We start from the raw sequence: 115,535 nt of genomic DNA on the forward strand, positions 1-115,535 counted from the left end.
CAAGCACTCGCACTCGAATCCCGCCAGCTACGCAGGCTGACGTTAACCTGTCATCTAGTTTCATCGGGCTTTTCATATTCAAAGAAAAAAGAGAGAAAGAAGAGTAACCAAAACACCTCATTCAATACCATGTTAAAGGGCGCGATTTACCGCTTCAGATACCTACCATACTGAGCAAACGAGTATGAATTTAATTAAGAGCCATGCACCGTCCAAGCTTCGGTTGTTCAAAAGATGGATACCGCCATCCATCGAATAAATCACTTTACAGTGGATAGCGTAGTGTTTTTTCAACACTTATCCACCGGATAGCGATTTATTCGGTGTTTTTTTTTTATCCAGTCTTTAAACAACCGGGCGCGGGTGTGAAAACATTAACTTTATTATACCGTAACAAAGGTTTATGGCTGGCCATAAGTCGCCTACTAATTATAATCGGGGACACTTAGGAAAAATTACATTGGCGCAGTTAAGTGTAAAATACTAGGTTAATGATAACCGCCGACCGGTTAGCTCAGTTGGTAGAGCGACGGACTACAGTGCGGGAGGTCTCGGGTTCGAGTCCCAGACCGGACCAACACTCAGGGTCTTAAAATAACTGAGGAGATTATGCTGCCTTTGCAATTAAATCTGCAAATGGTTAGATATTCTAGTCTTCTCGGATAAGGACGATAAACCGTAGGCCCCGTCTCCTGCATCTTCAGTGTTATGGTCAGCAGGGGACGTAAAAGAACCCACACACTTATCGTAAAGAGTAGGGCATGGAGTTCCCGGTGTTGTGGTCTGGTCTTTGCCCGTTGTACTGTGCTTACTGTGAAATGCTCGGAGATATTAGCTATATAAGCTACTCTTCAAATCCGAGGGTAAACAAAGTGGTGATGGTGATGAATAGACGGGCCAACTAGCACTGCACACCTAAGGTGAAAATAATAATAATGCTAATAATACAGTGGACTAATAATACAGCGGGCCTCCAAAGGAAACACAATTGGTTGAAAAAATCGGGATTTTGAAGTTCGAGAAATATGGAGTTAAAGTGTTTGGCTGAGTTAAGCAAATCAAAGAGAAACGGCTTTTGGTTCAAGTAATCATGAGGTTCGAGATCGGGAAATTGACGGTTTGAAAAATCGGGATTTAACCTGCGTCACTGAAGCTGAAAAAAAGTTATGTATAAATAAAAAAAAAAGGAAACAATAAACACGAACTTGAACTACGTTGAAAAGCACTCTGTAACGCTGCATGTTATTATTCTCGTTCGTTAAGTTATGTGTGTAACGATTCTGTTTTCGCGACTGCCTGGTGTTGTATAAAGCAAACAAAGTAACCGTTAGAGGGAAATAATTCAGTAACCCCTGAAACAACATCTAACACTTTTATAGGCAAAAATAATTTAAGAGAAGAAAATTATGGAGTATCTATTTGAGTAGTATCTATTTCAGGGTTGAAGTAAAATCACTCTTGGCCTCGAAACTTGAAATCATTTTGTGTGTTTCCATTTTAATTATTTATTAACTTGGCAGGGACTTATCTATTTTGAGAAGCAACGTCTCGAAAGCAGGTTAAGAACGAAATGTATAAAACGTATATATAAGCAGCGAAGAAAAACAATGAAGAGATATTGAACAACGAGAACTAAGAAATAATTGTGCCCGTTGTATTTTTCTATAGTATGCATTGTGGGTAGAAATATGATCGGTCCGTTTTAGGAAGATTTAAAAGATTTGCACTTGCAGCTAATCAGATTAATATACCTTATTACATGAAATTTTCGCGACACTTTAATTTCGCGAATTTCGCGATTCTAAAAAAATCGAGAAATTAAAGTGACGCGAACAAAAAGTGTCGCGAACATAACATGACGCGAATATTAAGTGACTCGCATATGTCAGTAATCAATGTAAATGGATGTTGTCGTCAATTGACTCACTTGAAGACATTCTAAAAACTGCTCCATTGAGATTAAGTCCCCTCCTGCGTTTTTGTTAATTTTGACGTTATTGTTCCTTAGATGAAGTCGTTTTATATAATTCAAAGGCATGTCAAAATATATTGCTAAGAAAATGTAAATTGTGTCTCACTCAAAAACGCGAAATTAAAGTGATTCAAAATACAAAATTTTCGCAAAATCTCGAAATTTAAGTGTCGCGAAATGTGTGCACCTCAAAATCGCGAAATTAACGTGTCGCGAAAATTTCATGTAATAAGGTAAATAACACATCTTTGTATTAAGTATTGTCTAGAATATTCTACACACACTGGTTGTTTAGTTAAATTTGATTAAATCGACACCCTGGCGTAATATTGATTCTAGCAAATTCTAGGTCTCAAATTGGTACCTAGCTAAACATTGCTAATATTCAAAATGCGAGGGAGACACAAATTGAATGCTAAGTTGATGTCATTCGCCATGGCAAACTCGAAATTCACCTTCGTTTTAATTATTACACTACTTTACATATTCAATGTTGTCAGAGCCTCAAACTTCAAAGATTCTTTCGATACAACTGGCGGGACGTTCATGTTTGGCAACCCCATGCCTTTTCTTCGCCACCAACTAAGCTCTGCACCGATTGAATCTAAAGAAGTTGAAGATGAGAAAAGGTGTATTTTTGCGTGTGTTAACGCTACGTGGTGCAGATCTGTAAATTTTAAAGCAGTTGCTGAAGCAAACGGAAAGTTTCTCTGTCATCTATTGGACGCGGATAAATTTGTTTTTCCGGAGTTATTCAGTGGAAGCGTGGAATTTCATCATTACAGCTTGACGGTAAGTCCACGCTGACAGTTTATTGCAATTTTTAGTTTAAAAACTAAATAATGTCATAGAAATAATGTCATAGAAGTAAATAATGTCATAGAACTAAATAATGTCATAGAAGTTTAGCCAAGAAACATGTTTAAATTATGGACAACGCTCAACAATAATAGCTTGTATGTGTGTGTGTGTGTTTTTTAAACATTGCAAGAAAAGTTAGATATGAACCCAATAATAAACAAAGTGAGTATGACTTAATTATTATAGCGCGAAAATGAAGAATCTTTTGAAAAACTGTGGAAAATCTTAAAAACGGGGTTAAAACTGTAAATCCAATTTTTTTTTTTTTTTGAAAGGGTGCAAAATCTTAAAGTGTCCGGCACTAATAGAATTGAGAGAGCGGATTTCAACACGGAGCTCGGGGACCCAATGTCTTATTTAAAGGCCCCCGAAGACCTGGAGGCGGCTTTGCGTCCTTAAAACCCCTATGGAACCCTGAGAATTAAAAAAAATTGCTTTCATGTTTATTTAGACTTCGATTCATAACTCAGTTTTTTTTTGCGACTCCGTTTGGACAAGGTTAAAGTTCAACTTATTTACTAGACCTGTGGAGACTCGTGGCTTCGTGTTTTGCTCAAGCGCTTATTGCCACTTAGCTGCGTAATGGCACACTTCGCTGACGCAGATCAATGATTGATTTGCATTGGCTATAGAGCGGTTTTCGCTTGAGTGTCGAAAGTAAATTGCGTTTGCTTTGGTTTTGCATTACTACTCTTAGTGATTGGCTTAAAAATTTCGCGCCACTTTCTCAGCCAATCAGGAGTAAAACCAAAACCAATCGTGACTCTCTCGCGCACGTTTTCCCGCGCTTCGTGCCAGTTACATGTATTTGCTTAAAATTTTGATTGGTTCACTGGATTGTCTGTGACCTTTGTGATTGGCCAGAGTAATTACTTTGGTTTTGGTTTTACGACACTCAATTAAAAATTGCTCTATTTAGCTCTTAAATCGACGACAATTCATATATAATTTAAATTTTTAATAGGTTACCATTAGCTTGCGGAATTTGTTAGTTTATTTCAAAGAACATCGCAGTCCACATCAGATGAAGCTGTTTGGGTCAGTAGTTAGCGTTTCTAACCTAACAGTATGAGATTTTTTTAATTATTATTGCTTCAACTGGGAAATGAAAAAGTTTAAAAGTAGAGAGCTAGAACTATCTTCTTTCTTCTCCAGTGCTAAATAATAAATGAAGTGAAACGAAGACTTGCCGCAGGCTTAATTTCAAAAGGTTTTAGAAAAGAATACTATAATGTTGTGTTAATGCCATTGACATTTAACATAAACACGCGAGATAGGAACTATTAGGCCAGTTTACACGAGCAATCTTCATGTGACATTTTTTTTTTGTGTGTAGACGAGAAAAATTGGCCAACTTTTATGTGACAAAAATATTTGCTGCGAAGCTGGCGTGATAGCTTTTATGTGACAGATAAAAGCTGTCACAGAAGAAAAACTGATCGTATAGACAAATTTTTTGACAGCGTATGTGGTCCCCAGTCTCCTAATTTCCCACTGAGCATTGTGCACGTCTGTGCGTATCCACCGCGGTCAAACGACAGAAATATGCAAAAAAAATAAGAAAAAAAACCCTGAAAAGATAGGGCTTTAATTTTCACAGTTCAAAGTTCGATACATAACCGGTATCCTAAGGGTTTACTAAGTTTTTTGGAGCTTTACTAAAAAAGTTCTACGTGTTTGAAAATAGCGATATGCGGACTTGTCGGCGCCATTTGTCAAAGCACCTTTGGTTCGGATGCGAAACATTTAAAAAGTAAAAACACTGGTTTACCTGAGGGAATGGGATTAAACTTTCACTCGGCAACTATTTTTATCTATCCTTGCTCGTAATAACACTTCAATTTGAACAAAAAATGGCGAAATGAAAAAAAAAAAAACTGCCTGAGACGTTTGACCGCGGTGAACTGTGCGTATATCAACTGTCCAAGATCATTACTGCTGCAGGTAACTTTGAACTGTTGACAAATAATTCAGTGTTGTATCATCTACACGATCAAATATATTTGTTACATAAAAATTGTCACATAACATAAATTATGCCCGCCGGTAATCCCGGCTGAAGTGCAAATTCATTTCCTCTCCCTAGGCCCCCTGCGAGCACAATCCATGCTTAAACGGAGGGACCTGTCATCCAGCTAACGGGCAGTACGACTTCAAATGCGCATGTCAGCTAGGGTTAGAAGGAAAACGTTGTAATGTGTGTAAGTATATTCCACTTCGAGAACCATTTTCGTTGGGGAACATAACGCAGGGAAAATAAACTATGTCGATAACGGTTCTGCACCGATATACATTTTCATGAGTTTTGCAAGACATGGCCCAGTAATTCCTATAAAAAGGGTCCTCAATGGGGGGAAGGGGTATAAAATCCCATTTCCCAGCAAATTGTTTTCCCAATTTTCCAAATCTCAGTCCCAGTTTTTATATATTGTTTATTTTTTGTGATTTCCAGTCCCCGTGACCTAAATCTCACTTTCCCAGTGAAAAATTTGCCCAAATTCCAATTCCCATTTTACCTATTAAGGCCGTCTATAAAAGACGAGAATACTCGTACTGTATTGTTATGATCAAAACTCCCCAGGCGTTTTTCAAACTTGGCCTAGCTGGTGAACCCGTCGTTTATTTGATTCCTGCAGTTCATTCTAGCCTGGTGTTTACTAAGCAAAGGTTTAGTCATTATTGTACACAGAATACATTTTGCTATAATAGCTACAGCTTAATTGTTTGGTAAAATGTTTTTAAAATTATTACACGGATAGATATTTTGACTTTCGCTTACATCATGACAGAGAGCACAAAATCAGCACTGCAGCGACACTTTTGCATAGAGCTCTAAAACTACCAAACTCGGAATCTGGAAAAGCCCGTGAAATTGATCGCGTTACAATCTAATGGCTACCCACCAAAAGTCACAGCTGATATCATAAGAAAGAAATATTCGAACCCTCCAACACCTTCACCTGAAGAACTGGTTGGGATGTTCTTCAGTTGGGCTGATCCAATGAATAGCCATTTTTATCCGTCGAAGACAGCAGTCTGGCTGTCGAAAGTTAATAATTTTAAAAACATTCAGTACCAGAGCCATTCTCGTTCCCAGAGCCTCCGTTTCTTTTGGTCACGTGGTCGGCGAAACGAAGGGCTCTGGTAACACTGACTACCGGATGTCGTAAAATCCACGACATCCGGTAGCGCATGCCTACTGCATAAATGTTCGTCTACGTCTGCTCAGTAAAAGAAAGGGGAAGGCTGGGGCTGACTATTAACACGAGAAGAAAACGAATTTTGAAAGAAGATAGGAGATTTGAGTTTGGCGTTCGAAAGAGCTGTACAGCAATCCTTGCTACAACTGTCGGAGGACATCAAGAAACAAGAAATGGAACAGGAAGCCGCCCTGCCTGCTGTAGTCGTTAAGTAGAACGACTGTCCTTGTGTTTTGCCCGCTGGTTTTGGCAATTCAAGTCGTTGATAACTTACACAATTCGATTCGTTTGGAACACATTGAATTGCATGGCTGATAGATGTGTTCTTGTTGTGTCGTCTCTACACGCAATATTATCTGAAGGCAAAGTTAGAATCCAGAGGAATTGGAGTTATAGTCGCGCTGTTATAGTGTTTAAACATGGAGTCGAGGATATCATCAGCCGATAACATTCCGACGGTTGATGATACTGTGAAATGTATTTATGGCCATGCGGAGCTAGGTATTGCAGAAAATTCAGAACTAAAAAAGCCGCTGATCGACGAGGTATCATTCTATTAAGCAGCGGTAAGAAATATCACATTGAATTTCAAAATCTTCATGTAATTCATGAACTTCATTTAGTGTGTATATCTTGTATAAGCTATTAAAGTTGATGGTGCAAATGTTTGCAATATTTTTAATGCAATAAAAAGTACAACCGAGTCACACCTTACAAGTGATGTATTTGTCATTCGTTCATAAACAAAGGTCTGCTTCGTGAATACGTTATTCCAACAAACTCCCAGTGTTATTCGGTCGTTTTCCGGTAACATTTTCAAACTTGCCCGCTTCATCTTCAATTGTTTCGATGACCGGAAGTATAACTAAAATTGCGTAGAAGCGTTTCGTTTTTTACCTAATTACGCATGCAGTTTTTATCAGCCAATCAAAAAAATCATATTTTTTACCGTTACCAGGACCACTACGTCATGTCATTTTAAAAAATACGCGTGGCCCTGGGGAAGAGGATGTACCAGAGCACGCTTTTTATCTTCTTACAATGAATCCTGGTATCGGATCTTCAATATTTTTAAGCTTAATTGTTGGTAGAATAAAATGTGTTTGTATGGCACCGAGTAGCATACAGTGTAAGAACGATACAATTTTTCTATGTACGTTGTAGCATTTCTGTAACTTTGTAGCATTTAATTTTATGGCAGCCGCCTATCAAAGTTGCGCAGAATTGCTCAGTGCTGGATATGACAAGAGCGGGGTTTACATGATCAAAAACACCACGTCTGAGATGTTTCCTGTATATTGTGACCAGACCAGCAGAGATGGAGGTAAATGTCAATTTCAGTTATTGAATACACCTAATTGAAGAAATGTTGATCCTGTGGAAAGCATAAACCATGAACGATACTAGGACAGTATTGACGAGCTTGGTAATATTCCATTTATTGATATTTAAGATAATTTCTTCTTTTGGTGCCTTAAGAGCGTGGCGTATGCAACCTGACGTATCAAAATATTTATTCTGCCACAGACGGAGGTAATCTTTTCCGATTTCCAGTAAGCATTTGGGTTGAAACGTTTCTTCAATCAGGTATATCACTTATGTCCAGGATTGAACGCAGGTATTGTTTAATGAGTACTTCATGTTTGACTGTGTTATTTGACATTTCCATATTACTTCATATTTGACAAAAAATTTGGTGTGTTTTGGTGAATTTTTATTAATAAGGACACTTTGGGATGCCTGTCATGAGGAACGTGCATCTCATTAGCGTTCAATCCTGGACATATCTGAGGTATATACATTAAGAAGATGTACAGTTGACTCCCAATAACTCGAACCTTCAAGGGAAATTGAAAATGGTTCGAGTTATCGGGAGTTGAAACAAATTACCAGAAATAAGGGAAAAAAGAGTGTTTACTGATTTGCTATTCATAGAACAGTGTACAGGCGCGTAGCTGAGGTTTTTGGAAGGGTGTTCGTATTGACAGGAATATTTATTATTGGGTTATAAAATACGAGCGCCGAAGGCGCGAGCCTCTTGGGGGGTCTCGGGACATGTCCCCCCAGAATATTATAAAATCTAGAGGCCCTGAAATGCCATTTTGAGCATTGTGCACGTGAATATTTCAAACTTGATGGAGTGTTAAATAACAGGTATTTTTAGTCATAACAACAATATTTCCGGCGTTTTGATGAATTGACACATTCATACATACATACTGGCTTAGTACACTAAACGTTTTACAAAAGCTTGACGTATGCTGCAAAGGCATCTCAGGGTAAAAGCTTAAGCCCCCCACCCCCCGGCTCCACCGTCAATGTACTAAAAGCAGCGTCAATATGCACTAAATACACGTATCACCTGGGTCCCCCGAAATTGTAATTATTCCCTGCCTTTCGTCTATTGATACCCAATTTATCAAATCCCGAACGCCTGTTAAGGAAATATTTTTCAACGATGAGATTATTTTGACTACATATTGAGGCCACATACTTACTAATTCACTACAGGAATATTCGTAAAGAAAACTTGACAACTGCATCATCCTCGGGTGGGGGCCTTGAAATAGATTGACAATTTCGTCCAGATCGACAGGCATATCATACTTGAGAGCCAGTGAGGAGAGCCTATTCTCCTAACAATATCATACTTTCCCGTTACTTTTAGCGTTTTCTTGCACGGTAATTTAAAAGCTGCAACACTCAAAGTTTGTTTTCCATTCCCCCACTATTTGCTAACAGTTTGTGTTTTCAGTCCTCAATTATTGACCTCCAAAGGGGGTTCGTTCGAACCCCTCGAACCCCCCCTCCTACGCGACTGGTGTAGACCAGTGTACTTTTAAAATAAACAAATTTAATAATTAGAGTTTACGTCATCATGCATACATAAAACATTGTATGGAAGTGAATATATGAAATGTCATAAATTTGAATGCAGAAGAAAGATTCGATAGTTGAAAGATCATCGGAATTTATTTTCTCTTCTTACATTATAGAATTTCGATTGAGTGCCGTTTAACCAAAGTTATCACTTTGGCCAATCATAAAGGACACAGACAATCCAGTGAACCAATTAAATCTCAAAACAAATTTGTGTAGGCGGTGCGGTGTAGAGCGCGGGTAATCGTGTGTGAGCGAATTATGATTAGTTTTGTCGTCCGCTCTTGTTTCAGGCTGGACCATGGTGTTCAAGTTGGTGTCTGGTGTCTCGGCGGACATTTATCAACTCTGGACGTCGGCAGATTCTTTGAACGAAAACAACAGAGAAGCGCTGAATGTGAATTCGTCACTGAAAGAACATTACAAGAACCGTTTGGTACAAAACTGGCAAAGTGCTAATCTTACGGAGGTAGACATATAATGTCTTTATAATATAATCTGCGGTTGTTTATTGGGATTTTGACCACCAAGAAAAACAGTACCACGACGTGTGCAAAAATTACGATATTTTTTACGTGTGTTTGATATCACCAATCACGTGCTGAGAAGTTTGCCATGTTTCGATGATGAATGAGCCAACGTTTATCGGTATTAAGTCGAAACATCTTAGGATCTTCCTCGAAAATCTTCGGTAAAATTCGGAAATTTTCGGAAAAGTTTGGAAAATGTTCGGAAACATTCGTATAAACTTCGGACAACATTTTAAAAATCATCGTAAATATTCGGGAAATGGTCAGAGATCCCCTGAAAATTTATAAAAACCCTCGTTATTTGTGATTTGTAAAATAAACAAAATAATACATAGTTGCTTGGAGATATGAAATTTATTTCGCACAACCATGTATTATTCTCAATATAAAAATGTGATGCAGCAAAATGCTATATACTCTTTCACGTGACACCCAAATTATGTCATTTTCAGTCACATGTGTTGTGAAGTCAGCGATTACAAATGTATACGTTTACGCTGTTAACTTGAGAGTAAGTAAAAGAAGATAGCTACCCGGCCGTTTATGAACTTATCCACTCTGGAGAGTGTAAGAACATATATGAAAAAAAAATGTTTACTGTATTCAGACATTCTTTCACAATGAAATAGGCAAACACCTATAGAAAGGTACAATGTTAGGCCCTGTCTACACTGATCCGGGTAAATTTGAAAACGTATCTTGCTTTACTCGGATATGTCAACCGTCCAAACAAGACTTATCCTCTCTTGGTCCAAACTGAAACGGCGTTTTCGATCTCTGAAAACGGTACTTTTAAAAAACGCTCTCCAAAGTGGGTAAATTTGAAAACGCGCGCTAGGTGGTGTAGTGTGGACGGCGAAAACAGGCGAAACCGGGACTTTTTGAAAACGCTGACGTCAAATAGTCATGTTTCTCTGTCAAAACTACGACGTAACTAAAGTTTAACTATAGTTAGTCTCAAGTTACGTGGCGTCATACCTAACTATAAAAAAAAATAGTTAGTGCTTTTTGTCGTCTTTGCGGTCACACTAATGCAGTCAACTATAGTTAGTTATGATTAGGTTGTGAATAATTTGGTATTTAAATTAGTTCATGACAGCCCTTGTTGTTAATTTGTGTCCAATTGATCCTCTATTTTTTCAATTTTTGCACGGCATTTTGGCGTTGAAGAAAATAAAATGAAGTAGGGATGCTAGAAACCGAAGAATTCAAGCTTATTTTTTGCTTAACATTGATGATACGTAATTTCTTGGCATGTTGTTGTTCTTGTTTGCCTTCCCTTGACGCTTTGTTTTGCATATTTCTGTTCATCTCGCACGTGCGAAAAGAATTGTCGCATTCTGATTCGCATTCTGATTGACTAACCCATGAACCTTGCTTGGGTATAACTATAGTAAGTCTGTATTGTTTTGGATCAGCGAGGCGTAAATTTTCTAACTATAGTTAGGGCGAACAGAGAAGCGGTCACATTTCCGAAATAGCTAACTATAGTTAACGCCGTCCTAACTATAGTTAGCAGTCTAGATGTGACCGCAGCCAATAGGTTTAATTGGTTCTGTGCGTGCGTTGTAACTCTGCGTGTGATGAACCCTAACATTTTATACGGCGTTTTCAAATTTCTCCGTTTTCAAATTTATCCAGGAAATGTGGACAGGGCCTTAGACAAAACTGTTGGGACACTATGTCAAACTTCAAACACCCCCCCCCCCCTCACATCCCCCATTTCAGTACTGTTAATGTTGTCGGTGTTGTCGTTTCAGTGAAAACAAAGCGTGGTCAACTGCAAACCCCAACTGACAACATTATGTAGGGGGAGAGGGGATGAAATATTTTTACACGCTTTTAAGCCAAGACATTTACGAAAAGTATGTGACGGTCAATTGTCTCAACTAGTTTTTCCAGGACCTAGTTGTTCAAAATAGCAGATAGTGATACCCATAGGGCTTTCCACAAGTCGATCGGCAACTTTTTGGCAACTACTTTTATATTTCGAACAACTTTTCTTCTTAAAGCAACTTTTTCCCTTTCAAACAACTTGTTGCATTATAAGCAATTTCTCCGGACCGAAGATCTCCGAAATTGTCCGAGTGTTTTCCGAAGGCCATACGAACATTTTCGTAGAATAACGCAATTTGCCGAAGATTTTCGAGGAACATCCGAAGACTTTTCGACTTTCGACGCATTTCGCATTCAAACATTACAAAATTAGTCATGATGACGTCAACGAAATCTTCGCGATTTTTCTCATTGAAAGAAATCCTTGTAATTCAACAAATTTTTGCCTTAAAATGTTATAAATACTTCTGTAGTTCGTATAGTTCGTGTTATAAATACTTCTGTTGCAGTAAAAGTGCATGGAACTGCTTACAGATTTGAAATTAGCATATATTTGAAGAAATTGTCTTGATAAAAGCAGCGTTTTGGAATTTTTTTGGCAACTTTCGAGCAACCTTTTTTAATCAAAAGCAACTTTTTGGAGCATCTTTCAGGCACCTTTTTCAGAAATTTCGAGCAACTTTTTGAAACATTTCGAGGAACTTATGGAAAGTCCTAGCTACCCACTAGATAAATTGCTATCCAGTGGATAAGTGTTAACAATACAACGCTATCCATTTGATAGTGTTTTATCCGGTAAATAGAGTTGTCTAGCTAACGTACTGTCTTTATTTTCAGGCGCGAGTGGTATTGTACTCAGATAAAGCTGAAGTGCTTTCCATTGTTTTTAACGCTACTGATTCCGACAACGAAAACTGGTTTTCCTACGATCGGCTGATTTACTCGCCCTGGACTGACTTGGACACCGAACCACGCCTCTACTTCTCTATTCAAGGATATAGCTACAAGAGACAGTTCTACATAATGAGAAGTCACGGCGGCTGCGATGTTGATGCCGGATGGCTTGTGGTGACCACGCTTTATATCTGTTCCTGGGAGACAATCCACCCTCCGGTGGTTCTTTTGTACAGTAAACCTACAACTTACACTCCAATGGCCGTGACTGGTAAGAGAACTGAGCACGAAAAACACTAATGATAGGCTTTGAGATAAATGCTAAGTTTTATATCCATGACGCCCCTTTAAACAGGAATCATTATAGCTGGCACCATATTCAGTTAACTGACAAATTTTTTAGGCGTTTTGAGGCCGTTTCTTCGGGCGAATTTCAAACTTGTCTTTGTAATGCCCAATTAATTTCGATTTGTCTTTTTTTCTATTCTATGACAACATTATTGCAATTAGGTGTTTGTTTCCCACGTTTAGTTCTATATAATAAATTTGGATGGAGACTGACTAATAAAGTCTGGTCGGGTTCGAGAGACCGAAAACACAATTTTTTAAGAACTTGGTTTTTTTTTTTTCATTTTTACGGTATTAGCGAATTGTTTGGGCAAACGGAAAAAAGTTCAAGGGATAAAAACTTTATTCGATTTATTCAAGTAGCCTTCTTAGGCCTTATGCAAAAATGAGATATCTCCAGTCGAATAGAACCTTTATGGTGAAACTTTATTAAAAATAACAAAAAAATAATAATAAATGTGTTACTCGGAAATGGTTCGGTGGTTATGGCTAAAGGCTGTGACTCATTTAGATTTAAGAGATTTAGATATAATCTATACCTAGCCTTGTTTTCATGTTTTAGCTGATATATCTGTGTATATCATTTCCTATGATAGGAATATGACCTTGAAACTTTATACGGCGATTCACGGGTGGTTATATGCATGAGAAGTTAATTTTTTTTTTGCATTTTTTTTTTCTGCCCGCCGGACAAAAAGTAACGGCCGCCATTATGGGGATAGGGTCTAAATAGAAAGTTCAGTCTGTCCTTCGTTTTTTATGCAAACTGGTGTATTTTATATATTTTAAATGTTTCCGATTCACAGAATCACTTTCGTGATAATCGTTTAAATCGGTTATTTTGTCTTTACTTTGATCATAGGTAATGTTGGCGTAGCAGATGTTTTCGCGGTATACATTCGTTAACAGCTTAGTAAAGGTGAGAACTTAGAGATTAAAGATGATTTCCAGTCCGTACTGCGCAATCTTCGCCTGCAATGTTTGTGAGTCTCACAAACAGAAGAATGTTTACTAGCAAAAATAAAAATTCCGGGACAAAACTTACCTTTTTCTTCATTTTTAACGCCAGATATCCTTGCAAAACAATAATAACGAGTAAAAGAAGCTCGACGGTATTTCAAACGGACGTTTTAGCTGATCGTGAATTCTTGAACGAAACGATCCGTAATGGTGAACTAAAAAAACTTCATGTACGCTATCACCGAAGGGTAACGTTTCAACGAATTCAAAACAAAAATGAAAACAAACCCTGAGTCTGCGCAGTACGGACTGGAAATCATCTTTAAACTACAGGTATTATTAAGAAAGGAACACGTAGTGCCCTTTTTCCGATGTTTCTTGACAAATACATTCGTTGTAATTTTTAAATCTTTCGATTTTATACAAATGTAACATAATTTTAGCTTAAATACTCTTATATATTTTAATCTTTTTAACTTCCATTTTAGGTACACTGTAAGGCTCTTTATTTTTTTTAACTTTAGTTTTTTAGTTTTTTACTTTTTACTAGGGCCTCTATTGATAGCAGTTTTTATTGTTAAAGCTGATGGAGCAACCCTATTTAAATAAAAGCTTTCTTCTTCAAATACTATGCTCTTTTTACACAGATGCCAACGATTCATTCAAGATTTGTTTGAGTCATCTTTGGGTAGTATTAACCATGAAATTCCACGACTTCTTCCTTTTACAAACTCAAGAAACCACGATGCTTAAATTCTTCTGTACATTTTTGTCTTTTACATGCATTTCTTAGTTTAGCTAGACTGTCGGAGTAATATTTATTCTATAAATACACTATTTTCGCGTTCATTCTGCACAAGGACTATACTGCCCGAAGCCTAACGTTTAACTAGTTAAGCTAGTTTAAACAAAGTGCTTTTATTTACTGTGTGGAAAGTGTGGCACTTTTTCTCGGAGGTTTGACTTTAAGAAGGTTTGAAATTGTTCCTCAATTTTCTTCGCCACTTAAAGTGGCGGGTCCAGACTTTTAAGGGGGAGGGGGGGGGGGAAGGCTCCCGAAAATGCTTTTTCTCAGCCCTACAGGCCTTGGTTTGGCCTGATTGCTTTACTGTAGATACTTAGAAACTGTAGTAGGGGAAAAAATGGGAAATATTTCGACAGAGATTTGACAGACCAAAACTGGACTTGCTTCAGTTTTAACTGTGGACAACTAACTCAGTCAGGAAGGGAACTGAGTAATGTTTTGACAAAGCTTCGATAATCCAAAACTGGACTCGCTTTAACTGTTCAGCGGTTGCAGAATAAATTTCTTTTAGCCAGGAGTTAGTTTCCTGTACAGTCACGTGAGCTTAAACATTTAGCTAAAAACAGTCTGGTTCGCAAGTATTCAGAAGCGACGAAAGGTCTCATTTTCTAGTATCGTACCTGACTGCTGGAAAATAGAAACAAAAATCATAAAAAATTACTTCTTTTTCTGTAGAACTTGATGTAGAAATATGGAATATTAAATATAGAATGTAGGTTTTGGAGTTGTTATACATTTGTTTTAATGCATATAACTAATGATACAGTTGTATATATACTAGTTATGCAACGCTTTCGAGTGGTATACTATGGAATATCCCACGAGTCACTTGTATTTTCTCGGTATACACACGAGCCTTTAGGCGAGTGTGTATACCAAGAAAATACAAGTGACAAGTGGGATATTCCATAGTATACAACGAGAAAGTGTTGTGTAACTATTTTATACCATGCCATAGAAAATACGCTTACTAAATTTCGTCAAAAATACAATCGCAGCGCATGATGGGAAGGTTGGGTTGAATACCGTCGAATATACAACGGCTTTCCTGTATTCTGATTGGCTGTATTTTCTATGGCATGGTATAAAAGCTTATATAATTTTAATACAGTTGTCTCTGTTCCGAAGTGTATGTGTATCCTATACAGAACGGGTGGTTGAAATCTGCACCACGAACATAAATACGCACAGTTATTTTGTTTGTATTTATAATGCTCCATTTGCATTGTTTTGCTCTGAATAAAGGAATGTTACAAATAAAACGTAACAATTATCTATGTGCAGAGGGGCAGGGGGCGGGAGCTCCAGGGAATAGGGGACGGAAATCGTACGGTTGCGAGCCTATATAAAGGTTGATTTCCACGGACGTGTAATTTTTTAATTACGCGCGTTTACGTGCGTAAAAAAAATATGTAGAAACAATGTATGAACGACTTGCGTACACGTTTACGAAAGTCGTTCATACATTGTCTCTAAATTTTTTTTACGCACGTGAACGCACGTAATTAAAAAATTTACGCGTCAGTGAAAATCCAGCATAAGAGAGGGCGGGAAGCGGGTTCCCCAAGGTGGCGGGATTCGGGAGTAATTGAGAAAAATTCGCAACATTTCCACTAAGAAAAGGGGCGGGAATCATAAGTAATAGTTACGGGAAGCGAGAGATTCAGATCACCCCCCAGCCCCCCTCCCCGCCCACATGTAGTCATGATAATAAGCCTGGTTTTCACTTTCACACAAGCGCAAAAATCGACCTCGGCCTCTGGCTCGGACATTGAGGGAGACTTCGTCCCACGTATGGACAATAAAATTGTATTGAATTGTATATAAACTGCAGAGTTTTAGCGAGTGGTAGCAAATCGAGAAAAATGGTATCACACATGTGTGGATAAAAATGATATCCACACATGTGTGATATCATTTTGACCAATCAGCTTGCAGAGTTTGCCATGTTTCAATGCTCAATGGACCAAAGTAAATCGATCTTAAGTCGAAACATCTTCGGATCTTCCTCGGCAATCTTCGGCAATCTTCGGAAAACTTCGGAAATTTTCGGAAAATGTTCGGAATCATTCGTACAACCTTCGGACAACATTTTGAAAATTTTCGGAAATCTTCGGAAAATGGTCGGATATCTTCGGAAAATCGTCAAAAAAACATCGTAATTAGTAGGTTTATATAATAAAAAGAATAATACATGGTTGCTTGGAGATATGAAATTTATCTTCTCGTGTTCAAATCCGATATCTCACTCGTGAGCTATCGATTTGAACACTCAAAGATAAATTTCATATCTCCGCGCAACCATGTATTATCCTCTATGTATTGATCAATTTTTCCCCTCTCCCTGTGCTTGCGCTCGTGCTTGCGTTCGTATTATGCCGTGTGAAAACGAAACACCGGATAATAACAAGGAAATTTACGACGTCTGGCGGTGTCTGCCCAATTAAACCACCCGTTCCAGATTCCACCGCGTCTGAGCATTTGAGCCTTGTAACAAGTAAACATCCTGTAGCTATCCGGTCTATATGTAAAGAAAATATTATTCTGCCTGTGGAATTATCGACACCCGTGGACCCTCAAGTGTTTTTTCTCGCTGCATCTGAGTAGCGTTTTTTTTCTCTTTGTCTTCATCGCCTGCCTTCTCAGAAGTTTCATGACACCTTTACACCTTGATGAGTCGCCATGGCCATGGTGAACAACGGCTCTCTAACACTCGCTTTTCATATCCTCGTAGCAATCATTTCCGACACTGTTTCTCGGCGTTTTCTAAACCTTCACCAGTTTGACCTTGTACTAGTAAGCACGTAAAGGGGTTAGGTCACGGTATTTTAGGTAAATCTATTAAAGAGCTCAAAACTTTAAATTGGAAGAGCATGAGTCGTTTATTGGCAAAATCAAGGCCACATAACAAACAAGGATGATTTTTGAGCATTGTAAATGACACTTTCATACAAATTGAGATAAACTTGAAAAAAAGTCGGGCCGACGTTCTTCAAGTTTACCTGAACGCAATCTGCTTTAATCTTCTGCAATGTTGCCCATCCATGCCGTTTTTTGGCCTTTCTGTGTTTCTCTTGAGTTCTTCTAAAGTTTGAAGACGTTATTGTGATATTCCAGTTAATTCTATGACCAGTTGGTCATGTAGTGCCGAAACTGCCTAAAATTGCGTGCCAAAGCCCTTTCAATGACTGGCCTAAAGTAAAATGGTGAGTTTTGGATGGTTTTACCGATAACCTCAATAGCTCCCAAGGCAAAGTCAAGGGCGGCTAGGGAACATTGATCGTGAGGGTCGCCGGAGAGGACACAAGACTCGCAGTTTTCCTTAGGGCCAGTCATTAAGTGCTTGTCATACCCCCCAGCTACAAACACAGTCACCACAAAATTTTCCTGCGGCTGTCTATATACTGAAAGCGACATGAATTTATTAATTGAAAGTTTTAATGCTTTGCAATGCTTTGAGCTTTTGAATTTTGTGCAGAATATCCTTTTGTTATTAAGTCAAATTAATGAAAACTAAGCTTTTTTCCACAACCTCGATCAGCTTTGCGTTCATTTGTTTATTTCGTTTGCCTACTTTTTCTTTTTTCCGTGTTGAATTAAATCGCGCCAGAGTTCGTTCGTCTATTTTTTTTTTCGCCTTTAGGTAAACCCCACTATGGCTGTTCGCAGGCTAGTGCATAGAATTGATAGAATTCAAGACGTATTTTTGCCATTGGCCAGCTTCCTATATTTTACCCACCCTTTTTAATAGTTAATAACCGTGTTGTCTTTTGATATTGCCATCCTGTTTTCCTTTACTTATGACTTGACAATAATCCATTATTAAAATTATCGAACAGTTGTGTCTATATTGCAATAAAATAAAGACATTAAAGATAAACAATTTTCGTCGTTTTTTACCATGTGACTATTACCAGACCTACTAGTAAATCTGCAGTTTATCTTAATCATTTGTCCTTAATATTTGTATGACTTGCAACTGAAATATTCCGTGTTAAGATATCCCTTTTATAAATCGTAAGGCATACCTGTAACGAAAAGAAAACAAATTAATAATCAATTTAAGCACCTGCACTGGTCCTGTCCTTAAGTCAATAACTTACTTGTCGCACTTTCGTCGAAAGTTATTGACTTATAACTCAAAATATGTCATTTAAGGACAGATTGACGTAAGTTTCCTTGGTAATTAATTATCCTCTTACCTCAAAGGCATAATTATAGACTAGGCAACAAATGTTTCGTTTAAACTCGTTTATATTGTGGTTTTGGTACGTGAGGGGAAAAGTCCAACATGACGTTTTTTCCCCATCACGCACAATTCTTGTCCTTGTTCGTTTTCTTCTTGGCGTTTAAAAATATAAGTTCCACAAGCTTTAAAGATTCTATCGATGTTGCTGATGGGATACTCGTTTACGCCAACTTTTTCCCATTTCCACATCGCAAACTCAATTCAACACCGGTCGAATCTCGCGCAGTTTCTGGTGAGCAGGATTGCATTGCAGCGTGCACCGAGTCTTCTCGATGCCGATCGTTGAATTTCAAACCAGTCCCTGATGAAAATGGTAAATTTATTTGCCATCTCTTGGATACCGACAAATTTAATTCCTCGGAATTGTTCAATGCAAGTCTGGATTTTCATCACTACAGTTTTACGGTAAGTGAATAAGTAGCAAGCCAAGATTTACGTGTTTTAAGTCTGTTACTTAATATTACTCGCATTTTTAGCCTCTCTCGAATAAAAAAAAATGTGCGATGCCCTTTATTATTATCGATCATCATATAATATTATTTTTCCAATGGCAATATTTACTTTAAATTTGGAATTATAGTGGAAAGATAAACTTCTAAAATGGTCTTCTACGAATACAGCCAAAAGAGAAAAGCAGGCATTTTTAGTTTAATTTCTATAATATTTTTATTATATTTTATTAAACATTTGTAGTTAATCAGTTTCTATCTATATCGAGGCCTGATGATTTAACCGTGTTGAAAAAGAGTTTTTAAAATATTTCACCTTTAATACAAAGTTTAACAAGTCCTAATTTCTGCCCACTACAAATGGGTCGTGCTGTAAAAATATTATAAAACTTTGATGAAAAGTTCCTTCAAGTGTTTAACAGGCGCGCTATAAATAAAATATATAATATTATCAGGAATTGAAACAAAGTTCCTCTTTCACAGTATACAGTTGCTGTCTACATTATACATGCATATGCACGAATAGGGCTCATGCAGATATTAGCTGTATAACGATGCATAATTTATGCCGCCTTTTCAAGAAAAATATTTTCAGCGTGTTGGACATAAAAGACACAAATTGACAACAATGTTTCAGTTTAATGTAGTAGAAACTGTAACCTGAAATTATCAGGCAACGGAATTTTTCCATGCCCTGTACTTGCTTTCTGTCGATCGTTTACTTACGCCTGACACAGTTTCTTTATGATATGCCTTCCGCCTACGTTTTATGTTTGATTGACATCGGTCAATCAAGACACGACACTCGTGAGATAGCAGAAATTGCATACGTGGAACTCAACTTCGTGCAACCCTAAGACAGCGGTCACATTTTATGGAGGAGGGAGCCGAATAGACTAAACAGGAATTCTAAAAAGGAATTCAAACATTTTTGTACAGTAAATTAACTTGTAATATTTGCTTCGCGCAAGTAATGTACATTGACTAAATGGATTTTAAGGGAAAGTGATTTCTTTTTAATCTCAAAATTGTTCAAACATTTGATGCTAAAAAAGTGAAAAAAAAACCGATTTTTTTTTCACTTTTTAGGCATCAAATGTTTGAACAATTTTGAGATAAAAAAGAAATCACTTCTCTCCTTAAAAATATTTATCAATGCGCGAAGCAAATATTGGCTCTACTGTACAACAAATCAGCTTGCGAATTCATTGTTCGTGCATTCCTGTTTAAAGCCTACTTTTTCTTCTCCTAAAATGTGACGCTGTGTCTAGGTTGCACGAGTTGAGTTCACGCACGTATCTCACGAGTGTGTGTCTTGATTGACTCGGTCATCAAGACCGACATCGTGGTAGGAATTGCTGATCACTGTGACTAGACAGCGGTCACTTTTATGGAGGAGGGAGCGATAGATAAAAGGAATTTAAAAAGGAATTCAAACATTTTTGTAGTAAATTAACTTGTAATATTTGCTTTGGTATGTATTGATAATGATTTTAAGGGAAAGTGATTTCTTTTTAATCTCAAAATTGTTCAAACATTTGATGCTAAAAAGTGAAAAAAAAAACCCGATTTTTTTTAAATTAAAATAATTTCTTTCCTGACCCAACACTTCGTTCCCATATATCTAAATTGACTTCTTTCTCCAGGCCCCCTGTGAGCTCCACCCATGAAGAACGGAGGGACCTGTTATCAGTTAATGGGAAGTACGACTCAAATGCGCATGCGTGGCAAGTTTCGTGGAAAACGATGTGATGAGAGTAAGTATAAGAGATAAGTGAAGATAAACAGCTAGGGGAAAATTGGAGAATTAACGTGAAGATTGCTATTATTCCAAATGGTTAGAATGGCGAGGGTGCGGCTATCTGCGGGATACATTTGAAAAAGGTACCATAAATGCTCATGAACTGGCACTTTTATGGAAAAGTATGTAAATTAATATAACATAAAACTACAAGGGAGTACTGCATTGTCAGTGATGAAATTTCTGTATATATAAGCACAGTAGAGAAAACGTCAAGAGAGCTTAATAGCAGAATACCGCACTATGCCTGTTCGCAGGCTAGCGGTAGAAATGATAGAATTCAAGACTATTTTTGCCATTGGCCAGCTTCCTATATTTTACCGACTCATTTTTAATAGTTAATAACCGCGTTGTCTTTTTATATTGCCATCCTGTTTTCCTTTACTTACCATTATTAAAATTAACGAAAAGTTGTGTCTATATTGCAATATAATAAAAACATTAAAATTAAACAATCTTCGTCGTTTTTTATCATGAGACTATTACCAGACCCACTAGCAAATCTGTAGTTTATCTTAATCATTTGTTCTTAATATGTGTATGACTTGCAACTGAAATATTCCGTGTTAAGATATCCCCTTTATAAATCGTAAGGCATACCTGTAACGAAGAGAAAACAAATTAATAATGTAGTATCAATTTAAGCACCTGCACTGGTCCTGTCCTTAAGTCAATAACTTACTTGTCGCACTTTCGACTAAAATTATTGACTTATAACTCAAAATATGCCATTTAAGGACAGATTGACGTTAGTTTCCTTGGTAATTAATTATCCTCTTACCTCAAAGGCATAATTATAGACTAGGCAACAAATATTCGTTGAAACTCGTTTATATTGCGGTTTTGGTACGTGAGGGGATAACTTCGATTCAACATGACGTTTTTTCCCCATCACGCACATTTGATGTCCTTGTTCGTTTTCTTCTTGGCGTTTAAAAAAGTAAATTCCACAAGCTTTAAAAATTCTATCGATGTTGCTGATGGAATTCTCGTTTACGCCAATTTTTTCCCATTTCCACATCACAAGCTCAATTCAACACCGGTCGAATCTCGCGCAGTTTCTGGTGAGCAGGATTGCATTACAGCGTGCACCGAGTCTTCTCAATGCCGATCGTTGAATTTCAAACCAGTCCCTGATAAAAATGGTAAATATATTTGCCATCTCTTAGATAACGACAAATTTAATTCCTCGGAATTGTTCAATGCAAGCTTGGATTTTCATCACTACAGCTTCACGGTAAGTGAATAGGAAGCAAGACAAGATTCACGTGTTTTAAGTCTGTTACTTAATATTACTCGCATTTTTAGCCTCTTTCGAATTAAAAAAAAGTGCGATGCCCTTTATTACTATTATTATTATCGATCATCATATAATTTTATTTTTCCAATGGCAATATTTACTTTAAATTTGGAATTATAGTGAAAATATAAACTACTAAAATAGTCTTCTACGAATACAGGCAAAAGAAAAAAGCAGACATATTTAGTTTAATTTCTAATATTTTTATCATATTTTATTAAATATTTGTCGTTAATCAGTTTCTATTCATATCGAGGCCTGATGATTTAACCATGTTGAAATATGGTTTTTAAAATATTTCATCTTTAATACAAAGTTTAACAAGTTCTAATTTCTGCCCACTACAAATGGGTCGTGCTGGAAAAATGATATAAAACTTTGATGAAAAGTTCCTTCAAGTGTTTTGCGGGCGCGCTATAAAAAAATAAATAATATTATGCTGAAAAGTTGATTTTCAGGAATTGAAACAAAGTTCTTCTTTCACAGTATACACATCCTGCTGACATTATAAATGTGGGGGGGGGGGGATGAATAGCTGTATGAGGATGCATAATTTATGCCTCCTTTTCAAGAAAAATGTTTGACAATATTTTCAGTGTGTTGGACATAAAAGACACAAATTGAAAACCATGTTTCAGTTTAACGTAAAAAAACTGTAACCTGCAATTATCAGGCAACTGAAGTTTTCCATGCCCCGTATATGTACTTGCTTTCTGTCGATCGTTAACTTACGGCTGACACAGTTTCTTTATGATATGCCTTCCGCCTACGTTTTATGTTTGACTGACATTGGTCAATCAAGACACGACACTCGTGAGATAGCAGAAATTGCATACGTGAAACTCACCTTGGTGCAACCCTCAGACAGCGGACACATTTTATGGATAAGCGAGCTGAATAGGCTAAAGAAGAATTTCAAATAGGAATTCAAACATTTTTTTTACAGTAAACTTGTAATATCTGCTTCGCGCAAGTAATGTGCATTGACTAAATGAATTTTAGGGGAACGTGTTTTCTTTTTGTTCAAACATTTGATGCTGAAAAAAGTGAAAAAAAAAACGTCGAAAATTAATTTCTTCCTCTGACCCAACACTTTTTCACCACATATCTAAACTGACTTCCTCTCTCCAGGCCCCCTGCGAGCTCCATCCATGCAAGAACGGAGGGACGTGTTATCCAGTTAATGGGAAGTACGACTTCAAATGCGCATGCGTAGCAAGTTTCCGAGGAAAACGATGTGATAAGAGTAAGTATGAGGGACTTGTGAACAACTTGGGAAAACTGGAAAATGAAGGACTTTTTTTAATTTTAAATAGTTAGAATGCTGCGTTAACAATTACTAGCTAATGTACATAAAATAATTTGATATTGCATACTGATCAAATCTTTTTCCCTTGTTTAATCAGTTCTATTTTATAGGCTAAAATGTCAGTCAAAACCTCGTCCCTCGACCCGCCAGCCTATGAAAATAAAATTCAATCAAGTGATCATCCATGAAGTTTCTCAGTTTAAGTACTTCTGTAATACAAACACGCTAACTTTTCGCGGTTTTTAGGGTACAAGAGCTGCGCTGAGCTGTTAAACGCTGGATACACCAAGAATGGTATCTACCAAATCCAAAGCCAGGCGGAAGTGATTGACGTCTACTGTGACCAGTCCAGCTGGGGTGGAGGTAAATAATAAGGAAACCAGCTGAATAATAAATTTCTTGACTTGAAAATTCAAGTTATTTCCTAAGGAGCCTTACCGTTATGCGCGCCATGAAAGTTTTCTTGTTTTTGGCCCAAAGCTATTTAGCACTTCAAGCTCCAGTCTGAAAATAAATAGGGCTCCGGGGCTCCAAGGATGACAAATAAGTCCAAAAAAATGGCATTTTCATCGTCTCTTTTTTAAAAACCCTTGCCTTGTTAAAATAAAAGCGAATTTAAGCTCTCTGTGCCGAATCAGTACAATACAATAACTTTGTTAAGGAATCCTTAAAACGTTGTTTCTTTCTTAATTTACAATGTTTAAAAAGTAAGAAATTACAAAAAAATTACATTATTTCTAGACATAAAATATTATCCTAAACTGTACTAAGTTCACTCCTAGTAAGTCTTTTACAGTGAAACGAACTCAACCGGGGCCACCCAACGTTTTTTAGCCAATCACAAGACGAGTTTAAAACAAAAGAATTGGAGTTCCTTGGTCAGGGGACCAATCACAGTGAAGGGAAATTTTAACTCTTCGCTTGACTGAATACGATGCGAAGGCACGCTAAAGTGTTGTTTTTACGGCAAAAATATAATTTTGTTCATTTCGTTTAAGGTTAAGGCGAAAGTCTGCCAGTAATTTGAAACACTGGACGGAATCAACGTAAATACGTTTACCGAATTACGGCCGCGAATATTTTTGAAGACTCAAAGGATTCAGCGTATCATCGAATTACGGCGAGCAATTTTGAAGACTTCGAAAGACTGAACGAAGTGATGAACGTAGCGAAATAAATTTACCGGCCGATTCACGGCCAGCTCAATATTTTCCGAAATACGGCTTGGCATGTCGAAGACGAAAGCTTGGATAATTTATCGAATATTACGGCCGGGAGTTTTGAAGACTGAACGGACGCAACGTAAATATAAAATTTAGCGAAGCATGACGGCTATAAAACTTACAATATGACACACATTTTCCAAAACACGGCCGGGAATGTCGAAGACGAAAGCTTATGTCAGTTTTCCTCGAATTTGCGGCCGACATTTTTGAACACGAAACGGGCTCAACGTAAAAATAAATTTACCAAATTACAGCCGCTAACAAGTATGCGTGAACCTGTCACGTTTCTGCACGTTTTGTTGAGTTTTATCCGGCGATGAATATTTATGGTTTGAAATGTTCGCCGTTGTAATTTGTTCATTTGGTACAATGTTCTTTTTATCACTATATCACTGTATATATATCACTGATGTAATACACTGAGTTTATCTCTTTGTGGACCGGTGTTGATTCGCTTCGGCAAATATATATACTGGTTTGAGGAAAAGCCGTTTCGTCTTCACAGTTTCAGCCGGTAAATAAATTTGTGTCGAGTCCCTTTTTGTCTTCATTCCAGGCGCAGGCCGTGCAATTTTCGTTGAGTCCGTTCAGTCTTCAAAATTCCCGGCCGTCATTCGGTAAACTTATTTACGTTGATTCCGTCCAGTGTTCTAAATTACCGGCAGACTTTCGCCTTAACCGTAAACAGCCGTAAACGAAATGAACAAAATTATATTTTTGCCGTAAAAACAACATTTTAGCGTGCCTTCGCATCGTATTCAGTCAAGCGAAGAGTTAAAATTGCCTTTCACTGTGATTGGTCCCCTGACCAAGGAACTCCAATTCTTTTGTTTAAAACTTGTCTTGTGATTGGCTAAAAAACGTTGGGTGGCCCCGGTTGAGTTCGTTTCACTGTAAAATTTTTAATTGTTTTAGTACTTTTTGTTTCTTTAGTTAAAATGTTATATGTTGTTGCAGCGTGCATGGTAAAAAAGGATCGTTGGCCAGTCAACTAGAACCAAAACGGCTAGCTAGAAGCACCCTTTTCTTTACAATGCACGTGCACCATTTTCAAGATCCATCGCTTCAAGGCCCCGTCCTCGCGTGTTCGTTTTCTTTGTGGATTGACCTTCACACATATCCCGTGAAAACAGTGCCCGAAAATGCAACATTTCGAAAACGCTCTCCAGAGTTCAATTGTTTGAAAACGCCTTTTTCTTGTTCTCGTGTAGACGGCGTAAACAGGACATTTTTGACAAAGAAGACGCCAATTATTTACTACACATTTGATGATTTCGACATTGCTGATCCTAGCAGTATGCAGGACGCGTGTCACATAACAACCTAGTAAATGGCCCAGCTCACAACGAGTCTCTCGTAGCTCAGTTGGTTAGAGCGCCCAACCGGTATCTGGGAGGCCATGGGTTCGATTCCCGTCGGGGACTCAGAATTTTTTCTTTGTCCCATGCTCGTGTCATGTAGAACATCTCATCTTTATTATTTATTACCGAGCTTAAAATTTACCATCTTTATTATTTACTACAAAACTTGATGAATTCGACATTGCTGATCCTAGCAGTATGCAGGACGCGTGTCACATATTAACCTAGTAAAATGGCCCAGCTCACAACGAGTCTCTCGTAGCTCAGTTGGTTAGAGCGCCCAACTGGTATCTGGGAGGCCATAGGTTCGATTCCCATCGGGGACTCAGCTTTTTTCTTTGTCCCACGCTCGTGTCATGTTTAATAATTTCTTCACTATTTATCACCGAGCTTGAAATTTACTATCTTTATTATTTATAACACATTTGATGATTTCGACATTGCTGATCCTAGCAGTATGCAGGACGCGTGTCACATATCAACCTAGTAAATGGCCTAAGCTCACAACGAGTCTCTCGTAGCTCAGTTGGTTAGAGCGCCCAACCGGTATTCTGCCGGGCCATAGGTTCGATTCCCGTCGGGGACTCAGATTTTTTCTTTGTCCCACGCTCGTGTCATGTAGAATAATTTCTTCACTATTTATCACCGAGCTTGAAATTTACCATCTTTATTATTTATTAAGACGCCAGTTGTTGTAGGATCGTGTCGGATCATTGTAATGCGCATGTTCCGTCAGCAGCATTAGTGTTTTCGAATCGTTTCGCTCCATTTGAGCGTTTTTTGTGTGGACGCAACTTTTTTTGAAAACGGAGAAAGAAGGATCCGTTTTCAAACGGAAACGTCTTTGATTGATTGATTGGTTTTTGCTCAATAACAACGAATTCTATTACATTGATTACATCGGGGAAAAATGGATTTCTTTGAAATATAATTAAAATTTTTAAGCAACAACAATCTTTGTGAATAGGTTGGACCATGGTGTTCAAAGTGGTATCTGGAGCCCCGAGCAACGTTTACATCTATCAACTGTGGTCGTCATCAGATTCGCTAAACGAAAACAAAACCGAAGCACTGAATACCAACTCATCATTCAAAGCACATTACAAGAACCGCTTGGTACAGAACTGGCAAACTGCTAACCCTAAGGAGGTAGGTCTGACTCCAAAGTATTTCCTCTGGTCTCATCACTTTGTAGTTGGTTGTTGTTGTTGCTGTTCTTATGTAAATTAATGGTTGGTTTACACTGACGAAAGAGTCCGAATCGGAGTCGGAGTTTGCGTGCGTAAGATATGTCCAGGCGAGACCACTAATGAGATACACGCTCTCTATTATAAATATCACGAAGTGTTCTCATTGATTGTTCATCAAAACACACAAAATCCCATCATATGAAGGATATGAAAATGGAAAATAACCCAGTCTTATATGAAGTATTTAGTGGACAATACTTGCGTTCAATCTTAGACATAGGTATAACGATCAGAACGTTTGTCATTTTTGTAGGTGTAAACCAGCCGAGCTTGCTCTTAAGAGAAGACTGACAAATTTACTCTCTTTAATTTGTTTTAGGCGCGAGTGGCATTATACAAAACTGATTCCCAATCTGAAATTCTTTCCATCGTGTTCAACGCTACAAACTCCAACAGCGGGAACTGGTTTTCCAAAGATCGCCTAACTCACTCACCCTGGATTGACGTATTGTCTGAACCGATGCTCAGCTTCAATATTCAAGCGATATGTTGCGGCAGATCTTTCTACATAATCAGAAACCACGGAGGCTGCTCGGCTGATGCAGGATGGCTTCTGGTAACCAACATTTATTGCAACTACGAGAAGCGCCTTCCTAAAACAACTGTCATGTACAGTAAACGTGCAACCCACACTAACTGGAACGTCTATGGTAAGAAACTGAACTAAGCATGCAAAAAATTCCCTTTCGGTTGCAACCTTTAAGCCTGGTTTTCACTAGAGACGCAAGCTCAAGCGCAAGGATAACAGGTCTTATTTCACCGTGAAAACGGCTTCGACGCAAGCAAAAGTACAAGAAGCGCATTGCATCTGGATGCTTGTGCTTGTGCTTGCGGCAAGCACAAGCTTAAGGGTTCAACTTTTTTACTTTTCTTGTGCTTGCGCTTGTGCTTGCGTCGCTAGTGAAAACCAGGCTTTATTCGTAAAAAGCTTTCAATTATAAGGGTTCCTTCTACTCGATGTTAGAACCTGTAAACTCACTCACGACGTAAAACAAAGAACGACGAAGATAGCAAAGAACCTTGTAACAATACAGAACAAGAAAACTTACAATAGCTCCTAAACAAAGAAAAAGTTCACAGGTTCTTACACCGAGGTAAAACCCAGTGAAGAGTTTCAGGTCTCGGGTATACCACTTTACTTTGGTATGGCACCCCTATCCACTTAGGTAACCTGGTTGGGGGAAAATCTGCAATGTCAAGCCTTCCATCCAGGGAAAAAGGAAATCTTCTATTCGTTTGAAAATTCCGTCCTATGCAGTTGGCTTGAACTGCGTGCTTATTGTACCTTTAATGCACGATTTAACACTGCGAATTATACAAGGAAAATATATCAGAATTATTTTCCATTTTGTTAACTAAACTGAAGAAAACAGTGATAAATTCGCCTCGACTAGCTACATCATTAAAGCCTAGCCGAAGGAACGCAAACAAATTAACCATTTGATGAGGATGTTCACTACATATTACTCAAAGGTGGTGATCCTTCGTTTGTTTTTTGTAGAGAATGTTGGTATCGCAGATGTCTTACTGGTGTATATTCGCTAAGCATTGGTAACACCAGGTGAGTAGATAAGATGCTTATTGACTGGTCAGAAAGGCGGAAATAGAAGAGTCTTTGCCTTAATGAGCCCAAACAAAACCCTTAGGTGGGGGTGGGGGGGGGGGGGGGGGGGTGATGAGGCCGGTTGGAGGAATTACTCTTAAAGTCGCTTCACGATTTTAAACGCAAGTATAATATTTTTACACCGTTTCTCAGACTGCAGATTTTCTCATTTTTCTGAAACCTGTTTCACAAGCCTCGTTATTCCTTTGATGGTATTGGCGAGTCAGTTTAATGGTGCAGGCCTGGTAATCTGGAGGCCCTGGGCTGAAGACCTTTATCCAGCCTATAGCTGTATTTGTTCTCGGTATTCTATATAATTGAACTCCTCCAAGGGGGAGGGGGGAAGTTTCATGTTCCCTTGTTCCCTAAAAGTGTTTTGTCGATTTTTGTTATCCCTGTTCCCTAAAATATCAGAAACACAGCTTTTGTTCCCATGTTCTCAGCTTTATTTTTTTTGTTCCCTTGGTCACAATTATTTCATGGCCATGTTTCCTTGTTCTCTGAAACCGTTGGGAGGGCTGGAGCTCATAATTTAGTGAAGGGCAAGTCTTGCCTTTTTCCACTCAAATCCTTACATTTTGGGAGAGATTTTTTGTTATCAAAACACAGCACTTTCAAAAGCATGTTATTATAAGCGTAGTGTTTAGATGGATAGTGTACTTTTTGGTTTACGAACTTTGTACATTCCTGTAATTTGTGGATTTTTTTTTTTCCACAGGTTCTTCTTGACTGGCCTCAAGGATAATTAAAATAAGCGCCTTATACAGCAGTTAAAAATTTATTATTTAAACCATGGCAAATTTAATTTTAACATGTGTGTCGGGGCCTGTAAAACGGAGTTCCGCTCCCTGTTTAATTGTATATAGATGACATTTAGACTCACTTTCGAAATTGTATTTAATTTTTGTGTGTTTATAGCCATTTTTTTTAAAAAGGCACATGTTTGTTTATAGCTAATTAAGGCACTGAGAAAAAAAAGATAGCTCGTTTCCCAGAGTTGTCGGAGAGCAATTTGAAATTTCTGCTAGTCAAAAACCAAGCATGGACAAATACAATTATGTAGGACAAATCCACTAATTTAACAATAAAAATATTAAAGGTCTTAAACAGATGTAGGAAATATAGTTCAGTTAAACTCTAAAAATGTAATGATATAATATATATAGGGAAAACCCTGTCATTCTGCAAGAATTTTGTAAACTAAATAAATAAGTTACCTTGTGTAGATAAATAAAAATGAGAACGAAGTTTATGAGCTTATGCATTGCCTGGTTATTTCCAGTTCTTCACTAAAAAGCAAAATATTCCACATGATACTTACAAACTAAGTTGTTTTGATGTTCAAGGGAGAAATTATTTGCTGATCAGTTTTGGTGCCCTGGGGCCCGTTTCTCAAAAACCCAGGAAACTTTTCAGGCCTGCAAAGCCATTTTTAGTTATCGGTATCTTAAAAACAGAGACGTGTACAGGCCTGAAACTTTGTATAAGATAAGGGAACTGTTCTGTTCATATTAAAAATATGCGAATAAAACAGCCGCCTGTAATCATAAGGTTTAAAGATGATTTCCAGTCCGTACTGCGCAGACTCGGGGTTTGTTTACGTTTTTGTTTTGAATTCGTTGAAACGTTACACTTCGGTGACAGCATACATGACGTTTTTTAGTCCGCCATTACAGTTCGTTTCGTTCAAGAAGTTCCGATGAGCTAAAACGTCGGTTTGAAATAGCGTCAAGGTTCTTCTACTCGTTATTATTTGTTCTGCAAGGATATCTGGCGTTAATAATGAAGAAAAAGGTAAGTTTGTCGCGGAATTTTTAGTTTTGCTTGTAAACATTCCCTTCGTGTGGGCTCACATAAACATTGCAGCCGAGATTGCGCAGTACGGACTGGAATTCATCTTTAAGATCTTGCTATGACTTTCTGGGTGCGAAAACTTTTCGGGACCGTCGAGAAACGGGCCCCAGGAAACTATTACAAGTGAAGTGGTTTGCAAGTGGTCCCAGATGCAAACTGGAATATATCCTCTTTGCTTTTTAAGATTTCGAAACAAAAAGTCATAATAATCATTATTAGAGCAGTTTTCAATTGAGTGTCGTAAAACCAAAACCAAAGTAATTACTCTGGCCAATCACAAAGGAAAACGGCCAATCCAGTGAACCAATCAAAACTCGAAGCAAATACATGTAGCTGGCACGAAGCGCGGGAAAACGTGCGCGAGCGAGTCACGATTGGTTTTGGTTTTACTCCTGATTGGCCGAGAAAGTGGCGCGAGATTTTTAAACCAATCACTAAGCGTAGTAATGCAAAACCAAAGCAAACGCAATTTACTTTCGACACTCAAGTGAAAACCGCTCTATGACATGTAACATGATGTTACTGATGTAACGTACTGTAAAACAAGGGGTCAAAAATCTTGTTTTGGTACCGCGTTTTATTACTTTTTATCTTTTGGTCTGTGGCTCCGGCTTTTCCGGCCAAACTTGGGAAGCTGAGGACTGAGTTACGACTGAGTTATAGCAAATTAATTTCCCCATGACAATCAACACTGTATTGTGGTCCCTTACAGCTAGAAGCTTAGTATTATGATTGTAGCTTTCACTGTATCATTGTTTCATATTTATATATAGTTCAACATGTTTAAATACGGAGGTTTTAAACTTTATAATTAGCATTCAGTTTTTAGTTGTGTTTTCCTCGTCGTCCAGTGTATATTGTCTGTGGAAAAGAAAAAAATCCATAAATGACAACTCTGCTACACTCAAGCCGTGGAAAATGTACTGATTCATGATCATGCAGCGGAGTGGGTAGGTTCTCATACAAACTACTGTCGAATCCCTTCTTACGGACATCTCCATGCTACAGACACCTCTACGGCAGTACGTTCATTTAAATTGGTAAAAACTCACAATACATATAATTTCTACCTCTATAGCACAGAGTCTTCATAATGCGGTCACTCAGTTACGCTTCTTTGGTGTTCGCAGTATAAAAGGCTCGACCGTAGTTTGTTCGCTTTTAAACGAAAAGCGTGCAAAATAAATTTTTCTCCTAGTAATTGGTGAACCTAGTACGACTGTGATAGAGTTCCGTCTCAAATAGGCGCCGGAACTTTAAAAATACGTCGTGAAACGAGAAAACGGCGTATTGCGCTTTTAAAAATTATGCAAAATGTGTCAAAAACCGTACAGCAGCCCTTTCCCTCCCACAACACCTCTCCCCCACTCACACCATGCTCCTTTTCTTCAAATTTTCAGTCGGTCTTCCTAAAGACTGGTTTTCACTTGGGACGAAGTCGTAGTCGCAGTTGGAGTCGTATAAAAGAGCGCTTAAGACAAATCGAGAATCGGAGTCGTAAGCGGACTCATCAGCTCGACGGAACCGGAGTCGGAATAATCAAAACCGAAATCGGAAACTCTGCTTACGACTCCGTCGGTTTGATTTCACTAGATCGTAACGCTCTGTGCTTCTGATTACGACTCTGACTTTGACTCCGTCCCCAGTGAAAATATATCTGCCAGCCTTTTTTAGTTAACCGGTCAATAAGTACCTCACATCACCTCAACACTTACCTTAGCGAATATACACCAGTAACACATCTGCAATACCAACGTTTTCTGCAAAAAAGATGAACAACCGTCATTTATGCTTTTGTTTTTATTTGCCTTTTTGAATTCTAATTTTAACTTTTACTCCTAAGACACTAGGGAAGCCGTTTTTAAAATTACATGGACAACAGAGATACACAGACACGCATACGCAATGCAATGCGCAATGCTGTCGCAGTATTTGCCACATTTTATGGGACGAGTCGTCTACACGAGCAAAGTGACAACTTTTATTTGTCGTATAACACGCCAACTTCTCAGCAAATATACATGTCACATGAAAATTGGCCAATGGTTTGAAAAAATTAAAAAAAGAATGCTTTGCATGTTCCGTTTTCCTACCATACGCGTTCCAGTTTGTGTAGTTTGTATGGTTACTGTACATGGCGGTTGGTTTTGGAAGACGGTTCTCGTACGCGCAGCCACCGGAAGAGACAAGAAGCCATCCTGCATCTGCCGCGCAGCCACCATGGTTCCGGATGATGTAGAAAGACCTCCCGCAACACGACCCTTGAATAGCAAAGGTGAGTAGCGGCTCAGTGTACAAGTCAGTCCAGGGTGAGTGAATCAGCCGATCTCTGGAAAACCAGCTTTCGTTGTTGGAAGCAGTGGCGTTAAACACAATGGAAAGAACTTCAGCTTCATCATTGTATAATGCCACTCGCGCCTGAAACAAAGACAGAATATTAATATATTACTTCCCGAGTCCGATTCGAGTGTTTTTTAAAGATTTTTTTGTAGAAATTAAGTTTGATGATGATGATGATGATGATGATGATGGTGATGATGATGATGATGATGGTGATGATGATGATGATGATGATGGCGATGATGATGATGATGACGATGATGTATTCATTTTTTCAGAAAATGTTCCAGTGGGAATGGCCGTCCCAGATGAATTTTCACTGGAACAAATGGTTTCTCCGTACAAAATGGAAAGCCATCCAATTGTCTTACTTCATTGGGTTCTTGTCTCACGCAGACCATGTTTTAGGACCTATTAACGACTTCGTTGTAGACTGGAAATGCTATTTTCTTTTAGAGGCACACCAGTCAGTTTCAATCTAAACAAGTCGTTGTTTTGCAATATTCAACATGTTCCGCTTGAATAACACAAAAATACATATTTCACACAAACAGAGCGCAGAGTATTCGTAAATATTTTTAAAATAGGCGAATGATTATTTATAGCTACAGGCGGGCGATCGCGTGGCATAGGTCTGACGTAGTGCTAGTTTTAAATAGCTTGGACATATCCAAGTGGTCTTTGGTTTCGCTATGTGATTATTCAGTCCTCTCTTCTGGTAAAACAATCGAATGACACAGAAATATACATTTCACTCTAAACAGAGCAGAGTGTTCATGTTAAACGAGTGATCGCTAGTTAACATCAAACCTTGCGTGACTGTGACCAAGAAGCGGGCTTGGCCGCGTGGGTCTGGAACGATTTACCGACAAAACGACAAAACAAACACAGGCCAGATTATGAACCGGCTGCGCACGGTTAATAATGAATCAAATTTTAGTCTTTTATACCAAGAGAGGATCATTATGTTAGAAAACTCTGAGGAGACGTTTATTTGACGGAGGGCGCTCATTGGAATCCAGCCTACCTCCTTAGGATTAGCAGTTTGCCAGTTCTGCACAAAGCGGTTCTTGTAATGTTCTTTCGGTAATAAGTTGACGTTCAGCGCTACTGTTTTATTTTCATTCAAAGAATATGCTGACGACCACAGCTGATAAATGTCAGCTGAGACACCAGACACCATCTTGAACACCATGGTCCAGCCTGTCGTCAAGAAAAAATAATCAACTGCGAATATTAAAGAAATGCTGATATTTTAATAACTACCTTAAAATGCCATAAGGTGAAAGATTGCATTGCCAGTGATGACATCTCGTAACATAAGCACAGTCGAGGAAAAATATGTAGAGAGCGAGCGTAGTGTATTTACCATGGAAAAAAGGATCAAAAGAACTGGGCCCTGGAATAGGGCTTTCCACAAGTTGCTCGACATTTCCCAAAAAATTGCCCTTAATTTCTCAAAAAGTTGCTCAAAAGTTGCTGCAAAAATTCAAAAAATTTGCTTCTGTGAATAAAAGTTGCTCGAAAGTTGCTCCAAAAAATACAATACGCTGCTTCTAATCAAGATAATTTCGCTAAATATATGCTAATTTCCCCTTGAGGGTTAGATTTGTAAGCAGTTGTCTGCAATTTTACAGCAAAAGAAGAATCTAAATAACATACCAAGGGGAAAATTTGTTAAATAACAAGGATTTCTTTATTTGAGAAAAATTGCGAAGATGTCGATGACGTCATGTTTGCTGACGCAGTTTTGTAATATTTTAATGCAAAATGAGCCGAAAGATGAAATGTCTTCAGATGTTCCTCGAAAGTCTTCGGCAAACTTCGTAAATCTTCGGAAACGTTCGTACTGCCTTTGAACAACACACGGATAATCTTCGGAGATCTTCGGTCTGGAAATTGCTAAAAATGAAACAAGTTGCTCGAGAGGAAAAAAGTTGCTCAAAGGTAAAAAAGTTGCTCGAAGGGAAAAAAGTTGCTCGAATCATGAAAAGTTGCCAAAAAGTTGCCGAGCAACTTGTGGAAAGCCCTAACTGCAAGACGAATTGACCGTGCGGTGTACCAGAAACTAGACAATCAAGCAGTTACAAAACTTGGAGAGTATTTCGACTTCAAAAACAAAAACAAACAAAAATGAAAAAAAAAAATCCTAAAAAGTAGTCTAAAGTAAAAAAAAGTCTAACCCCTGAAAGGAAACTTCGCAAGGGCAAACACACCAGTCATCGACACAACCGAATACTAGTCAAGATAAACTAGTTCATGTAGTTTTAAACGGGACTATGTCACGGGGATTTCGCAAATGTTTGCTCTAACCTTTTTAAAATTAGTGGAAAGAGAACTCAACCCATTAAAACATTATTTTTGAACATCTAAAGGAAGATATAACCTTAATTTGGGAATAGAAATCAAGCTGCGGCGGAAAAATATCGATTTTTTTGAGGACGCGCGGAAACAACTTGAAAAAGTTAGCCTTTCTTTTTCAAATTGCAACCAGTTTCCATCCCATCCATCCGAAGCCAAAGATGCTCGTTAACAGTTTCAGTGCCCTAATATAGCAATTGTTAATAAAAATGGACTATTATTTTTAGGTTCTCTGTGACACAAATATAAACTTTTGCGGTTCAAAAATCTGGTAAAATCCGTGACACAGTCCCTTTAATTCAGCTGTCTTTGTTTAAATTATATACCTCCTCCCCAGCTAGACTGGTCACAGTATACATCAATTACTTCCGCCTGGCTTTGAATTTGATAGACACCATTTTTTGTGAATCCATCGTTCAACAGCTCAGCGCAGCTCTTGTAGCCTAAAAATGCAAAAATAATGCAAAAAAAAAATGCAAAAGAAAGCAGGTAAACAAAAGACGTGATATGATGAAGATGAATTTTTCAACAATGACACGAGCATGGGACAAAGAAATAATCTGAGTCCCTGACGGTAATTAAACCCATGGCCTCCCAGATACGGGTTGGGCACTCTAACCAACTGAGCTACGAAAGTAGCGGCCTAGCTCACCACGAGTCTCTCGTAGCTCAGTTGGTTAGAGCGCCCAACCGGTATCTGGGAGGCCATGGGTTCGATTCCCTTAGGGGACTCAGATATTTTCTTTGTCCCATGCTCGTATTATTGTTGAACAAATTATCTTCATTACTTATCACCGAGCTTAAAATTTACCATCTTTATTACTTACTAGATGTGATATGATTTTGCTGATGGTGGACATTTGAGTGTACCGTAATGATTCGATTAGCGCCCCCTCCAAGCGCCCCCGAAGCGCCCCCCTCGAATGTGGTAAAGCGCCCCATCATAAGCGCCCCCACAAGCGCCCCCACAAAGCACCCCACAAGTGCCCAGGAACGCCACGAAGTACTGACGTACAGAAACCTGACCGACGAAGGACACATGAAAGACGAACACTCGAAGCCTGAGAGAACAGGGAAAAAAAAGCGCCCGCGAAAGCGCCCCCCGAGGGCAGAAAAGCGCCCCGGGCGCAAATGAATATACGGTACTTGATAACGAAACAGTACTCACTTTTTTCGCACTGTTTTCCTCCGTGACTTGGCACGCACTTGCATTTGAAGTCATACTCCCCGTTAACTGGGTAACAGGTCCCTCCGTTCTGACATGGACTGAGCTCACAGGGGGCCTGAGGAGAGCCAATAGCTAGTCAAATTAAAAGGACTATGTCACGGATTTTAACAGATTTTTGAACAGTCAAAATAATTTCTATTTTAGAGCACTAACTTTAGCCAAGAAAAGTAACTCAAAACGTTAGCCAACGTTTTCAATTTGTTTCCGCGCGCCTTCAAAAAAATCGAAATAAAGGCTATATCTTAAGTTAAATGTTCAAACATAATGTTTTTCATAAGTGAAGTTGTCTAGCACTTATTTCAGAACAGTTTAGACCAAAAATCTGTGAAATCCCCGTGACATAGTCCCTTTACAGCAAGGCGCCCATATGTGTTTCTTTTTTTTTTTTTTTTTCTTTCTTTTTGTTTTTTATTCCATTCAGTTTCTCTCATCTTTCCTCGGATTGTTTAAATTCTAAATAAAAATTATAATTAATATATTTTGGCGGTTTAATAGCTGAAGGGTCTTGTTGACATATTATTGGTAACATTATAAATTTTGCGGCATCTCAAGTTGCATAGAATTACGAGAAAAAACACTACCACATGAAAGTACTGCTCATTGCCAATAGCTTTCGTTTAAATGGTCTCCCGCGTAATTAAGTACTTAAACGTAGGCCGATTTCTATGATATTTGGCAATCCCAATAAAAAATGTCAAAGTATAAACACGCTTGGCAATTTTGCGCCCTGACAGGCCAAGCAAAACTACTCTTTCGCGAGAAATAAGCCCTTTATGAACTCAAACCGATTTTTGGAAATAAATTTTTATGATATTTAGCAAATGTCCCAATAAAAATTTTTAATTTTGTAGAACTTTTAAGGATTTTAAGGCAGAAAAAATGACGTTATACATTAGCGAGAAATTTGCACTTTATGAAAAACCGATTTGACACTTCGAAAGAATGCGCTGATTTTGAAACAACGCGTAAGACAAATTCTTTTTCGAAATAATTATTGAAAAAGTTCAAGGTCTCCATACAGGTAAACTGCTCAAAGCTTTCGTTTAAACGTGGGCCCCTTTTTATGACATTTGGCAATCCCAATAAGAAATGTCCAAATTATATAAAGCTTTTAATTTTAGAGCAAACAAAATAAACATTCGCGAGAAAATAAGCACTTTATGAAAAACCGATTTTTCGAAAGAAAGCGATTATTTTCAAAACGCGAAGATAGATTTTTTTCTAATTTTTGTCAATAAGTTCAAGTTATCCTTACAGTAAATTATTCAAACCTGCCGCATTCCCAAGAATATTTTGCTCTCAAAGACATTCATTGCACAAAGAAATGCACAAATGCAAGCAAAGCTGGATTTTCATTAGAACTACAAAATACTCTTGGGGATGCGGCAGGTTTGAATAATTTACTTAAGTTGAGGGGTTTCCAAAGCGTTTTAAACTGAAAGACGATCGATAGGTGGCTATCTTGACGAGCCCAATTCGACGAGTTTCATCAAGACTTTACGCTCGAAACTTGATAAGAGTGTTTGTTTATATGTTGGATTTTTGCATACTAAAAAATAAAAGAAAAAAAAAATCGGTAGATTTGTTTTAATTGGAAAAAGATTGAATATTTCTTAGTTTACAATTTATGAACCGTAAACAACTTATGCTGCATTTCTTAATATAACTTTTGGAGAGAGTTTCCGATCGTTTCAGATTTTTCAGTAGTGTTTTAGGTGGTATTGAGCTTTCAAATAAAAGAACTGATCTTAGCATTACATATTCAGCGTTGTTTCAATAGCTGGCGAAAATACCCAACAACAATATCATTGATTCAAAAAATTCAACAGTCAACTGTAGAGCAATTTCTACCCAGCTGATTTAGTTGAAACTTGCTCACACGAAACCTAGGAGCCCTAGGATAACTTGAACTTATTGAGAAAAATTAGAAAAAAATATATCTTCGCGTTTTGAAAATAATCGCATTATTTTGAAAAATCGGTTTTTCATAAAGTGCTTATTTCTCGCGAATGTTTATTTTGTTTGCCCTAAAATTAAAAGCTTTATAAAATTTGGACATTTCTTATTTCGATTGCTAAATATCATAGAATTCGGCCTACGTTTACGTGCTTAATTACGTGGGAGACCATTCAAACGAAAGCTATTGAGCAGTACTTTCATGTGGTAGTGTTTTTCCTCGTAATTCTTTGCAACTTGAGCTTAAATTCGACTTAAAAAAGAGCACTTTCAGTCCCAGAAATACCCGCGGGCCACCTTAATAACGCATTGACAACTTTCGAAGAACGCAATAAAACATATATTTTGTTATTTTTTCATTTTATCAAAACAGGAAGTTTTATCAGTAAAAACAAATGCAAATATATATAATTATATAATTTCCGCATTCTCAAATTTCTCGACTTTCGAAACACCAATTTGTTGCCGTACCAATGTTGCTAAAAAAAATAAACCTTTTCTTCTAAACATTTAAAAAATTTTCCCTCGTTATCTTTTCCTTAAGGCAACCTCATAACGTTATCAAAGTTTGCTATTTTGTTGTTATTGCCATGTATAAATGTCAATCGTAAAGTATTATAGTAATATTGCAGGAATAAAGAGAGATTCGCCGTTGCGCATTAAATATTAATCGTTTTAACGCCTGAATAAGAAAACAACAACAGAGAAAAATTTTCATCATGCATCAACTCCTCGAAAACTTCGTTTTCAATTTCTCAAATTAAAATGGTGGCTTTGTTTATATAAAAATAACTGTAAACACCTACGAAAAACTAATCATTTCCGTGTACAAACGCCAAACGGCTGACGACAGAAGTTGAATTTTTACCGTATTTTGCAAAAATAGGAAACGTTTCTCATTTAATCCCGAACATTCCTTTCCAAACAGCCGAAAACATGATTTAAATTTCCGAGTACATTGAACATGCCCATTACTTGAAAGTGAAATTTTTTCGATCAACTCTCATTTGTAAGGAGAAACTTTATTTTACCAAAAAAGTCGTTATATTTTCTTTTTGCGCTATGGTACAGATCGAATATTTTTTTGGAAAAGAACTTCTTCGCAAAATCGATTTTAAGCTCGGCATAAACTCCTACGTCGATCCTGCAGACTTAACTTTGCATTTTTAACTTTGGCCTGAGGTGAAAGGCTATTTTGCAGTCAATGTTGTCGGTAAAATTCCGAATTTAAAGTAAATATTGCATTTGTTGACAAATTTACACAAATGCTATAGGTTGACTAATAATAAAGGAAATCGCACAAAGCTAAATCGTTTCAACTTTGTCAAGTTTCAAGCCGAGAATGACAAAATTTGCGAGAGTTAAATAAATGGGCTTCTTTTAACTGTTTTTTTTTTTCTCATCCAGGCCGTTTTGCAAGGTATAGAAAAGGGAATTTTGTTTCGTATTGACTTACCGTGAAGCTGTAGTGATGAAAATCCAAACTTGCATTGAACAATTCTGAGGAATTAAATTTGTCGGTATCCAAGAGATGGCAAATAAATTTACCATTTGCATCAGGGACTGGTTTGAAATTCAACGATCGGCATTGAGAAGACTCGGTGCACGCTGCAATGCAATCCTGTTCACCAGAAACTGCGCGAGATTCGACCGGTGTCGAATTGAGTTTGTGATGTGGAAACGGAAAAAAGTTGGCGTAAACGAGAATTCCATCAGCAACATCGATAGAATCTTTGAAGCTTGTGGAGTTTGCATTTCTAAACGCCACGAAAACCACAAACAAAGGCGCGAAACAAGCTTTGTAGGGAAGAACCTTCATGTTGGTTCGTAAATTTTCTCACGTACCGAAACTAAATGCCTCGTCATATATATAACACCCTTATAATCATGCCAACTGAATGAGATAAGATAATTATTAATTACCTAGGTTACCAGTGTCAAACTATTTTATTATATCCTGAGAATAGCTATAAATTATGAAAGACAGACAAGTGGGTCCTTCAATGTTGCGTTTCGCCCGTTCAAACGTACATTAAAAAAAAAAACATTAAAATAACAATTCATAGCAGTCGGCCCTTTAATTTTTTTCAATACAAAGGGCCGTTATATACTAACTAACGCCATATTATTGGACATTAAAGTTTTAAAAAGTTGATAATTTACGCTATATAACCACCTGTAGTAATTTAGTTTAGAATTATGTAAATGCAAATATCTGTTATATTACAAATGGACCTTAATGGCGTATTGTCGAATTATAACCACAAATAAAAACCCAAAAGATACAGCTAATTCGAGAAAGGTTGTCGAAAAAAAAAGCATAACAGTGCATGCGACGAGACCGAAAGGTAGTTTAGGTAGAAGTAGATAGCTACTGCACGTGCTGAATACTAATAAGATGGCGACATGACAAACGCGAATTTTCACGTTTTCTTTCTCTTCAGACATGTGGAAAAAAGGGACTTTTAGCCACGCTGATTTTTAGAAGAATTTTCAAAACTCAAAGGCATACGACAGTAAACGGTAAGGTACAGAAAAAGGCCTCGTGAGAGGAAAAACAAAATCTTCACGTGCAAAAATACAAACTTGTACATTTCCTTTAGGCTCTTTAGGCCAATATGCAAAATTCAAGTGAGTACCCAAACCACCTTTTGGTCGTCTCGCGTGCTTTTCCCCGACAACCTTTCTCGAATTAGCTGTATTTAACAAAAGAAATAAGCTGGGTCAACCGAATGACAGAACAAAGAGGAAAGCTGGTTAATTGCCATCTTGAATTGAAAAGCTAAACATGAACATGCTTACACAGAATGAAAACATAACTTTACTGTGGTTTATAAAAGCTGATGATCAAGTAAAGCTAGCGTAAATTTTGAATTTAATCTCTTTACGCTACCTTTACACTTTCTAAACCCGACCTTTAAGCCAGCTTTACAGTTAAGGTTCGTTATTCATTTCTATGACAAATATTCATTATTCCTGGCATTTTATAAAAATTAAATCTTCAATATTTCTCCTAGATTTCATGCCAGCATGCAGAATGGATTATGCATTGTTTGTAAAACTTCCAACGTCATGGTAGGCTTGTATTAGACCTTCCAAACTTATAAATTTTTAAATAATTTTTTGACGACTTTTAGAAAATTATTTTTCCAGCTAAAGTAACGGATGGAGAATGGAGATTAGGCTTTGGTAGATTGTGCTCCTAAAAGGGGCATATTATGCTACTAGCAGTGCTCAAAATTTTGCTAAATTATGCACTGAAAATTATGCCTGAATTCCCAAATTATGCTTCTGTTTTCCGAAATTATGCTCACAAAATGACGTAGATTCTGTACATAGAGATGCGCAATAACGACACCAAATTATGATGTTTTTCAAATAAACTGTTGTTGTAAATTTACCTTATTATAGGAAATTAACGCGTCATGAAATTAACGCGAATTTAAAACTTTCGCGTTAATTTAAGTCGCGTTAATTTTTATTAACGTTAATTTCCGCGCCGTTAATTAAGTGGAGCGTTAATTTTCATGACGTTAATTTCCATTATTTTGGCCCCAATTTTTCGTTACAGTCCATATGTCCTTGGCTCCAAGGAAAAAGCATAATTTATCTGCCACTATCATTGATACTGTGAAGAACGCTTAAAGTGGGAAAAGTAGCACGAACATTGTTTTCGTTTAAGATTACACGCCTACAAGTGTTGAAATAAACTTGTCCCTGTTGTGTACGTCGCGTTAATTTCCTTCATTTTGAAATGTTACCCCCTCTTTCGCGTTAATTTCCTTTATTGGGAAGTAATTTTTCCTTCAATTCGCGTTAATTTAAGTCGCGTTAATTTCAAATACCTTAATTAACACAAGCGTTAATTTCCTATAATAAGGTATTTATGTTTTGTGGCAGTTTGTCACGGCCGTCAGCTGTCTAAATTAGCTGCTCGCATCTCTGAACCGTTTGTAAAATGCCTCCAACGACTTAACAATCACAATTGTATAGCTAAAACACGCATTGCAAGAACAAACTACCTAAATTTCATTTATTTCCGTAGGAATTACACCATATTTACTAAATTTTATGAATTTATGCTCCAAAAAGTGCTAAAAATTGCTAATTATGCCGTGGCAGTGGTCGTTTCACAAATTATGCTTTTTAGCTGCAATTATGCCAAAATTATGCTAGCACAATCTACCAAAGCCTAATGGAGATCAGTATTCTTTTCATTTAATTTAAGATATGACCCCCTCTTTATCGCGGATGTTTTACAGTGCGACGCGCCTTATCTTGGCCACCCTACAAACTTTTTTTACAAGTGTCAGCTTGTAATATTTTTACGTTTTCGCTGCGTTTTGTTCATAATTACGATGTAACAAGTTCCTATTTCATCGCATTTAACTTTGCAAGGAGGCGTGTTCGTCAAACAAATAATAATATTAGAGCAGTTTTCAAATGAGTGTAGTAAAACCAAAACCAAAGTAATTACTCTGGCCAATCACAAAGAAAACAGACAATCCAGTCAGCCAATCAAAACTCGAAGCAAATACATGTCGCAGGCACGAAGCTCTTGAAAACGTGCGCGAGCGAGTCACGATTGGTTTTGGTTTTACTTCTGATTGGCTAAGAAAGTGGCGCGACATTTTTAAACCAATGACTTATAGCGTAGTAATGCAAAACCAAACCAAACGCAAATTACTTTCGACACTCAAGAAAAACCGCTCTACCAGAGCACACACAAAAAGGTTGTTGGGTGGCCGACGGTAAAGCGCGTCGCACTGTAACGTCTAATTTGCATCGAAAGTGCGTACAACTAATGTAACTCATTGTTTTTATATGCTAAATGGACTGTCAACCTAGTAAACATAGAATCAATCGTTATTTTATTTCAAAGTCACATTGCCTCTAATTTTAATTTTCAGATCACCGGAATTTTAAAATCCCTTTGAGTTGGAACGATCGTCAGAGAGATGATTGAAACGCCTGCGTAGAGGATCCGCAGAAAAATCCAAAAGTAAAAGAAGAAATAAACATTAATACCGATGTTTTGTCAAGCAATTTGAAAATCGCCACGTGCCACCAATTTTCCCGCGCAATTCATGCTGTCAGCGGTAACCTCGATTTGGATCATGTGATCAATGCCCGCCAAAACAGAATCGAGCTTCGAAGGAAAGGCTTGTCGTTCGTGCACTCGTGTTTTATGCTGTTATTTTAAGTTTTGTGACCTTTTATGAAAGAAATTCGTCTTTTCGGAGTAGCTGGTAAGTAAGGATGTTCAGAAGAAATAGTATGAGCTCACACGGATGCGGTATGTTGAACATATTTTTAGCCAACAGTAGTCGCTTTTGGTCGATGCCAGTTCACGAATGTCGATGAAGCTCAAAGCAAGCTGAACGAATTTATACAATGATTTTATCACCGTTTTATTAGCGTTTTCGTTGTTTGCAGTGTTATAGTTATTCCTTGGTTTCCTAAATTGCTTTAAGGTACAAAATCGCTGTTTTTTTTTTTAGCAAAGCTCGCTACATGTATTATTGTGAGATGTTACTTCAATTTCAAAATAATTCAATCGAGTTTACTGTGCAGTTATTATGCATCCGCATGCTACAAGCTAGTATTTTTAACTGATCAAACCGTACATGTACAGAATTTATGACAGAATGTAACGTTCTGTCGTATTTTAGTAGAAATGTTTCTGTTATGTTTATTCAATTATAATTTTGTGAGTTCATGCAAATAGCACCAGAGAATAACTATCAGCCTGTTGGACTTTAGGCTGAAAACACAAACTTACCTTGTTATTAAGTCTTATGCTAAAGATTTTTTACCATTTTTTTAGTATAAATGATGCCTGTTGTGCAACCAGATGAAGAAGAGGCTAGCGGCAGTAGTGCAGCGCCTAGCCCTTCTGTGAGTACACCATCGCCGAGCAAGACTAAGGTATAGAAATAATGGGGGGGTTTGGTCAAGACTGTCACAGATAAAACATTGTTATGTTGTTAAAGATGTTGACAGCATAAACCCTTGGATAGGGGCCAAACCAATCTTCAACAAAATTAATGTCCCCTGCCCCTAACCACGAGAAAGTAGACACAGGTTTGGGCCTCAAATGAGCAGTTTAATGTAATGCATATATTGGGACACAAAACAAACTGCTAGGGGGTAGGGAGGGTAGGGAAACAGCTAAACGATCGAACTAAACAGCGATAAGCAAATGTGCAATGTAATGCGATGCTAACACGTGTTGGCTTCATTAAACTATATTAACAATATTAATATCACTAATTTACCTTTTGCCCAAAAATGTATACGAACTGCTTTTCATTTAATGGGTTAAACAAACACCTACACATTGTATGGAACAGCTTACTGAACTGTTCGAAAGGCTCATGAAGAATTTCGAACAGGAAAGGAAACTGCGCAAACGGATTACAAAGGAAGCTCAAATGTTAGCAGTTATGTAAGCTCCAGCTGTGATACATCACCACTTGTTATCTGAGAGTTTGGTCATTTCAGGAAAATCTCAGACTGAGACCTTGATATATTGACTGAGTGAGGTCTGAGATTGGCTCAGATTGCCCTGTGTATTGAGCAAACAGAGTCTGGATAATAAAACTCACTCTCATTGTGGCTCTCTTGCTCGCTCATACTAAAGAAGTATTGGTATCCTAGTATTTTTTTCAGTTATTGAAAAGATATTTATAAAATGGTTTTGGTATTGTGTCGTTTTTACCCTCGCACTTGCAACTTTTACTTACAACACAAAAGAACCATCGAGCTGAGACAAATTTTCATAATACCCATTCATAAGACAATTTTGCCCGCTCACAATTACTATTTGGGGGCAAAATTTAATTTAATGTAAGACCCAAGCGTGACCAACATGAAATTTCTCCTTATGGATGCTTAACTAAGAGAAAAGTCACCAAAGGGAAACTACTCTGATCAATTAACAAATTCTCTCAATTAATGCTACAAGATAATGTTTGGAGATCAGTCAGAAGAATTTGTATGTGGATATTATTGGGGCTTAAACTGCAAGGTTTCCAATCTGAACTAACCGCAGACTCAGGGTTTGTTCTCATTTTTGTTTGAATTTGGTAAAACGTTACGGACTACAGTGATAGCGTACAGGAGGTCTCGGGTTCGAGTCCCATTACTGGACCAACACTCAGGGTCTTAAAATAACTTATATTCTAGTCTTCTCGGATAAGGACGATTTAAACCGTAGGCCCCTTCTCCTGCATCTTCATTGTTTTGAATGATAGCTGGGGACGTAAAAGAACCAATGCTTATCGTAAAGAGTAGGGCTTGGAGTTCCCGGTGTTGTGGTCTAGTAACTTTGCCCGTCTGTATTGTGCTTACTCTGAAACATTGCAGGCGGAGATATAATTAGTACAGTAGCTGTATAATCTACTCTTCAAATCCGAAAGGGTTAAACAAAGTGATGATGATGATGATGAACTAACAGTCTGTTTTGTGGGACAGTCGGGTCACTCACCAAGACGCAGTGGTAGGACGGTCAGACAGCGGATCCTATATGGCCACAAGCTTGGTGGAGCAGAATTAACACCTCAGCCGCAGTCTCAAGGCAAGAAGGTTAAAGGAACCCCAGAGAGTGGCTCAGATGAGGAGGAAGAGGAAGCTGAAGAAGCCAGGTAATGAATAATGTCGATAGGCTATAACCCTAGACAATACTGTTGGGAAGGTCGCCAAGTTTGCTCTCCCCCTCCCCCTCATTCAATGTTGAGGTATACCTAGAGACTTCAATCACAGCATATTGTCTATCATAATGTTCAGTAATACATACTTCAACATTGATATGGGGGAGAGGGGGGGGGGGGGGGGCCATACACCTTATGTACGTACCTATAGATCAGATTTATTTAAAAGTTGTTGAAATCAAAGCGATCATGTTAAACCTTCCCAAGGACTAATGTCTTGGGTTGTAGTTTTGAAATTTGCTCCTACTGGTCGCAAACAAACGAACAAAGTCGAGGTTCAGTGGAATAATTTGAATTTTCTTTTGTTTTACTCTTCTCAACCTTGACTTCACTCCTTTGTTTGGGATCAGTAGAGCGCGTAATTCAAAACTACCATATTGACAATTAAAAATGATACACTAATATTATACATGTATATTTGTAACTGGGATGTAGCTAAGATACGACCTGAGCGGAAGTTTTTTTGCTATAAGGCGGGTACTATTCACGTAAAGATTTTCAAAACCTACCCAATTTCTCAGCCTTCATAGGCAGTAAAATTCATGCAACAAATGGGTATTTTACCCTGCTTCTGGCATAAATCTACTCCCTGCAAGTGCATGCACATGAAATTTTTTTAAAAATTGCACAAATAAAATAAACAATTTTTTTGTCTTTTAAATTCTTTCTTTAGGGAACAGTCACCTGTAAATAAATCAAGTGATGACAGTGATTTAGAAACTCCTGTTCAGGCCCCCACGCCAGGGCGAGGAAGGAAAAGAGCTGCTGGAATTTTTAAGGCTACACCGGTATGGTTACATGTGGGCTTTTCCAGTACAGTAACAGGAAATTAAAGTCAGAAAACAGTGTTTGTACACGTACACATACAGCTGTACATATCTTGAAAGTCCTTGAAAGTTCAGATTTGAAAATCAAATTGAAGGGTTTGAGATTGGAATTGAGATTTTTTTGAATTTTTTATTTTGTTTTTTTTTTTTTTTTATTTTAATTTTTTTTTTAATGGAGAAGAGGCCCAGGGGGGTACTCCAACTTGTAAATGACGGGGATGATCGAATGAAGGACCCAAAAAACCCTCAGGACCCAACATTACCTAAAAAAATGATGATCCCCTATGATCCCCTATTTAAATCAAGTCACCCCAAAAAAATACTTGCTAAATGTTCTTACCCAAAAAAATCCCAGAATCGAAAATTTCAAACCCAAAAAAATCCTTAGATCATCCCCGTCACTTACAAGCTGGAGTACCCCCCTGGGCCTTGAAAGTCAGATTGAAAATCAAATTGCAAGGGTTTGAGAATGGAAATGAGAATTGCGCGAGTCAGATGGACATGAGTTCCATGGCGAACATGTAAATCTATTTTTCAGATGGACTACAGATAGAGGCTTGGTTGTTTTTTCTTTCAAGATATTCAAGGCATATTATTTTATTTGCTTCGATTCTTTGTGGCACGCTTTAAAGAAATAATTATTACGAGTTAAGTAATATTGTGCAAACACACGATCACGGAAGTTTGTTTGTGGACTGGAGTATGCAAAATTAATTTTCTTTTTAATTTTATGGTCTGTTGCTTTCTGCAGGCAGCAAAAAAGGCCAAATCTAAACAGCCTTCTGCTCGAAAGTCAAATCAAAAGAGAGGGAGAAAGTCAAAAGTGGGCTCAGATACAGAAGAGACTCAAGGAACCTTGTTTGACATTGTGAAAGCTGGAAAGGGAGCTCTCAGGGTATGTTCTTGTGAATGCAAGATAGCCTGTAATTTATATATAATTTATTAGTGAGATGAATGTAACAAGTACTCTTATAATTAAGCAGTATTTCTGGTGACTGAAAGCTGCTTCCAAGACTGAAGTTGACTCACTGAATAAGATTTTTGCAGATTACAACTGAGTGATGGTAAGTCGAACCCACGACCTTTGCGTTGCTATACAGTGCAATGCTCTACCACTGAGCTATCAAAGCCAGTCATGAGAGCGGTCGTATATGGGTAATCCCTTTATATGGTGGACATGATACTCGGCCCAAGTATATGTGAAATAAATGATTGTGTGGTAGAGCATTTGTGCACTAAAGGCAGTGAGAAAGGCCTTCAGGCTAACACTCAGTGGCTTCAACTTTCCCAAAGCTAGGACAGAGCCTCAAAAATTTTTTTTCACCGGTCTTGAGCTAGGAAAATGAACTAAGGCCGCATTTGCATTTATCATATATATAAATTAATTTTGACTGATAAACACAGAGAAAAATAATTCAGTCCAGTTGCATCCTTGTTGCAGGCTGTTGTGGATGACTGGATTGAGAGCTACAATTCAGACAAAGAAAATGCTATGGTTGATCTCATCCAGTTTTTTGTTCAGTGCTGTGGTTGCAAAGGTTTGTTGTCAATTTTAACAATTTTTTAAGGGATGACGTTGGCATTGCTTTATGCCAAAGGCTGTCTACCAGTTCTGTTGAGATCCACTGATAACAGAACAGAACAGGGTATGACTGGGAACCAACTACAGGAATAAATGGCTTTCTTGCCGGCTGAGCTTGTGAAAGAGGCAAGAAATGAAGCTCTCTCACACTGAACGGGGGACCCTGGGTCGTAGTCAGGATAATTATCAGTTTTCATGCTCGGTCGTGTGATTCAGTTTTTTGTTCTTGCCTTTGGTGCAACAGCTTTTCCGTCAATAAAGTGCTGTTGCATTGTTGTGTGGCAGACAATACCTTAGTGCACATAAATGCGCGAAGCAATGAGAGAGAGGCTGGAAATGGAAGCGAGGGACTGAATGAATAAGGTGGATAATGGAGGGTTGATTCATGACACACAAACTTTTTCACCTTTGTTGTGTGGCAGACAAAAAATGCATAAATTTCAGTGTGAGAGAAATGTTATGTCAAGAGAGCAAGTTTAACTCAACAAGAAATTGCCATATGATAAAGATTTCGGAGCATGTTTTCCAAACACCCTGCATGGTTTTATTGCACCAGTAAAACTTTTGAAAGTGTGGTCTAGTAGAATAGTAATAACAATTTTCTTTTCTTTTCCTTTCTTGACAGGAACTGTTACTCCTAAAATGCTGGAGGAGGAAGAAAGTGTTAATGCAATCCGTCAACTTACCGAGCAGTTTGATGAGGTTAGATGATAAACGCAATCAGATTGCAGATGTGTTGTGGTTCAATTTACCCTTGGTCAGGGTGTTCCCATTAGGCATCGGAGATCGAAGAATTCTCCCGCTACTACGTGCAAGACCATTCATCTGAAGCTAAATTTCAAAGGCCTCGTACCTATTTATTTATTATGATACGGAACCTTTAGAAATCATTCTACTGGTTTCGAAAAAACACTATTCTTACTGCTATTACAATTCTTAATAAAAACCCTGCTTGCATTGGTACAATTAAATTGTACCAAATTTTGGTATTCCCCAATATTTGTTGAACGCTCATTATCAAATACTTCTATACACCTTGTTAACCAAGGGCGAAACCACAGCACACATGGCCAACAAAAATGTTTTCCTTTCTTTTCTTTTCCTCCACAGGATAGTCACGAGTATCCTCTTATTATGACAGGTCAGCCTTACAAGAAGTTTAGAGTAAGTACCGGTACTGTTCATTTGCTTCTGTTGTTAAAGTACCGCTATAAAAATTCTGATGACAAACCCCTCAGAAACATTTGCAAATAATATTTAGTCTCACATTCTTCTAGAACTAACTCCCCCCTCCTCCTCCTCCTCCTCTGCTCAATAACAGGCCCCTCCAAATCTCAGATGAATAATCCTTTTGATAAGGAGCCTTTCTGGTTATACATACAATGTATAACACCCGTTAAAATAAGCTCCAGAAAAAAAATGTTGAGCAAATAAATTTTATCATAGTTTTTTTTTATTGGAATTCAATCTTAAACCTTGGATGGAAAGAGGGGGGGGGGGGTACTGAAACTTTCAGTAGCTGTTCATCCATCCCTTGTGGAAATTTGGTTTGTCGACCATGTGTCCATGATATTAGACATGGCAAAAAAGAAGAGGGGCCAAAATTGTTTTTTAACATTTTTCTTTATTTTTCCAGTTTTTTGAAACAGAAAAGCACAAGTTGTTTATTTTTACATTCCAAAAGCATTCTGCCTTGACTTTGTATCAATTTCCATTATTTTGTGTCTTTCTAAGAAAATCTTGTAATCCAAGATGGCAGCTCTAATGACATCGCATGAGGTCATATGGCATCACAGCCAATTAAAACTATGTCATCTTTTAGAGTAAGATGGTTGGGGTATGAATTTGCTTGTAGTTAATATGTACTAGTTAAATAAACTATTACAGTACATGACTGTTACTAACAAGTTAATTTTTTGTTCTGTTTTTAGGTTAACTTTGTGGAGTTTGTAGATTCGCTGATTCAGCAGTGTCAACACAGTATTATCTATGATGAGTACATGCTGGATACACTGGTGTCGTGGCTGATCAGATTGTCTGACTCACAAGTCCGCGCCTTCAGACACACAAGCACATTAGCTGGTAAGGTTCATGTACAGTACTTTCCTTTACATTAACTAAAGATACATGCAAGGTCACCATTCCAATTTTAAGTGTTGAACGTTGTTGTTTGATGTTAGGAATTACATGTACATGTAGATTACTCATCAGTGGTGGTATTTACCCCAGGGGGGGGACTCTCATATGAAAGTGACTGGAATGCTCGTCGTTTCGCTTAGGGGTGTAAATTTCGGTTTTTGGTCTCGCTTAGGTTGTTCTGGGCAAAACGCCAATATATGCCAATATTTTAGGCCATTATGGTCTTGTTTTGGGTTCCACACGAAGAATTATACAAATATAAATTCCATTCTTAGTTTTTTGGTATCTTTTAGGGGTCAAGAAAAGCTTGAGCCACACCCAGATTGGTCTCTTTTAGGGGTTCTTTTCAAATTTTCCGACAAGCATCCCCGTTCGTTTCATATAGGATTCCCCCCCCCCCCCCCCCCCCCCCCCGGGTATTTACCCTTGTTTCCTGAAGTATCCATTGAACCAATTCAACTCAAAACATTGCTGCTCCCTCTGGTTGAGGCAATAGTCCATCACATTTTTACTCCTACATGTACTCCCCCCCCTCCTCTCTGGCATCTTGTCCAGTTGCCATGACAGTTGGCTGCAGGCACCCATTTATACTCCTGGATTGAGAGCCATGGAACCTGAACCACTGATCCAGTTTTTGAAGTTAAACCTAGACCTTTGATTAATTTCCAGTGCACAAACCATGGGACTGTGCCTCAGATACACCAGGCGGACTCGCCGCTCAGTGACAGCTGATCACAGCACTATTCACAGCACAGAAGGGGGGGGGGGGGGAATGTGCGAGCCGAGCCGCTGCCATCCCGATGCCATTGGCGCCACAATGACTGACTGCGCAGAGCCATGTCAAGTGGTAGAGAGACGGATGTCTCCCATGCCTGATTGTTTCACTTCCGCAGGAAGGCACAAACTTAGTCTCGAGCCCTGCAAACAGCAACGCTGAAATAGCATATGACCTTAATCCCTCATCGATCATTTCGCCATATTTTCTTCTGAGGACACTAAATTTTACTACTCATACCTTAGTGCCTCTTCATACAGTACTTCCACTTAAAATTGAACTATTGCTTACTTCAATTTTGTAACCTTACCTCTTAGGAATGAAACTTGTCTCTGCTTTGATACGCATGGCAAAGAATGTTCACATAGAATTAGATCATACCCAGGTAACTACATGAAAAAGTACATCATGTACTGTATTTCAAAAATTATTTAAATTGCAGTAATACCATTTTTAAGCCAATTTTTTTCACTTTGCCTACATCAAAAGTTTTGCCAGTTACATGTATATTCAAAATAATTATTGTGTATTGTTAAATTTTTTTAGCGCCAGTTAGATAGTGAAAGCAGTAAAGTTTCATCAAAGAAGGCCATGGAGAAAATTGAGATGTTAAACAACAGGAGACAAGAGGTACATGTACATATAAACACGGGTTTAATATATCTGTCTTCCTGGCGACATCAATTGCTTGAAAAATTAGCAACGACAAGGGCTCTTACCAGGGTTCAATCTAGGGTATTTGAGGGGTTGTAGCTCCCCCCCCCCTCCCAAAAGTAAAAGAAATTCAATGGGTTGAATTATACACCTCTGGTCTCGTTTCTCGCTAGACGCGTCTCGTTTATATCGAGAAGCGTCTCGTTTCTCGCGAGAGTCAGTGAATCGTTTATATATTAGTATAGAATATATTACTCACAAGAGGCCGTATCATAGTGCGTTGCCAAATTGATGAAACTGAAATTAAATGTATCAACAAAGGGCTCAATTGACCCGATCATTCGCAAAGATAAATCAGTTTAATGAAATTCTTCTCCGGCATTGACTTTGCTTGGGCTCGAAACGTGTTTTTTTTTTCAACAACAAGTTTTCGTTCATGTAACTACATGTACAGTACCGCCTGGAATCATATGCACATCAGCCGCGGGTTTCCCGAGGTGGACGCGCGGGTAGTGCACGCGGTTTGCCCGTGCGTCCACCTCGGGAGGAACGAACGAAGCACGAGACGAAACCGAGACGAAACCGAGGGAATCACGCGTTCTTCAAAGCCGCGTCTTCGTGCTTTTAATTGCCTTTGTTAGCTTTTTTGTTGCTCTTCATTGTTAGGTTTTTGACACCGTCACCCAAGAGATTTGATCGGAAACCACAACAAACAAAAGAGAACGCTGGTTCGTCCAAAAAATCAGCGGAATAACCCGGAATAACATTTTGATCCCGCCGCCTGCGAAAAACGTGCGACATTTTGAAGAGAACGTTTTTAATATTCGCCTAAACATCGAAATATTACAGGATTAGTTCTTGCCCTGTTTTAAATGTACTATAAACCGCAGCTACAAACTGAGTTGACGAGTTTTAAATCGAAAATCCATCGAAAGTTGTTTGCTGTTCACGCTTCGATTAATTTCATTCAAGATTTGCATAGTTATAAAACATATGTTGACGCGTACTTGTCCTCGCGTTGTCTTATTTGTTCTGTTTTTTATATTAGACAAGTAAATATTATTTCGCCTGCTTGCACTCAAATTCATTTTATTACCGGTTTTCTTGTCCCTTTGCAATTTTTTGAATCAGAGACTGCCGGACCGGCACAACCAGTTGAATTTTTGCATATTCATTCGACCAACATATTTTAGGTAGTTTTCCGCACGATGTCACAAAAGTTTTACAATCAAAAATAAAAAAAGATCAAACCCTAAGAAGGAAAATTATCGGCACAAGATATGAGATTTTAAAAAATACAAAATCTAAACGTGCAACGCAAGCGCTCGTTCATTCACGTGGCGTTGCTTGACACTTCTCAGAATCGATCAACTTTCCTCAGCTTGGTCGCGCGCGAAAAATTTTGTTCTTCTTAAGGACTCTTAAAGAAGGGAAGGAAAATTTCTGAAACGGTCAGGGAATTACAAGATGTAGATGGGTTGGAGATCGAAGGAAGAACTGTCGGGAAGTTGTTGCAGAAAACACAATTTGTCAATTGCCGAAAAGCTGCGAAATGACAAGTTTATTCATCAAGTTGTTTACCAGCATACCGAATGTCTGGGAAGGCGATACAGGATTCATGTTCTTTGTAGTTGTTTCTGACCACCGTCGAGCCGAAAATCACGAACCCAACGTCAAATTTAGAACTGACCGAAAATAGCTATTCTGATCGGCGCGAAATAATTCTTATCGGCAAAAATCTAGTTGAACGGCAAATGAACTTTTGGTGGGGAAGCCGACAATTGTCGGCATTTGTCGCTCGAAAGAGAACACATTCCCCGCAAATAAATGTCATTGATTTCTTAAAACGCTCGCCTTGTTAAGTAACAGACTTTAAATACGTTCGTTTTCATAACTAGACATTGCAAGAAACATGACAAGCGTGACCTTTGCGACCTTTATTTACACACGGGCGTCGATCTGTCAGATCATTTGAAGATAAGAAATCCTTGGCGCGGTTGCAAAAAGATTTTCGCTTCCTTCATTTTTGGATGAATGAATCGAGAGAAGTGCTTTTACAGGCCTCATCAATTTCGATTTTTTCATTCACGTTTTGCATTTTTGAAAAAATTAATTCTTTCGCGAAGCGACAAGTTTCGACTCAAAAGCTTCTCATGCTAGCACGCACGGAACATTCAATACGAACCCGTGAAGATCTTGAAGTTCAACAAAATTTACCGGTACCGTGAATACGGTGTAAGCAAGTTGTAAATGTGAGAAAAAATCCATTGAAACGAAAACAATAAAAACAACAATAGCCGACAGATCCTTTTGTGCCGGCCTTTCGTCCATTTGACCGAAATGAATTTCTGACCTCGGTTTTCATTCGTGAACCGCACGGGTTTCGTTCGTGAACCGCGCGGTTTCGTCTCGTTCCTCCCGCGTGCAATTCACGCGTTCTGCCCTCGAGCTTCACGCGTGCCAATGTGCATATGATTCCAGGCGGTACTGTATGATGTAAATCGTTGAACAACATGTAAGTTACGTATACGGTCCGCAAGGTTTCTTTCACATTTGCAGTAAAGATTTCTTTAAGAACAACAAACATGCTTGTGTAAATATTATCTTCCGAAAGAATGTCGCTGGCCGCCTTAACTTGACAACAATTTGTTTTATAGCTTAGACAGAATATCAGTGATTTGGAAGACATGATGAACTTTGTTCATCAAGGCATGTTTATTCACCGATACAGGTAATTTATGCAGATTCATTATTATACAACTTGACAACAATTTGTTTTATAGCTTAGACAGAATATCAGTGATTTGGAAGACATGATGAACTTTGTTCATCAAGGCATGTTTATTCACCGATACAGGTAATTTATGCAGATTCATTACTATACATGTATGTAAGTGTTGTAGTTTACTCTCATGCCAGAGTACATTTTTAAATTGATTATTGTCTCTTCTTATTTTATTCTAAGGATCATATTAAAGTACATGTATGTCTACACAGATTTGACAAAAGGTGGACTCCACGAACCGTGCTTGAAGGCCGACGTTAGTCGGCCTTCAAGCCAGTCCGGCAAGAAAAAATTGAGGGGGGGTGAAACGTCTTGGAAGGTTGTGCCGGGTAGCTGAGTGGTAGGGCTAGCAGCCCTAGGGAGCCCAGGGTCAGGGGTTGAATTGCTGGCTTTCTAGGGGGGTGGGCATAGTGGAGTGTTTTTGTGTCATTTTCACCAGACCTAGCCAGACACAGCAAGGTCATGGTATTTTAATGAGTATTGTCTTGTGACTGTCAGGCAGCTGCAGCCCTGTGGCAGCTTGGTTGTCACCGGGCTGGACTAGGCACTCTGCTGGCCCCCCTGATCCTGGTCTAGCCAGGGGACTTCAGGGGGAGGGAGGGTGGCTGTTGGTGAATTTCAAGCCTCTCTCTCAGCCGGCCAGGCACCTTTTGTTGAAACAAGTTAGATGTACATTACATTTTTTGTTTGCTTGTTACACATGTAGGCTTTGTTATAAAACAGTGTTTAATGTAGCTTTTAATATTATTTGGTAAATTAACTGATTATCAAATTAATTAATTGGTCTATAAAGCATTTCAATGTATTTTTATTTGCTTTCAGGGATTCCAGGCATGAAATCAGATCTCTGTGCATTGCAGAAATGGGTGAATGGATGAAAGAATACAGGTAGTTACAGAATACTACACACAATACCTATTATAAATACAGTACGCTTTAAAAATATTCTACAGTATTTTATTCTTATAGATGTATAAAATATATGTATGTAACATTGTGCTGCTATGTTACCGTTTCTTTGCAGCACTTACTTTCTGAGCGATAAGTTTTTGAAATACACCGTTTGGAGTCTACATGATAAGGCAAGTATACCAAGAGTATTATTCACTGGTGGTTTCTATTCTTACTAACAGCTGTACGTAATGCATCATCAACCATCAGTTGGCTGACTCGCAAGTTGCCCAAAACTAGCTTTTTAATATGACCGGCAACTACAGTTTTCCTTTTTCTATGCTATTTAGATTGGAGAGGTGCGACAGAAGGCTATCTTGTCTTTAAGAGGCCTTTATGAAGAAGAAGAGTTCTTGTCCCAGCTGGAGCCTTTAACTGAGAGATTTAAGGTACAATGAGTACACAGTCAAAATTGACGTTATTGCCAACGAGACAGGCGAGCGAAAACGCGAGCCTGTCTCGGCGGCACTATATAGAGCCGTGCGTAGTGTGAGGCAAAGTGTGAGGGCTATGCGGAAAAAATCTCAGAATCTTTCAGCTTGATTTTCGTGCAATCCGTTTCCGTCAGTGATATTTTTTTGACCATATTAGGATGTAAGCGGAAGTTGTCGAAAACACAATTTCCGATTTTTTTAGCCAATCCGTTCAGCAGAATCTGTTCAGCACGTGCACACTTTGTTGTAGTTTGGCCAATCAGCGCGCTACTAATTTGTTTAGCACGTGCATGATGCATTGGCAACTAAAATCCCCAGACAAGATGCGTGTCAGATAACAAAGAGGTTTCAAATCTGTTCGCTTCAAAAAGCCAAAATTCCCGAACTAGAGATTGAAATACAAAAGAAACTTGAATTAAACTTTGTTTAGAATTTAATTTCATTTAAGATAAAGGCAAGAAATGCATTACAAAGCTTTAAAATTTCCAAAGCTTCGAAAATTTCGTAGTCATACAAATTTGCATGCGTAATTAAGTTAGGTCTGGCTATGAAAACAACACGGAAACGAATTTGGTGTCGTGGATTTTATCGATCAGAAGAGAGTTATTTAGAGTCTTTTTTCGTTTCTCGAATTTATAAAATAAATGCCCTATACTTCATTTTTTTTCTGGAGTGTCTAGCTTTTTTTTTTCTCGGACAACCGGGCCTTGAATTTTCCTCAAAGCTGTCTCAACAACAACAGTTTAACGTGACATTTGAGACGTCACGCATTGCGCGTGATGAATTATTCTCGGAACGGTGGTAGTAAAATAAAATAAACTTGTTCCATCTTTGGCCACAAAGATGAAACCTCAAATTTGTTGGATACTTACGTGTTGAGTGGATTTAACTGCAGTGTGGAAAGTTTAAAATGATTTGTTTTGGCAAATCTTTGTAAAAGTTTGCTTTTCAGTTCAGTGGGTCATAGCAACTTTGATTAAGACCTTTAGGACTTAAAAAAAGGTAAAACAGCAGCGATAGAGGCATCGAACAACAATGGCTTGAAACTCTCAAAAACATGGAGTTTAGAAGATTTCTCACTGAATCTTCACTACTTTCACGGCATTATTTTAGAACTTTTCCCTCATTTAGCCTTCACAAAATCGCATTTTATTCCAGAAACATTCAAGATTTTCAAAGAAAACACCCAATGTTTATTGATCGGACCAAAATCATAATGCGTACTTTCAGCCAAACATTTACAATTATCTTCCCTTCTTCTCTCGATCTCCCGTTGTACTCGTTGGCATTTCTACCGATAGGTACCACTAGTTAGATACATAATTACTGTCTACAATTAACAGAACCCACATGCAGTGCTTGAAGAACCTAACAAACAGGTTTATCCTACTTGAAGTTCACAGGGTTATCAATAAGTATTTTGTTGTGAAGTTACTCTTTCAACCACTCCAACTGCCTTGTGAATGGGTGGGGGCAATCCCTGCAAAACGGCCATGAGCCTCCATGCTCAAGCAGACGTCACACTGACTAAGTCAATGGAAAGTAAGATCAAAGGGGAAAGAGGGTGGGGGGGGGGGGAGTTTCTAAAAAAACTACCATGACATGAGGGCCAACACCATGCCGTAATGTGGGGGAGCATAGAATTCTGAGCCTGCATGGTAAGATCTAGAAATGAGGGATACCAAGACAGCTGACTACTAAATGCATTGTTGGTTAACATGGTTTAATTGCACTTAACCCTCGTTAATTTTTACTGTGAACATATTTTTAGGAGCGGCTTGTGGCCATGACCCTAGATAAGGAGAATGAGGTGGCAGTTGAAGCAGTCAGACTGGTTACATTACTTCTCAAGTAAGTACTGTATTGTTTAGAAATAAAATAAACTTAATGTTAAAAAAGGAAATGCAATTACAGTGAAACCCCACTAACACGGACACCAAAGGGACATGCAGAAGTTTCCATATTATCAGGGTGTCCATATTAAATGGGCTTTGAGAATATTCGCCGAAAAAATGTTACCGTATTTATTGCTGTTGTTCAATATTTGACAAACAGCTCCCAGAAAGTGACTAAGTTGGGGTCGTAAAAATTAAATTTACCCAAAAGTGACTAAGATGGGGTCTATAGTTGGCCATAGAATAAGACTATAATGGGGTAGGGGTTCTGAGAGGCCAGCGGCACATACCCAACAAAAATTTACCCAAGTACCCCCCCCCCCCGGGTCTTTATTATCAGGGTGTCTGTATTAAGCAGGCTCTGAGAATAAATAACAGGGACACTTTGTATAAATATGAAGACTAAAACATACAACTAAAGCAACAGAACAATGGCTTATGCCTTACAGTGTAATTGTCACTTAAGTTCAACCTATCTATGCTAATTAAGACTGGGTTCCCAAACCTCCTTTACGGTTACGATTTTCTTTGTTTTAACTTGAAAAATTATTATTGATTTTGAGAAGTTACAGTTAGTCAAATTATGTCACGTGTTGTTTCAGGAATGACCGGCTTGACGAAGAAGAATGTCAACAGGTTGAGTTTCTTGTGTTCTGTACAAGTCGCAATGTTGCGAAAGCTGCTGGAGAGTTCTTGAAGGAGAGACTTGTTATGGCCGCAGATGAAGAAGTTAAAAAAGCTAGCAAATCTAAAAGAGGTGAAACTGCCTTTCAAACAAGTAATAATGATGATGATGACGAGGACAATGATGATGATGACAACTTAAAATTATTTACATGTACATCCATAAAATAGCCATTACAATCTAAGTGTAATACAAAACAATATACAATTGGAGTAAATCTATCAGAGTCACAAATGTCAAAAAAATTAAAATTGCTTTAGGGCATGGGTCTTAAAATAATTTTTAAATGAGGGTAATGAATTTAAAGAGATTCTGTTTTGTGTTTTTAAAAAAAAAAAAAAAAAAACAAGACTGTGCTTTATGAAATTTCTATGATCATTTTGTTGCAGGGAAGAAAGCTGATCAAGAAGTTAAAATCGTCCAGTTAAAAAAGCTGATTGAGTTCTTTCTTGTTAGTGAGGTAGGAAAAAAATTAGAGCAACTACATGTACCTGTAATTGGAGGTAACCAACGTCTCTGATAATTGTGACCTCTCACGCGAAAACGTACACTAAGGGCTTTATACCGAACGGGTAAAATACACGGCTACCGAACGGGTAACGCACGGCTTGTAATTTATTCGGAACGCACGGTTATGAACAACCGAATGGCTGTCGAAAAATTTGGAACGCACGGTTATGAACAACCGAACGGCTGTGGAAAAATTTGGAACGCACGGTTATGAACAACCGAACGGCTGTCGAAAAATTTGGAACGCACGGTTATGAACTACTGAACGGCTGTCGAAAAATTTGGAACGCACGGCTATGAGCTACTGAACGGCTTACAATTTATTCGGAACGCATAGCGATGAACGGCGGAACCTAAAGTTTTAAACAGATAGCTGTAAATGCCCGAAGGCGAAAAGACAGAATTAATTCGTGATTGTATGCAGACGGTGCGGAAATAATTATACTAGCGGCGGTAAATTTCAAGCTTAAAACAACAAAAAATAACTTTGAACTGACAACCAAATGTTTCGAAAAGCCATTAATAATTTAAATCTCTTCGGCTTGAACCCAGAGTGGCTAAAAAGTATAATAAATTTTAATCGATCAAGCGAACAAGCATAGATATAAACGTAAACATACTGAGCATGAAACGAGACGCAAAAGGTCAAATTTTAATTACATTCGACATTTTGTCGCTTTCTTTCGTTTGTACGTTTGAGTTTCTTTCTCCAGACAATCCTTTTTTTGATAAGCATGCTATTCTATACTGATATTAATTTTTATTATAACTTAATAGGCCTGAAAACAAAAAGCAAAACAAAACAGCTGAACTGCAAGCGGACTATGTTCTGCTCAGTGAAGCATGACTTTGCGAGTCAAAATCTGAAAAAATTTGCATACGATTGACAAATCACCGTGACAGGTAACGCAAAAAAAATGCTAACTCTGGTTCTATTTGGCATAAATCGGTGATTTAAACGGTCAAATCTTCGTTAAACCAAGAAATGATGTACTATGATAGTAAATATGATGCGCTCTGAACATTTACTAACTTTTGGCGAGATAAATTTTCGATCTTTTGGCACACGCCGACGAGTCTTGTTTGTTAATTGATTGTTTGTTGATGCATCAGGGCAAGTAGCTAAAAAATGCTAACTCTGGTTCTATTTGGCATAAATCGGTGATTTAAACGGTCAAATCTTCGTTAAACCAAGAAATGATATACTATGATAGTTTATATGATGCGCTCTGAACATTTACTAACTTTTGGCGAGATAAATTTTCGATCTTTTGGCACACGCCGACGAGTCTTGTTTGCTAATTGATTGTTTATTGAAGCATCAGGGCAAGTAGCTAAAAAAAATGCTAACTCTGGTTCTATTGGGCATAAATCGGTGATTTAAACGGTCAAATGATATACTACGATAGTTTATATGATGCGCTCTGAACATTAACTGGCGAGATAAATTTTCGATTTTTAGGCACACGCCGACGAGTGTTTGCTAATTATTTGCTGTTGACGGCTGTCACAGGCTAATGCACAAATGGAGTTCAACTGTCGATGAATAGAAAACGCTGTTTCTCTAATCTTGAATGAAATGGAAGAAAGAAAAATACGTTTAGTGCCCTGTTCGTAGCCAGAGTAAAAGAGGAATCCGTTTGCATTTCTTGGGTTACATGAGTATTTATACAAGGGCAAGCTTTGAAGATTCCACGCATTTTTCTCTGAGCAGATACCGTAAGCCGTCCGAACTGATCGCGTTTGCTTTTCCTGAAAGACTTACTCAAGCCGCTCGCACGGATGTAATTTTTTACTGAACGGTTGACTCGCACGGATGCAATTTTTTTCGGAACGGATGACCTTAGCCGTGTGCACGGATGCAAATTTTTTCGGAACGGATGACCTTAGCCGTGCGCACGGATGTAATTTTTTTCGGAACGGATGACCTTAGCCGTGCGCACGGATGCAAATTTTTTCGGAACGGATAACCTTGGCCGTGCGCACGGATGCAAATTTTTTCGGAACGGATGACCTTAGCCGTGCGCACGGATGCAAATTTTTTGAGAACGGATGGTGAACGGCTCCCGCACGGTTTTCCGTGCAGGAACGGAAAAGCCATAGTGTACGTTTTCGCGTGAGAGGTCACAATTTATCGTTTTTTTTATTTTTAGGTTCACAACCATGCAGCATACCTTGTCGACAGTTTATGGGAATCTATGGATCTACTCAGGGTAAGAAATAGAATGTAGTGGATGGTAGAAATGGAGCAGCAGTATAAGTAATAGTAATTAGACTGAGTGGAGTACAATTCAGAGAGTTATCGGGCGAGTAATTTCAAAATCGGCAGAGCGCGCAGCGCAAGGCCGATTTGAAATGACGAGCACGATTACTCTCTGAATTGTACGACACCAGGTCCAATTACTAATTAATTGATAAATAACAAAATGCGAGGTTAGGAAGTCTTTGAGAACCTTTTTCGTAAGAAAAAGTCAAAGGCAAATGCAATTGGATGTGCAAAAATCAGGAAAACAGCAAGGAAGAATGGCATAGGTGTCCAATTACAGGTATCCAATTTGAAGTTGCTCAAATTGGATACCTGTAATTGGACACCCACGTGATCGCGCGCCGATTACGCGGCAAATAGGCGCGCGCAGAACCAATGAAAATCGAGAATTTTGTTATAGATACGATTATAGATCTAATCATATCTAAATAGGTTTATCAATTCTGATTCCAGTGCTCGAAGCTAACGGTCGTTCACTCGTCAAAAACGAGTTAAATTTCCCAGCGGATGAGTGAAATTTCCACTTACTCTTGCTCGTGGACGAGTACACTGCCCCTTCCCTTCATTACTCTTTGATTTTGTATATCTTGAGTTAATAAAAATGACTATTAATTGCATGCTTTGTCTCTTGTTTACGATCGCTGATTTATCCTTCGACGCCATTTTGAAATTCGTTAGAAACTGGGTCGAGAAATCCAGAGGCATGCGCCTTAGGCATCAACATTGCAGGGGGTTGTGATCGCGCGGTAAACTTGTGTAATCCAGCTGTTTGGTTCCGTATTGTGAGTTCTTCTTTGCATATTTGACGGTTAAAACCTGAACAACAACGATGGCAGCTCGCCAAGCTTTTTCGTTACAGAACTACTTCAAAAGGACAGGTCAAACAGAGTCCGTTAATGAGAAGAATGTTCAAGAAAGTTGCGAAGGCTACGAGAATTCCGAACCAGGCTGTTTACTGAAAGAATGAACACTCCTGACTATGTTGATTTTCTGATAACTTTATTTGAAAAGTTGTTAATATTATAGACACATTTTAGAAGAAAAACATCTTGTTCTTTATTTTCCTGATCCAAGGCTGCCCCATACAATAACTTGCTTTTATAAAGAACACAGTAAGGACCGTACTTACTGTGTTCTTTGTAAAAGCAAGTTATTAACATGGGACCAGTTAAGTTTCCTCTAGGACCAGTAAAAACTTCACTTCACTTGTCCATGGAAGACCACTCGCAAAAGTTAGTTTCGAGCACTGTATTCTGGTTATAATGATAAATTCATTATTCCAGAGGCTGTGGTCTATATTATGTACTGTCAGGATTGTTTGTATTGCATCCTTTTGTGAATTGATTCCTTAACAAAATTGATAACAGTTAAAAGACAGGTTGTTCTATTACTGACAATGTTCTTAACAACATCTTGCTGAAGTGGAGGTGGCTGGTGCAGGGCTGCAAATAACAGTCGGTCATCAGACATTGGCCGACCAAAATTAGCTCATGTCCGAGGAAATTCCAAGTGTGGTTGCAGATGATGTCCGGACAATTTTTTGATCATAAATCATTTATGACAAGGATGAATAAAAATCTGTCTGACCACAATTTTGTTTTGTCCGACCAAATGGTGTCTTAGTAGGACATATGTCCTTTCAAGTGAAAAAATTATTTGCAGCCCTGCTAGTGATGGATATTTACTGAAGCAGTGAGGTAAATATCCACCACTGGTCACTGACCAGTGGTGTGAATAGTTGTTTAGTATACAGCTATTTCAGATAACGTTGTCCGGATCAAAGCTTAAAGACAAGACTGAAATGCAGTATGGGTAGGAGAAGAGAGCAACTGCACGTGTTGAATACTAAAATATATAGTGACATGACAAACGCGGATTTGCCCGTTTTCTTTCTTTTCAGAAAAGTGAAACAAGGTACTTTTAACCACACTGAATTTAAAAAGAATTTTTCAAACTCAGAGCCAAGTGAGAGTGAAAGTTGCAAAGCTACAAAAAGGCCTCCTGAGAGGAAAAACAAACTTGTGAATTCTTCACGTGTGAAATACGAATTTGTACATTTAATGAAGCTTATATGCAAATTTGTAGTGAATACCCAGAACGCCATACGGTCTTGCCTTTTAGTTTTAAGCTTTGACCCGACAACGCTAATTGAAATAGCTGTATACTAAAATAGGGAGATAATATAACCCCAAAAGGATGATTTTTGACTGGTTTATAATTATTGCTGTCAGCAAGTACAGTTTTTACATCGAGTTGCTCAGAGGTGATTAGTAAAGGATATCCGGAGATTGAGTAGCCAATTAAATCAGCACCCGCTAGGAATGCTATCCACTGTTTGAGTATATGTACTAAATACTATTAATAAAATACACACATGTAGTACTATGCTTACATGTACTTGTGTTGCAATAGGATTGGAAGCTGATGACAGATATTCTTTTGGATAAGGGTGACAAGCAAGGTCCGTGATAGAGTTAGCAATTTATTATAATTATTTTGTTTTTCAATATTTTGCAGCTAAGGTTGTGGTTCCCACCAGCTGTGACATATTGAATAGCATTTATTTTTATACCTGAGGCATACTCTCAGTCAATTTAAACTTTGAGGTTCTTTTAAGTACAGTAATCTGAAGCCCAGAAAAAGCAAACTTTTTGTGTAAATTAGATCGACATGTAAATACAATGTCATGTATAATTTATCATCTTTAAAATGCAGTTTTGCTTCTTCTAAACATTGCAACCAACTGCATTCCCCATTCTTAAAAAAAAAATTGGGGAACATGAAAGTTTTTTGTTTGTCTCACAATAGAATCGCTTTGAGGTGATCAGGACGTTTTGACTGCTATACTGCTAGTCTTCATCAGGCCGTCATGAGATAAACAAATAAAACCTTCATCTTTCCTCTCTTACACCACAATGAACAATAAACACATCTTTAATGACATTGAACAGTAATTTTTCTTTTTCACTTAGGTTTGAATGACAATGAAGAAATGTTGCTGATTGACATCATGGTGTGTGCCTGTAAACAAGCGTCAACCAGACAGGGTCCCCCTGGCAGAACAGCACGGAAAGGGAAGGAAAGCAAGTCCTCTGTAAATGACAAGAAAGAACTCAGTGCACATTTCATGCAGACACTTCCAAGCTTGTTAAATAAGGTATGAAAGGAATGGCCATGATGCGTCAGAGCCATCTGCGTTAAAACTCAAAATACAGTAAACACCCGCGTATAAGAACCTAGGGATTTAAGAACCTACAGGCTGAAATTGGGTATTAAAATGCCACCAATACGCGGGTGTTTACTGTAATGTAACCCAAGTTGCTGGATAGTTGCAACGGAGAAAGTGTGCTGTACAGAGTGCTGTTCTTGTAGTGGGTTCATAATTTTTTTGGTGGTGAGGGGGAGGGAGGGGGCTATTGTTGGTGCAAGTGGGGGGGGGGGGGGGGTCCTGTACAGTATTTCCTATGAAGTGTGGTTGGCATGTGCTGATGTTTATAAGAGCATAAAGACGCAGTAACTAGTATGTACACTGTCTATTTATTTATTACATGTTCATGTACACTGTATAGAGTACTGTAGAAATCGGAATGATTCTGAAGGAAATGTTTGTTAAAGCTAAGAATATTTTACCAGTCAACACCAACAGTGTGTTAACAGCAAACCCGGATGAAACTAACTATCAGCAGACTAACTGTTGTCAACTAACTATCGGCCGACTATCTGCTCCTGCTCAGCTGACTATTGACCAACTCTTGCTACACAGTTTACACTGGGCCAATAGATGGCCAACATGCAGTTGACACTTGGCTAATAGACCGAGTGTCAGTCGACTATTGGTCAAGTGTCAACCAACTACATGTATAGGCTGAATATTGGCTTACTCTCAACCTAAATGTTGGTCTACTTAGTAGACCAACATTTAGGTTGAGAGTAAGCCAATATAGTACTATCAGCCAACTATTGGCCAATATACAGACCAACATATCAGACAAGATAAACTATAGAAAACACAATCCCAGAACTCTGTCAATAAACTTCAATTGCCTTTACCTGACTCAGTCGTGGTATCTGTCTGCCTTTTGTTTCAGTTTGGTACTGATGTAGAAAATGTCGTGAACCTAGTGTCCCTTCCGCAGTACTTTGACCTGGAAGAGTACGGGCAGAGGAGATTAGGAAAGGTTTGAAAATAGTTTGTAAACCCTGCATCATCAGTGTTTTCTTTGAACTGAAAAGCTGGGGAACTGATGCCTTACAACTGTAAAGGCTCGCAGGGGTGGTGGAGGGGGGGAGCAATTCAGGCACCCTGCAGGTGGGAATGACATCTAAAGGTAGGCATCAACAGGAAATCACTGTGAAAACCTTAACTTAGACCTTAGCTAATACGTACTGCACTTTCCAAAACCCACACAAACCAAAGAGAAATGTTTTTAAGGTGATTTCGTAGTATTGCATTGCGCATCTCTACTGCGCAGAATTTTACAGGTAATCAGCGCGCGCACATAAACAAAATGGCGGCTTTTTTCTATGCGGCTTGGCTCGCGAGAGAGAGAAATCATCGTTTTCTCGTAATCGAGTTCGGTGACCTATCATTTTTTTCTCTTAGTTCGAAAGTAGCGATCAAATTCTTTCTATAAAATGAATACAGATCAATTTCTATGGCAGAATAATACATTATCACCAAAAACGTGTACTTTGCCAGTACTCACAAAGGAAATATAAGGAATCTTATGGTAAATACAAGGTCTTCCTGCTCCTAAACAAATACGGTGACCCCCATTTTTTATTTCAAAATTTTACTTCCCTTAAGGTAAACAACCAACTGGCAAAGTTTGGTTGGAGATCTATGAGCAGTTCTATTTCAAGGGAATTACCTTAAATAACTGATCCATCAAGGTAATTGAAATGATGACATAATTACTGCAAGATGCAAAGAAATCCTGCAAGGTCCCTTGGACCATCCTATTAAGGGGTGTAAACCACTCACCATGGTGACTTCAGACTAGCTTTGCACAAGTGTGCAGTTAGCCACATGAACAGTTATCTGGCATGTTAATGACAGACTTTTGTGTCACAATTTTCAGCATCTGGATGAACTTTTAACACAACTGAGCGATGTTGTTGAGAAGCACTCTGATGTCGATGTAAGTTCTTTGAGGTGTCCTGTCAATTCTAATGGGAACAAAGAGACTCTTAGCCTTTCCTTTATTCATTTCATATTTCTTTTCAAGGTTTTGGATGAATGTGGTAAAAGTTTTAGGACACTTACAGAGAATGACTACACCTTGGCTTCTACAGCTGTGAGTACATACATGCACATGTTCATTGTACATTCAGGGCTTTCAAATTGTTTTGAAGGAGGCATCAGCAACTAGAAGAGTAGGCTGCTGTGACGCCGAGCTTGTTTGTGTGCGAGTGTATTGCTATGACAAGAGTAACCAGCAACATGTAATTAAGTAGCTGACAGAACTCTGGTAGTAGATAAAAATAAAACGTTGCTGTGTAGCACTTTGTTCATGTACTATAAAATGTTTTTTTCTTAAAAAGTGCGGAAATGTTGTCTCATTTTGCGAAACGTTTCGGGAATAACCCCTTCATCAATTGAAAACCTGTTAAGAAGTGTGTGATTTAATAGACAAAAAACTAGGTTGTTGGATTTCTGATCTGCCAGCTGCAATTATCTGTGGCAAGTCTAAATGTAGCTACATGAAACTTCAACACACAGTAAATTTTTAGAAAGTTGCTCTACTAGAAGCACAAGTTGGAGTACTTAACTGTTTTAATCATTGTACTACAATATACCGGTAAACTTTATTGCTGAGGAAAAAGGAAATCATTTCAATAAATTTCTGGCATAGTATCTTGATTTATAGATGAGCTTGCAAGGCCAGATATTCTGTGCATTAAGCAAACACTAAAAGATACCTTTGCTGTCTAATTTGGCAGCTTTTTTGTCCAGAAACCAATTGCCATAATAATAATTATTATTAAAATTTGCATAATTATTATTAAAATTTGCATAATTATGATACCATTTTGCATATGTACACATTATTATACTGTGATCTTTAAGTTTTACAATTATTGCAAAACTTAAAGATTGGGATCACAGGATAATTACGTGTACATATGCAAAATTTCTTTGTACAAAATAACAATTTATTTCCTCGTTATTTTCTGCGTTACAGGATGTGTCCAAAAACAAACTCATAGATTCATTTGTGGGGAAATTTAAAGAAAACTTGAAGAGTGGTTTAGAAGCAGTAAGTTATTTTTTTTAACCATGTGCCTTACTGTAAGTAAACGCTATTAAACATTGTTGGATGTTTGAATACTAAGAATAAACTCCCAAAAGTACAGTAAATGATGAGGATTGAAAGAGGGTTTAAAATAATAAATGTTGCCATAATTGTAATAAAGGTCGCTGTAAGAACGTGTGTTATGCAAAAATTGATGTTTTAGGATGAAGGTGATGAAGATGACCAGGAAAGATTTGCCCTTCATGTAAATCTTGCAAGGATAGCATCATTCTTCAAGTAGGTCCATGAACATTTTAATTATTATCTACTTTGATTGATTGGTTGTCAGTTGGCTGGCTGGTTTGTTTGTTCAGGAGCAGATTTACAGCTGTAAAGAGGCTGGCTATTTTCTTTCCGAAGCCTTAACTTTTGATCACAAAATAATGGTCCTAGAATGCTGTGAGCAACATCTCCAACTTAATTTTTTCATTTGGGGTGTGTAATGGACAGGAGTAAGGAAAGGGGGAGGGGGGGCCTTGGGCTTTCTCCACAACATCCTCTGCCCCTTCTTTCTGAATTTCCTGGATCCATCTCTGTTGTTCTTCCATTCACTTGTTTGTTACTTCATTCCATTGTTCCTTCATTTGTCCCTTTGACCCTGTCTTTCAGTTCATAAATTTATAGTTTTTTCTCATTGTGAATGCAGGTCACACAATCTCAACAAATGGGATCTTTATGATGATCTGTCCTACATCATCAACTATGCTGCAAATAACACAGTACCAGATGAGGTGAATACTGTATATTACTTTGACATCTTGTTAAATTTGGTGACTAAAATTTTTCACTGGCGACCAAAACTTGAGTAGTTGGTGGCCAAATGGCCACTAAGGAAAAAAATAAACTTGGAGGGTTGGTTATGGACACAAAATATAATGAAATCGCTTTAAAACCAAAGTTTAGGTGCTGTTCTGCATTGCAATCATGGAATTTTTGAAAATACTGCTTTCCAGTGTCACTTTGTTGAACAGACCTGGAGTTGTTGACTTTTTCTACCAAATGAATAGAACAGGTATTAAGCAAAGGAGGCTTTAAGAATAAAGTAGAAAGTGGCAGGCTACAGATTAACGAATTTCTTAAATCATATACGTCAGTTTGGACTGTTTATGATTTAGTTTACTGAAGATGAATATTCAGGTCAAAATGATTTTAAACTAGTTTGATTTATATTTTTTCTTCGCACCAGATTTGTTACCATAATCCTTAAAACAAAATACAAATGATCGAACTACAAGGTAGTTTAAAGTCATTTTGAACTGAAGCTCGTTTTAAACTGCAACATTTACATCATGGAGTCATAAAAGTATTTTTGTTCCAAAGTGTCTTTGTGAATAACCCTTTTTCTTTCCTTTTTTGTTCGAGGCTTGTTAACAAAATTAAAAGGTTGATTGATGGATATCCTACAATGACCCATTTCACATTATTAATGCTGTTATATATCAAACAGTTAGTTTTATCAGCATTTCTTTAATTTTATTGTAGGAATGTTTCACATGTCCGTGGATATGCACAGCTGTACTAGTTCAAAACCTGTAATTTACGCCAAAGCTATATCAATCACTTTGCTTAACCTATATGTGACATGGGTGCATCTGCGCAGAAAATTATTGCATTTGTGACACATTCGTTTATTTTTTGTTACAGATACTGGAGCTAACCTTTTCCAGCATGCAGATGCTACTAGTTTGGAATTTAACAGAAATAGATGTCAATGAGCCTGACAAGGTACTTTGCTGAAAGGTGTTTGATTATATTTAAAGATGTACCAGCGAATTGCTACAGTTTGTACTTAAAATAATTCTGACAGTTTTCACCAAGTTTTCACCCCATCACCTAACCACTGGTCAAAGTTACAGTTTTTTGTTTGTTACAGAATTGGCTCTTGCCATACTAGGAAATTATGTTATGCTCCTGCTTTGAGAATTCTTGGTGGGCAGATGTTCTGTTTGAGACTTTCTGCTCATCTTAAAATCTAGAAGACGTCACAAATGAGAAATATGAGGTGTAGCTTTTTAATGCTGTTGCATCTTCATGAAATGCTACTATTGCAAATTTCGGTCACAGAATGTTATAGGTGAAAAATTTGAAATATATCAGGCTATGGGTCTAAAAAGCCTCTACCCATTCACGTTGTTATTGTGATGTTGAGTTAATGACTGCCTTATGCTAACATGTTTTATCTTCTCTTAGCATGAGATGCGCACACTTAAGAGACGTGTGAGTCAGTTTATGTCTCATTGCGATGAACTCATACAGTTTAGTTCTCCTTCAGTCCAGAGAGTGGTAAGTAAGAAAATTGTTTTTTAAATAAGATTCAAGGTTTTGTTTTGGTCATTTATCAATTGTTGGCAGGGATTTTGAGTCACCCTTTGACACTAGTTGACGATAAAACCATTTTGCAAAAAGAGTTAAAACACACTTGGTTTATCAATGTAATGCTGTCCGAATTTCAGGATTGCATTTAAACCTAGTACGTGTATTAAAGCCTGGCCAAAGGGAGATGCAAGTAGATGCAAGTTTTCAACTTGCATCCACTTGCATATCCATTTGGCGAGGACTTGCTTTAACTTGCGATAACTTTGGCCAAGATCAAATTTGCATGCAAGTCAACACAAGTTGTGAGTGAACTTGCAGGTTCATTTGGCTGCAGCCAACTCAAGTCTGTATGCAAGTTCAACTTGCCAATTTGCGACTACTTGCATCTACTTGTGTTACCGTTTGGCCAGGGCTTTAAGCAGCAACATTGGAAGGGGAACTGAGTTGACAGGGTCAAAATGAACATTGCCCATTAATTAAGGTGTACTTTTAAGGAAGAATGTAATTTTGGGTAGAGTGTAGTCTCTCAGCTAGTTTGCAACTTGTTGTGGATATTTTTTTTTCTGTGAATTGTCAATAATCTATTGGCCATTTGACAGTTGTTTTGACAACCAAGTATGATGTCTTCTCATAATAATTCGCACATTGTTTTTTGTCTCCTGAAGGCGTTCACTTGTATCTGTGATTTGCTGATCATTTTTGCAAAACAGTTAAAGAATAGAGGTAATAGCTTGCTGTTTTCTCGTAATGTCATCATTGTGCCAGCCAATTTGTCACACGATACTTTTCACTAGCATTACTTTCAGAACATGTAGAGATGCAATTTCATTAGTTAATGGTAATCAGTAAATAACACACTTGCAACTTGGAATAAAAATCGAGTCTTTAAGTCCCATAATGGTGAATGCCCTTCTTTTAGACTTTAGGGGAATTGAATAACCCTGTCATATTTCTCAATCCTCTTTTAAACTTTCTTACAAACATGAAAAAGTCACTACAGTGGAACCTCGATATAATGAAGGGCCAAGGGACTGGCAAAATATGTTCGCTATAACGAGGTTTCGTTATATCGAGGTTCTTTTCCATATGTTTTACTATTACTGGGGTGAAGAATATCGTTCGTTATATCGAGGACTTCGCTATATAGAGGTTCGTTAAATCGAGGTTCCACTGTATTTTGAACAGTTGTTGATGATCTTAAGCCACTGCACAATAATTAACAATTAGATTATGAGCGTGAAATTTCTATAAGGCAATAGTTAAATGATATAGCAGGCCCAATAAACTATCACCTGGTATTTTTTGCTATTTTGATAGAAACACTCTGTGTTGAGAAAGTTGTTAGTCACATGTAATCACTTGGTGACTAGTAACTTATTATTTTTTTTCTTTAAGGTTCTGTAAATTTACATGGTAGGGTGAGACAAGACTCATTCCACCTTTTTTCTATGTTGCAGCGCCTACTTTAGCTCCTTTGGTGTACGAAGCAGATTACAGTACTCAAGTGCGACTAAGAGACTATATTGTCAGTCATGTGTTCACAGACTTGGAAGAAGATGAACCAGAAGACGAAGATGGTGGGATTTGCTTTTTTGTTATTCAACTGATCTGGCATTTTAGGCAAATCTTGGGTGTTCAATTTGATTAGGAGAAAGCCAATTCAAGTGAAGTAATTTATTTTGTAATTTTATGATATATATCTACTATACCTGTTGTTATTGTTTATACAGAGGATCAGACAGACACCAGTGCTTTGGAGCTGAGTAAGAAGAGGACTGTGTTGGCTGGATTCTGTAAACTCGTCGCCTTTAATGTGATTGACATGAAACTGGTTTCTCCTGTTTTTGCATTCCTTATTAAGGTATAAAGTTTTTACATAACAAAAATTACATTAACATTTCTATTCTTGTGTAATCATTGTTAATACATATATTATTTTTATTGCTTATTGTACCAGATTCCAGTTGGTCAATTGCTGAGTAAAAAGTTAAGTTAGGGCCCAGGCAATTCTTAACGTGAAGTTTTAGCTTGGAGGTGTGCTTACAATTCAAATTCCCTTCATTGTCCTGACTGTTAACGAGAGGTGCATTTTTACATCTCAGTACTATGGTTGGTCTTCAGTGGAAAAGCTTGATAAAATCTTGTCCAGTTGTCCAGGGCAGGGAGATTTTCCTGACGAACAAATAACTTTTTTCGCCTGCCAACGAAATGATGATTCTGAAACAAAGACATGATGGCCTGGACAAAAAAGTTAGAGTTGCTCATTAGGACGAACTGGAAATCAAGTTTTTTTATCAAGCCCTGCACAGAAGCGTACAATCAGTTCATTATGTTGTTATTTTTTTGCAGGCATACAGTAACTATGGTGATATAATCCGTCATACTATGGGTAAATGCCGTGAGATCAGTAATGCCGCATTTGCCAAAGCTTTGCTGTTGAGTCTTCAGCAAGAGTTTGAAAAACTGCTGGATGATAATGAGGGCACTGCTGATACTAACTCCAAGGACTTTGCAGCAATCAAGGTAACGGTTTGACCTTTTTACTCCTAACTGAAGTCAAGCAATGATGAATCCCCTTACATCTGTCAATGGGCAGAAAGAAATGTCAGCGATTAGCAAACAAACGTGAATGTAATGTGAATGAGAGGTAACCATGGTAACCTAAATGTGCCATCACCGCCATTTATCATCTTATCATTGTCGTATTTTTTAGGAACTTGCTCATAGGTTTGCGCTCTCATTTGGTGTGGACACAATGAAGTCTCAAGCTCGTGAATGTGTTGTAACTTTGCACAGGTTTGTTGTTTTTTAATTAAAAAGACGGTGTGAATCCTTTGATTTGTACTCACTGGTTGTTCCTCTGAAGACTTGCAGTACGTTTTTCGGTAGTTGAGTTGGCCATTAGTTGGCCAGTACTTATTACACTAATATCCAGATTGTTTAAGAGGCTGTCGCCCTTGTGTTGTATTCCTGGGAGAAACACTTTTCTTTCACAGAGCCTCTCCCCACCTAGGTGTATACTAAACGAATATCCTGCGAAATCGTGTGGAATATCGCCTGATAATAAGCCAACAAGGACTGTGGCCTCTAGCTAAAATCAAACCCTATACCGCTCAAGATTGTGCTGGTTAACTGTTAAATTATGCAACAAATTGCCAACGAAAAGCATTTTTCCCGCTGAAAAAAACTGAACACGTGGTATGCAGCGCTTTGCAAGACCTTGGACAAAAGTGGGAATTCAAAGTAATATTCCAATCATTTCATGTTATGGAGACAACCTGCCTAATGAGTGACTAAGCTGAAGATAGGTACATGTACGACTGTTAAATGAGTTTATTTATTTATTTATTTATTTACCGTATTTTCTCAAATAAACGCCCCCGGCGTTTATTTCAAACTTGGCTTTGTGAACCCGGCGTTTATTTGAAGCCGGCGTTTAATCGGGGCACGGCGTTTATTAACGGACTGCAATTTTCTGCCAATTTTTCAGATTGATTTATTGTTACCGATCTTCGAGACCAAGGGGCAGTTTGTCAAAGCGGGACGATTTTTTTCTTCGTTCTGTCCTGAAAAAGTGTCCCTGGGTATCCAAAGGTGATTATTTCCCAAAGGTGCACTATTACGGATTGGATAGTTTATGTTGCAATCGAGATTTGTGACAAACAGAATATATTAACTTGTTAGCTTGACCTCAAGTAAACGCCGGGACCTCGAATAAACGCCCCCGGCGTTTATTTAAAAACTAGCAATTTTGACCCGGCGTTTATACGAGGCCGGCGTTTAATCGGGGTCCGGCGTTTAATCGAGAAAATACGGTATTTATTTAGGGAAGGAATCAAGTACAGTCTTAGGAATGGAGACACTTCAGCTCGAAACGATACAGATGAGCCGCCAACAAATCTACAGTTCTTGGATGTTCTGAGTGAATTCACGTTCAAGCTGATCAGTCAGGACAAGTCTGGAAAAACTGGAGTGTAAGTGATAGGAGTGTCTACATCATAGTGCATGAAGGAACACAACTTAACGTGGTTTCTATCGACCCAGTAGAACTTCAGTTTTTAATTTGGTCCTTGTTCAATCTTGTTTAATTACGACATACACAGTTCCTTTTGTCGTTCTTATAGTGTAGTTCATCTCCATTTTTTTAATAATATGAAAACATTGGTTGGAGGTTTCATTTGATTTTCCATTACCATAGAAAATCAAATCAAATCCTTGCTACTGTAGCTCCGAGGGTTCTTCTCCGGTTTTCCTCCCTCCGCAAAAAACACTAACCACTTCCAAATTTCAATTCGATCGGGAATACACAGCCCCACAAGCTTATAGCTTTAATCCTAACTGTGTCTAAATAAAGTTAGTTAATTTATTAATTTACCGGTATTTACTTATAGATGTATATATGTAGTGTTACAGGCAGAGTGGCCTTATGACAAGTGTGTCAGTCACCATACGCTTACTTTGCGAACCAAACGAACCAAAGCTGCGAACAAAAATTAATTAGAAAACTAAATCTATCGGACTATGTAGAAAACAATAGTAACTGCTGTAAGCTCTGTAGCGCTTAGAAGATGTTGTAAATATTATTTTTTTGTTAATTTTTTTTAAAATAATTTTAGGCTTAGTATTATTAATAGTTTTTTAGGTATTTTAATTGGTGCCCCACACGCCCCACACATAGACACTGAAATAAAGTTTTTACTTTACTTACTTTACTTTACTTTACGTTCACCTCCGCTTGCTAAAGCAATCAGTAGGTTTGAGGTTGAAGCATGGCAACGATCTTTATTTTGTGGTCTTTGTCAGGGCACTTTACCCTGAAAGTCTCCCTCCAACCATGAGTATATATGGAGACCTGCAAATTATGAGGATGTTAGAAAAATGCTGGAAACTAGATACTTTCAGTTTAGGCTACGGGAATCAAGGTTACATGCACTTGCCAGCAGTGAAAGCCAAATGGCTCTCTAGTCCTTACAATTTGAACAGATGTCTTAAAAAGCTAGCAATATGCAACAGAGTAACTAGGAGACTAGCGTGAACTTTAATAATGTCTTGCAGTTTGGCATTTCTTGATGAACATGCAAAGGAAATGGTCAATAAGAAGGGAGGGCAGTGGAGTCCGCTGATAACGTACAGAAATGGCTTGGCTGGACAGGATGAAGAGGAAGAAGGTATGAAATATCAAAAAGATATGACTATAAGCGAGGGAAGAACGTGCAATGTAGTGTTCTGGCTTTGGAAACAGTGTAGTGTTCTTGGCAGCCGTTATTTGGGTCCGCACGTAACGCTTCTCCCACTTGGTCACGCAACGCTTCTCCCCACTTGGAGTCACGCAACACTCCTCCCCACTTGGTCACGCAACGTTTTCCCAAACTTGAAGTCACGCAACGTTTCTCTCCACTCCCAGTGTGACGGCTTACGACTCCAACTCCAACTCCGTCGCTAGCTATACAGTGTGGATGAGTAGTAAGGGTGCAAGTCTCAAAACAGTCCCCTCACTCTGCTATTTCAACTGCACTGTACTCTGGTCCCAGTGTGTTTTTTTGTGAGTGGTTGGAGAGAGCCTCTTTCTTCTTCTGGCGAGAAAAAAGCCATTTGTGGCAGTGGTAGAGAGAGAGTGTAGCAGCTCAAATTTGACAGAGAAAGGAGAAGAAAGAAAACCTCTGGGACCAGGATAAAGTTCATCTCCTCGGCAACGTAATGAAAATAGCCAGCTGGTCAGCCTCCAGTTAGCTGGGATTCTTTAAAAAAAATTTTTTTAGAAGAAATATTCGTTTCTGCTGTTCAACAGGCTTGCTTGGTTCTTTACTGAACTACATGTTAAGTTTATGGCAACCATGATCGTATAAGAATTTTTGTTTACAAAAAATCGGAATACTATAGTGTAAACAGTGCTGCAAAGAAAATTAAATGTGCGGCGAGCTAGCATTTGCAAGTTCATTCTCTAGTAGTCACTTCAACTTACAGGCATTAAACAAGACATGTCATAGAAATGTCCAGTGCACACCCTTTCGTGGGTGACGGCTCCCTCTTTTCTCCTCCTTTGCTCCTCTGTGGTTGATGTTTTCAATTCGTTTTGCTTTTATTTTGTAGTACAGCAGAAAGGAAGTCGGGCAAAAAGAAAACTGCCCTTGGAAGGTAAACTTAACAAGTCATTAAAAGTTGCTGTCAAACGTGTATTGGATTTTGGATTTTGTCACTCAATATTGCAACGCGGATGATCCACAGATGATGGTGTTTGGCTCTATAGTTTTTGACTGTCTTTAGAACACTGCCTTCCCAAACGCTGTCTAATTGTCGGTGTAATAATACTACGAGTTGCGAATGAAGTCTCTCATGTTTCGACCAATTATCTTTCCAAAATTCTGTCGATCATTAAAGGAACCTTGTCAGCCTCCGCCATTTTCGATGCCATCGGAATTATACGGTTTTCGAGCTTTTTGGGAAAGGGGGAAAAAAGGGGAAAAAAAGAAAAAAAAAAACCCCCCCCCGAAAACTGTTTGGTGAAGAGAAATTTTATTGCATTGCTCTAAGTTGTACATGTATTACTAGAACTCTGGTTACTTACCTTTAGCGGTTTTACAGAGACATCTTCCGTTTAGACACGCTCCGCGTAAAAGTTAATACCAAAACGCTCGTATGTAAACAAAAACAAAGGCATGGCTGACTAGGGTCCTTTAGAAGAATCAGATTATGCATGACATACAAGGTCAACTGACTGTTTTGTAAAGGGCCTTGTCATCCATTGTCATAATCTGTTTGACCTGGTTTTGTTTCACTTCATGTTTTGTATTAATTTTGAAGGAGATGAAAGTAAAGAGGGAGAATGGCTTTCAAAGCAAACACGAGTGGCGCAGGTCAAGAAGAAAAAACAACAAAAACCAAGGGCGCCTCGAGGACGGCCTCCAAAGTCAACCACAACTACAGCTCAGCAGACCGAGGCTCCGACAGCAATACCTGTTAAACCAGCTAAACCTGCTGTTGCAGAGAAAGAGGCGAGTGATCATGATGATGATGATGACGACGTGATTTCGTCAGGATCTGGAGAATGGACTCAAGAGGAGCAGGAACCGCTGTCTTCTGTGAAGAAGAAAAAGCCACCTGGCGGCAAGGCTGGAGAAGAAGGGAGTGAGACGCCTGTGACTGAGAAACGGGAACAACAGAAAAGAAAGCGCGAGGAATCCGCACAGTCTGATGAAGAAGAAGACGAGGAACATGATGACGATGATCAGGATTTTGAAAGGTAGCATTTAACAACAACAACACTTTATTTTACACAATCATGTTATTTACAATGTCTTTCACCTCCCGCAATTAGCCTAGCTATTCGAGGCGGGTGGCGAAGAAGAAAAATAATGAAGAAAAATAAAACTTTACAAAATATTAATAACTCATCTTCATTAAAGAAAAGAAAAGAATGATAATACAAAAAAGATTATACAGTAAAAACCCGCGTATAAGAACCTATCATTTAAGAACCTGTTAGGCTAAAATTTCATTATTATTATTTCTTGAACAAAAGATAAGAACCTAATTAAGAACCTAGTTAGCCTAATTTTACACTAAATACCATTTATATAAGAACTTGTTTAGGCTAACTTGAAAAAACCTAGGTTCTTATACGCGGGTTTTTAATGTAGTTAATAACAATAGTAATAAAACTGAAGCAATAACAATGAGTATAAACCTATTAGTTTTAAACGGGTAAATTATTTACCAATGTACCATATTCAGTTTTCATTGCCTTTTTGTGCAAATTTGTCACTAAAACAATGATTTCTTATATTTGTATCCAACCTGCTTTGCTGTTTGACATAAGCCCTTCCCTGAGCCCCAAGGTCTCAAAAGGAAACAACCTGTCTGTCGCAAAGAAACAAAAAACACTGGACCACATGCTAACAGTTTTCATTCTTTAAGAGTTCCCTTTCTCGCGAGTACTTTGAAAACGAAATTAAGGTCATTGAAATTAACGCTCCACTTAATTAACGGTGCGGAAATTAACGTTAACAAAAAATTAACGCGACTTAAATTAACGCGAACTTTTGAAATTCGCGTTAATTTCATGACGCGTTAATTTCCTATAATAAGGTACCGTAATGATTCCATTTAGCGCCCGGGGCGCTTATTTACTTTTGGCACCTCAAGGGAGGGCGCTTATTCGAGACAGGGCGCTTATTCGGGACAGGGCGCTTATTTAATTTTTCGAAAAACAACCAAATGTTTAAAACAAAACTTTAATAAATATTAGCAAATTGTTGAAAGTTCAGTTACCTTTAAAAGAAACTTTTGAGAAACAACCAGCTGTTCAAAACATAACTTAAATCGATATTGAAATAACAAACAATAACAGAAACTGTAACTGTAACAAATTGTTAAATGTTCAGTTATTTTTAACAGAATTGTTCATTTTAGCAGTAAATATATACACGTACGGTACGGTAAATGTTCACGAGTTTATCTATTCGACGTCGATGACTTCAGTAGGTGTAGTTATCCACAATAGGGGCGGCACTTATTAGAATAGGGGCGCTTATAAGAAGGGAAGTACTGAGTAGAATGGGGGCGCTTATTAACAAAAACACATTCGAACAGGGGCGCTTATTCGGAAGGGGGGGCTTATTGGAAGGAGGGCGCTTAATCGAATCATTACGATACTAGGTTCTGAAAAAGTTGTACTGAGTGTCTTGAAAAATGTTTTGACTGACAATGTGCTTTCTTTTTCTCCTATTGCTTGTAGCCTTCCCTTATCATCACAAAGATCTTGGTTATCAAGTCAAAAAGCGCGCCAGGACAGCAAAAAGGCTCGTATAAGCTACAGTAAAAAGGACACATCAGGCATCGGGTATGTACCCATATGACAAGAGGAAAGACATTTCCTTTGTTAATTTGACACGAAATAAACACGATGTCGTTAAATCGCAAAACAATAAGGCAATATTGTTTTATGGGGGGCTTTCTTGTTTGTTTGTTTTTTTGTTTAGTGTTTCAAATGAAATTAATTAACGTGGAATATGCAAGTCGGACAATGACTTTTTTCTTGAACTGCATGGCATTGTGTATGAAATAGAAATGCAGTTGAATCCCGATTACTCGAACCTTCAAGGGAAATTGCTGGGCGGGGGGGGGGGGGGGGGTACTCCCTATAATGGCCTATACGGGGAGGCTCCGCCCGAAAAGGGGTACCTTTTTCAGGCTTCAGGTATATAAAAGGAGAGGGATTTTACAAGTTTAGGTGTATGAAAGGGTAGGAAATTCTGTCATTAATATATTTAAAAAGGCCTTTACATTAAATATTTCGAACAGACGCAATTTTTGGCTGTATCGTCTTAATTTATTAAGCGCTACATAAAAACTGTCAAGAAAACGTCCTTGTGTCGTGTATAAAAGGTATACGAAAGGGGTGCTTTTTCTGTCAAAATGGTATATAAAAGGGTAAGGGGTTGGACCTCGGGGCGTAGCCTCCCCGTATAAAAACTTTTTGAGTTCTCCCCCCCCCCCCCCCACCGGAGAAATTGAATAAGGTTCGAGCTATCGGAATTCAATTATGTTTCCTAATTTTCTTAAGGAATTGTTGCTTATATCTTAGTTGTGAACGAGAACATACAAGCTTGAGTTTATGTCTGGTCATTTAATAACCAATGCGTAATGAACTCTTCAATTCATTAGACAATAACAATGCGCGTTTGTTTTGAGCTGTAACAGTATTTTCATTAGAAACTTACTTGTTAATGTATGCCACGATATAACGCATTTCTAGCTGAATCAAAGTAACGTTTGCCTTTTAATCAACATTTACAGCCGTACAAGTCTTGAAGATATCGAGGACGAAGAGGAGATTGAAGAATATGAAAGCGATGATAACACAGACATTGAAAAGAAGGTAAACGCGTTATACCAAGGTAGTATTTACACTCGTTGACCAGGCGCCTTCTGTTTAGTCGCTGTTTAGTTCTGCAAATCAGTGATTTTGGCATTTTGGCTAATGAAACTATATTCTGGTTAAAAAAAACATTTGACCACTGAGTAAGGGCTAAGCCCTAAGAACTGACACTAATACTAAACATTGTTCTCACATTATTACACACTGAACCAAGTGCCAGGCAGACTACGAAACTATTTATTCTTCGAACGAAAGTATAATCTGCTCTGATAACTAAATTGAACCGGGGCAATCTAGAGGAAAATCATAAATTTCTTTCAGTGGGAAATTATAGATAACTACATTGTAAAATGTCTCATGATGCCTTGCATCAGCCTGAGACAAAATAAATGAAAGGTTTCTTTTCAAGGATAAACAACCACCTTCCCCCCCTCCCCCCCCCCCCAAAAAAAAAAAGAAACAAAGAAGAAAGAAAAGAAACAAAATCTTCTAGTCCTACTAAGTTGACCCCTGGACTGGAAAAATGACCTGGTAAGAGAACAAAAATGCGGCCCAGTGGAAACGTGCATAATACGATTTTGTTTTCTTATTTCGTCAGAAGACACCAATACGAGTCAGACGAGAGAGGAAAGAGCTGCCTGAAGCTTTCTTTGGTGACTCACAAGAAGAAAAGGAAACGGTAAGAACTAAAACAGGGGAACTGAAAAAACTTTTGCCGTCGTCGAGTTGATCTCGGCGAACGTGTCAGTGTCTTGCCTTGCCTGAAAGCTAAGTCACGCTTTGAAGTTTGCATTGATTGGAAGTAGAGAGGGAAAGAAAGCCTGTTTGGCAGCTTATTAAATTTGTAACATGATTCATATATTTTTGTGCTTTTTGTTACAGGAAGATGATTCTCCATTGGAAACAGTTTTCTAAAATCTTTCAAGTATCACGCCTTAGAAGGACACGCCCGCGCGAACTCATAGCTATTTTAATATTTATAAACGTTACATTTGTACAGACCGTATTACTATTCTATGACCCTTTTATTCACTTCTAGAGAAAATAACTTTTACCCTATTCTCGGGATTTAGTTGAATGTTGCTTTTAGTGGAGGCTATTAAAACGTGTGGAATATTTTGATATCCAATTAAGTGACACAAAACTGTCCTTAATGTTGTCAGTCTCTGCAAAACGTTCCATTGCAGGCTGGTTCATTTTAATGCCGGAAATTGCCTACTTCAGTTGAAAGTGAATGTAATTGTTTGATTCCTAGAGTTTCCCAACTGAAAGGGTTTTAAGTGTTAGCTCAAAGAACGCTATATTAAAGTTTATTTTTTACGAGGCGTATTGTTTCCTCAGTGTTATTGCCTACAACAGCTCTGTTTAAGGAGCTCAATGCTACGTTGCTTTTGCGATGCAGAAAATTATCTTAAACACAAGTAAACCGGGTAATGGTTATTCTATGATTCTAATAATTGTCCTTCAGTAAATAAAACGGTTCTTCCTGTGGAGCGAAATAAGACTTCTTGGACGGTTTAGCGTGTAGTAACCCTTTATATTATAGCTAGTCGTACTGTAGATAAACAAATAATGGGCGAGAGAAAATATATCCCATGGCGAATAGCCCTATTTGGTCATTTATTTTGCGTGATTGTCAGACCGTTATAAGCCCCCCCCCCCCCCCCCCCAACCCTCACGGATAAAAGCTGCCCCAGTTATAAGCCCATCCAAAAGCTCCCACTAAGATGTAGAAGCCCAAGGCTTAGAGTCGGCATTTGGAGGTATTTTTCCAGTGAATAATGAAGGTGAAATGTTCAAAATGACACGAGCATGGGACAAAGAAAAAAATCTGAGTCCCCGACGGGAATCGAACCCATGGCCTCCCAGATACTGGTTGGGCGCTCTAACCAACTGAGCTATGAGAGACTCGTGGTGAACTGGAACATTTCATCTTCATCATTAATCACCGAGCTTAGTAAAATTTACCCTTTTTATTATTTTCCAGTGTAGTGTTAATAGTCTTATTTCCCCATCATTAATACTAAAAACACACTTCAGCATTGCATTCTAACAAAATGACCTTTATTGTTACTGTGATATCAATTTATAAAACATCTTTTCCGATTTTAAATGTAAAGCAAAGTACCATGACTAAGTACTAAAAAATTTAGCTACTGTTCTCTTACAAATTAAAAGAATTTTATGTTATAGATATGGATATAGCATTTAGAACGAAAAAAAAAAAACAGATTTGGTACTAGAAATCGGCTATTAAATGACGAAATGAACCCGGCACCTAGCAGGTTTTGATTGTCTCTGAATATTTGAGAAGTTTTGCTATTTATATTATACAGTAGGCAGTGAAATTCGCCACTTCTTCAGTGTTTGCTTCTAAGCTGCTGGCAAACCACTCTAATTATATGCCCAGGTGCGTCAAATGAAATCATACAAGTAATAATACAATTAAAACACCTTGCTTCGGCTAGACCTTTTTTAAAACGTTTATGATAATGTATGATATAACGTTTGCTACAAAACTGTCATTGACTCACTTACTCTGCAGCTCTTGACTATTTCCACTAAGACCAACATAGAGAACAAATCAAACGAGTCGGTCCATCCACGTACATCGATAGTAACACTGATAAAAATACAGTCAAAAAGACTAAGAAAACTATTCTGGAAATTCCATTGATTTTCCTCACTTAAACACCTATTAGTACACTACAGTATGTATCGTTACAGTCTCTTTAACGAATATGTAGAGACCGTTTTCCTTTACATCTCAATATGATATGTGTATTTACAGTCTCTTTTAATTATGTACCAAATAGACATCAAGGTCAATATCCAGCACTAGGGTCGCTTGTTCTCACTGTATTCTTTGCGTATACAGTTGGTACATTCTGCACCTAAGAGGCAAATATAAAAAAAAAATATCTCAATAAATAGGCCATTTCTAATAATATTCAGAACGAAAGTCAATTTTTCTGCATTAAGAAAATCATTCCGTAAAAGTGTCCATACGCCAAAGTTACGTATTACGATATTAAATAAAAATTGTAATGCCTTTTTCGTACAAAGAACTGTCCATGTTTTATGGTCGTTCAGTACTTTTAATTTGCTTTTATATGACGTCACATCGCACAAAACACGTGCAAGTGCAATGGTATTTACCCGGGCGTTTCTAGCGAACTTTAAAAGATCTTCTTAGTTTGCTCTCAAAACGGAATGCTCTTTCATTTCACAAACGATAGTGGCTAAAGAACAAATATTTCATTTTAGAATTTCTGTGGTATTTGAATTGATCACTATACATGGTTCTACTTACAGTGAAGGACATTCACTCGCTTCCACCAAATTCCAGCGTAACGTCGTCTCCAATCAGGACAAACGGTGCCCAGTACTTCACCTCATTGAAGTCGTCAGATTCTCTCATACATTTCATGGCTTGGTTCAGGGATTCGCTGGCACTTTTTCCTTTTGCCAGGTGTGAGTAGAAACTTCTCATGAACTCCAGAGTGGCCTCGTCGTCAATGGCCCACAGGGACACCAGGACAGAACGAGCACCGGCACCTAAAAACGCTCGTGCAATGCCAACCACCCCCTCAGCCTTAATCTCCCCACGACCACTATGACAGCAACTTAACACAACCAGCCTTGCTCGAATTTGAACACTCATGACATCTTTCATTGTTAAAAGGAAGTCTTCCTCGACAGGAATCTGGGATGTTCGTGTAGTGTTGGGTGCCAAGACAATTTTTCCTGTTTTCATACCATGTGCCGCTATGTGTACTAAAGCAACCGAGGATAGTCGTCTCAACACTTCATCCTTTGTTCCTTGTCTTCCGATGAGTGGTTCGGTATTTAATATTCCTCCAATCATCTCTACTTCTTCTTTGGCGCATGGCAGCTGTCCCAGTATTTGCCCTTGAAAAACAACCTCTTGTACCCACGGGTCACCCACTAGAAGCGCCCCTGTCTTACTGTGGTAACCATCTGGACATTCTGTGATCAGTTTTAAACTGGTCAAGGATGGAATCATGCGGATTCTACAAAACTCACACAGGTTCCTTGAATTAGGGTCCACGAATGCAGCGTACGGGGCCAAACACAACGGACCTTCGGGAACCAATATAAGTTCGTTGCCATTAATCAAGTCGGCAATAGGGCCGATAATGACGTCATAAAATGTTCTTAAAGCATTTTCAGGCAGGCCAACAGGATTGGGTTGTGTCTGAGGAGACCTCTCATTTGCCAAGTTATCCAGTGAGCGATCCTCACATTTTACACCAGCTCTTACACCAATTTCCTTATAAGCAGTCGCCACTAAAGACTTTAAGAAGTTGTTCAAATCCAGTGAACTGCTATTACTGACTTCCTTTCTCCTTAGTTGCACATCCTTTCCGTTTTGAACAATCCAGAAAACAATTTCTCTTTCATCAATTGCTATAAAAACGACAGTCGACGGGAGGAAACTAAATGAGTCGTATGCACTTTCATCCTGTGTATTGGACTGATGGTAAGCCGTATCAAGCCCATAGTTCAATTCCATCAGATCATTCAAAGCTTGGGCGCGTCCTTGTTCAGCAGCAGATAGAGCCTCAACTACTTTGCCTTGTTTTAATGATAGACGCCACAAACGTGTGTATGCATGCGCACATTCATTCAAGTCGCGGTAGCTAATTTTCCACTCATCTTTACCTTTCAGGTGACGTCTTACATTATTGAACATAGTCACACTCGAATGATAGCAATCAAGAGCCCTGAGTGGAGATCCCTGCCATTCAAAGCTCCAACCTAGACAATAAAATGATGTGGCTATGCCCGCTTTGTCTCCCACTTGTTGCTTAGTTTTTAGATCACGTTCATGGAAGTCAATTGCCGTTTTGTAATCCCCCAGACTTTGAGAAGTGTAACCAAGAGTACCATACGCCCTTCCTTCCCCGACTTTGTCTCCCACTTCTATGGCAATTTTTAGACAACGTGCGTGGTAGTTGATGGCTGTTTTGAAATCCCCCAGTCTTTGAAAAGAGTTTCCAAGTTTGCCATACGCCCTTCCTTCTTCATATTTGTCACCCACTTCTTTGGTAATTTTTAGACAAACTTCATTGTACTCGATCGCTGTTTTGAACTTTCCCAGACTGTGATAAACGTTGCCAAGATTACCATAAGCAGTTCCTTCTCCAGCTTTGTCTCCCACTTCTTTGGCAATTTTTAGATCACGTTCATAATAGTCCATCGCCGTTTCGAAACGACCCAGTCTATAATAAGCGTTGCCAAGATTGCAATACGTTTTTCCTTCTCCAGCTTTGTCTCCCACTTCTTTGGCAATTTCTAGATGACGTTCATGATAGTCGATTGCAGTTTTGAAGTCCCCCAGACTGTGATGAGCATTGCCAAGATCTCCATGTGCACTTCCTTCTTCGGCTTTGTTTCCCACTTCTTTGGCAATTTTAAGATGACGCTCATGGTAGTCAATGGCAGTTTTAATATCCCCCCGACTGTAATAAACATTTCCAAGATTACCATATACTCTTCCTTCTTCGGCTTTGTCTCCTACGTCTTTGGCAAAATCGAGAGCACGAACACTGTAGTCGATTGCTGTTTCGAAATCACCGAGACTGCAGTAGGCGTTGCCGAGGTTTCCATACGCCTTTCCTTCTCCAGCTTTGTCTCCTGCTTCTTTTTCAAATTTTAGATGACATTCATGATTTTGAATGGCTGCTTTGAAATCCCCCAAACTTTGATAAGCGTTGCCAAGATTACAATACGTACTTCCCTCGCCGACTTTATCTCCCACTTCTTTAGCTAACTTTTGATAACGTTCGTAGTAGCCGATTGCCTTTTTAAATTCCCCCAGACCTTCATAAGCGTTACCAAGACCTCCATACGCCCTTCCTTCTTCGGCTTTGTTTCTTACTTTTTTGGCAATGTTTAAATGAAGCTCATGGTAGTCTATGGCTCGTTTAAAATCACCCAGTCGATGATAAGAGTCGCCAAGACTACCATACGCCATCCCTTCTCCGGATTTGTCTCCGACTTCTTTGGCAAGTTTTAGATGATGTTCGTGGTAGTTGATGGCTGTTTTAAAATTCCCTAGTCTTTGGTAAGCACCACCAATACTAACATAAGCCTTTCCTTCCCCGGCTTTGTCTCCCACATCTTTGGCAATTTTTAAATGGAGTTCATGGTAGTCAATGGCTGACTTGATTTTCCCCAGATCTTGATAAGCATTACCAAGATTACAATACGCCTTTCCTTCTCCGGCCTTGTCTCCCGCGTGTTTGGCAATTTGAAGATGACGTTCATGGCAGTCGACGGCTGTTTTGAAATCCCCCAGAATTTCATAAGCGTTACCAAGAATTTCAAGGTAGTCCATTGCCATTTTGGGATATTCCAGACGGTGACAAGTAATATCAAAATTGCCAGGGGTGAGTTCAAGGTAGTTTTGTGTACTGTTGGAATCCCCGAGAACGTCATGGGAGCTGGTAACTTTATTGATATCTGCTACGTCTTTGGAAGCTTTTGGCAAAGAATCTTCACTTTCCTATCGAACAGAAACATATCTTTATTACTAACAAAATCATCAAGGTCCGCAAAAGCTATTATAAAAAAAACCATGTGCCGATTGTCTTCCATGTTATATAGCTAGGTTTAGCTAGCAGGTATTTTTAAATAAGAAAGAACAACTTTAAAACGTTACGAAAACGTAATGAAAATTAAACAAGAAGTTCCGGCCGATATAAAAGGGGCCTGGCCTGGCCTTTCCTTTGCACAGTAGTCAGTCAACCATCGAAGCGTAAACAATTGATAAACAACCGGCGTATGCTTACGACAGTTAGTGATAAAACTTAGGTAAGAATACTCTGTTGAAACATTAGAAAATTATGTCGTATTTATTTCTCAATGATATATTATTGTCTCATAAGATTTTCAAAAAATGTTTAAAATGGGGAACACGACACCACAGCGTGTCATGTCTGCAAAAGTATGAATTGCTGTAGCGCCAGAATTGTGTGAGATGTGTTTTACAGTGTTCTTTATAGAGTCGCATTTTTTGTAAACATTTCATCTATCGAAACCTGTAGCTAGGCTAGCAACATTTTTTTAATATTTTACCCTTGTCATGGTTCATCAATTCTTATAAATACCATCCCTTTTATCTCTCTAAATGTATATGTGGCAGGGTGATATGTCCCTATGCAAGATTAGTTATTAAAAGCACTATTTGCTTGTCTGTTGCAATCAAATAATAATTTTCTGTTCTTATAGAACACTCAACAAATTACTGGATTCTGATTGGACAGAGCAGTACAACTAATCCCAAATTGTACTTCTTAAGCGAACCTGTTACTTTTCTTCCCGAAGTTGACCCGAAGTCTTCTGAAAATTTTCAAAGTCTTACGAAGTTTACCCGAAGACTTTCAATGATTTCCGATGTTAATCCAAAGACTTTTGGAGTTGAACCGAAGTCTTCCGAAGATTTTACGATGTTGACTGGAAGGCTAAAGAAGATACCCAAAGTATTCTAAAGACGAAACGAGGGGTTATAAGGCTCGTTCAATTTTGACAACTTTCAAAACATTCCTCGAGGTCGGCGCTTTCCTATACTAAAATCCTGTTCGATATTTGATGTAAAGTATTTTTTGACACAGGGAAAAACATTTATTTTGAGGTTAAAAATGAAAATTGAAAAAAAAGAAAACGTGCTTAATATGGTTTGATTTTCCCATTAAAGCCATTAAATTATTTTCTTGCAACAGTACTCTTTTTCATGTAAATACTTACTTGGCCTTCCTCAGAGTGAGTAACAGACATGTCTTTAATTTTCTGTTGCTTTGTTTGTTGTGGTGAATTTAGTTTCTCAATACTCCTGGTCCGTAAATCAACTAATTTACTTCGCGTCTCCTCAATCTTCTAAGGGTCAAGGCACGTGACATATTGTTTGAAATAAAAGTAGCCCTAAAGACAGGTCGTGATGACATAAAGTAAATTCATTGTTAATTGACTAATTTTAAGAAATGTAGAAATGAATTTTTATCGTCTTTAGCATTTTTCGACTCAACGAGAAGTAACTTCTCCGCCTTGTATAGAATTGATCAAAAGATCTGTAGTCTAAATGTCGGCCGTCAAGAAGCTATTTCGTATACGTAAAGCTGTAGTTCATGCAAGAATTCTATGTACGTAGCTATTTTCTGCAATTAGCAAAAATATAAGAATTGAATGGGAATTTTAGGGATAAACTTCAGGACCTAAAAGGGGGCAGATGTTAAAGAAATCTGTTACAAAAGACGGCTCGAAGAGCTTATTTGTTCATAGGGGCTTCCTAAATTACTTTTTTTTTATTTTTTTACGACCTCGATTAGGGACGGGCTATAACTTTTTCTGGAGGGGAAGCGGGGTTATGAAAAATACTAAAAAATTGTTTGAAGGGCTCAAAAAGACAAAATAAATTGCTTGCAAACACCATACGTATAAAAAAATAGTTTGAATTTCGAAAGAAAATGTTTGCAGAGGTGCATAAATTCAAACAAAAGGTTGCAGATGAAAATTTTTCATCCCCCTCAAAAACGTATTCCACTTCGAAGCCTTTTAGGATAAAAGGTCAACCTGCCTTATACAAATAATTTTAAAGAATATGACAGTGGAGCCTCAGGAAATTGTTGATTACTGACAGCAATAAGACAGAGTACATGTATAACCTTTTGTAGTTTCCACTTCAAGAAGAAGAATTCCACGTTGGAAACGACAAAGATATTTCTTAGAAGGAGTTTGATTCGGAGAAATTTACTTCAAAAACACCAGAGGATAGCCTTGGGTTGGATTTATGGAGCTTACCTGGTGGTAGGTTATTAGTGAAAGTGTGATGGCAAGATGGGATCAGTGAAGACAGATCAGCAGCTGTTGTCAATGTATTGGGGTGCGTAGCTTAAGTATAATAGATGCTCTAAGGAAAGCACGGCTTTTTGTTAGTTTTGAAGTAGACTACTATTCACAAGAACCCTGACAGGTAATATGACTTTTCTCATCTATCAATGGCAAGGGATGTTAAAAAATGTTATAAAAGGATACTGCCAACCCCTTATCACACCAGGCTATGGCTTCTTTATAAAGCTGTAGCTTCACACAGGCACTGGCGCCTACAAAAGGAAACAAAGGTTAGATATAAGTATTATATTTACCTACATTGTGAAAGAAAAATCATTCAAACACTGTTAAAGTAACAAACAAATTAAAGAGTAATAAGTGAGAACACGAAAGCCACTTGAGCAAACTGTTCAGCACAGACTTTGCTTTCAAATATGGCCAGGACTTGTTCACGCTTTTCACAATTGGCATCTGGGCTCAGCAGCCTTTATAACATCAGTCCCTAGCTGTTTGATCAGCCCTGCGTTTAAAGTTTGTGTGAGCAAGGGAAGGCTTTCAAGCAATGACCCTGGGCTCTCCCAAACCCCACGGGGGGAGGGGAGAGTGAGGCCAAGGAACTTGCAACTGGCTGTTCCCTGGCTAAGTTCTGTTTAAACAGGAAAGACAACGACATTTGCCCAAGGTAAATTCATGTTTGCTAATAAAGCCCTGTGAACTTAAGCTTTGAAGTCGGCAAAACGCAACCGTTCGCCAAGAACGTACCTCTTTCTATGGCTTTAATGTAAGTAGGTTCCAACTTAACTGCGGCTGTTGCATCACTAAGTGCCTCCTGGTAATTTCCTAGAAACAAATGATAAAAGTTACACGCCATTTTGTGTACAGAAACACAAGCAGTGGGACAAAAACTTAGTGCTAAGATAAGTACCAAGGTCTTCGCCAGGTTACTTAACAATGTTTTGGCAAGGAGGCAGTGAAAATTGGTAAATGCTCACCGATACGAAGCCTGGAGCTGACTTTGGTTGGGTATTTCAAATAAACTTAGCTCAACGAATTTAACAAACTAGATTGAAAGAAAGGGGGACTAATTAACATAATTATAATATAGTAAAAGAATAAATTCATGTTAGTAAAAATCAAAGAAATCCTGGCTACGGTCCAAAAATTGATTTTACTTATACTTTGTTAGTTTGTTGCGCTTTAAGTAGATAACTGCAGAATACCGGCTTAGTTTTTTTTTGGAAATATCCAGACCGAAATCCGTAAAAAACGGTAATCGTTCCGGGAGCTAAAGATTTCTGTTCGCGAGAACCAGAAATGTTGCACTTTTTGGCTTGTCTTTTTTCAGTAAAGACATTGTGGACATGTTCATCATGGACAAATTTAGGCCGGAGTAATTAGATAGATTTTTCACATTTAAAATAGAAGTCAAAGATACTCCATATATCCAGCGGCACAAAAACATAACCATTAATGTCTCGTCTGACGTTAAATAAATCTTGTTCTTTTTCTTTTCTTGTGTATGTGCCTATGCTTATGTTTGTGCTTGTACGTGAGAAAAGCAAAAGCACAAGATTTGGCTGTTAATCATCTTACCCAAATAGAAATTAGCTGTAGCCCTGTTACTGTACAGTTTGGCATTCAGTTCATCATCTTTGCAATTCACTTGAAGTCCTTCCGTGTAGAAGTATACGGCATTACTAAGTTCTCTTTTTCTGTATTCATTGTTACCTTCTTCGCGGTACACGTTTGCAATCGCTGAAATAAGATTGAAACGGCAGTAGATTAAATTTCACGAGGATGTGCACGTAAATTAGTAAATGAATTCGCTTCTCTTGAATTGCAAGGCTATAGCCAGAAGCTTGAAATGTTTATTTATTGCAAGGACGTACCACTTTGATATATCAATTTGAAGGGCAAATAAAATAAAAATTAAATTACCATCAAATAATTATATTTGCGATGTTATAAAGTTATTTGCATGTAGTTTATTTTCCATACCTTTTAAAGTTTCATCGTCAAACTCCAATTTTGCTTTAGATGACGCGATCTGACCTTCTGCCATGACTGGTAAAAAAAAGAAAAAAGACGTGTTTCGAGAAAGATATTTACCATTTCAAATTTCGGTTTTGATGGCCATCTCATGTTTGTTTTCAACTTGTAAAAAGACAAAAATAACTTCCGATAACAATCACCGAGGAATCAATTGTTGTCGATTTCTAGCCAGGTTTTAGAAGAGTTGTAGACTGTCAGCGAGGGCCATTTTTGGCGTGTCCGGGAAATTTTATCCGGCAACTGGCCGGGAACGCATTTAAGATTCCTGGTGATTTTATGTGGAATTTTAAAGGGCTGTTCACATGATACCGGAATGATTTTCATTCCACAACGACTTCATTCTCTTTCCATCTCTATTTCTCTGCATCTGTTTACATGATACCGAGACGAAATTTCATTCCCGTGCAAGACATTCCAAAAAGAGTTCATTCCGAATTAAATTTTCGTTCCGGTATGACTTCTCCTTCTGTTATTATGTAAACTGAAAAAGAACTCAGTTCCGAGATGAAACCGCAAACCGTTCCAGTCTGGGGTGAGTGACGCATGCGTATCGTTTTTAACATGGTGGACAACGAAGGCGCAGCAGGTGATATTAAAAGCTGAGCAGGTCGCTTTGTGAACGCAGAACGAACTTCGATGTTATAAAGTGTAGCCAGACTATCGGTCATTCGAAAGAATAATGTTACTCAAAGCCATGTCAAAAAGAAAGTAGGTAGTCGGAGACCGACAGAACACACAGACAGCGCGACAAAAAGCACAAGTTTGTGCTACGTGCAAGGTAAAATTTTAAAAATATTCGCTTTTCATCCCACCTAAATGGACAAGTGTGCGCGCGGTAGGTGGGATGAATAGCGAATATTTCATTTAACCTTGCACATAGCACAAAATTGTGCTGTGGTTTCCGACTACCTACTTTCTTTTTGCAATGGCTTTGAGTAACATTATTCTTTCGAATGACCGATAGTCTGGCTACACTGCTTCGCTACTTGTGCGTCGGCTGATGCGACGTCTGTATTAGCATAGAAACTTAAGAGGCTTAAACAGGAAAATGTGCAGCGAGTTGCATTGCACGATTGTCTTTTTAGTGACTTGTGAATAAGGTTTAAACAACAACTTACCTTTTTTTTAATCCTTTTCCTTTTCTTTGTCAGTGATGTTATAGCTATTAACCCTACAAGGAACAAATGTCTTTTTATGGTTGAAACTCTCAGTGCAGAAATTATGTAAATAGAAAATGTCACGAGACGTTTAGGGGGTTCCCCGAAGAAACGGCAAAATTGGATATTTATTTTGATAAAACTGCTTTCCCTGAAAACAAGAAAATATAAAATTGAATTATCGCACTGAAAATCAACTGTTATGGTCTGATCAATTGTATCAGTTTTTTCCATTACAGCTCAAAACACACACAGAAATCGTAATTAACCTCATATATATAACAGAGAACATTTGTGAAATCAAAAAAATGTATGGAAAATTTAGGGTAAATTTGCAGTACTTAAATATTAACTACTTCACCGCTGTCAGGTACCAGCACATGTTTACAGCATAATTTTGTGATTGGCTATTCTTCTAGATAACACCCGACGGGGACAAGAACGTTATTTTTGTACGGGCCACTTGGGACACTTGGCTAGACCTACTACTGCACCCCGTAAGGATAAAATTGTCCCTTTATTGTCTTTGGTCCGCACGTAAATTATCTCATACGCGGGGTCAAAAATGTGATGTCAACATTGGAACGTTCCTTGTCGGGACAGGAAGTTTTGAGTAAAAACGAAACAAAAAAGAAAACAATTTTCTTATAGTGGAAATGTATGGACTACTTGCAATTGCCTCTGCGTAAAAAAAAAATTGAACGCGATTTAGCCAACATCGATCTGCAGACACTGCAGACAAACTTCCACCTGGTCGATTTATTCGCGCGAAATTAATACACTTGCGGACCAGAGATAATAAAGGGACAATTTTGTCCTCGCGGGGTAGAAGGGATACCCAAATTGCCGATATTATTATGCCCAGTGCTGGCCGGGAAAAAGTTGTTACTGTAAAAAGGATGGCAAGTTTTATCGTCTTTTAACATATCGGATCTTGTTGGGCCGCGGTCTTGTAGGTAGATCTTATGGTGTTGTCGAGTTTGAAATCATCCTCTGTTGATTACAGTATTCTCCAGTAAAGAAGAAGATGTGGTTGATTCTACACTGATCGGAACTGATCCTGAGCTATTTTGATATTTATAAATGTTGCATTTGTTCAGACAGTTTTACTATTCCATGAACCTTTATTCACTGCCAAAGGAAGGAAGTAAATTGCTTTTCTCGGGATTCGACTGAACGTTGCTTTTAGGGAGGCTATTTAAGCGTGGAAAATTAAGTGACATAAAACTGTCCTTAATGTTGTCAGTCTCCGCAAAATTTTCCATTGCAGGCCGCGTCAGTTCAATACTGCCGTGAAAATTGCCTACTTCAGTTGAAAATTTATGCAGTTGTTTGATTCCTAGAGTAACCGAACTGACTAAGGGTGTTAAGTTTTAGCTTAAAGTACCCTTTAATAAAGTTTATTTTTTACGAGGCGCATTGTTTGTCTACTCAGTGTTATTGCCTACAACAACTCTGTTAAAAGAGTTACGTTGCTTTTGCGATGCAGAAAATTATCTTAAACACAAATAAACCGGGTCATGATTATTCTATGATTCTAATAATTGTCCTTCAGTAAATAAAACGGTTTTTCTTCCTGTGGAGCGAAATACGACTTCTTGAACGGTTTAGCGTGTAGTAACCCTTTTATAATATATAGATTTAGGCAAGCCTAAAAGCGGAGCTCCCCAGTTAATTAATTTGCACTTTATTGAAACCTGAATTCAAGCCATTGTACAATTTTAAGGCTAAGAATATAATATTCGTTTTATTTTTTTTTTTTTTATAAATTTTAATATTGTTACTTACTTTTTTTTACCGTGTCCCGGGGGGGGGACAGAAGAGGTACTCCCTAAAATTTACTCAAGGGGTGTGCCACTGAGTCGCTGAGACTCTGGACCTGTTCCAGAGAAAAACGGCTCAATTTGCGACCCTGTTCCAGACAAACAGTGCAAAATAGGTACCCTGTTCCAGACAATATCCACAATGAAAAATATATGAAGATAGATATAAAAACACTAGCGTACATCACAAAGCGCTCACTTGACTTTGTCTGTGGCTTGGAGAAAAACCAATGAGAGGAGCAGATTTTCATAGCTAAACTTGATAGTGTTCCACAGTCAAAAGAGTGATTTGTATACCCTGTTTCAGAGTCAGAGAGGCAAAAGGCATACCCTGTTGAGCAGCACATACCCGTATAGCCCTTATATGGGAGTACCGTATACAGCAACACCAAATAAGCCGAGAACAAACAAAATCAATCAAAACGTTTTAATTCCACCGACAGCATTATGATCCAGAAGTCTGGATGGGAAATTATGCTGCAAAACGGGTAATTATGTAACCTTCGTAGATAAGGAGGGGGTAGTAGGGCTGCATGTTGGGGTAGATAGGCATATCACGTGGTAAATTAGCAAAGCACTTAACATTTAGAGTATATAGGAAATAATATACATCTACATTAAGAATATGGTTAATTTTCTTTTTTTCATTCATTCATTTGTTTTTATTTTCACTATTTGCCTATATTTTAATTTTGAATGGAAATGGCAGAGGTCATACATGTAGCAAAGGGTTTACAGCATATTGCCATAAGCTAATGCCAAGCAAACCGGAGTGAAAGCTAACCACAAGCAAACTAGAGTGAAAGCTAATCCCAAGCACACCGGATGAATAAAGCTAACTGCGAGCAAACAGGGGTGAACCTAACTACAAGCAAACCGGAGTGAAACTAACTGGAAGCAAAGAAGGGACATTCTGTAACCCCATCCCACCCCCCTCCCCCCCCCCAAAAAAAGGATGATAGCACCTTTTTTACTTTTACATGTCTTTTTGAGTCCCCTTCCTCTTAAGGGGTTTCACTTCACTTACAGAAATAAAAAAAACAAAAATTCTGGGAAGATAGAATATTGTTTGTGTGTCTCAAACTCAGTTTTGTTCTTTGATTACGCAGAAAAAATAGAATCATGTTTGCTTGTGTATAAAACTATGCAAGAAAAAAAGCATCAATACTTTGACTGCTCTTTTAAAAATTTGTATGCTTTATTGTACACATTTTTGTGGAGTCATGTTGCCCATTCGTCATGAAGTTCACAAAGTAAGCAAATGAGTCACAATTTGGTTGCTTCATGGTACCTAATGGACACTGCAAATTTAATCTGGCTTTAGAATATTTCACTAATTTTAACATTATAGCTGTTCTTATAAATTGTACGCAGCATACAACACATAAGAATGAAATTGGTATTGCATATTGCTTGCAATCACGATTTTAACGTCTATACTTAAGAATTACAGTACCACCAGTTTCAGCATTACCAATCCAAATTCAAATTATTACATTGCTTTTTAACTCCACTACCTCCCCCAAGGTCAACCAAAGATCTTATGATATACAGTAATTAGACAACTACATGTAAGTCCTGTGTAGTCGAGGGCTCAAAATATTTGGACACTTACAGGTCATGTTAACCGGCCAAAGAGATTTTAGCTTGGTCACATGTGGTTTCTTACCAGCCAAAACATTGAAAATAGCAATTTTAAACTCCCATTCATTTCTGCTGTTACTGTTTTGGCTGCATAAATTATTCTTAAAAAGATCACTTCATAATGCCCTTGTTACATCTAAAAAGATGTGAAAGAGACAGGTCAATCAAGAAGTTGTTTTCTGAAGTACACTGTAAATACGTTAACATTTAAAATATAAACTTTGCTCATTTGCAGCTTTTCTTGATTTCAATTTACATGTAATTTACTAGTCTCTTGAAAATGGCATCATGAAGACACCCAAACATCAAGCTGGATAATCTTAATCCTTCCTGTTTTCTTTTGATGTCCTTGTCCACATTCTGTTTTTGTGTCTGTGGCTCTGCAAATTCTGAAATTCATGTTAACCCTGAAAAAAGTCAAATGCCACAGATTAAATTAAAATTGATTAATTGGTATGAAAATCAATAATTTATAGAACAAAACACTTAACGCAAGCTTGTATAAAGTGAAGCAAAACTACTGGATGCGAAAGGATACCTTATATATTTAACAGAGATGTATCAGCACAGACTATTTTTTTTTACTGATAACTGCGAAGTCAACTACAGAAAAAAAACCCGGTAACTCGAACTCGGATAACTCGAACAACCTTGCTAACTCAAACTCACTTCCATTTCCCTTGGATTTGACCCCACTTTTCAGTCATTTTTACTCGGTTAAATTCGAACTCGGATAACTCGAAAACCCCGCTAACTCGAACTAAATTTTGTTTCCCTTGAACAAAATTTGGGTCAAACTTTTTACCCTGATAACTCGAATTCCAGAACTTGCAACTCGCAACGGTTGCCCATTGATTATAGCAATGAACAGATCATGTATTTGACAGTCATTTTCCACTCTTAACAAAAGAATGTGTGGTCGCTTTAGAGTTTCTGGCAAGATAAGTTCAATTTGCACAGTACTGTATACTGAAGTGCTTAAAAATCAGTAAACTATCAATTATTAACTTGGCAAATAAAATATTCAATCAACCCCGCTAACTCGAACTCATTTTCGTTTCCCTTCAGAGTTCGAGTTAGCAGGGTTCTACTGTAAATATTTCAGGACCTGAACAATCGATGAAAATCGATGATCGGAAAATCAATCGATCAATCGATGACAATCGATTAATTACTGTTGATTGGCATCGATTGGCATCGGCCAATCGATGATCAATCGATAATCACACTTTGGTGGTCGCGAACTTCATCGATTGCCATCGATTATGGTGGGTGATTACCGTCATAATTAAACTTTGGATTATGTTACTTGTTATTGCATTTTGTTTTACAATAAGTTGCTTGTGTGTTTGAATTTTATGTTGGTTGTATCAATTTTCTGTCAGAATTCAGAAATTTTCGCCTAATCAAATTTTCGGTAACTCTTAACTTTCTAGTCATTTGAATTTTTCAGGTTGTGCCAGTTTTCGGGAACTATTCCAATTTCAGACTGTTTTCCAATGCTTTGCATCTCCGATTCGTTTTTCGTTTCTGGTGTATTTTTTGCCAGTAGTTCGAATTTTCGGACACATTCAATTTTCTGCTAGTAGTTCGAATTTTCGGACACATTCAATTTTCTGCTAGTTCCCGGCGCCATATTGGAATAGTAACCGCGCAGACATGATAGCGAGGCTACCGGTGACCCGTGGCTGAGCGTGAAGAGAGATTACAGTGAGGATTCGGCAATTAGCCCGTGTTTTTTCGCGTTTTTCGGAACATAAGCGAAAGTTTTGATTCTAATAATACTCCTTCGTCATCTTCTAAGATGAATGGAAAATATTGGGCCGCTTTTGGCTGTAAAAAAGGCGAGTAAACTTCTCAGGGGCTATCAGTAGTTTGCGTAACAAAACACAAGGAGATCCAGTGAAGAAATCGCATCCATGGTGTAATCTGATAAGACGCCAGCATGAGCATGGTGAGGACAATTTCCTTCGTCTTTAAAGCAATTTTTCTTTGTACTAATCATTACAAAAAAGGAAATATACACAGCTCTCCTGAGCAAGTCGTTGGGATCAGAAAGAAAGGTTTTTAACATGCAATGTTTACAGAACTTTTGTTTTATACTTGCTTCTAATCACTGAAGTTGTTTGATAATATTTTATATCTAGGAAAGCCCTTCTGTTGACAAGTCTCCATTTAAATATATATCTCAATTCAGAAATTATTCCCAATTTTGCCTACGGTTTTTTTTATTTCTGTATTTATTTTGAGTCTGATATAAGCTTATTGTATTTTGATAAGATTTAAAAGAAATAGATTATTGATAACAAAGAGTTGCTTTTAGGTAAAGTTGTAAGCTTAGTTTAAATCCGTTTTCAATATTGTCTCATAGGTGAAAACTATCCCAGTAAACATGGATTGTGAAATTATCACACAAGGAAGTCACTATTTAAAAGAAGGCACAGAGAAACATCTACTCAAGAAATAAAAATGCAAAAGAAAAGGGAAAACTTTTTTCTCATTAACCAGGAGTATTATTGCACCCTATTAAATCACCTGATGAAAAGTCTGATTGATCTGCAAAGAAAATAATGCATCATTGAATTTAAACTGGTTGAATTTCAGGCAAAGTTTGGTCTCAACCACATTACAGTCAGGGTAGTTTAATCGTCCATCAGTGATAACCCATCATTTTGGTATTATTTCTCCAAAAGAGGTTAAAAATCAACTTTTCTATCAGCTCTAGATGAGAGAATTTGGTCAAATTCAGGGAAAAATTTTAATTACTGTTACATCTCCTTTTGTGTACATGTGTATGTATTGACCTGGTAAAGTTTTGGGGCTGTTCATTCTTTGACAGTAAAGGGTTAACCACCCATAAATCTTTTACACTGAAACCAGAAAGTATGTCAATACTTTAAACACTTTCTGAATGTTTATTATCTCAAATGGGGAGCTATAAAATTTAAGGTCCTGCATGTAGTATTGAAAATATTTATGTAATGTTTAAGATGAATGTGTTGTTTAAATAAGACAGTAAAGAAAATAAAAATAAATAAAATCTTCATCATGAAGCTGGATGGAACTCTGCTAGATTAGCTGTAGTTCGGTGTCCATATGAAACTCTACCATCAATGGGGAAGAGGAATTTCTCTTGTTGTAACCTCCAGGTCAATCTGTAAAAGGTAAGGTAAAGTCTGTGTCCGAGCCAAGTGGCTCATACAGCTGGAGCTTATCCCGGTTTCCGTAGCATTAAGCGACTAGGTCTACTCCCCCCTGGATGGAATGCCAGCAGTAAATTCGCTGTTACCCATTTATACACCTGGGTGGAGAGAGGCATTGAGAGTAAAGTGTCTTGGCCAAGAACACAACGCAGCTCCCCCACCAGGACTCGAACCCGGGCCGTTCGACTGGGAGTTGAGTGCGCTAACCATTGGCCACCGCGTCTCCCACACCAGGTCAATGTGTAGGGGTGGAATTTGTTTTGTCTGAGAATGTGGTGTTAAAAAAAAATTGAAAAAGCAAGCCTTTTCTCTCCAAAATAGTCAATAAAATTCCTTTAAGGCCAGAATAAGGCAAGGACAAAGAACAAATACAGTTGTCCCTGGACATGTAAAGTATAGCAATGATTTTATCATTCCCTCAGGCAATTTTTGTAAATATAACTTTAGACTTGCAAGCATTATTGTCAGTTATACATGGTCCACATTTTGTGCATCTCATAATAATAATCCTTACCATACTGTTTGGGTTGGTAATACTTTTTTATAGTAACAGGAACTGTTAAATGGCTTTTTGAAACACCTTGATTCAACACTGCAAATGATTTATTTCAAAACTTAGTAGCTGATGCAGTCATTTCAACTGAAAACATTTTTTATTCTTAAAAAATTGCCCTCTGCTTGTGTTATTTTCCATTTCTTGACTTGAATAGATGATTTTCTGAGCTTCTTTCAACTGGCAGACTCCTTTTAGAATGTTTCACAATCTATGTTGCTGGGATTTCTCTTTACCTATGAGATAATATTAAAACTTTATTTAAACCAAGCTTATAACTTCACCTAAAAGCAGCTCTAACCAATATAAAATAAACTGCCACACTCAGAAATAAAATAAAAAAGAAGTCTGCAAAATTGAGAATAATTCCTGATTTGGGATAACTATTTTACTGAAAACTTTCAAGAATTGGGCATTGTGTAATGTAAAGTATTATTAAACATCAACTTCAGTGATTGAGAGCAAGTAAACAAAAGTTCTGTAAACATTGCATGTTAAAAACCTTTTTTCTGATCCCAACGACTTGCTCAGGAGAGCTGTGTATATTTCCTTTTTTGTAATGATTAGTACAAAGAAAAATTGCTTTAAAGACGAAGAAAATTGTCCTCACCATGCTCATGCTGGCGTCTTATCAGATTACACCATGGATGCGATTTCTTCACTGGATCTCCTTGTGTTTTGTTACGCAAACTACTGATAGCCCCTGAGAAGTTTACTCGCCTTTTTTACAGCCAAAAGCGGCCCAATATTTTCCATTCATCTTAGAAGATGACGAAGGAGTATTATTAGAATCAAAACTTTCGCTTATGTTCCGAAAAACGCGAAAAAACACGGGCTAATTGCCGAATCCTCACTGTAATCTCTCTTCACGCTCAGCCACGGGTCACCGGTAGCCTCGCTATCATGTCTGCGCGGTTACTATTCCAATATGGCGCCGGGAACTAGCAGAAAATTGAATGTGTCCGAAAATTCGAACTACTAGCAGAAAATTGAATGTGTCCGAAAATTCGAACTACTGGCAAAAAATACACCAGAAACGAAAAACGAATCGGAGATGCAAAGCATTGGAAAACAGTCTGAAATTGGAATAGTTCCCGAAAACTGGCACAACCTGAAAAATTCAAATGACTAGAAAGTTTAGAGTTACCGAAAATTTGATTAGGCGAAAATTTCTGAATTCTGACAGAAAATTGATACAACCAACATAAAATTCAAACACACAAGCAACTTATTGTAAAACAAAATGCAATAACAAGTAACATAATCCAAAGTTTAATTATGACGGTAATCACCCACCATAATCGATTGGCATTAAACACACAATCAATCCGAAGCATGAAGTAAATACTTACATATGTTGTTTTGTAAAAAAAAATAATAAAGCTCCTTTCCATTGAGATGAAGTTTACATCATAAGCTTTAATGTTTCTGTTTTTCATTCGAGTTTCCTACTGTTTGCTAGCGCTAGAATTCCAAAGACACTTCGTTATTCGTGACCGAGTCAAAAATGGCGGACGTGACAGGCGAAACTCATCCCCAGACTCCCACTGTTGTCTCGTTTTCGTTCCGACGTACGGACGACGTATTTTTGAGTTCTCTCTGCTACTGTTTGATTTGAAATATTTCGGACGAGCGAGAAAATGTTTATGGACTACAAGACAGAGTTTTAGAAAAATTACATTGTACTTAGACAGCGAGGAATTCTGTAAGTTGCGATTTCTATTTACTTTGCCAGGAGTTGGTTTGAAAGCAAACCAGACCGAAAAGCGTACGCTTCGTTGATGGAGGCGAATAAGACTTAAGCTCAAAACGTTTGTTTTAAATAATTATTGCCTTATTACTGTTAAGTTAGTAAGTTTCTCGTTGTATTGACATTTTTTGGAAAGGTTATCATTGTTGTTGCTAATAAAATATAACATACAAGAGAGACCGTGTGTTTTAAAGTAAACATATTTATCAAATACTAGTCAAATAAAAAACGATGGCAGTTAAATGATCGATTGAATTGGTAATCGATGATATTGATAATCGATGAAAATCGATGTTAGTTAATTGATCGATTGTCATCGATTATCGATGAAATTGATAATCGATGACAATCGATAATCACAAAAACTTTAGCGATCGATTGTTCATCGATTATCAATATCAATCGATTAATTGATATCGATTGTCATCGATTGTTATCGATTGCCATTGATTATCGATTCCATCGATTGTTCAGGTCCTGATATTTTAATAAACTCAAAGCATCACTGCAAACCCTTACACCCCCTCTTTAAAAGGTTTGACCTTTAAATACTCCCCCTCCCCTCTACCCCTATATATACATGTACATGTACATGCATAGGAAAAACATTGCCACATCTTAAAAGCTTTTCTCTTAACAGTAATACTAAGATTTTTAAAGATACACATTTAATTAATAATAAGTTTGCATGCACAGCTGCATACAGTGTCTAAAATGGCATGAATTTACTCACAAAGATTCCAGTTTTCCAGTAGTCATTAACCTTTGTTGTGTGCATTTTCCAAATTCCACAACAAGATTGTGATTTTTTTATGACAAATATAACATTTACTGTTGACATTCTGAATGAAACCAGCAAAACAGACCTCAAAATCTCAAAATTGTTGACATTGTTATGTAATCCACATGAACGCTCAATAGTGAACAGAACTACATGACAAGTGGATTATTTAATATATTTGGGAACGAAAGAGCCAAGTAATGAAGCTGAAGTTTATTTACTCTGACTAAATGAACAGTAATTTTACCTCCATCATGAATATCAATAAACTGCATACACTGAATCGATCTATTTCACTCGGAGTTAACGAAATTCCAGGTGCTTCGTGCAAACTGACATCACTTTCATTCTCATCTCAGCTGCTCTTCCAGCACTGTAAAACAAAATAATCATATCACAAGCATTTAAAAATCGTAAGCTTAATTTTCTTCGAGATGTGTTGAAGTGATATTCTTTGTGAATTCGTTCCTCGAAGGCCCAACAATTATTTGTTTACATAATCAAATCCTCCTATTTGATCAGTAAAACCTGGTAAAACTGAATTTTAACGAATAGTATTTTTCAACATTGTTCATGTCACAAGCAAATGCTTAGTGGCGAAAGCAAGTAAAATGTGCCGTCAATATAAGCTTACTTTGCGTATAAAGTAAGCTTAAGACAAAACGTAGAGATATTAAATGACGGAAACACTGCAGTTTTGTACTCACCTTCACCAGTTGGCCGCAGTAGGTACACTCGTCTGCTCGTTTTATCTCCGTTCCCTTGTTCTCCGCTATTTCTTTGCCTGTTTCCTCGGCACCTCTCTTGCTATTTTAGTCGCTTTTCTTCGCTACTTTGCTACCAGGTTCGACAGGCGCTTTGCTATACTTTTTCGCCTGCTTTCTGTCCGGGTTTTCTGGATCTCTCGCGATCTCTTTCCCGTCGCAAATCGCTTAAACCCTGTTTCCTCGAAGTTAAGTTTACCCTGCTCTCGTTTGTAGTCATCGGCATAACAAGGAGCCAAAATAAATGTGTTTGTCTCAAGTTCTAACTTTCAGACTAGCTGTTTAGACCTCACACTGCAAAATTATTTCGCGCCAGTACTGCGCGAGTTGTCAAGACCTTTCAAGATCCCGGATGTGCGCAACACCGTACGTACGCCGCCGTACGCGCCCGCGAGGCATGCCGCTAGCCATGATGACCATGAAAACTCGGATGCAGAGGTTTCCTATTTTATTTCATGTGTTTTTTTTTTTTTTCATGTGTTTTTTTTATGGGTATGGTGCTCCGCTCTGCGGCCCTTACGGGCCGCTAAGGAGCTCCGCTATTATAACTAGTCGTACTGTAAACAAACAAATAATGGGCGAGAGAAAATATATCCCATGGCAAATAGCCCAATTAGGTCATTTATTTTGCGTGATTGTCAGACCGTCCAAATTCGTCCAATCCCTCGAGTGACCTCGGAGGGTTTAATAATTAGGCAAGTTCATCTGCTGGCCTACCTGGCAACGGTTTCAATGCAAAATTCTTCGCCCAACACCCCGCCCTCAAATTTTCGTGACGCCAGCAGCATAAATTTAAGGTGGACAAAATCCTGAACGAATCTTATGAAAGACGGCAGGTGAAAAGGAGTAAAAGGTAGAGGAAAAATCACTAAAATCAGTTCTGTGCACCCTGTTTGATTTGAAACTGAAAACCGTCATATCACCTCATTCAAAAAATACTTAAAACACACTTCTGCATTGCTTTCCAACAAAATGGCCTTTATTATCACTAATATCAAACTTCACAATCTTGTCGATTCAGAATGTAAGATAAAGTACATGTACCATGTCTGATCACTAAGTCCTAAAAAATTAGCTACCGTTCTCTTACAAATTAAAAGAGTTTTATGTTATCAATATGGATATCACATTTAGAACGGAACAAGAGCAGATTTATTTCTAGAAATGGGCTATACAATGGCGAAATGAACCCGGCAAGTAGCAGGTTTCGATTGTCTCTGAAAATTAGAGAAATGTTGCTATTTATATTTAGCTGGGCAGGGAAATTCACCACTTCTTCAGTGTTTGCTTCTAAGCTGTTGGCAAAGCACTCTAAATATATACCCAGGTGCATCAAATGAAATCATACTAGTAATAATAAAATTAAAACACCTTATATAGCTTCGGCTAGACATTTTTTAAAACGTTTCAGATGTTATACGAGATTACGTTTGCTACAAAACTATCATTGACTAATTACTTTGAAATTATTGACTATTTACACTAAGACCAGCATAGACAACAAATCAATTGAGAAGGTCCATCCACATTGATAGTAACACTGATAAATATACAGTCAAAAAGACTAAGATTTTTCTCGAAGCTAAGAAAACTTAAACATCTTCTAGTACACTACAGTATATATCGTTACAGTCTCTGATGAATCCGTTTTCCTATACATTTCAATATGATATGTGTATTTACAGTCTTTTTTAATTATGTACCAATAGACATCCTTGATCAATATCCAGCACTAGGGTCACTTCTTTTTTGCGCATGTACAGTTTCGATCTACGTTCCGCACCTAAGAGGCAAACATATAAACAGCACATCGATAAATCGAAGTATCGCTATTAATACTCAGAACTAAAGTAAATTTTTCTACATTAAGGAAATTCAGTAAAAGTGTTTATACGGCAGTATCAATAAATCGAGTAACTATCACTAATAATATTTAAAACTAAAGTAAATTTTCTACATTAAGGAAATCAATTGGTAAAAAAAGTGTTCACACACCAATCAAGTTGTAACGTTACGTAAAATTAAAATTGTTAAAACTCCATCGTACAAGAACTATTAAAACTATGTAATCGCTGTCTAAAATGTTTTATGGTCGTTCAGTACTTTTAATTTGCTCTTATGACCTCACATCACATGCAAAAACGTGCAAGTGTAATGGTATTCGGGCGTTCCTAGTGAACTTTAAAAGATTTTCTTAATTTGGTCTCAAAACGGAAAGCTCTTTCATTTCACAAACGATAGTGGCTAAAGAACAAATATTTAATTTTAGAATTTCTGTGGTATTTGAATTGATCACTATACATGGTTCTACTTACAGTGAAGAACATTCACTCGCTTCCACCAAATTCCAGCGTAACGTCATCTCCAATCAGCACAAACGGAGCCCAGTACTTCACCTCATTGAAGTCGTCAGATTCTCTCATACATTTCATGGCTTGGTCCAGGGATTCACTGGAACTTCTTCCTTCCGCCAGGTGTGAGTAGAAACTTCTCATGAACTCCATAGTGGCCTCATCGTCAATCGCCCACAGGGACACCAGGACAGAACGCGCACCGGCACCTAAAAACGCTCGTGCAATGCCAACCACCCCCTCAGGCTTAATTTCCCCACGACCACTATGACAGCAACTTAACACAACCAGCCTTGCTCGAATTTGAACACTCATGACATCCTTCATAGTTAACAGAAAGTCTTCCTCGACAGGAATCTGGGATTTTCGTTTAGTATTGGGTGCCAATGCAATTTCTCCTGTTTCCATACGACCATGTGCCGCAATGTGCACTAAAGCGACAGAGGAGAGTCGACTCAACACTTCATCCTTTTTTGCTTGTCTTCCGATGAGTGGTTCTGTGTTTAATATTCTGCCAATCATCTCTACTTCTTCTTTGGCGCATGGCAGCTGTTCTAGTATTCTCCCTTGGAAAACAACCTCCTGTAACCACGGATCACCCACTAGAAGCGCCCCTGTCTTACTGTGGTAACCATCTGGTGATTCTGTGATCAATTTCAAGCTGGTCAAGGATGGAATCATGCGGATTCTACAAAACTCACATAGGTACCTTGAGTTAGGGTCCATGAATGCAGCATAAGGGGCCAAACATAATGGGCCTTCGGGAACCAATATCAGTTCTTTACCACGAACCAAGTCGCTAATGGGGCCAATGATGATGTCATAAAATGTTCTTAAGACATTTGTATGAAGGCGAAATGGAATGAATCGTGATTCAGGAGACCTCTCATTTGGCACCTTTTCATCTGCCAGGTTATCCAATGAGCGATCCTCGCATTTTACACCAGCTCTTGCACCAATTTTCTGAGAAGCGGCCAATATTAAAGACTTAAAGAAGCTGTTTAATTCCAGTGAATTGCTATCACTGAATTCCTTTTTTCTCAAGTCCACGACCTTTCCGTTTTGAACTACCCAGAAAACAATGTCTCTTTCATCAGTCGCTATAAAAACGGCAGTCGATCGGAGGAAGCTAAATGAGTCGTAGGCACTTTCATCCGGTGTATTGGACTGTTTGTAAGCCGTTTCAAGCCCATAGTTCAATTCCATCAGATCATTCAAAGCTTGGGCGCGTCCTTGTTCAGCCGCAGATAGAGCCTCAACTACTTTGCCTTGCTTTAGTGATAGACGCCATAGACTTGCGTAGGCACAGTCAGTTATATCGCGGTAGCTGACTTTCCACTCATCTTTACGTTTCAGATGTTGCCTAATTTTGTTGAACATACTCACACTAGAATGGTAGCAATCAAGAGCCTTGAGTAAAGATCCCTGTCTTTCAAAGCTCCTACCAAGACCATAAAACGATTCGGCCACCAGAGCTTTGTCCCCCAATTCTTTGGAAATTTTTAAACAATGTTCATAGTTGTCAATGGCTGTTTTAAATTCTTCCAGGTTTTGATAAAGGCTACCAAGATTAAAATACGCCCTTCCCTCTCCGGCTTTGTCACCCACTTCTATGTTAATTCTTAAGTAACGTCTATAGTAGTCAATGGCTGTTTTGAAATCCCCCAGACGTTGACAAGTGTTGGCAAGATTACCATACGCGATTCCTTCTCCGGCTTTGTCCCCAACCTCTTTGGCAAATTTTAGATAACGGTTATGGTACTCGATGGCTGTTTTGAAATCCCCCAGACAGCTATATGCGTTGCCAAGACTGCCATACGTAATTCCTTCCAAGGCTTTGCTTGCCACTTCTTTGGCAATTTTTAGACTGTGTTCATGATACTCGATGGCTGTTTTGAAATATCCCAGACTTTTGTAGGCGATACCAAGATTGTTATACGTTTCTCCTTCTCTGGCTTTGTCTCCCACTTCTGCGGCATATTTAGAACAACGTTCATAGTAGTCGATGGCTGTTTTGAAATCCCCCAGACAATGATAAGCATTGCCAAGATCACCATACGCCATTTCTTCTCCAGCTTTGTTCCCCACCTCTTTGGCAATTTTTAGACTACGGTTATGGTAATCAATGGCCGTTTTGAATTCTCCCAGACATCGATAAGCAATGCCGAGATTACCATACGTAGCTCCTTCCTTGGCTTTGCTTCCCAATTCTTGGACAATTTTTAGACAACGTTCATGATACTCGATGGCTGTTTTGAAATTTCCCAGACTTTTGTAAGCGATACCAAGATTGCCATACATACTTCCTTCTGTGGATTTGTCTCCCACTTCTTTAGAAACTTCTACACAGCGTTTAAAGTAGTCGATGGCTGTTTTGAAATCCTGCAGACTTTGATAAGCGTTGCCAAGATTACAATACGCCATTTGTTCGCCGGTTTTGTCCCCCACCTCTTTGGCAATTTTTAGACAACGTTCGTTGTACTCGATGGCCGTCTTGAAATATCCCAGACTTCTGAAGACGCTGCCAAGATTACCATATGCATATCCTTCTATGGCTTTGTCTCCCACTTCTCTGGCAATCTTTAGACAGCGTTTGTAGTAGTCGATTGCTGTTTTGAAATCCCCCAGACCTTCATAAGCGTTGCCAAGATTACCACACGTCCTTCCTTCGTTGACTTTGTCACCCACCTCTCTTTCAATTTTTAGACAACGTTCTTGGTACTCGATAGCTGTTTTAAAATCACCCAGACAATCATAAGCATCGGCAAGATTACCATACGTACTTTTTTCCATGGCTTTATCTCCCACTTCTGTGGCAATTTTTTGACAGTGTTCATAGAACTCAATGGCTGTTTTGAAATTTCCCAGACTTTTGTAAGCGTTGCCAAGGTTATCATACGCTCTTCCTTCTCGGGCTTTGTCTCCCACTTCTTTTGCAATTTTTAGCTCACGTTCAAGATATTGCAGACGGTAAGATGTAATGTCAGGATTGCCAGAAGTGAGTTCAAGGAAGGGTATTGTACTGTTTAGATCTCCGACAGTATTATGGGCGTTGGTAACATCACCACGTGTAGTTTCCTCATCGTTACCTCCTACCTCTTTGGCAGCGTTTTGGAAAATTGTCTTGCTTTGCTATCAGACAGAAACATATCTTGATTAGTAACAAAATCAAGAACAGAAGTTGGCACATAAACTACCATGTGTCAACCTGGTGCCTGCGTGTAATAAAGGTGAAACTAACAGGTTGACAACAGTGCAAAAAGAGGTCCTCAATTTCTTTTTACTTTGAAATTCTCAAGTGGTGAAAAAAGTTTTTTATTTAACGTACTCCTTTTGTCTATTGAATTTTTCGTTCAAATATCCCATTAAACATTTTTTGCTTAGCATTTTATTATATAGGTTAAGGAAGTATTTGTGAAAAGGAAATGGACACGTTAAAAGCAAAACAATTTACTCGATATCATTTGATCTTCCTTGTAAAGTCAGATGTGATGGTGAACAAACACAGATCTTTTGTGGTCAGATCTGTTGTGAACCAACACATCTGGCTTATAATAATAGTTTTTGATTTCTTGGTATATTTCATTTTACTCTTTATAGTCTAAGTTAGTATTTTTAATCGTAGGTAGGACCTTTAGGAACTTTCTGAAAACCACATAGGTGATTAAAAGTTAAATAATAAAAGATTATTAATATTATTAGCCATGGAATTATTTTTCTGCAACAATACTTTTTTGTATAAACAACACTTACATGGCTTTTCATAGTGTAAGTAACAGGCATGCTCCCTTGAGATGTATTTTGTCCACCAAGACATCTGGTCCGTAAATCAAGTAATGTGTTATTCTTCTTATCGATCTTCGTAGAATTAAGTCACGTGACATGTTATTGGAATGAAGTGGTCACAAACACAAATTGTAATGAAAAAATTTAAGTCTTAATCGAGAAATTACTTTTTATAGTTTCATAGCGACTGTCAGTAAATTAATGTAGTTTAAGTTTAAAATGACCTCTTATAAAAAATGTACACAAAAGCACAATAAAGGTTATCACTTCAACCCATCGATCTGGCAACAACAAACGCATAGTGGCTTATAGTCCTTCAGGGTAAAAGCCCCACCTCCCTAACCACTAAGAGCGAAGCCTTCAAGAGGAAACACAATGACACTGGCAGCAAAACGCGTACGATGACGTGGCAACCTAATGCATTGTGATTGCTTTAAGCCTAACTTGGAAAATAGGGATTTTTCTTAATTCGGAGGACTTAAATGAAGAGCTTGAAGTCCAACAGGAACAGACCGTGACAATGCTTTGAAGTAAAACCATGGAAGGTCTCAGATAGATGGGATGAGAAGATTCAAGACCTGTACCTGTACGTCGTGTTTGTATTGAGGTGGAGTTTTCTACAGTATAAAAAAATGGTCTAAACAAACCACAGCTGCTTTTTGTTAGTTTAACAATGGACCACTATTTAGTAGAATCCCGAAAGGTAACGTAACTTGTATCTTAATTTAACGGATGCATGGCAAGGAATGTAAAAGGATACAGCCAATCCCTTATCACACCAGGCCATGGCTTCTTTATAGCGCTGTAGTTTTACACAAGCACTGGCCCCTAAAGAGAGGAAAAATATTTAGACAAACGTATTACATTATAAACATAGATCCGCAAACAAAAGCGTACAAGCACCCAAACACTGATTTTTCTGGCAATTAAAGTTAAATAAGTAAAAACAGCAAAGCTGCATACGCAAGCTATGGCAAAGTCCGGATATTGAACTGACAGTTGAAACAAGTCGGGCAACGTGGAAAATGACGTAAATAGTTAATGAGTGTTCAACAGAGACAGCCAGCGCAAACTTTTGATTTACTAACAAGTAGCTTTCATGCAGAAAAGAAACCTTATTGACTTTAATTTGTCAGACTTTGTTATTGCCAGAATCTCTAGGAACTTCTCATCAACATCTTTCTTATTCACTGGAAAATTGTTTTACAGCTGTAGCGAGATCCGCCAATCTGAAACAATTCCTAAGTCAAGAGAAGAGTTCACGATATAAACAAACGTTTTCTATGGCATTACTCAACATGTAGCACAACATCGAATTTTCTTATACTCCAGTCTGGTATAGTAAGTAAGTAAGTAATTTAAAACTTTATTTTCGTGCATGTCTATGTATTTAGTCGTTGTGGGCTTATTGTGGACACCAATTAAATAGTCACACATTTAAAAAAAATTGTTTTGTTTCCTCTTGCATTGCATGTTGGTTGGAGAAACTAACATTCATTTGCTGTTTAAATACCAGAAAAAAATCGCCAATGCTTTCCTAAAAAGCGTTTGGGTAAACAAACTAAATTTCGACCGTTCAACGAGTCAACCCGTTGCCCTGCCGGTTAAAATGGACATATAAAGCATTTTTTGCTTAATGATTGCAATCCACAAGTCATCACAAATGGTCGCCAAGACGTTACCTCTTTCAATGGCTTTAATGAAAGTTGGTTCCAAACTAACCGCAGCTGTTGCATCATTTAGAGTTTCTCGGTAATTTCCTAACAGAAAAAAATGAAATTATAAGGTTGTTTAATGTACAGCAGAACGAGTGGCAGGGAAAAGCTAAGTGATAAGTCATCGATTGCGTAAAATCGAACTCAAGTAGCAAAATTATAATTACCCAGGTCTGTGATAGGATATTAAAATTTCTTCTCAACGACGTTAATCGGATTGCTTTAACACACCGGATAGTTTTTTAAAATGTCATTCTCTAACTGAGTGGAAAAAGTTAACTAAATTGCATAATGATAACATTCGTTTTTATACCCCTACAATTAGCATTCGAACATTCGAAGAAAAAGCTGTTTGCGAAAATGTTCAAAATATAAGGAAGGAATTTAGAGTCAAAAGTTGGAATCCATGCAATTAAGTGCAGCAAGGAAACCCACTTACATTGCATGTACAGGATGCACGCGTTACTGAAACGCATAAAAGTTATCTTTCGCAATTAGTGTAATGGCGAAAAGAAAATACACAACCCATAACATTTTTCCAAATATATCTTCCCGAGTGACGAGCTTCAGTGTAAATCTTTATAACAAGATCTTACCCAAATTGAAATTAGCTGTTGCCCTGTTGCTGTACAGTTTGGCATTCAGTTCATCATCTTTACAGTTTACTTGAATTCCTTCCGTGTAGAAATATACGGCATTACTAGCCTCTTTTCTTTTGTATTCCTTGTTACCTTCTTCCAGGTACACTTTTGCTATCGCTGAAAAAAAAAGAAACGGCAGTATAGTTTATGGATTAAGGATATACACGTAAATTAACTAACTCGTTTCTCTCACTTCAAAAGAAGCTTGAAATGTTTATGTCCTTGCAAAAGAGCAAACGTAAAATAAATAAATAAATAAATAAATATAACACCATGTTTATTTGCAGTTTTTCCTACCTATTAGAGTGTCATCATCAAATTCCAGGTTTCCACCAGCAGAAGATGGCGAACCTTGACCTTCCGCCATGACTGTATGTACAAAAGGCAAAACATATTTTAAGATTCAAATTTAATGGAAAAAGCTCTGAAAGTAAGGAATCTGAAAAACAGGGAAACTCTAAAAGAGGTAATCTCTAAAAAAAGGAATCTCTAAAAATGGGGATCTCTGTAAAATAGGAGATAGGAGGATCTTTAAAATCTCACATGAGTATTAACTCGCTAAAATCTAAATTTCATTTTACTTTCATTAAATCGAAATAAAAATTGTCCTCAAGGCCTAAAAGGAGTTAAATATATTGCACTTTTGAAGACGAGACGCGTTGTTTGGTTCGAATAGAAAGCGACGAAAGTTCAAATTCCTCCAAGTTAATATAAAAAATGAATTACTTAAGGAATTTTTCGACTGATTTAATGAACTAAAAGGATGCATAAGTACCGTTTTCCATTAAGACGTCTGGAGAAAAGTCAAATTATTAATGTCTTTAATTTGAATTCAAAACAATTGCGAGCGAACTTAGCTCTTAAGGGGAAACTGTTGTTATTCGACAGCTAGTTGTAACTACACCATATCCATCCGTTTGGAAGCTACTTGAAACCTGATCACCAAAATATATCCCCTATTTTTCTTAAGCTGCAAAGAAGTAATCTTTTTTAATAAAAGTTGAAAGAATCAAACACCTACAAAGTTTGTATTTCGATTCACCCCGTGCATCAGTAATTCTTTATCGTTCGATCCGCCTGCGGTCAAGAGGAAAATCTTCGACTTCTAGCTTTTCTAAAGTTCAACATTTTTCAAAAAACGTTAGCGCAAATTGCGCAATATAATACGATAAACAAAACAAGACCTACCCGAAACTGCAGTTACATTCTTCTATGTACCACGAAGGCCTACGGGAAAAAAGTACAGGCATCACTTAAATACGAAATAACTCACGCGGCTTTTAAGTGAACAGAACACAACTGACCTAAATAAACTTGGTATACAAGGCAAATGCATTGATGCGAGCTGGGCGGACGGAAGTTGAATTGCGTCAGTAATTTGGGAGTTCCCCTTTTTCCCGGAATACTGTCCAGTGACCTTGAAAGATCTTGAAAGACCAGCCTGTATGACTTTCACGTGATTTCATCATGACCCCTACCAAAATATGTCAATTTAAATTATATACGTTTAATTATATACGTTTAATGTACCAAAGAGGAAAACCAGATTATTAACTGCATTTCGTTTGTTATGAATAACTATTTCAAGGTTTTCATTTATTTGCGTACTCTGATGTTCCAAGCCATGTTTACCAGTGTTTACGACGACCTGATATTAAACTGATTCAACGGCTTTTATTTTATTCAGTAGTGCTCAGGAGTGCTTCGTCCATTTTCGAACAAATTGCACTGAATGATAGCTTTGTTCTGTTCTGTTCTCTTAATTGCCGTGGACAGTTTATAAATGGTTTTCTGTTATTGAATAAATTGTAAAAATGCACGAGAAAAACCTGCTTTGATGGGCTTGCTTTGTATTGGTTTACCAGGGGGCCAATCGAACGCAACCCATTTAATTGTGTTCGACTGAGTTCGGTTTCCGAACTCAGCTCAATCCAGCTGATTGTGTTCGATTGAGTTCGGTTTCCGTTCGAGTTCGGTTTCCGAACTCAATCGAACACAATCAGATGGATTGAGTTCGATTTGTTCGATTGAATTCGATTTGTTCGGAAATCGAACTCACTGAAAGTCTGATGTTCGATTTCGTTCGATTGCCGAACTCAATCGGACTCAATCCACGGATTGAGTTCGATTGAGTTCGATTGTGTTCGATTTTCGAACGTTCGATTCACTATGCCGGGAATGATAGAGCGAGCTATTTTCTTTGTAAATACCGAAACACGATCAAAGTATTTGAAAAGCAATATCGTAGTCATGTAGAATTTAACAGCCTTACCCTTTACGAGCAACTGCGTCTATAAACGAATCACAACCGAACTTGTTCATCATCATACGCAATATATACAGTACGATGAACAAAACAAGACCTACCCGAAACTTCAGTTACATTCTTCTATGTACCACGGAGACCTACAAGAAAAAGTACACTCGTCACTAAAATATGAAACAACTTGCTTTTAAGTGAACAGAACACAACTGACCTGAATAAAGTTGGTATACAGTGCAAATGAATTGATGCGAGCTGGGCGGACGGAAGTTGAATTGCTTCAGTGATTTGGGAGTTCCCCTTTTCCCCGGAATACTGTCCAGTGACCTTGAAAGATCTTGAAAGACCAGCCTGTATGACTTTCACGTGATTTCATCATATGATGACCCCCACCTGAAAACAATAGAGTCGCCCCCTCCCTCCTGGTCGGAAAATTCTATATAACAGCCACCGTAGCCTAACGTTTCATACGTTATATAACGCAACACAAAGTGTCACCTAAAATAAACCCGGAAATTTTTTTACCCTGTTAACCTCTATACAACCATGTACACCCCTATAAAGATATATACAGCCCTGTTAACCCCTATTCAACCATGTAGAACCCTATACAACCCTGTTAACCCTATTCAACCATGTAGACCTCTATATAGCCCTGTTTACCCCTATTCAACCATGTATACCTCTATATAGCCCTGTTTACCCCTATTCAACCATGTTGACCTCTATATAGCCCTGTTTACCCCTATTCAACCATGTATACCTCAATATAGCCCTGTTTACCCCTATTCATCCATGTAGACCCCTATACAACCATGTACACCCTATATACAGCCATATAGACCCCTATACAGCTATGTAAACCCCTATACAACCACGTACAACCCTATACAGCCATGTAAACCCCTATACAACCATGTACAACCCTATACAGCCATGTAAACCCCTATACAACCATGTACACCCTTATACAGCCATGTAAACCCCTATACGGCCATGTGAACCCCTATACAACCATGTAGACCATTATACAACCATGTACACCCCTATATACAGCCATATAGACCCCTATACAGCCATGTAAACCCCTATACAACCACGTACAACCCTATACAGCCATGTAAACCCCTATACAGCCATGTGAACCCCTATACAACCATGTAGACCCCTATACAACCATGTACACCCCTATATACAGCCATATAGACCCCTATACAGCTATGTAAACCCCTATACAACCACGTACAACCCTATACAGCCATGTGAACTCCTATACAACCACGTACAACCCTATACAGCCATGTAAACCCCTATACAACCATGTACACCCCTATACAGCCATGTGAACTCCTATACAACCATGTACAACCCTATACAGCCATGTGAACCCCTATACAACCATGTACACCCCTATACAGCCATGTGAACCACTATACAGCCATGTAAACCCCTATACAACCATGTAGACCATTATACAACCATGTACACCCCTATATACAGCCATATAGACCCCTATACAGCCATGTAAACCCCTATACAACCATGTAGACCATTATACAACCATGTACACCCCTATATACAGCCATATAGACCCCTATACAGCCATGTAAACCCCTATACAACCACGTACAACCCTATACAGCCATGTAAACCCCTATACAGCCATGTGAACCCCTATACAACCATGTAGACCCCTTTACAACCATGTACACCCCTATATACAGCCATGTAGACCCCTATACAGCCATGTACACCCCTATATACAGCCATGTACACCCCTATATACAGCCATGTTAACCCCTATACAACCATGTACACCCCTAAACAGCCATGTGAACCCCTATACAGCCATGTAAACCCCTATACAGCCATGTGAACCCCTATACAACCATGTAGACCCCTATACAACCATGTACACCCCT

General features: G+C 38.1%; 5 protein-coding genes and 3 long non-coding RNA genes across 17 annotated transcripts; 3 read left to right on the plus strand and 5 right to left on the minus strand.

Annotated features, from left to right (window-relative positions):
* Positions 1–2,288: 2,288 nt before the first annotated feature.
* Positions 2,289–30,065, plus strand: LOC144664477 (uncharacterized). Of its 5 annotated transcripts, none has more exons than XM_078525628.1 (7): positions 2,289–2,764; positions 4,920–5,034; positions 7,235–7,357; positions 9,207–9,382; positions 12,117–12,444; positions 13,384–13,440; positions 23,217–23,331. In XM_078525628.1, the coding sequence occupies exons 1-6, from the start codon at positions 2,363–2,365 to the stop codon at positions 13,425–13,427; spliced, it is 1,188 nt and encodes a 395-aa protein (XP_078381754.1). In that variant the 5' UTR covers positions 2,289–2,362; the 3' UTR covers positions 13,428–13,440; positions 23,217–23,331. The 5 variants fall into 5 exon arrangements, with proteins under 5 accessions (XP_078381754.1, XP_078381753.1, XP_078381755.1 ...); XM_078525627.1 differs by lacking the exon at positions 23,217–23,331 and adding an exon at positions 14,129–15,055; XM_078525629.1 differs by lacking the exon at positions 23,217–23,331 and adding an exon at positions 14,032–14,126.
* A 1,129-nt stretch (positions 30,066–31,194) lies between these two features.
* Positions 31,195–40,413, minus strand: LOC144664479 (uncharacterized). Of its 2 annotated transcripts, XM_078525636.1 has the most exons (7): positions 40,030–40,413; positions 36,558–36,672; positions 35,716–35,832; positions 34,056–34,231; positions 32,782–33,106; positions 32,404–32,448; positions 31,195–31,549 (listed from the first exon to the last, which is right to left on the minus strand). In XM_078525636.1, the coding sequence occupies exons 1-6, from the start codon at positions 40,390–40,392 to the stop codon at positions 32,405–32,407; spliced, it is 1,140 nt and encodes a 379-aa protein (XP_078381762.1). In that variant the 5' UTR covers positions 40,393–40,413; the 3' UTR covers positions 31,195–31,549; position 32,404. The 2 variants fall into 2 exon arrangements, with proteins under 2 accessions (XP_078381762.1, XP_078381763.1); XM_078525637.1 differs by lacking the exon at positions 35,716–35,832.
* Positions 40,414–43,663: 3,250 nt separating this feature from the next.
* LOC144662370 (cohesin subunit SA-2-like) lies at positions 43,664–81,602 on the plus strand. 3 transcript variants are annotated; one of them, XM_078523161.1, is made up of 42 exons: positions 43,664–43,822; positions 44,401–44,501; positions 46,050–46,219; positions 46,959–47,073; positions 47,864–48,007; positions 48,554–48,650; positions 49,320–49,396; positions 49,805–49,858; positions 50,626–50,776; positions 51,926–51,993; positions 52,155–52,238; positions 54,920–54,993; positions 55,870–55,935; positions 56,072–56,129; positions 56,289–56,387; positions 58,204–58,283; positions 58,930–59,084; positions 59,402–59,472; positions 61,676–61,735; positions 64,201–64,249; positions 64,761–64,945; positions 65,877–65,966; positions 66,870–66,929; positions 67,017–67,085; positions 67,974–68,048; positions 68,248–68,321; positions 68,731–68,815; positions 69,729–69,809; positions 70,275–70,367; positions 71,066–71,123; positions 71,858–71,977; positions 72,131–72,261; positions 72,750–72,923; positions 73,114–73,196; positions 74,228–74,374; positions 75,456–75,568; positions 76,491–76,535; positions 77,202–77,640; positions 79,135–79,239; positions 80,196–80,277; positions 80,876–80,956; positions 81,160–81,602. In XM_078523161.1, the coding sequence occupies exons 2-42, from the start codon at positions 44,406–44,408 to the stop codon at positions 81,190–81,192; spliced, it is 4,191 nt and encodes a 1,396-aa protein (XP_078379287.1). In that variant the 5' UTR covers positions 43,664–43,822; positions 44,401–44,405; the 3' UTR covers positions 81,193–81,602. The 3 variants fall into 3 exon arrangements, with proteins under 3 accessions (XP_078379287.1, XP_078379286.1, XP_078379288.1); XM_078523160.1 differs by lacking the exon at positions 54,920–54,993 and adding an exon at positions 55,046–55,119; XM_078523162.1 differs by lacking the exon at positions 54,920–54,993 and adding an exon at positions 55,046–55,119 and having other exon boundaries at positions 80,879–80,956.
* Positions 81,603–82,325: 723 nt separating this feature from the next.
* On the minus strand, positions 82,326–113,781 carry LOC144662373 (uncharacterized). 2 transcript variants are annotated; one of them, XM_078523166.1, is made up of 9 exons: positions 113,718–113,781; positions 111,648–111,719; positions 111,306–111,467; positions 110,677–110,754; positions 109,755–109,822; positions 108,962–109,066; positions 105,173–108,340; positions 104,627–104,640; positions 82,326–83,157 (listed from the first exon to the last, which is right to left on the minus strand). In XM_078523166.1, the coding sequence occupies exons 2-7, from the start codon at positions 111,715–111,717 to the stop codon at positions 105,185–105,187; spliced, it is 3,639 nt and encodes a 1,212-aa protein (XP_078379292.1). In that variant the 5' UTR covers positions 111,718–111,719; positions 113,718–113,781; the 3' UTR covers positions 82,326–83,157; positions 104,627–104,640; positions 105,173–105,184. The 2 variants fall into 2 exon arrangements, with proteins under 2 accessions (XP_078379292.1, XP_078379293.1); XM_078523167.1 differs by lacking the exon at positions 113,718–113,781 and adding an exon at positions 112,655–112,673.
* Positions 83,037–91,265, minus strand: LOC144662372 (uncharacterized). Its single transcript, XM_078523164.1, has 7 exons — positions 91,129–91,265; positions 90,724–90,885; positions 89,893–89,970; positions 89,335–89,402; positions 88,051–88,176; positions 83,591–86,809; positions 83,037–83,171 (listed from the first exon to the last, which is right to left on the minus strand). The coding sequence occupies exons 1-6, from the start codon at positions 91,190–91,192 to the stop codon at positions 83,603–83,605; spliced, it is 3,705 nt and encodes a 1,234-aa protein (XP_078379290.1). The 5' UTR covers positions 91,193–91,265; the 3' UTR covers positions 83,037–83,171; positions 83,591–83,602.
* On the minus strand, positions 94,576–103,296 carry LOC144662393 (uncharacterized). Of its 2 annotated transcripts, none has more exons than XR_013572436.1 (3): positions 102,801–103,296; positions 102,341–102,466; positions 94,576–96,213 (listed from the first exon to the last, which is right to left on the minus strand). It is a non-coding gene; the product is annotated as an uncharacterized LOC144662393 (long non-coding RNA). The 2 variants fall into 2 exon arrangements; XR_013572437.1 differs by having other exon boundaries at positions 102,807–103,294.
* Positions 97,068–98,859, plus strand: LOC144662070 (uncharacterized). The gene is made up of 2 exons (XR_013572392.1): positions 97,068–97,760; positions 98,178–98,859. It is a non-coding gene; the product is annotated as an uncharacterized LOC144662070 (long non-coding RNA).
* On the minus strand, positions 99,595–100,862 carry LOC144662069 (uncharacterized). Its single transcript, XR_013572391.1, has 2 exons — positions 100,173–100,862; positions 99,595–99,798 (listed from the first exon to the last, which is right to left on the minus strand). It is a non-coding gene; the product is annotated as an uncharacterized LOC144662069 (long non-coding RNA).
* Positions 113,782–115,535: the final 1,754 nt, after the last annotated feature.

Source organism: Oculina patagonica, chromosome 8, assembly GCF_052425735.1.
Source record: "Oculina patagonica isolate OP01 chromosome 8, crgOcupat, whole genome shotgun sequence".
Classification (NCBI taxonomy): domain Eukaryota; kingdom Metazoa; phylum Cnidaria; class Anthozoa; order Scleractinia; family Oculinidae; genus Oculina; species Oculina patagonica.

Bases quoted from the DNA above. Each gene is read 5' to 3' on its own strand.
- LOC144662370 (XM_078523161.1), top strand. From the start codon at position 44,406: ATGATGCCTGTTGTGCAACCAGATGAAGAAGAGGCTAGCGGCAGTAGT. The intron at 48,651-49,319 runs GTTTGTTGTCAA...CTTTCTTGACAG, and splicing joins TCAGTGCTGTGGTTGCAAAG to GAACTGTTACTCCTAAAATG. The intron at 58,284-58,929 runs GTAAGTACTGTA...GTGTTGTTTCAG, and splicing joins CTGGTTACATTACTTCTCAA to GAATGACCGGCTTGACGAAG.
- LOC144664479 (XM_078525636.1), bottom strand. From the start codon at position 40,392: ATGAAGGTTCTTCCCTACAAAGCTTGTTTCGCGCCTTTGTTTGTGGTT. The intron at 33,107-34,055 runs GTAGGCTGGATT...TCTTTGTTTCAG, and splicing joins AAACTGCTAATCCTAAGGAG to GCGCGAGTGGCATTATACAA. The intron at 32,449-32,781 runs GTAGGAAAACGG...TCTTTTTTGCAG, and splicing joins CACAAACTGGAACGCGTATG to AAAACGTTGGTATTGCAGAT.
- LOC144664477 (XM_078525628.1), top strand. From the start codon at position 2,363: ATGCGAGGGAGACACAAATTGAATGCTAAGTTGATGTCATTCGCCATG. The intron at 5,035-7,234 runs GTAAGTATATTC...ATTTTATGGCAG, and splicing joins AGGAAAACGTTGTAATGTGT to CCGCCTATCAAAGTTGCGCA. The intron at 12,445-13,383 runs GTAAGAGAACTG...CTTTGATCATAG, and splicing joins CACTCCAATGGCCGTGACTG to GTAATGTTGGCGTAGCAGAT.
- LOC144662373 (XM_078523166.1), bottom strand. From the start codon at position 111,717: ATGGCGGAAGGTCAAGGTTCGCCATCTTCTGCTGGTGGAAACCTGGAA. The intron at 110,755-111,305 runs GTAAGATCTTGT...TTTTTCTGTTAG, and splicing joins AACAGCTAATTTCAATTTGG to GAAATTACCGAGAAACTCTA. The intron at 109,067-109,754 runs GTATCCTTTTAC...AATTCTACGAAG, and splicing joins GGTGTGATAAGGGATTGGCT to ATCGATAAGAAGAATAACAC.
- LOC144662372 (XM_078523164.1), bottom strand. From the start codon at position 91,192: ATGGCAGAAGGTCAGATCGCGTCATCTAAAGCAAAATTGGAGTTTGAC. The intron at 90,886-91,128 runs GTATGGAAAATA...ATCTTATTTCAG, and splicing joins TGACGATGAAACTTTAAAAG to CGATTGCAAACGTGTACCGC. The intron at 86,810-88,050 runs GTAAGTATTTAC...TCTGTTCGATAG, and splicing joins CTCACTCTGAGGAAGGCCAA to GAAAGTGAAGATTCTTTGCC.